The 113,569-nt window shown below is 46.0% G+C and overlaps 7 protein-coding genes and 1 pseudogene across 7 annotated transcripts; 2 read left to right on the plus strand and 6 right to left on the minus strand.

Annotated features, from left to right (window-relative positions):
* Nucleotides 1–2,623: 2,623 nt before the first annotated feature.
* On the minus strand, nt 2,624–4,383 carry LOC133909769 (uncharacterized). The gene is made up of 5 exons (XM_062352323.1): nt 3,600–4,383; nt 3,392–3,511; nt 3,202–3,267; nt 3,002–3,067; nt 2,624–2,888 (listed from the first exon to the last, which is right to left on the minus strand). Exons 1-5 carry the CDS (start codon nt 4,134–4,136, stop codon nt 2,778–2,780), a joined length of 900 nt encoding a protein of 299 aa, XP_062208307.1. The 5' UTR covers nt 4,137–4,383; the 3' UTR covers nt 2,624–2,777.
* Nucleotides 4,384–16,119: 11,736 nt separating this feature from the next.
* LOC133895393 (uncharacterized) lies at nt 16,120–19,851 on the minus strand (annotated as a pseudogene).
* Nucleotides 19,852–35,421: 15,570 nt separating this feature from the next.
* LOC133909770 (uncharacterized) lies at nt 35,422–36,277 on the minus strand. The gene has a single exon (XM_062352324.1). The coding sequence runs from the start codon at nt 36,271–36,273 to the stop codon at nt 35,620–35,622; it is 654 nt and encodes a 217-aa protein (XP_062208308.1). The 5' UTR covers nt 36,274–36,277; the 3' UTR covers nt 35,422–35,619.
* A 5,386-nt stretch (nt 36,278–41,663) lies between these two features.
* LOC133895400 (extensin-like) lies at nt 41,664–42,598 on the plus strand. The gene has a single exon (XM_062335701.1). It carries the CDS (start codon nt 41,973–41,975, stop codon nt 42,429–42,431), a length of 459 nt encoding a protein of 152 aa, XP_062191685.1. The 5' UTR covers nt 41,664–41,972; the 3' UTR covers nt 42,432–42,598.
* A 12,831-nt stretch (nt 42,599–55,429) lies between these two features.
* On the plus strand, nt 55,430–56,117 carry LOC133909771 (uncharacterized). The gene has a single exon (XM_062352326.1). The coding sequence runs from the start codon at nt 55,500–55,502 to the stop codon at nt 55,962–55,964; it is 465 nt and encodes a 154-aa protein (XP_062208310.1). The 5' UTR covers nt 55,430–55,499; the 3' UTR covers nt 55,965–56,117.
* A 7,299-nt stretch (nt 56,118–63,416) lies between these two features.
* Nucleotides 63,417–64,925, minus strand: LOC133895410 (uncharacterized). The gene has a single exon (XM_062335711.1). It carries the CDS (start codon nt 64,863–64,865, stop codon nt 63,744–63,746), a length of 1,122 nt encoding a protein of 373 aa, XP_062191695.1. The 5' UTR covers nt 64,866–64,925; the 3' UTR covers nt 63,417–63,743.
* Nucleotides 64,926–65,313: 388 nt separating this feature from the next.
* LOC133909772 (aquaporin NIP4-1-like) lies at nt 65,314–67,094 on the minus strand. Its single transcript, XM_062352327.1, has 5 exons — nt 66,740–67,094; nt 66,375–66,587; nt 66,074–66,271; nt 65,916–65,977; nt 65,314–65,662 (listed from the first exon to the last, which is right to left on the minus strand). The coding sequence occupies exons 1-5, from the start codon at nt 66,881–66,883 to the stop codon at nt 65,389–65,391; spliced, it is 891 nt and encodes a 296-aa protein (XP_062208311.1). The 5' UTR covers nt 66,884–67,094; the 3' UTR covers nt 65,314–65,388.
* A 20,611-nt stretch (nt 67,095–87,705) lies between these two features.
* Nucleotides 87,706–91,387, minus strand: LOC133895419 (U-box domain-containing protein 4-like). The gene is made up of 2 exons (XM_062335723.1): nt 91,010–91,387; nt 87,706–88,894 (listed from the first exon to the last, which is right to left on the minus strand). The coding sequence occupies exons 1-2, from the start codon at nt 91,291–91,293 to the stop codon at nt 88,093–88,095; spliced, it is 1,086 nt and encodes a 361-aa protein (XP_062191707.1). The 5' UTR covers nt 91,294–91,387; the 3' UTR covers nt 87,706–88,092.
* Nucleotides 91,388–113,569: the final 22,182 nt, after the last annotated feature.

Genomic DNA, 113,569 nt, shown 5'->3' on the forward strand with positions numbered 1-113,569 from the left:
TGTAATTGTGAATAACCATGCTCCTGCTAATTGTGTTTATTTCTCGCGAAGATGCCATGCCTTAGTACCAAAAGGTAATTCTGCTTTCCTTATGTGATCAAGGGATTAATTCGTCTAATTTTGATGTTTTATTTGCTGGTATACTCCTGTATTTCTATACCTTTAGCTGCTGTAGCACAATCTGATGCTTTTGGAAGTTCACTTCAGTGTTCAATATTGTTGTGTAGCACTGCACTGGGTGCTCAAATAGAATTCAATCCAAAACAATGAATGATGGTGCATTTGTTTTGTAAATTTCTTTTGAGTTATTTTGCAGATCATTTGTTACCCCAATGCCCCAATACTTCTGCCGCAGGAAAAGATGGGCATCTGAGTTGAAAGACAAAAGACATGGCATGTTCACAAGTATGTGCATTAAATTCTTGTGATTTTCTCACTTGTTTTCTTTTGCGCTCTGCAAACAAAGGAGAAGGCGAATTGAACTTTGGGATGCAAGTAGTGCTCCTCACGTCCTTGTTCAGTTTAATCCAGTTTTTAATGACAAGGGATGCCATAGATTCATAGTTTGGTGGTTTTAGTTTAAGAGCTGTGCTCAAGAATCACATGGGATTGAAAGTGAGAAATGATAATACAATACAATACTAGATGGTGCGGAAGAATACGTAAATTTTATTCTGCTGGAATGATGTCTCAGAACAGAGTGCCATGCTCACATAGGCGCACATGATACACCCCATGTTTACTGATTCCTTTTGGGCTCACCATTATCGATCGCATTAAGCATATAAACCTCAAAAGCACAAGATTTGAGAACCGATCTTTTCGATGCGATGAAGGTATCAAGAATAATCTTATTATTCGCGCACATCACACCAATTTCCATGACTGATCGTTTGAGATTCGTATCCATGATCATTCATGGTTTCGTCGCACATCGTGATCCTGATTTGTTTGACTTCTGAATTGTATCTCATTGCATTCCCATTGTGAACTAAAGTAATGAAGTTCTCACATAATCTACTTCTGATGGGACTTCGGTTTCGAAGGATTGATAGCTAGAAACTTGTAGATCTTAGGACCACACACTATTATTTCCCCCCTCCTTTTTACAGAAAATAGGGCTGTTTATGTGCCTTTGCCATTGATTGCATGGCACAGCTAAGATCTCTCTCATTTGCCTAAAAAAAGGATCTTTCTCATTTCCTGGCCATTATCTCATTAATTAAGGGTTAGTAGCATTTCAACAACATTGTTTATCGTATTCCCATTAATGAGGATGCGAATGACAGTCAGTTCCACATGTTAAGCATCTGATGATGTGTTATCGTGTGGTGTGATGGTCAGCTATAATTTTAACGGAAGTATGTCGCTGGAATATCCCATTTTCCAGATGGGAGCTTCAGAGTTTTTGGTGTCATGTTTCTCTGTTCAGTACTCAAGGGGAAAATGTTCTTCATTAAACATTTTCATTATTTCGGACCAGCTTATACGTGATTGAGAATAGAGGGGAAAAAATAGATTGAGCAAATTGCAATGCTACCTGCAATTTTGGGCTCTTGCAAATTCCCACACACTTCATAAGGTGGCAATTGACTACCTGTACTTCCGACCTGTTTCTTGTGATGGCGCAGTTTAATCGACAACTGAGATGGTTTTAATCGTTCCTTCCTTTAACTTAGGCACAGCAACCTGAAATATTATACCCACTCTATGGAACGGCATTATGTCAGTTTCCAAATGGGAGCTTGTATTCCACTTTTGGTGGCATATGCTGAATCGGTGTTCTTCGTTATTTTACATCATATTGTGTCATCAGCATCCTCTAATCAAGCACAATTTGCCATTCCAGTTGCATTACAAAATTGTTTGACTTGGAATAAAACACAAGTACTTGGGTGACCCCAGATCATATGGCACACTATCAATGTTGTAGCAGAAAATCACTAGTGGCATCTTCCGATTCGTGCAGATCAGTCGTGGAGCTAGTATTTTACAAGCCCAGTTGAGCTACTGTAAGACATCTGACAAACAGTCGTGGAGCTAGTATTTTACAAGCCCAGTTCGTGCAGATCAGGTAGAGGTCAATCATGATCTCAGAGTGAAACCGATCATTAATTCCAATGCCATGCATGCATGCATGCATGCTTCTCCAACCGCCCATATGCTGAATAAATAACCAAACACTGATCTGTCTTAGGAAGCTTCTCTTCTGGTCAACTGGGATTTATGTTAATATTATGCTCCAATAGAAAAGGCTAACTTTATCGCACACGATCATGAGAAGTACAATATGTACCAAGAGCATGATCATGAGAAGTACCAGTTTCTGTCTTAATCCCAAACCGTGATTGCAGATTGGAGAAGTAATATCGCGTTTACGATTCGTTAATCGGATTATGGTTTACAGTAGCTCAATGAACTTTGCAGTGATCAGTATTTTTAGGAGTTAGTAATTTGTCCAAGCATATGAGCTGACAAATACGCACATCCCTGCTGATCAAGGGTGAAATTCAGATGATCCTGATGCTATCAAATACAATTCTAAGCAACAAAGCAAGATGAACTGATCTTGAAAAAAAAGAGTGAATTAAAGGAACAAGATCCATACGAGTATGCATGCAGCTGAATTCACCCCTAAACTCCAAATAACTTAGACGTCACTTTCTTCAGAGTTTGTGCCCTGCTACTTTGCCCCTGTTCTTTGCCAGCAGTACATGCATAGATCTCTCCTAACTTTTTCAACATTTTAGCACTCTAAAATTTAAAACGACGTGCCCTCATTTGTTAGGGTGCTGGGATGAGAGGATGGCGTCCAAGGCGTCCTTCACTTGAGAGAGCTCCGGTGCCTTCCCTCCTTGTGCAGGCCAGAACTCATCAGCAGCCAACACCTGCATTGCATCATACATTTATGAATCAGACAGAGTTCAAGAGCTAAAAATTATACAGGCCAGACTAGAAAAAGTAGAACTGACATAGCCGTGGTCGATCGATTGTCGCGTACCTTTACTTGCAGCTGGAGGAACTTGACATAGGTGATTGCCTTCTCTAGCATGGTGACCAAGTCCACCTATACACAAGTCATTTCCATCCAAGCTGATTAACAGCTAGAAACATATATTGAAGCTGTTGGGATAACGGATGAAGCAAGAATAATACACAAAAAACTACAAGATCGAGTGAATGGTCGATGGAATATAGTACCTTGGTGCCATTGGGCACGAGATCTTGCAGGACTTTGAGCCTCTCGGCGATCCGCTCTCTTCGGACCTACACGTACGCATGCATGGACATGAATCTTGAGTTAATTCAATCCGATCGAAATTAAACGATAATACGGTGGTGTTATTGCACATGAACGATTTTTAAGAAAGAAGCCGTTGCACCGTCGTACCTTTGCAGCAGCGCTTTGAGGGTCCTTGGTAGGAACAGGAGCAGCCTTGGCCTTGCTCTTCCTGCCGCCCCCGCTGCCACTACACTGCTTCTTCCCCGCTGCAGCTTGCACCTCACCACCCTGCACATGCAATATCACATTAACCACTTGAATACAACGCTCATGCATCTGAATTAGAAGATAAAATTAAGTAAAATTAGCTAATTACCGGTGGATGTGAACGCTTCTGCGCCGCTTTGGCCGGTGGATGGACGCCGCCCAGCTCCTGGATGTCTAGACCGGCGTCATGATCACCCGAGCTGCCTGGACTCACGTGTCCGAACCTGCAGGCGGCTCCAAACTGCCGCTGCGACGGATGGTCGACCATGCCGGCGGCCGCGTCCATCCACAGCGAGCACTCGTCGTCACCGCCGACTGTGCTATAGGCCAGGTGCTGTACACGGCTGCCAGCCTGCTCAAAGCTGAGCACCGACGAGCTGGAGCTGGAGCTGGACCCCGAGCCGCCGTAGGCGCCGGCCCAGCTGTAGTAGTCGGCCGAGCCACATCCGCCCTTGAAGCTGTCGTCGAAGGCGAGCTGCAGTGGATGGGGAAAGGCGGCGGCGGCGGCCCCGTCGTCACCATCCACAACAACGCCGTTGCCGCGGTAGCCGACGAGCTCGAGCGACATGGAGGGCTCCTCGTCGTCGCCGTACATCATTGGTCGGATCTGCGGCTGCATCGCACTGCGCTTGCTTTCCTGAGCCATCAAATCACTCGACTGATCGATCGATCGCTTAGTGTCACTGCGTACGTGAGAGCGGTGATCGTGCTTAGGAGATCGATCGATCGATCAAGGAGCAAATAGCTAGCTAGGGTTTCTGTTCTTGGTAGCTTAGCTTAATTACTTTGTCAATGCATGAATTGAGGCGTCTAGGTAGCTACTTATATAGTAGAGGGATTCTTATGCTAGTAGTGGAGCTACACAGTAGGTGTTAGCTACGACCAGTGAGCTTAAGACGTACAGCAAGGGCTTGATCGAGCTGGCAATGGAGTTAGCTACGAGGCGGACAGCAAGTTGAGCTCAAGACAGCATGACGCATGCTGCCGATTAGGGTTGCAAACATATATAATCCTCTGTTCCGTCCAGCTGATTAGGGCAAGTAGCAGTAATTAGTAGCGACAAGCTAGCTAGAGAGCCGCCGCGCCATACGCCATGTTCCAGTGCAAGCGAGAGCTAGCTACTATTTAATTTACACGTGTACTCCTTCACGTGGTATTGAAAGCCAGCAGTTCGTGGCTTCGTGCTTGTTTTCATTACACGAATCAAACCAAGGTAGAACAAGGAGGAGCTGCTGGCTAAGCTAGGTAATGGCAATCTTTAATCTTTCAAGGAAAAAAAAATTCTGGATATGTATGTGACGTGTATGACGCAAGTGCACGCATGAAGTATTAGAATTCAGAAAAGTAGAAACAAGCAGAGAACAATCTCGACCTTCATTATTCCCATAGCTAAGTTAAGCCCACGAACAAAAATCTGGAGATGTACAAGTGAGACTTGAATCACTTTCGATAGGGATTGCAGATCGGCACTGTACCAGAATGTTGTTGCTTGTATTCTACTAGTATATGGCGCGAAAACTACTACATCATGGTCTATACGTACACTGCACACACATTGTAGTATATGAATACCAATTCAGATACAAAATAACTTATAGGATGGGTTTAGTTGGAAGGATATCTTTGGATGGGAGATGATCACCAAGTTTTAGTGTTTGGTTGGATGGCAAACTAGGTTAGATGAACTTCTAGAGAGAATATTTTTCTTAGATATTGGATGAGTTTATCCGCTAAAAACTGCTAGATAGAGCTATCCATATTTTGGATGAGCTTTATACAGTTTCTGGTTAGTTAGAGTAAATATATTTTTTTAGTACGCTTTAAATGATATTATCTTCTAGACTGTTTATCTGATTTGCGATCCGATTGTGCCATTATATTCTTGCAATTAAATCAACAAAATATAATCTCCTATTATTATATTTTGATGAAAAACTAAATATATGGCAAACAAGTCTTACAAAATTTTAGCTAAATCCAAGTTTTATCCATCCAACTAAACAAAAAATTATATCACCTTATCTATATTATCCAACAAGAAATTAAATTACCCTCTCCAACAAAACATAAATAGCCATATATCATCCAACCTTTGAATCAGCCAAACGCACTTTCAACCAAACGCACGCTAAATGATTCCAGAAAGACAGGCATCCCGTGTTATCAGTACAAACAGCTTCAACATGTAAAAAAAAAGATAACCACGAACCACCCATGCTCATTAACTGTTCTTCTGCATTGTTAACAACAAATATAAATAACTCTAGATGATCAGTACATTCACCCACCTGCATCGAGCTAAACTGGAGCACTGGTAGCACACCAAGTTAGCTAATCGTACGTATACCTTAAACAATAAGTTGTACTAACACGTACAGAAAAGATAACCTTTCTTGGCCTCATGGGCATCTTGACAAGGCCGGTCAGTAGTATCGAATTTTTTATATATATATATATATATATATATATAATTTCTTTAATATTTTCAAAAATACATGACTGTTTCAAAAAATCGTAGATCTAACCTACTGTCACCCGTTCACTAAATGACAACAAGGTCGCCTATGAACATGGGAGATCTTGTAGGCCCTACGATCAGCGAATTAAATAACTAGAGAGAGGAAGATCTCGCATGTTCTGCGAGCGAGATCAAATTCTCACCCGTTGAATGGGCGAGACCTTCGTGTCGCTCATTTAGCGGGTGACATGTTATACTCACCCGCTGAACGGGAAATATCTGCATATATAAAATTTTATTTTTTAATTTAACTTTTTATATATGGTAATTTGAAAAATAGTGCACATTCATTCGACGAGAAACTTTAGTTATGCAAATAGTTGTTGATAGTGGTTATTGTTTTGAAAATTTTGGTTTGATGGAAAATTGTATAAGTAATTTTTTTAGTAAAAAATAATTGGAGGATACAAAATCTATTTTTTTAACAATTGTAGTTGTGAAGCACTATTAGCATAGAACAAGACACGGAGATTACGTACGCTGACAAACATTACATGTAACATATGGTTTATTGTCGCTGCACGAGAAGATCCTAACCATAAAGAGATGACGACAACAAACATTGGCATGTACGGTACGTCTAAAGACTAATCGAATAGCGTGCTGCAGCTAATCCTAATATGTCTTAAGGAATAAAGAAATGTCGGGTTACAATAGATGCTCTATACTGAGTGCACCTAGGATATTTGCCCTTCATAGGGCTTCGGGGCCTCGCGTCTTAACACGGTAGGCCCTCTCCCGCTTCCTTTCCCTCTCTGATTCGCGTGCTTCAGCCGCAGCGCACTCCTTCGTTATCTTCCTCATGAGCTGCTCCTCCTGATGCTTTAGTCATACTTCCTCCTATTGTTGCTCGTATTTTCGACGTTCGTACGCTTCCCTCCTCCACTGCATGCTCATATCGATCCACCGTTTCTTGTGCTCATTTTGCTCCATGTCGAGCCATTCTATGAAGTCACAGATAGACGAAGGAGACAAGGCAAATGACAGATGAGAGATTAGTAAGACAGTGCATAAAATCATATGGAAAGCATCACATGAGTGATCTATGTCGCTATACTAGTGTATACTCGTATGGTCCATATCGAGGTTTGTCGTACTGGTAGTTGACACACATAGAAAAGTGTATGCCATATGTGTAGGAGATGTCCTGGAACTCACGAAGCTTAAAAGGGTCACCACAGAAGCACATCGGCGGTATAACCCCCTGAGGGATGAAAATTCCCCAATGTTTCTTAGGTGGGCTTGGTGGAGTTGAGGAAGATAATACAGTTGAGAGAACTGAGGAAATAGTGGTGTATCAATAGATGAGGGTGAGGTTATTTATAGTGGCTGAGAGTTTGTGCATGGACTGAGTGCTTGGACTTGCATGAGGGCTGGTGCATAGGACTCGCTGTGAAAGCTGGAAAAGTTGTGGCATTGATGCTTGATAACGATTCTATGTGAAAGTTGTTGCTTTGTGTGGTTATTTTATTATGCAAAAGTTCAACAAGGAGTTATTGTTGCCTCTACATGAAAAATAGGGAATCCTATGAAAGTATTAGACTTAAAAAAAATGTATTGATACAATGATAAAACCCGGCATTTTCATTGAAGAAAGTAAAGTACATCACAAATAAGGGCCATCGTAAGTATTCATTGCTTCTGGGTAAAGTACATAAGGTAATATGAACCAACTCATACATATTCTACGACAAGTTACAATGATATGTAGTACTTCATCGCTAAACGAAGCATGCCTTATGGAAAGACATATTGCCGAGTGCAACAAAATATCTACTGGGTAGGTGGAAAAGATGGAGGCTTTTCATCCAGATATTCCCAGTGGATCTCTTGAAAGTTGCATCAATGAGGATAGGGCTTGCTGCACACGTACCCTTGTGCCATTCCGTGTGCCACAGGCCCCGACACATCCGGTACGCCGCACACGAGTTGTGAAGGAACCTGCATGTAGTGAGGTACTTATCCCACCACTCTTTATTGAGCTCATGTAGCCTCATCTTCAGCCGTTCACGTCTAATTGCCTCAGCCTCATCATAGCCATAGTTGATGTTTGCATACTCTTTTTCGTCCGTGTACCATTCGTTCTTGCACCTGTGCTTGTCATACTGTTGGAGAGAAGCAGGTGAATTAGATAAAATTTGTAGCATGGTAGGATGTTGTGCACACTTACCCCACAACAGAACCAAGCAACCGTGACAAGCGAGAATGGTATCAGGTTTGCTATTATACCGCAGTCTCAGGGATTCCTTTCGCGCTTATGTCGAAAGCGTCCGCCGATAGAGAGAGAAAGATGTGCGGTGCTATAGAAGAAGGGATAAGGTCACATACGAGTGTTTCCTCATCATTTTACAGTTTGTAGTCAGGATGTGTCCAAGCTATATGATAGGATGCTTAAAGCTCTATCGTGTGGTCATTTCGTGTGTAAAACTTGAGTCAGGATAGAAGTGTTGTCATTTAATGGTTAAAGATGAGTCATATGGTCACTTCGTGTCTAAAGTGTGAGTCACAACAAAGATGTTGTGCTGTAGCAAGGTGTTGACATTTCATGCTAAAAGTTGAGGCGTGTGGTCACTTCATGTCTAGAGCACCATGTTCTTGTTTAGAGCCTTTGACGGCGATGCCTTGTTACTCAATGATAAATGATCGAAGGTTGGAAAGTTCCATTCGGCCTACGAATGTGGTTCCGATCCCTCCGGTGATGCCAGAACTGCCAAAACATTGACTTAGCAAGACGTTCTTTGCTGTTGGATTATTCCAAGCCGAGTTGGTATTTACAGAAAGTTGAGTACACATCTGATTGGATCTATTTTGCAAAACAATGTAAAGAAAGAACATGTGTTGCCGCATCTGTCCACTACCGCTGGGACGTCTTGTATATAAACACAACCCAATCGATTCTCTACTCACACATCTCCTAACCTCGAATTGAATAGAGAGAATGGCGTATCCTCACTCTCTCGATGGCCCCATCGATCCACCACCTCCACACCCCCATTTGGACGTCTATGGTAGAGATTTTTATGAAACCATAATGCTCTTTCTTGCTCATTTTGGCTTCCATGTCGACATGGAGATGATGCTGCAGTCCAAGTTTATGAGTATTTTGGTGACGCAGGACGTCGATTCTTCCGTTGTCCATATTTCAATGTACAAAAAAAATAATACTCACCTTCTTTCCTATTTTCGCAATACCATTTGCTTATCTCATCTATAATTTTTCCAAATAGATGATTGTGGGTTCTAGTACTAGATTGACCCATGCATGGAACCACACATTCAAGAATATATCCATCACCTTCACGTCATCATCGATGAATTATAGGAACAATTGCACCAAGAGAGAGCCAGAAACGTCAAAAGAATCTATATCCCGCCTCGCATGGCAGGTCGGAGGAACAACTGGAAATAATATTGATGTGATCTTGCAGTAGGTAGAGGATTTAATTTTGTATTTGACATGTAATATTTTTCATTTTCTAAGACATGTAAGGTGAAGCACCGGTACACCACAAGGGGTATTGTATATGCCTTAGTACATTCAGTCAACATGTTTTTCATGCCACTGTTATGAAATGGTCGTTGTACGAGTCGTTTGAAGAAATATATTATGACAGTAATAATAACATAATAATTTGAAGAAAGAAAATTACATAATACCATGAAAGTAGCAATGACATAACTGCCTACAAGTTACGTTCCCTCTTAGGAACGAGGCCCCTGGTTGCATCCGTCCTTAGGACCCTACACCTCCTCGCTCTCACCTGGTTAACTAAGTACGTGAGGTGGTCTAGTGGAATGATCGGCCACGCAGGACATCCAACCGGTGGTGGAGTGGCGTACTCATCATGGGAGGGTTGTGTCCCCAGGAGTGGCACGCTAGGTAGCTGCAACGAACCAAGCTCATCGCCCAATACGAAGATGAAGTCGTACCCAAGGACCTGAGTAACGTCCCTGCTAAGCAGCTCCATGTATCTACTATGCACCTCTATGTCCCGGAGATCCTCGACCTCTGCACATGGAGCAACAAAGAAAACATGTTAGCATCAATAAATTGTGACATACGTTACAATTTGTTATGAATAAAACGAGTGTCGTACCTAAGCTGAGGACGTGAGAACTCAAAGGACCTAGGTCCATGGAGTAAGGGTGTGTCGCCCTACTGGTGGCGTAGAAGGGGTCACCGCCATTGGTGAAGGCTGGCCTAGATGCTGTGATGCCGTAGTGGGGGTCAACGGTGCCAGAGAACGAAAGCCAAGACAACATGCCACAGTACTAGGGTGACCAGCCCCGGTGATGGACCACCTCACCGTAGTAGGGGTCGAAGAGGAAGTCGGGGTCAAATATGTCCACGACGGGTCGATGGTGAAGCTCAGACATACCAGTGGATGCGGCGGCTCGCTGAAGGTGGCTAACGGGCGTGACAGGATATGAGCCGACGCATATGGTCCCGTTATAACATCCGAGGATAAACTGCAGCTCATCAATCGGAAGACCTTGAACACGTTTCAGATAATGTGGCAAAACACCTTGCTCATCTCCACCCTTGGGACCTCGCCACCACTATAGATCTGCAGCTTCGATGCATGTTCTTGTTCTTGAATTGGTAGAAGAAGTTTGAAACCAAATGCCTCATACACCACATACTCTGTAGATTTGGCCACACCAGTCCAATCAAGCCATCATCCGTTCCATTTCACAGATCCAGAATTGCCTTGAGCATTTCAACATGTCGGTCATATATAATGCACATGTTCGGCTGAGCACAAACAATTATCATCCTCACACGGTACAAGAACCAATACCAACTACTGTTGTTCTCACCCTCCACAAATGCGAAGGCCAACAATAGAACTTAATTGTTCCCATCGATCCTTATAGCAGTTAGGATCTGTCCCGTGAACTTACTGGTAAGGAAAGTGCCATCGACGCATAAGATAGGCCGATAATGCTTGAAAGCTTCGATACATGCCTCTATTGCGAAGAAACATTGTTTCAGGATGTACTTGCCAAGTTTAGACAGCAATGAGTACTTATCAATGTCGTAATACGTCTCTGGGTTCTTTCGAGCAATGGTCTATAGCAAATGTAGCAGATTCTCATACGACGATTCGTATGTCCCAAACCTCTTCTCAATTGCCTTCCTCTTCTACCTCCATGCTGAAAGTGCATCTAGCCCTTGTGTGTGGTTTTGATAATTAATTACAATGCCTATAGACTAACAATGGTGGTGAGAATTGTTAATAGGCTGCTCCATAGGTGATGCATAAAGAAGAGATATGCATCAAGATGAATGAGCTCTAAGATACTCGGGTAAGTCACTGACAATATCTATAGACTAATAATTACATTGAGAATTATTATTAGGTTATTCCATAGGAGATGCATAAATGATGATGCATAAATTAGTTGAGAAATACCATGAGTTCAAAGAATTGCATCAAAGCCATTGAGATCTTAGTGATGCTCATAAGAAGAAGAAAAAGCTTTAAGAATGAAGGCTAAGTTACTTGTGGAGATCAAGTAACTAAAGGTATGTCATTATCAATAGAGTGTTATGGACTAACCCATGCGCTATGTGCTTAAAAATGAGTGGAGTTAGGTTCCATATGAAGAATGATAATAAGAATAAAGGCTAAGTTACTTGTAGAGATCAAGTAACTTAAGGTATAAAATTGTCAATTATGTTTATGGACTAACCCATATGCTTTGTGTTTGAGAGTGGGTTGGGGGTTAGGATCCATAAGAAGACATAAGTTGAATTCAAATCCAATATGCCAAGAGTGAAAAACAATGATTGGATTCCATATTTGATAAAGTGAATTCATTGAAGATGTTGGATATAAAATTATTTTCTATGGCAAGACGGTGAAGAGCAAGCAAGACTCAACTGTGATGGACCATTCGGTGGTGAAGGGTAAGTAAATGGCTTGATGCTGAAGGACCAAGACGGTGGTGAAGAGCGAGTGAAGGCTTTACTCCAATACCATGCAAGGGCGTGGGAAGCTACGAGTGATTCACATCAACCATATGAAGAATCAAGAAGAGATGGAGTGAAGATGATATAAAAGTTGGCAACCCTCTAAGTTTGAAAGAAATAAGCGGTACTTGAAGGTATTCAACGGCTCAAAGTGATTCAAACGAGTTTTATCTTTGAATTTGAGTATATGTTTCCCGCACTATTAGGAGGGATGCAACATAGATCTATTTGTCATGTCTCAATGCTCAAGAGTTTCTAAGCAACCCAAAGTGAGATTTTGCTTTAGGAGTCCGGTGCAGAAAGTGTGAAAGTGTCTGAATCGAGTTTTGGAGTGTTCATAGTTTTGATCTAATATGTTTGAAATTATGAATTCAGTAGGGATATGTAGCCCTCTGAATAAGCTTTCTGTAGAGTTCAAAATCGTCAAAATCGAACATTAGGATCAAAATATATCGCTTTTTTCAGAATGTCTGCTATGCTGAACTCGAAAGTTTCGGGTTAATTCTGAGTTGGGGTTCTTGGTTTGAGCATTTTTAGTTTACTCATAAGTTTGGGGTTAACCTGGAAGTTCCAGGTTAGGATTCTCTTTTAGTTTAGCTCGTGTACCCCGGAAGTTCCGAATTGTATTGACTTTTGGGCATAATGGCTAGTTTTTAGGGGTTGGGTATAAATACCCCTCACCCCTTTTGAGGGGGCTGCTGCTTGGGTATGAAAGAAAAACCTTCTAGAGCCAAAAAAAAAACTTATTCCCACTCTGATTTAGTATGAGATTTGAGAAAAAAATTAAGTTGGGCTAAGAGATTGGAAGATTGAGTGCAGGTGAGATAAACTTTATTCTTAAGCACTTGAGTTCATCCACAAGAAGTTCATCGTCACGTTTGTTACTCTTGGAGCTTGAAGCTCCTAGGCGACTAGGCGTCGCCGGCGAGCACCCAATATTGTGGTGTGCTACTGAAAGTTTGTGAAGGTTTCAATTTTGCCTCCGCAAGAGAACAAATCAAGAGTGAAAGCCAAGCTCAAGTGTGACCGAGCTTGGAGAGAGAATGGGTTGAGAGAGACCCGGTTATAGTGTAATCGAGTCCCTCAATGGAGACGTAGGAACCTCTAGAGGAGGTGTCCGAACTTCGGAAAACAAATCTTGTGTCTCCTCTTTTGTTTCCTTATTTTTGAGTTTTTGCTTTCTATTTGTGCATATTTGCTCGATCTATTTGTTCTTGTGAAATTTTATTTGTAGGTTCTCCGTGAATCTATTTAGAATCATCATTTGGAATACATGACTTCATTTGGTGTGAGCTAGAACTTATTAGGCTACTTTAATTTCATTTTTGAACTCTTTATCTTTCTGAACTCGAAAGTTCTGGATTGAACCCGGAGCTTTCGATGAATAGTAATTCCAAAACTTCCGGATTGAATCCGGAACTTCCGATGAACAATGTTTTTAGGATTTTCAATTAGAGTTTTCTTGCATATCTTTTACTAGATTTGAATAATCTTTGTCACCGTAGAATTGTAACCTTCACACCTTTTAGGATAATTGTACACTAGTTGAGCCTAGCATATTTAGGATTTTCACTTTTGAAAAATCCGTTAGTTTATTTTCCGCTGCAAGTTTAGGCCAATGACAAAAGGGGACGGATTTTTATAAAAGCGCCTATCCACCCTCTCTAGACGACATCATTGTCCTTTCACATACCTTGTTGTAGCTGATATTGTACTTGTACTCCTCTTTAATTTGCCTGATTATGGACCCTGGTTCGTAGTTCATGTTGTTCGCAATCTGGACGTACATCGCTTTGGCGATAAAGGATGAGGTTATGTTCTTGTGGCTAGGCTCAAGTTCGTCCATCATGCAAGTGTACTCGAACACAATTGACACCTCCCAATAGTCAATCCACTTCCCCTTGAAGCCGTGCACCCGCTATGGGCAACCCTCATTCGTGCACTTGACATCATATTTCTTCTTGCTTAACTTGACAATATAAAACTACAGTCGAAGCAATGCCGCCTATTAAGTCACAACATCCTTCATGACCTGACTGGTAGGATAGCTAACACCTTGAGTCACCTCATTCTGTGTATACTTCCAGACCACTTGATTCCCCTCATTCACTACAAGGTTATTGAAGTTAGGATTGTCCCTGTTTGTGGAAACCGGAGCATCGTACTCATCATCTGAGATGTCATACTCAGGGGATTTGTTATCCCCACAATCATCTCGCTCCATCTGTTCAATTAGAGAAGAGATCTGTTCCCCCTTGTCTGCCTCACCGGTAGGTTCATTCAAATAATCCAGTGAATGTGCACCATCCGAATTGACATCCTCGTACCCTTCTTCAGCACCCTCCTCCTCCGCGTACCCCCCACCCTGCATCTCCCAAACTATCTCCTTATTCTTCTATTGTACAAGCAATATAGAAGGCCAACCTTCGTACACAACATCCTGTAGATACCCCTTCCACACTTCATCTTCCTAGAGCGAGAACATATCCCAGTACATACCTTCTCTGTAACGTTTACCCACAATACTAATTATCATCTCTTAAATTCTTATCCATTGACTGAATACAAACAATACTACCCCTTTTGGACCATATAATATTTCACTATCCCTATAAAAAAAATCTTAAACTGTCACATATCCGACATACCTGGCAACCATCGATAAAAACACTAACATTATTGCAACGAAACATACATAATTATGTAAAAGTACATCTATAATGAAAAATTCATTACAAACATAACCCAACATATAATCTATACTGTAACAAAATATTTCTAGATCGTACATCAAACACATCTAAATTCTACATCTATCACATCAGTTATAACTATACTATGTCTATAACCTACATTTAATACCTAACATATGTCTAAATACTATATCTAATTCCTAAAATATGTGTATAAATAGGATCTAATTGCTAAGCTATATCGAATCCTAATTCTAAAACTAGATCTACATTCTAACCTACATCCAGTGACTATCCTACTAGATTTGTAAAAAATTTCTAAATCTAACATCCAACCTATGTCAAAACCTAATACTACTGACTATCCTACCGAGTTTGAAAAAAACAAAAGAAAAAATATATCTCTTTTCTCCAGCAGAGTTTCACTGTACAATTTTCCTCCCCTCTCCCGTCCTCTAAGTGGGAAACAAATGAGGGCGTGACATTAGTAGAGCCGGCCGCGCTGGTTTAAATATCCAAACAAGATCTCGTCCTCTCAACGGACGAGACCTTTTGGTGGACCCGCGCGGCAGAGACGCCACGAAAGTCTCACCCGGTCCTCTCTCTGTTTATTTAATTCGTTGACTGCTAAGACTCACAAGGTCTCGTCCGTTGAACGAGCGACGGTAGGTTAGATCTATGATTTTTTTAAAATGGTTGTATATTTTGAAAATATTAAAGAAATAAAGTATATATATAAAAAATTCCAGTAGTATCTGCTCCTGCTTCGACGTGCTCCCACGTTGCATTGGGAAGCCATGCACCAGTGCAGAAAAATTAACCGAGCTTGATTGCACTTGCAGTGGCCTTTCAAGCTTCACATGGCCTCGCCAGCAGAGCCCAACAATGTCAAGCGCTAGTGTCACACTTGCTGTGAGAGGACGCTTAAACTATGCTTCCTCCGGCCTCCAGAGTCAGCTTCAGCCTCAAGCGTGGTAGACCTGGACCTGCAATCTCTGAGAAGACAAACGGACGTGCGACGCAGTCGTGCAGCACGTAGGCACTCCACCGCGCCCAACCAACCAACTGGTCTCCGTGCATCTCGCCATAGAAAAACGAAGGAATAAGTATCACAATTCAGAAGTAGAATGTACCAGTATACACAAGACATCTCCAAAGATTGGACCTGGAGCTACTCGATTCGTTTATGCCTGTACTTTTCCTTGTTGATCAGATGGACAAATAGGTGATAATTGCCTCAACAAATTGGATCGATTCGGATATGATTAAATGTAAGTGTTGTTTTGTGCCGTGATCGAGTTGGGTACCCTAGTATAATGGATGTACAATTATGTGTTATGATACGAATGCTTTATGCTGACACAGCACAAGCAACCACCCACCACCATCCTGTGGTTTCTATTGCAAGTAGAAAGTGTAGATAGAGATTGGAACTCGAGATTAGAATGAATCCATGTGTTTCATTGCATTGAATCATGTATTTATACAAGATGAACATACATGTTTATGTCTGAAGACATCCCTTCCGAACACGGACATGCATCACTTCCGAATGGACATCTCCGAAAGAACATGAGCAGCTATCAAAGTAGTTATCGGTGTAGATCATTAGTTCGTAGCAGTTTCAGCTCATGAGAATCAAATAACCGGTTGGCACAGCAATAGCATTCAGTGACATCAAGATGACCAACAGGTGTCAACTGGGCAGGCATTACTTGCAGGGGAGACCACCATGCTACTGCCTCTTAGTCCTCACTAGCTGGACAGTATTTACTGTGTAACCCAAGCACTCGCAATTTCACATGAATGCATGATGATGTGAGGATTATGAACAACACCATTACTCATGACATGCAGACCAGGTTAGAGAAGTGTTATGCGTAACCTCGTGGAGCCGTCAAAATGAGTCTCTGAATCAGCTACCATGCTGTTACCTGTATCCCCGACGGTTCAAGATCCAGCCTGTGATATTGAACAAAAAAATTATGTATCTCAAGAATAAGAATCAGCAATCATGTACTTAATTATTAGACAGCATTAAATCTACCTTGTCACATAACCCAGGTGCTGATCTAAGGCATTCTATTGTGTTCGTTCACTCACCAGCCACCAACTCCCAAATTCTGAAAGTATCATGGAATACGTTAAGTAAGTCGGCATGGAAATAGATGGATAAGTCATCGGTGAGCATGCATGCCGAGTCACCTCAAACGATCGTTCATCATCTAGCAACCCAGTCTTACAATAGTTTACATTAAGATGATAATATGATGTAACCATAGCAATGAAATGCAGTGATCAAGCTGTTTTGTGGAGCTCCTATTGTTTGTTCTAGCAGAAATATCTTTCACCAACCCAAAAGTATCATATGGGTTAGCCTTTGAGTAACCCATAGGCTGGGACACTACTCACAAACATCAATGTATCATTGAGAAGAATCATGGTGATGTAATGTAAGGTATTCATTTGGATCCCATGTTTGAGATACTTTGAATTGTTAGTACTTGAAGATTAGCTTGTCCAGCAAATCTTCTTCACACATCTAGTTAACTGGCATGACAAAAGTCATCAACACAAATTTGGAAGCTGGGCCAGACCAATTGCAAGCATGTTCCCTACAGAACAAGGCTATTGCAACTAGAATACCACATGGCCTGTTTGGCCCAGTTTGAGCTAGACTTACTAGTAAAAGAATAAGCTTAAGTAGTTAAGGTAGGACCAAATAGCTAGCTTAACATTAAACTAGACTAGGAGCCCATTAACAAAGCAACTAGTGGGCCTCAGCTCAAGTATGCAAGGGACCATGATTCATGAATCATAAGTTGGGTTTGCTCAAACAGTTTCAGGGTTACTTAATAAGCCAGCACATTAAGCCTATAAGCGTAAGCCCAATAGACCACCCTATATCCATTGAGTCAAATCAAAATCAAATTCAAAGAAAGTTCATCATGAAAAGAGAAATAAAAAAACCAACTATTGCTGAATCATTAAATGAATATCCAACTTATTTGTTTCAACAAAGTTACCTGAGTTCAGATCTAGCATCAGATGAAATTATGAAAAACAAATATGTGTTATCATAGTTTACAACCTTAACCATATCCATAAATATTTGTGTGCACATAATTAGAAACCGTACCTATTCAATTATGATGCATCACTATTTCTGGCTGACGAACCAGATGAAATCTAAGCTGGCTACGTTAAATCTTAAGTTACAAACCATACCCAGTTAGCATACCAACATAAGGGTTCATAGTACAAGTTAGCAAGACGAAACTGAAATAAGCTAACAAGATGCTAATGCTATGATTTAATATCTCAACACTCAACTGATGTTCCCACATGAACAAGTAGACAAAAAGGAAGGGAGCATTGATAAACAACCATGAAGATAAGGGATGCTCATTGCAGCTTAGAAGAAAGCCAACATATTTTCACTGCAAATATATTTCTGTGAATTCAAGTACTAATCATCAGCTCACACTAAACCACACATGATCATATCTGGGAGGTTATAACTGATACATGACGCAATGAGACTATAAGAGGTAATCCGCACTAAATAACCTATCACTATAAAAGTAACAGAAAACAGCATAGTAGCACCAGATCGAATAACAGTCCGAAGAAAGGGGGTGACTGCTGGTATGCAGCAAATAAAAAAGTATCAGCAGCCATCACTTTAATTAGTGCACCTACTGGATTCTTCAAACATATTTTCTCTGAAATGCAATTACAAATCACCATCTGGCGAGTTGATCTGTCTATCAAGCTCCTCATCAGCCTTCTTCAAGAAAACATTCCAGCCACTCCCCTTCCCCCAATCCAGCATATCATACGGCACTGCTGTCATTAATCCTGGCCTCACTGCACCCTGCTGCATCACCACTCTAAACTCCAGCTCATGCCCTCTCCCCTCCTCCTCAAGCCCCTCCCATGTAGACAGCAGTGACAAGGTATACCAACCCCACGGATTGAAATCTATCAGCTTCACCCACCTATCGGCTCTAACATACACATCAAATGCATAATTATTTGAAGCAAACTGTGGCCAGATCACTTCCTCAAAGAAAGCCTCAATCTTCGGTTGTACCTCAGAACTCCATGCAGGCAGTGATAGGTAGTAGGCTGATGCGTCTCTCTGGGACACCGCAATCAGCCTCCGCTCCCGAACGAAGCATCGGAACTCTGATTCAGGACGGAGTCCTGGGTACCACTTGCAGAGCGCAAGGTAGTATTGGAACCCATCATCCACCCAAGTCTCACCATTAGTTTCTTCTTCTGGTGAATCTTCCACATCACAGCCTGCAGCATTCCGCTTGCCTCAGTCATCGCCAGTCTTCCTGGAATCAGTCAGAGTACCATTGCCTCTCTCCTGCTCATTTGGTTGGGCGCCTTCGTTGCCACTGCTCTCGCGGGCATTTGGTCGAGCATCTTCCTCGGCACCAGCACCAACTTGTCGGGTATTCCATGGAGCACCCCCAGGGCGCACGAAGTCCTCGCAAGAGAGCCTCGCGGAGACAAGGTCATGGGCGACACAGTCGGAGGAACGGAGCAGCATGGCGACCTCGGCGAAGCATGTGCAACGGATGGTGGCATCCGCAGACATGAAGGTGGCGTCCTTGGGCGCGCTCCAGTTGAGCTTGGAGAGCGCGGCGCCTCCAAGCTCGGCGACGGCGGCGTCGACGGCCGCCTCCAGCTCCGGGAAGGCGGGCCTGAGCGGCTGGTCGGCGTCGGGGTCGTAGACGTCGTCGGCGCCGGAACCGAAGAAGAGGTCGGACCTGAGGAGGGAGACAGGGTCGGGGAGGTGCGCGTGGATGGGCGCTAAGGGCTGGCGTCCGGAGGTCACCGCAGGGAGGAGGAACGGGACGGTGCCCTCGTCGGCATCGGTGTCAGGTTAGGCCAGTTGGCCGGCGAGGTAGCGGAGGAAGGCGGCAGGGAGCGGGGTACCACTCCTGGATCTGGCAGCGGGGCAGCTCCTCCAGAAGCATCTCCTCCGGGCCGCCTCCTTCCTCTTCCCCTCTCGAACTCGCGCGGCTTCTCTGTGGCTTTCCTCGTGGTGTGCTTCGTGTCGGACTAAACCCTCGCCGCCGGCCGCCATGGTCTCTCTTCATCTCTGGTTGGGCCGGGGCCACGGAACGGCATGGCTTTGATTTTTTTTTTTTAGGCAGGCATGGGTCGCTTTGGGCTGTGAACAGATTGGGCTCACTCGAAATTAGGTTAATTAGATGGGTGTCAATACACTTTTGTCCCATTCCAAAAATGTTATTATAATTTACGAGATCGACATGTGTCATTACAATTTCGCTTTCGCTCTTATTTAAAATATGCTACTGATATACGTATTTTACATGTATTGGACATAATTACCATTGTCTTTCTTCTCCAACTCCACCATGCGACCTCCTCAGCTTCACCGACCACCTTCATGGTGCCCCAGACCATGCTATCCTCTCCCTCCGCGCCGCCCCCGGTGAGCACGTACGCCGCCCACACCCCCTCCTCTCCCTCCTCCCTTCCCCTTCCCCTCCAGCCCAGACCACTACCGTGCGCGCGCCCCTTACCGCTCTACCTCCTCCCGTCTCGGGCTTCCTTCGAGCCCACTCGATGAGGGGTTCACATCCCGTCACCGAGACAGTTCTCATGCGCATGCCACCTCGGCAAGGGAAGCGCCAGAATAGGATGGCCACCGATTTGGAGCGCCGACACCCTCTTCCTCGACGCCGGCCAACCTTCTTCGTCGCTCACCGTCGCATCGTCTCTTCGCTGCTCCGTTTCCAAAATCCTTACCTTGGTGAGCTTCCTCGCGACCCATTGAAGCTTTGGTGTGCGCCACTTTTGCTCTGGCCCGTCACTGGCGAGGCTGTCCGCTCAAGCTGGCCGACGCACCATGGTGCTCGCCGTCGGCATGGTTCTGGTCGGGTCCATCGGTCGAGAGGCACACAGTAGAGTTCGCACGGACATGTAGATATTTTAGGTGCCCTTGGCCGGTTGAGCTGTGCCACCATCCGCCAGTGATGGGGTATAGGCCATGACCATGTCTAAGCTCACCATCGACCGCTGATGACGCTGCAAATGCCTCAAATGGAACCTCGGCAACACACTGATGCTTTTGCCACCGTTCAATGGCCGAGTCGTGTTGTTGTTCGTCGTCGGCTAGAGCCCACCGTGTCGGCCGGCCATGGGTTCTGTTTCCACCGAGGGCCCATAGCAGCCATGGAAGATGGGGAAGGAGATGGAGATGGGTGAGCTAGAGAAGAGGATAGGGGTATTGTCGTCCAAATTTGTACATAATGGTATGTTTCAAATAAGAGCAAAATTTTAATGGCACATGTCAGATTTCATGAATTATAATGGCATTTTTCGAATCGGGCAAAAGTATAATGGCATCAATCTAATTAACCTTTGAAATTACGGCTGCTATTATTCAAGTGCATGAAATTAGCATTTGCTTCAGTTGACAACTCTCAGTCGTTCGATGCAAAATCGACGGTCCATCTTGCTTATATGTTTATCTTCAACCTGGCACTGCAACAATTTCTCACAACTATTAGAATATATGGGCTTAGCCATTATATTTGTATAATTCCAAAAAAAATTCAAAGGCCTGACCATGTAAGGGAGGTGTATATTCATTAGTCTCACATTACTAATAAAAGTGGATGAAGATCAACTTAAAAGTATATCTCTCCTCCACCCACTTAGCATGTGTGAATGAGAGGACTTAAAGAATACTCTTGCGCGTTCGCTCGCATGCCTCACCGAGCCATGGCCAGGGCCAGGGCAGGGGTGAAGAGCGCAGGCGCACGACACCTACTTGAATGGTTCTCCAAAATCAGGTCCAGTTGCTTGCGCAGGTACGGTCTTCTTTTTGCGGTTTTTTTCTTTTTGTTGTGTGTGCAAACAGATAAATATATTGAAATCGTATTGGTCAAGACTCCAATCGTAGCGGTGTAACTATCTCCGATCGTGGTGCATCTCAACCGGGCGACTCTCCCTCTATATATATCTACTAGCCGCCGCACAAAGGAGAGACGTGAGATCCCACATGCAATTAGCCGTCGCACGTAATTTACTCCATCCTGCTGCACTGATGTGCACCAACGAATGGGAGAGCAAGTCTCCAGAACCCGTCGCCCTTGGGATCCTTCACCAAGAGAGGGCGAATAAGGTTTTTGGGAAGCACTCATCACGATTGCTCACTATCTGCTTCCTCTACATCATCACGATCTACTTTGACTACTTTGTCTTTATCATCGCCTATTGGATCGACATCACGATGGCTTTTGCATCGACTACTTCATCTTCATCATTATCTACTGCATCGAGCAACGGCACCACAGATGCATCTACATCTCACGTTGCCATCAGGTACGTATGTAAATCCTACTCGAGTACCTAGTCGAGTACATCTTGTCGAGGGTTAGTTCCTGATAATGATTCTGGAGTGTCAGTCGATGGGCGCATGAACAATGCTTGTGGTGTGTGTGTGTTGTGATGAACTCAAGAACACATGGAATCTGTCGGTGTATCGGGAACCAGGGGTCCCTAAGTCCCGAGACCGGGCCGGCCGTCCGCCACGTATCACCATCCCACGAGGTCTCCCCTGCAGGATGAGGAAAAGCTAAGTCCCAGGAGAAGGTGCTCGGGGCCGCCGCCTCTGGTTCCCAAGCACCCCAGTTCCCCGATGATCCGCAGAGTCCAAGTACCGGGAAGGAAGTGCTCGGAAGGGTTCTCGCCTACCCCCGAGTACTGTAGTCCCCCGATGATCCAAACAGCCAAGTGCTCGGGAGAGAGTGCTCGGGGCTGCACGTGGCAGCCCCCGAGGACTCAGTTCCCCGAAGGTCTCCCTCAAGTGCTCGGGAGAGAGTGCTCGGGGCTACACGTGGCAGCCCCCGAGGACTCAGTTCCCCGAAGGTCTCCCTCAAGTGCTCGGGAGAGAGTGCTCGGGGCTGCACGTGGCAGCCCCCGAGGACTCGGTTCCCCGAAGGTCTCCCCCAAGTGCTCGGGAGAGAGTGCTCGGGGCTGCACGTGGCAGCCCCCGAGGACTCGGTTCCCCGAAGGTTCGCGCAAGATCGTCCGACAACCCAAGGGGTCCCATCGTCGAGGTGTCAGCCAGTCAAAGGCCCAATACCGCATTTAATAGGCACGCGCGGCCTGACATCCTGATATCCTGACATTCTCAGCTGCCCACGCACTAGTGTCAGATCCTGCCATGCTCTGGCAGGGGGCGTGGGTCCATTAAATGCACAGGTCCCGTCAGGTTTCACCCGGGTGCCTCAGGATAGCGTTGCCAAAATCGAAGCGCTCCGCCTGCCACCCTGCCCTGGCAGAAGAACAAGACAGAGTGGGCGCACCGAGCACCTCTGTGGCTGCCCGGTGAGCCCTCTTAATGGCGCTGGAGGACATCCGCAGTGGCGGGTGATCGGATGCACGCCGCATTTTTCCACCGCCCCTGTCACTTCGCCAAAACGGAATGATGACGCCTTTCTCCGTGGCGCCTTGGCATTCGCGCCCCCTCTTTCCCATTCTGGATAAGTCGAGGTCGGCGCGCCTATAAAAGGAAAGAGAGCGAAGCCAAGAAACAACTAAGCTAGACAGGACGAGATCAAGAGAAGAGACCGAAAAATCAAGGTGAACAAGGCAAGAAAGCCCCGACAACCCTCAAGAAGCACACGAAGCCCAGATAAAAAGGCGAAGAACATCACAAACAAGCTCAAGCCAAGCTAGAACACGAGAGCCTCAAGCTCTCTGTAGGCAGCTCACCCCTGTAACCAGATACATCCTTAAAGAATTCCCTTCAAGGAGAGATATAACACTCACACAGGAGTAGGGTGTTACGCCCCCGCGCGGCCCGAACCTGTCTAAATCCCGGTGCACCCATCTTTCTTGCACTAGGTCGATCATCTCCCACCACCAGCCACTGCATTTATTTCCGTTCCCATTTATTTCCCAGACAAGCTCGTTCAGGATCATCCCCCCGGCCGAATCTTTAAAAAGGGGTCTCTCGGGATCCCTGCGACAGGAGTTCATCCTCCGATAGAATCCAAGTTCAGGCCTCCCTCAGGATAACAGACCCACGTCCTATGTATTTGTTATCAGAGTTTGCGAATTGGTTACAGATAAGTTTTCATCACTCATCCACTTTACAAATCAGGTTCTCCTCTCTTTATACACTAGAGACAATGAGAACTTACAAGTGAGCCTTTTTCTACTACTCATACCTTAGCTAAACATCCCACCCCTAGGCTACTTAAAATGGGCAGTGCACGTGCCCCTTTTTGTGCTGATGAAGTAGCCAAGCCCATCCCATCCACTGGATACCTCCACGCCTATGCCACCCTGATCAGCCGGTATGCCCCGTCCCATCACCAGTCTCGCACGCACGCCTATGAAGCAGTATGACATGCTTGCAAGACCATCCCATAACGTTTAATACTATGGTATGAGGCATGGCACCACTGCGCTGGCCACAACCTGGTTCGTTGGAGGAGTGCCTAGGGAAGAAAAACACTTGTGTGGAAAGCATTTAATGAGAATAGATTGGTTTGATGAGTAACTGTCACACGACCAGCGAAGGCTAGTCGCAGGAATCCCTTATGCGGTAAGGATCCTGGTCTGGAAAGAATCTTCTGCCAACTGGATATTGACTGGTGTGGGCCATCAGAACAGGAGACCCATATTCTATACACCGACAGTAGCCCCCAAGCTCCATCGTGGATGTGGTGATCTGAGTGGCTCACTGCATGGTCACTGATGGACCTGATTGTGCCACCTGGGCCCTGGCCATCGACGCAGTCCACTTTCGTGGGTGGGCCCATAAAACTGCATGCCGAGGAAAGGTTTTAAACTTCCAGAGAGAGAGAGAGAGGGACATTGATTTCCGTCGAACCTAAGGGAATTTTGGCCCCCAAAGCATGACCTTTTGAATTTCGAGATGACTAAATCCCGTGTGACAGTTGGGATATCACGCTAGCCCTATAAATTGAAAAGTTGAAGCTTGCCCATGAATCCTTTCACCATCCCCCACAGCCTTCAAGCCCTTGCGCTCAGAGCTCATCATCTCCATCTCCACTCGTGTTTCTGTAGCCACCCCTGCCACTCCCAATGGCGTCGCACATCGGTAAAGAGCCAGATTTTCCCAAGTCCTAGTGCATTGTGGTGAAGCTGAAGCAGATGTACAACAACCATCTACTCCCTCGCCACCTTTCTTAGGGGTACTGCCCGGGGGTGGACGTGCCCGCTCCCCACAAGGGGGGATCATGTTTTTTGCCTCTTTCTTTTTGACTGGCTTTATGCCACCCTTTTCCAAATTATTCACCATCGTCATCTCCTTCTACGATATCTTCTACCTCCACCTCAACCCAATTCCATCATCATGTTGAGCGTATTTGCTCACATGTGAGAGAACTTCATTGAAGTCAAGCCATGCCTAGATCTCTTTAGGTACTTTTATATGGCCAGGTTGCAGACCACGCTGGCCACTAGGAGCTACGAATTCCGCCTTTGTGATGGCATCGTAAGCTCCTACCTTGTGATGGGCCTTAAGTTGCCGTGGTCGGGCTGGACAGAAGAATGGTTCTACCTCAAGACGGAAGATTCCTTGGATAACATTTATGTACTGAACAGACTGACACAAGTCTTCGAGATCTAGGGGATCCCCCGCGACCAGACTAGAGCTGTTGATCCTCGCAGCCTGGGTCAAAAACCTTGTGAACGCTGGGCTGACCGGATCAGATGTTATCCGTGACTTCATCAAGCGACAGTTGTGCCCTTTGCGGAAAAGAGCACATCTTACATACAAGTACACCAGGAGTGATGACGTCACTAGGGAGAGCTCTTTAGGTAATATCTCAAATGTTTCCATGGTGCTCTTTGCTTATTCGTGCAGTGTCTTAAGTATCCCTCTTATGTAGATTTCTCTGACGAGACCGTTGAGTTGCGATTCAAATTCCTCATGGCGGCAGCCCTAAGGAAGGATGGCCCACCGCGAGACGCTCCTCATTGTGCGGCCTCTCCCCGTCGGAGAGGGCTCAACTTAGATTGATATGTTTGGCCTTTTCTAGGAACTTCCATCTTCAAGTCTTCTCTTGGGTCAGGGTTTCATAGTTTGCGTCACTACTGGGTCTTCCCGAGGTCAATGTCTTGCGTCCGATAATCGATGAGATGACGGAGGCCGCTCGGGAAGTTGATCTTGCTATCAGCATGCCTTCTCAGTCGCCCAGCACCACTCTGTCCAGCGACCCATCAGGTCGCGATGTTGGCCCAACTGGTCGAGGAGTCGATCAGACTTCTCAAAGTTAGGTAGCAGCTACGGGTGATGGTTCTGTGGGCAGCGTCGGTCTACAGAGGGTCGATCAGCATCACCCCAACCAAACTCACCCCGACCAAGCGTGCCCCGACCAGACTTGCTCCAACTAGGCGTGCTCCGACTAGTCTCTCTTCGACCAAGCACGCTCCGACCAGACCAGGAGCAGTCAGGCCGCCGCTGGCCCAATGCCGATGCAAGGGGGGAAGAGACCAGCAGAGGGCCTGTCTACCGCATAGGCATCTAAATGTGCTCGTGGGATGCCAAGCTCTGGCTGCTTGACTTTTGGACTATCCTCCCTGACCAGCTGACCTAGTGGCTTTATGAGGTCTAGGTTTTTGCTCAACACTCTGCTGTCATGGTAAGGTTTTTGGTTAGGCGCAGATACTTTGAGTTTTCTTTCTTTTCCTGCTTTCATAAATCTGTTGTAGCCATAGGTCCTCCATCCTGCCCACGGTCCTGGTTGTAACTCCTCCACCAGTTCCTCAACAACATATTCTAGCCCCTAGCCTGCAAAAGCTCTAACCTCGGGAGCATCGATCGTGGCACCCACGGCGACTGAGCCGGTCGTGGAGCCCATTTCGGCCTCCAACCTGCTCTCCCTGGCCACCCACTTCCTGACCTCTATCTGCAAGTTGATTTACAATAAAGAAGTGGCTGCAAGCAGGTGCACTGAATTGGAGAGGTAGCTAGCTGAAGAAAAGGAAGTGTGGCTCATGCTCCAGTAGAAGTATGGTGAGCTCTAATGAGAAAAAGCCGCACTCGCTGCCGAACAGACCCAACTCAAGGAGGACGAGAGCATCACTCATATCATTCTCCAAGATTCTTCATTCAAGGAGCCCTTGGGGAGCCTAGAGCTAGAGATCATCGACCCAAAGGACCTGCACACAGCCCAGGCCTGGGCCAATGCCACTAAGGTTCTCTTGGAAAAGTTTTTCAATCTCCTGGGTATTTTGGCGGCAAGGGGTACCGAGGATGTGGCGCGGATGGTGAGGGATGCGGCGGGATACGTCCTCCAATGCTACCGCAGCTGCAATCCCAACTTCAACCTCGACCTCATTCAGGAGGGGGTTGCAATAGCCGGGCCCGTAGTCGAGGAGAAGCTGCAAGAGGAGTGCCAAGGGGTGGTGGACTATGTGGAATCCATCTTCTGGGTGGAGGCAGCTGATGAGTAAATATTAAACTATAATTTATGTTCTGTATTATATTGGATGAAACTTTTTATTTCTCTGATGGGTTTTGTTGTTGTCGCCCTGATCGTAGAAGCCATGAAATGACTGAAACTTCCTCCCGCTTCGAGCCCCTGACCGCACCTACCGGCAACGCCCACGACCAGTTCCACCTGGAAGTGGTGTGACAAGAACTGGCCGACCCACCTACTCATACCGAACCCCTGACAACACTTATTGAATATTTCATTGACCGACGTATCCGGGAAGCGGTGGCCGAATGTGAGTTGGGATTTGTAGTCGAGTGAGAGAACCTGCAGGGTGATCTTCTAGGTGCGTCGGTCCTAACACCACTTAGCCATGCATTAGTCCTAAGCTAGCCTAGTGAGACCCGATCGGCTGGCTTCTGTGTGATTTGTGACTGGTTTCACTAACCAACTTGTCGGGAGGAGCTGCTCATAGTGCGGAGAGACCTGGAGCAGATGGCCAAAGAAAGTCACTAGCAGTGGAAATATTTCTATCGCCTCAGCCAAGCTTCTACACCCTTTGACTCTCTGTTGCGGTCCGATACCTTGTATTCATCAAGCATTGTTCTTGCGGACTCAATTAGAGTCCTATTTTTCCTCTCGACCACTCTATTTTGTTGAAGGGAGTAAAGAGCCGAGAATTCATGCTTGATTCCCTCTTCGTCAAGAAACTCTTCAACTTGTATATTCTTGAACTCACTTTCGTTGTCGCTACTCACTCTTTTGATCTTTACTTCAAACTCATTTTGGGCTCTTCTTACAAACTTCTTTAAAATAGCTTGTGTTTCGCTTTTGTCATGCAAGAAGAATACCCAAGTGAAACGTGAAAACTCATCAACAATAACTAAACCATATTTGTTACCTCTAATACTTATGTAGGCAATCGGCCCAAATAAGTCCATGTGGAGGAGTTTCAATGGTCTTGTAGTTGTCATCACATTTTTAACGGGATGAGATGCTGTAACTTGTTTTCCCGCTTGACAAGCACTACAAATTCTATTTTTCTCAAAAGAAACATTTGTTAGTCCTAGAATGTGTTCACCTTTCTGAAGTTTAGATAAATTTCTCATGCCAACATGAGCTAGTCGGCGGTGCCAAAGCCAACCCATGCTAGACTTAGCCATCAAGCAAGTTTTAGGCTTCACTTCATCCATTGAAAAATCAACAAGATAAAGTTTACCTTCCAACTTACCGTGAAAGTTATTGAGGCGTCTTCCCTTCTAGAGACAATCACACCCTCATTAGTAAAAAGACAATTATAACTTATCTCACATAATTGAGATACGGATAACAAGTTATAATTAAGAGATTTGACTAACAAGACATTTGAAATAGAATGATCATTGGAGATGGCAATTTTACCTAGGCCTATTACCTCCTTTTCCATTATCGCCAAAAATGATGTTTTCATGAGGTCCTCCATTTTCTTCAAAAGAGAAAAACATACTCTTTTCTCCGGTCATATGATTTGTACATCCACTATCAATGACCCAACTTGATCCTCCGGAGGAGTATGCCTACAAAACAAAGTTATGCCTTTATTTTAGGTACCCAAATTTGTTTGGATCCTTTAGCATTAGTCACAAGTACTTTTGGTACCCACACATTCCTTTTAACAATTCAATCTCTTATGCAGGGACCAATATAGAGAGCAACTACTTTACCATGTTGGTCTCTCTTGAGCATATATGAGGCATAGAATGAGCATTGAGGAGCATGAGTCTTTGGTTGCTTTGTTTGAGCCGTGTGATCAACTTGCTTGCCTCCTTTGACAAACTTGAGGTATTCCACTCCATTCAATAGCACACGACCATTTGGTTTACTCGTGTATTGGTCAAATCCAAAACCTCTCTTTAGCTTGTTATCCTTGGCTTGGATTGTCTTGTAAAGTGCATCTTTTGATTTATAGGTTTTTGATACATCCATATTTGACAAAGGTATTTAGCCTCTCATTCTCCTTTCATAACGCTTGCAAGGATTCAACATTAGTCGTACAAGTATTTATATCAAAATTGAAACAACGAGAGCATCCATTGCTAATAAATGCACTAGATAGTAAGTTAGCTTTATTAGAGTTGGATGAGCCTTTCTTAAGGGTATCAATTTGCATTTCAAGAGTTTTATAATTTTTATCCAAGCAAGATAGTTTCTCTTGGAGCAAGAAATTGTTACTCTTAAGGTCAGCAATTGAGAAATTGGCTAAATTATAGTTATTTGACAATTTCTTAACTTTCTCCTTCTCTTTAGCAAAGAGCTCCTCGAGTTCAAGATTTCTCTCCTTTTCAAGGATGAGCAAGTCCTCTTGTCTCTCGAGGGTCTCCTCATGACTATCTATTGTATCCATTAGTTCCTTTATTTTAGCCATGATATTTTTATTCAAACCTTTAAACAAGCTATCACAATCACTATCATATTCACTATCGCTATCTAGGAGCTTAGATTGAGATTTTTCAACCCCCGGTCACCTCGCCCAGAAGTGATAATGACGCCCCTTTCATTTATGGCGCCTTAGAGTTCGTGCCCTCCCGTGCGAGGCACACCATCGCTAGCGGGTATTTAGAGAAGCCGGCGGCACATAAGGCAAGAGATCGAAAAAAAAGAAAACCCGAATAGAGTCCTGATAGAGGTTGAACAGCTCCGAAGACATCCTCGGATAATCCTTGGAGACCCAATCGATGGAATGAACACACCGAAGAACAAGAAGCCCCAGGCTCTAGGATAGAAAATCCTTCTTGTAACCAGCAACATCCTTGAGGGACTCCCTCAGGGCATTCATAGTTTCCATACAGGAGTAGGGTATTACGCCTCCGTGCGGCCCGAACCTGTCTAAACTCCAGTGCATTTACTTCATACCGCACTAGCTCATTCCACCACCGCCGACCATTGCATTTATTCCCATTTATTTCTCCGACGAACATACTCAGGATCATCCCCCCGGTCGAATCTCTAAAAAAGGGGTCCCTCAGGATCCCTGCGACAGGAGTTAATCCTCCGACAGTCACCAAAGTGGGGTTTCTAGGAGCAAATGCTCTAAGCAATCTCTTCACCACTTTGTGATCATCAATGTCCTCACTCCCGAGTCCTCTTTACTTGTTCACAAGCATCATCATTTGATCATACATAGCTTGAGGAGTTTCATGATCTTCCATCACAAATCTTCCTAGCTTGCCCTCAAGTAGTTCTATCTTGGATTCTCTCACGCTGGTTGTTCCTTCATGAGCAACTTGGAGAGTATCCCAAATTTGCTTGGCTTCTTCAAGTCCATCCACTTTATTGAATTCTTTCGGACTCAATGCACTAAGTAATACACTTGTGGCTTGAGCATTGCGGTGCATATTTTGTTCTTCACTTGACGTGAGCTTTTGATCTTCATCCGCAAGTCAAAGCCTATGCAAACAATCTTCCAAATACTAGGATGAAGAGAGATTAAATGCATTTTCATTTTGTGCCTCCAAGCGGCATAATATGTACTATCAAAAAATGGTGCACGCCCGGAAGGCCGGAGATATAATTACTCGAAGAATTTAAACGATCATAATTAAAGGGAACTTCACTTCCCTTTCCTTTACTATTACCGTCATCATTCCTCGATGGATCATCTTTTAAACCCCTCGGACTTCCGGATGTCGACATTATGATTTTCTCCAAGCGGTGAAGCCTTGTAGGAGGTTAGGCTCTGATACCAATTGAAAATACCTAGAAGAGGGGTGAATAGGCTTTTCTGAAAATTAAAACTAAACAACGGATTAAAACCTGCTGGATACTCCGGTGAAGGTCGGATACTCCGGTCTGTCCGGAGTATCCGGTCTAGTTCAGAGTCTCCGGTATATACAGGATATCAAGAATAACTATGAATTAAAGCGAGCAGCTAGAATCTAAAAGTGATACTAAGTCTACTAGATATAAGAAAGCTTAGACAACAATAAATACTAGCAAGATGATCACTAAGATAATTTATATGTAAATTCTCAAATCCATACGATTAAGTAAAATGCACAAATAAGAACACAAGGGATTATCCCAGAGTTCGGCCACCTCACAAAGAAGTGCCTACGTCTTCGTTGAGGAGCTCACAAAGAGTCGGGTCTTTTCCAACAATATCCTCTTCTAGCGACCACAAAGATCAAGCTAGAATTTCCTTACTCAATTTTAAGTTGATTACAAACTTCCCGTGGCACTCCACAAAGGTTGGGTGCTCTACGGGCGATGCCTTGCTGTCTAGAAGCACAAAGTTTTAAGAGAAAAAATCACAACGAATGCTCGATGAAGAACTCAATGCTCAAGTGGCTTAAACTCACTTCAAACCCAAACTCACTAAATTTTTGCAAAGCTTAGCACTAGAGGTGGTTGGAGGGATTTTGAATGCTCTTGGAATGTTCAAAGAGACTAGAGTTCAGCAGCAACAGCAAGCATTTAATGCCATGGGGTGTGGAAGTATATATAGCCCTCTCTCAAAAACTAGCCGTTACTGTTTTGTCAGACCTAACCCGGAGTATCCGGTGAACACCGGAGTATCCGGTCTCAATTCCAAAAATGGCGTTAAAACGGTCACAGAACATGTCAGAACTAGCCGTTACAATTCTGTTAAGTTACCGGAGTCTTCGGTCCTGACAGGGCTACCACTCAGATTAAGTCCAGAGACTTGCCGGACCCTCCGGCTTCTCCAGGTACCGGAGTATACGGTGAACACCGGAGACTCCGGTCTTTTTATCAAAAGAATAAATATTAACTGAGACACCCCTGCCGGAGTCTCCCTCGGAGACTCCGGTAAAAACATTTTCTCCAACCGGAGTATCCAGTGAACACCGGAGACTCCGGTCTTTTTTAATAAAATAAATACCTAACCGATCGACCTCTGGCGGAGTCTCCCTCGGAGACTCCGGCCTTAAAACTCACCAACTACCGGAGTGTCCGGTGAACACCGGAAACTCCGGTCTTTTTCAACAAGAATAAAACGGAACCGAGCACCCTCTGCCGGAGTCTATCTCGGAGACTTCGGACTAAATACTGAATACCAGAGTATCCGGTGAACACCGGAGACTTCGGACTCAGTGAACTTTTGTTAAACAACCCAGTGTCTGTGGGTGACTGTGTCTCTCAACTAATTGGTTCTAAAGGATATCTTGAGCATTGAGACACTAAACAAGCAATCAAATGCAACCCTCTTAATAGAGCGGCTATCCTAGACTCAATTTCAGAAATAAAAGAATTTAAAACATATTGAGTACTCCTAGTTGCTTCTCCTTTCTTTTCGAAGGGCGTCAAACGTCATATGTCTTCTCAACTTGGACTTAGACCTGTTCATGACTTGGATAAACATATTAGATCCTTAATCGTTTTGTCATCAATAAGCTAAAACCCACTTAGGGGGCCTAGATGCACTTTCAAAGATAAACCCGGAAACTACCTTTATAACTATCCAGTTACGGAATAGCGTTTGGCAGTCTCAAAGTATGTCACTACACATTCTGAGAATCAATGACGATCTCATATCTAAGTATCCTGCAGGTACATTATTTGAGATAAAAACTGATAGCATATCATAAATAACAATCCCAGCAGTATCTTAAGGTGGGTCTATCCAACATCATATTCTCTAACATAAATATCCATATTATTAACTTGATATCTCTACACCTATAATCCAGAAAATGTGATCATCAATTAATACATGTGCTGGTCTCATATATCATCACAATGATATGTGACCAGGGATCAATTAAGAATAACATCATGATATAAACAAAGAGTTTCATGAATAAGTCACATACTTGTCAATCAATGTAAATGATAGTCATTCTTAGAATAAGACATTATTCGGTAGTACATGAACATAGACGTGTGATACAATCATCTCTATGATTGCCTCTATGGCATATCACCTTCAAAAAGGACTCCTCAACAAGTAAGTTCTACCTGATTTAGTTCTTATATTTAATTTTTCTAACATTCAAATGTTCCCTAATCGATCCTCTTTATGCAGGGCTTTTGACAAGTACCTTCAAGCTGTTCCTGACTACAACAGGAAAGCCAGCTGCAGACTGATACACAAGGCTAGGTTCACAGTAAATGCTACCTAACAGAATACCAAATGTTCTCTGTTGCTGCTTTTTTTTCCTTTTGATATAACAATAAATTTGGTTTTTAGCAATGCCACCAACAATCACCGGGCAATGAATACAGATTCTATGTTGCATGGAACATAATCCTCACGGTCTGAGCAAAGGATATCAAATCCCTGATGTAAGTTCAATACAGTGTCACTAACATAAGTGACGGGTTAAGAGGTTACCCATCACTTATGTTATCCTCCTCAGCATATGAGAAACGCTCATAGATGACGGGTCACGCTTATGACTCGTCACCTATAACCTCATTAGTGACGGGTCCTTACCCATCACTTATGACTAGTCATCAGTAACATCTTGTGGATGACAGGTGCGGGACCTGTCACCTATGATGATTATCACCCATCATCTATGGTTTTTCACGTAGTGGAGGTGGTGGCGTGCGCCCATCACCAGTAGGTACGTGCTGGTGCTGTTCAAGCAGAAGACGTCGAGGCATCCGAGGAGCACACCAACTTCAACACGCGTGCATTAGTAGCGTGCCACGAGCTCGGCCTTCGATCCCCACCCACTACTACAAAAACTATTTTTAGATGCGGGTCTAACCCATTTGCACTGGTGTTTAGCCAACCCGCCTGTGATCGAAGGCTTGTACAAATAAATGATTTCCACAAGCGCAAAAGATATCGTCTATGGAAATCTATTATCACAAGCGGTTCACTTCGCTTGTGATAATAGATTTTCGTAGGCGGTTCCTTAAGCGGACCGCATGTGTAAATCAATTACTACAGGCGATTCACTTAAGGAACCGTTTGTGAAAATCGATTATTACATGAGGTTTCTTAAACGAACCACCTGTGGTAGTCGGTCCCCGAATCGACGTTTTTTTGTATGAAAAAAGCAAAAAAAAATCACCTGAGGAACTCAAGTTGTCACGCTGTCGCAAGTCATAAGCCATGCTATTTTTTCACATTGTTTTTAGCCTTTGCGTTCTGTAGGAATCGAACTCAGGACCCTTCGCTTGCTTCTAAACCTCCTTACCAACTCACATATCAAGTACCTATAATAGAAACCAGATAAAATATCCTCTTATCCTTTTCTTGCCAAAGCATTACAGTGACCCTGAGTACATTCAATAAAATATGTATAACTTTTGTATATGGACTTCGATTTAGATATTTTTTTGATTTTATGGACATCTACAGAAAAAGTTATGCTCATTTTTTCCTAATTTTGTTAGGTTCGGTGAATTTTTTTAGATAAAAAATGGCTTTTTCTCGCTCCAGAAGTTTCTACACCGTTTTCAAAACGCGCGTTTGTGTCCATAGCTGTCACCCCTTACATCAAACTTGAGCAAAAATATACAATCGTTCCTATTCTAGTACTGCTAAGATGAGAAAAAATAAAATAAATAAAATAAAAATAATTTGTTGTTATCCTAACGTTTAATGACACTTGATACTATTATCACTAATACTTCTATAAGCCAATTTTTGTTATTCATAATAGGGGTCTTTGATCTTCTTCTTATTGATCTTGTTGGAGATGTTGAAGTTGGTCGTATTCTTTTCCTTCTCTTTGTTCTTGATTTTACTTGTATTAATAGAACTTATGGTAGCATATGTGATCAAAGCTTACGTGTGAAACTTCAATTGATTATTTAGACACCTAAATAATTTCAAATAAAAAAAATCAACTACAAAGTTATTGATCTTGCACTAGTTATTAGCAAAAGGCACGACTAGTAACAATGTACTCTTCCAGTTGAAGATACATGATGTTTATAATTTTTCATGATGACATGTGCAACTCTGACCACTATTTTTTATTAAAATATGATTATAATATCTAATAAAATATAATAATATGAAAATATTATTCAAGATAAATTTAAACGTATGTTTTTTATGTTTCTAAATTAAATATTTTAAAAGTTATTGAAGGTCAAGTTCTAAAATTTTAATTGGATCTTAATCAAACCGTTAAGTATTTATGTCGGAGGTTAAATCTGTACGTAACACCCTTCCGATCAATGTACTGGCCACTTGGATTCAACAAGGTTTAGACGATCTCATTTCTCGCACCACTGGGTTACTTCATTCTAAAATCTGTCGATAGTTGCACGAATGGACCAGGCTAGCCTAGCACAGGTCTATTGACGCTACGAAATGAAAATTCCAGAGAAGATTTATATTAGAGATGTAGGTAAAAAATATTAGATAAAAAAAATAACGATCAACTGCATGCATGCGTACACACGTGTGCAGGCCAGGACCGAAAAATCTGAAACTTGCAGGCCAGGCCAAGAACGTTATTTGCCGGCGCTGCTTGATATCGAGTTCTTGACACCACCAGCCTCGACGTTAATTACTTCACGGCTGCATCGGTGGCGCCCTTCTTGATCTCCGCAGCTGGTGGAGGCTGAAGCCGGTTGCCGTCTGAATCGTAGGCGATGCTGCCGGAGAACTCGAGCGGGCGGCACTTGTCGCCCATGATGATGGTCTTCTTCCACAGGGCCTCCCCCTCCGCGACAGCGCCGCCAGCGGCCTCGGCGTCGTCGTCGTCGCTGGCGCTGCTCCAGCCGCCCGCCGGCGGCGACCGCCTGTTCCACGAGACCATCTTGGCCACCGCCGCCGCCTTGCCGCCGATGCCGCTGAGGCTGGCGAGTAACTGCTTCCTGGCGCTGCCCCCGTCGACCTGCGGCGCCGGCGCCGACGACCCCACCCGCTGCTTCCACGGCTTGGAGTGCTTGCTGCTGGTGCAGAGAGACACGACGACCGTCGCGACGGCCGCGGCGGCGAGGAGGAGTAGGAAGAGTAGGTGGGGCGCCGGCGCTCCGGAGTGGGATGTGGTGGTGCGGTCGGTCTTGTGCTGGAGGAGAGGTCTCGCCATGGCGGCCGCTTGTTGTCGACTAACTTTGCTTCGCCCAATGCAAGCAGCTAATGGTTTGTAGCTTAGCTTACAAGCCGGGGAAGAAAGTGGCGGAAAGCCGAGTGCGACGTCCATGCATCCATACGACATACAGCATCCAATCCTAAATATAAGGCTATTTAGGTTAATTTTAAATTAAATCTTTTTAGTTTCCCATGTTCAACGAAAAATGCAGTCACAGACAGTGTGATGCTTCGACTTGGCCGTGTAAGACACTTCAGTTGACTGGCCACGATCGACGACGGCAGGTCATCAGGTCGTCGCCGGCGACTGTCTCACGCCAGCAGCCGGTAATCGCGGTGGTGAAGTCGGTCTACGCTGATCCACTTGGACCGCCTCTCGATCGTAGCCACTCACATCGGAGGAAGCTAGCTAGCGAGCAAAAACTCGCCACGTGGCTGGTTTGACCGGAGGCTATTTTCGTTGACTATGAACAGAGGAAACCGGTGTGCAAAGCAGAGGAGGATATCCATTTTTCCTGTAGACAAGATACGGCTATATATCAATACATATTTTTCTGTCTTCTTATTTTTCTTTTCTTCTCTTCATCACCACCAAGCACCAAGCTTCTTGTACGCCAAGTAGCATAATTGCATATCAACAACTCGTGGGACAAAATTAAGAAAGCTCATGTGGTGTAATAACCATCCGTGAGTCGACCGCCCTAGCCCTGCGACCTGAAAAGGCGAAATTAGAGTAACAACTTACGAGTGCCAATTTTGTTGAAAAACTTTAATACCCAAAACTCCGATAATATAATATGTGTAACAACTTATGTAGCAATTGCGTAGCAACTTCAGATTAGGTAGAAAAGAATAATGAATGTTTGTAGCAACTTCAACAAGTACTTGTATGAACTTATATGGAGACTGTGTAATAGCTTCAGACAAGTTTACACGTAACTTTACAAACTGAATCGAAAACGACAACAAATAAACTCTACAAACGGAATCGAAAACGAACAACAAATAAACAAAGTTATGATCTCATAACCTGGCCCAACTTGCCGGAGTGTCGTATATCAAATTGGGCTCGGCCTTCTTCAGATTCCAGTTAAGACGAACAAAGTTGGGGTCCGAAACTACATGGGGGCAGTACTACTACTGGCCTGAACTAGGCGGCCTTTTACACATAAGTTTTTGCGACCAATGTGGCCTTTTGGAACCGCCACCTGACCTGGACTCTTTTATTTTTATATGTTTTAAACCTGAAAATTGTAAATATATACGTATGTTCTGAAAATTTACAACTATATACTTGGACCCACGTGATGGCAGGAGTAAAGAATTATACTCAAATCGTCCTGTTGGGTCTGAGTATAGAGTTGTAAAATTTCAAAACAAACCAATATATTTGCATTTTTTATTTAAAAAATTAAAAAAAATCACCACTCGACTCCATTGTCATTTCCCTTGCTTCTCTTGCTTGTGGATTGGTGGGTGGAGGAAATCGATCCCTTTCTCGACTTCACGAGACGTATTCACTTCATAGCCAAAAAAAATTCGCCATGCGCGACATAACACCTGCCGTCACCAAAGATGCCACCATCTATGACATATTGACCAGTTTACTAGCTATTGCTAACCGATCCAATCCAACGACTCTCCGCAATATTTGGACCGTAAAAGCTTTGGATTATTAGTCCACGACGGGGCAAAAAACACTGGCGTTTCTTCTCGCTTTTCCAGCAGAGCTCCATGCCTGAGATACTCTGCTCTGACTGCTGACAGTAAATTCAGGTGCACCCCCCCCCCCCCCCCCCACTTTTCAGTATGAGCCTTTTCAACCTTGGTCCAAATCTTTTCCCTTTTTGCGATGTGATGCCACAACCGACAACCACCGCACTAGCAACAAACATCTGGAAAAGGGCTGCCTCTCCAGGAACACAAAATACTCGAGTGAAAGTCGAAGTGAGGAATATGCACATGATTCCACCAGCAAGGAGTACTAAAGTGCAGCAAGATACGGTGCCTCAAATTCGATAGAGAAACAACTGCAGGAAAGAACAGATGGAAGGACCTCGAGGCTTCAGACCCAGTCTTTTGATTGATCATGACCCGTGATAGAATTACGTGTGCACATTCACCATGGAAGTTTAACTGTTCCTTTCATGTCAGTCTGGCAGTCAAGAACTGAAGAATGAAACGGAATTGGCAGCCACAATTGGTCTTTCACGTTTATGTCGGCCGCTTGTCATTGTCAGACACTTCTGCTGTGCCACTCCATTCATGCTCTGCATTGATCACAGATTCATAAGGGTATCTAGCATATACATACTGTACGATGGATGTATTTGAAAAGCACTGAATAACATGGCCAAAAAAGAAAAAGAAGAAATATCTGTTGCCTGCAAGCAAAGATAAGGGAACCCCCCTGTCTATCCTGCAGGGGAAGGATAGGGCAGGCGAGGACCACCAAATATGCCGCTGCCTTTCCAGTGGAAGAGGTTGTTACCCACTTGGCTTTCCCACCCTGCACTATGAGTGCGCTGCCCTCTTGGAACACTCCTCCCCCTTCCAAAGTTCAGATGCTCTCTTTCTCAGCCGTATGTGCTCTGTGTGTGATGCACATCATCCATCAGTGTTGCTGCCGGTGGGCAGTCCCCATCCTAGGCCTGCCTATCCTTCGTACCATCTTGCAAATTGTTACATATTTTTTCGTTCATTGGCTTTAAATCAGTGTGCTTGACATCACAACCAACCAATTCTCTCAGCTCCTAATGCAGTAAACTGATTTCTTGAGCTGTCACTTTTCACTTAACTTCGATTCAGTCTCCTGGTTGCCATGATTAGAAAAGGGACTTTTTTTACTTTCAGGAAGACTGGAGCTGCAGATAAGCAGTGAAGCAAAAGCCAGTACCCTTTAATTGCCATGTCACGTGCTAGTATTTGTACATGATTCAGTGTTTGTTGAACTATGTTGGCCTGTCAGTCTCTTGATTGTGAAGTAATCTAAGCAAGGGGTTCTTCTGTACTAAGACATCATCTCTAACTTCCTATTAAATGAAGATTAGAATAGATAGCTGCTTTTGTCTGCAGACCATTAACTGAAGCTATAGTTCTCTCTAAAAAGAAGAGAGAGAGAGAGAGAGAGAGAGAGAGAGAGAGAGAGCTAAATTGACGTTTGGTAGACAGTCTAATTGTGGGTTCAGACTAGTATCACTTTGGTTTAACACCTCAGCCTTTGACTCGCCAGTGTAAAATTTTCTTGACCTCAAACTTATCTTGTTGCCCAAATACCTATCCATGGATTTCAATTTTCAGTGTCGTTGTCAGTTAACATCGTCGAAAGTCCAAATCTTCACCTGCAAGTAGATTTGTACCGTTGCAACGAGACGCTCCACCGACACCCAAGTTTGATCACAGACCCTCAAACTAATAAAAGATTATTCGCAAACTTATAATTGGAACCTCAATTTTTGCCATCGTAATTGTGCGCATGTTCTGACACAGAACTCATGAACAGTAGCTATGTAGGGAAGGTGAAGCGTACGAGAGAAATGGCTTCGGTGCCGCATCAACGCCGCGGGCAGCCCTGCGATGGGCATCGGACAGTCAACAGCGTCTCCCGGCGGACGTCTCCATCTCCAAACTATTTAGCCATTGACACGCCGGATTAAGGAAGAACGTCCGCAAGACCCGTGCAACCTCAATAAACGAAGTGAGGAGGAGTGAAGTGAGGAGGAGGCAAAGATGCCATTTCCGCGGCAAATCCTGCTCGTCGCGGCCGTGTCGCTGCTGTCAGCCGCCTGCGTCGCAGACGACGACGCATTCTTGCCGCCGGCAACCGCCACGCCGTTCCCGTTCTGCCCGACGCGGCCGGCCGGGATCTCGACGATGCCGTTCCCCTGGTCGCCGCCGCCGCCGATGACGGTGTATCCTCAGGATCCAGGGTTTTTCCCGTCGGGGGCAAGCCATGTTAGCAGCACGGTGGCATGGCTGCCGCTGGCCTCTCTGTTCTCTGCTTTCTTCTTGCTTTTGCAGTGACTCACTCACAATCACTGCAAGCTGTGGATGTATCAGTAGAATTTAGATTCATTCCAGGGTGTCTGAATATGATTAGGCCTTCATTTCATATATATACATATAGCTTTGAACAATCTAGCAAAGATGCCTTTCTCCTTTTCCTTTTCCCTTTTCTGGTTCTAGCATCTCCGCTTCTTTGTTCACAGCGAAAAGATTTGTTCAGATGTATCTTTGTTTACGGAAGTGTAGCTTCAATCCTGTAATTCTGGCTTCGTCAGATACGCTGCTTCAATAACACATATCTTCTCCTTGTTGCGCGGCTCTGAACTTTAATAGCGTTGCTTGATACTGTCATTTCATAATTCCTGTCATCCTATACATGTTCTGTCATTTCATATCCAAAGCTGTTGTTTTTGAAGCTCGAATTAAGCAAGAAGGAACGGGAGTAGCGAGATTATCCATCTGTGGAAAACATTGGACTTGCCAAACGAATTTGATTGATCTTTGTGATCAGGCTGCAGGCTGCACAAACAGGGATTAGGATGAATAGGACACCAATGCTAATGCAAGTGCTTGGTTTATTGTTGGCTATTCATCATTGATCTATGTTCTTGTTTATCAGCAGCTCCATCTCTCAGCATTTTTCCCCTAAAAAAACGATATCTCTGCGTGTTTCATCAGTGTTTTTCTTACCATATCAGAAGCAAACACTCAAATTTTCATGAGGAAAGAAAGGATGATTGTTATCTAGTGCAACCGTAGTCTTTGACCTATCCATTTCTGGTCTCACCTCCCAGTCAGTACAAAACAGTAATGGCCACTATCTCTGAACCAGTTTATGTCTAGTATTTATTTTCCCATTCGACAATAAATGATAAAAATACACGCTTAAATAGTCTATTCCATTCTTTGAAAACAAAAATTGGACTGCAAATTACTAATTCAGCTGCCAATTGTCAATCTGCACTGCTTCCACGAGTCGATAAGTAATAGGAGCGCTTCAGAAAGGGAAGCACTAAGGCGCAACAGCGCATCCAATCCCATCACTATCACAGCGGAAAAAGGAAAAAGAAGAAGAAGAATAGCAAGAATAGAAGACTAGGCTCCAACGTTCTGAAAAAAATAGAACTACCAGCATCTCTAGTTTAATCTATACACAACAAAGCTCGCAGCATCTACCATTTCTAAACGCAACTACTTGCGAATTTTGGACCCGTGGGGGTCCATTGAAGATGTATTCAAACAAATCCTCCAAAGGAAGAAAATATTCCAATCACTTTCAGACATGGACTAGAGAGAGAAAGGGGGCAAAGATGCAATTGCAGGAGATAGATAACACAGCACATCAGCAATGGAGACGTTCAAACCACGTCACCTTTCCACACACAAGTAGTGCGTGGTTATGTCTACTTATTGTATTGGGATTTTTAAAAAATAATAACATGCATAGATACACTTAAAACAACTTCAACCGACTCGTGATTCTCTGTATCTATGAGCCTCTTCAAAAGATTATCTCAATACATCTTAACTTACTCTCACCGGAACGAAAAAAATATGCTGCTTTGCAGCTAGAAAACACACGCATAAACACGCTTGACACCAAACAAATGAGGCGAAGGACAAGAACGACCTCCATCCACTCCTAAAGCTAAAGCAGAAGCCGACCATTATAACCACCCAAATTCGTCGCAAAAAAAGAAAACAGAAGAGAATGGAGAGAAGAGAAGCATAAACTCCGCTTGCACACGCACAGAGCACGGTTCCAGGAAAAAGTTTGTCAAGTTTGTGCCGTCTGTGAAGGAGGAGGAGAGATCGAGCAGCATGGCACGCCGGCCACAGCCGAGCAACCTGCTGCTGATGATGATGCTCGTGCTCGTCGTCGTCGCGACGGTGGCTGTCGCCGACGACGAGAAGTGCGGCAACCCGTGCGGCAACCCCTGCGGCGTGCCGTGCGAGTACGTCAGCCCGCCGCCACCCGTGTACTCCCCTCCCCCGCCGGTGTACTACCCGCCTCCGACCCCGACGACCAACTGCCCGCCGCCGCCGCACGGAGGAGGCTACGAGCCGACGCCCGGGTACACCCCGACGCCGTACACGCCCACGCCCGGGTACAACCCGACGCCGTCCGGGTGGTTCACGCCGCCCAACCTGCCGGCGTACAACAGCCCGCCGGGGACGCTTTACCCGCAGGACCCCGGGTTCAATCCGAACGACGCGGCTGGCCGCGGCGTGGCCTGGCGCGCGGTGCTCGTCGCGGTGGCCGGAGCCTTGGCCTTGTGATGGCGGCCGGGAACTGCACCGATCGATGGAGCCATGGTAATCAAGTGCGTGGCGCTTTAATTCCGTCCCGTGTTAATAATAAGATTAGGGAAGGAAATTTCGGTAAGAATTGTTTTGGTAATTCTTGTTCATGGTGTCGTCGTCAGTAAATTTAATTGTTCTTGTCATGTATGTATGTCGATCCATCTGTTTTTTATCACAGGAAACGTGTTCACACACACATACACATATAATATGTATGTGATCAAACTTAAATAAAATATTTTCTTGCGAAGGTTAAATAACATGTTTTATGTTCGAATTACCATTGATTTGATGATTTCGTGATGGTGCAGTGCAATCCGGTCCTCATATTGCCTTTCCTAATTTCTGAATGCAGCTTGTGCAACTATTCTTTGTTCCAGCGGGTTTTTTTTCAAACGTAAACACTATGTGATTTCTCTCATATCTTTTGTGAGGAAAAACTAGGTACTTCTTGATTGATAAACAGCACGGTTTGCGTAAATTCTACTGGCACGCAAAAATGAACTATAAGGAAAATCTCACGTAGAAACAATAGACGGCGTAAATGTAAATAGCACTTTAAAAAGAGGAATTTTGACCGTTGGATAGTACAAGCAGTGCTCCTTTTTAAACCTCTTCTCAGAAAAAAAAGAAAGAAAGTGGTCTTAAAAAAAAGGAAAGAGGGCTCCTAGCTCCGAGTCGCAAAATTAGTCGGTTCTCTATACAGTGGTGGAAATTTTTACAATGGATCAACCTATCATGCATTTTTGTAGTCCTTCAAAACACTTTTTTTGTGAGCACTTTATTTTTTTTAATATCAGCTCGTGGATAGTACAACCTACAATGCATGACACGTGTCTCGTAGCCAATTCGACCGGTTTGAGTCATTGAGATGGGTTTAACCTACATTTTTCATATCATTGTGATCTCATTTTAAGGATACTACGACATCTTTTGAAAATTAAAATACACACTCTCTATCTCCTTCGTGACTATTTAAGTGATTCATCAAAGAGATTTCACTTTCGTTTACATTTTTTTTTTCACTCGCGAAAAGATCAAAATTCGTGAAATTTCATTGAAATTTTCGGCCATTTTCCGTCACTTGCTTTGTGGGTCCCACATGTCAGTAAATAAAAATTCTAAAAATAGATATTTCACTCCTCTTCAAAATTCATGAAATTTCGATAAAATTTTAATCCTGGATGATTCTCCACTGACCACTATAAATATATACTTTCTGCCTAGTATACGTACTGCACTGCCACTGTTGGTATACAGTATTCAGTACTCCTAGCTGAAGTGAGGTAAGAAGCCCAAGTGTGTCTGAACAAGTGGCTGGCAGGCGTCGATCAGATCGGGACCAAATTATTAGCTCATCCAAGCAAGGCAATTAACCTAGCGACGGGCATGTGCATGCGCGGACGTGTGTTACGTGTCGATGTCAAGAGAGGCCGACAGGCCGTGACGACCGACCGATCGGTGGTTCCAACGTTGCTCTCAGCGTGCGTACGATTCGGAACAGGGAACGCACCATGGTCTAGTTTCCCGTTCGTTGCCACCATGGTCTACTGTATAAACAGATCGACTAGATGAAGAGCAGAGCAAGTCTAGATGAATTTCCTTTTCGCCTTGCCTTTTGTAACAGAAGGCAAAGGCACACGCACGCTTTCTTTCTGGGGCACCGCATGGAGTAGGAAGAGAAGAATGCTTTGTTAGCCACAAATAAAATTGCATGCCTTGGCCTCGTTGCAAGCATGTCTACCATTTCATCTTCGCAGGCAGGGCGCCGGTGCCGTGCCAGCTCTCTTCCCTTCCTTCCTTGCCTCCAACGACCTTTCCTCGACGTCCTCGTCCTCATTCTCCGTCTCTGGCAGCTCATGCTACCGAATCCGTCTCTGCCAGCCGCTCCAGGGGCGAAGCTACAACAGCCCACCTGAATGCGCTGGCGGTAGAGGAAAACAAATAAAACCTCAATTATTTCGCATCTTATGTACCATCTAATCCTAAATATATACACCGTCTAAATTTAATTATGTTGAAGAGATCTTATGCTGTGAGTGCAACTGTTGGGCTACACGCAGTTAATTAGCGGTAAGATGAGACAGAGAGAGCAGGTCAGAAGGCTGTACTAGTGATGCATGATGACGATTAGCAGCCATATCTGTTTGAAAATCCAGGTCCTGGTTGCAGATTCCTCATGCGCAATTGCGGTGTCAAAAGCATATATGGCCTAGGCCTTGATTAGTTCGAGCTGTAACCTAGACATAACTATACATGATTACGTCTGCTCTGCCCCATTTTGAAAACAGTGGTCGTCCTGTAGTCTCTGACTCTCTGCACCTGTCTGTGTGCTGCAGTCGTCGTCGCAAGTCACAGCCAACTCGCAACAGGTGAACTGGCCGGCCGGCCGGCCGGACTCCTAACCTGATGGCCTGCATTATATATGACGTACGGTGAATGAGTTACAGGGGAGCTGTTAACCTGCTTTGCAAATCGAGACGAAACATAAACATACATACATATATATTCAGCAACCAATTGGAATGCGTCTGTCCAAAACCAAAAGGTAGTGCATGATGGATCCGATCACCAAGGGAAGGGCCCAACATGCACGGACGCCTATCTCAAGCAGCGGCCGATCTTCAAGCCCCTTCTACGCACTGCCACTCCCCTGTAACTCCTCCATTTTTTACAAGGGAAGAAGGGGAAGAAGAGTGAGATGAGGTGAATGAGGAAAAAGATCAACCTCTCTCTATGACTTCGCTGATCTCAACTACTGTCAAGAGGAGAGGAAATTATTGGCCTTGCTCATTATGCTACATGGGCCAAGCTAATCTTTCTAATTTCTAGGCCCCACACACGAGCTTGCTCTCAAGACATGCATGCATCCACTGCGATATTACTGCTACGTAGTGCGCATCAGTAACTAGAGCCGACAGATGAACGTGATGAGCTAGAAGAAACGTTCTTCCATCGTCTTCTCGGGGTCACCAATCACAGTGCCTTTTGCGAACAGTGAACTAACTACAAGCATGGCATGGGTAGTGATCTGTTTCAGAAGGTGAAGCTAGCAGCCAACACGGGTGAGCAGTACTTGCCTGCAGCTCGATCAGTTTGGCAGGCAAGGACGGGCTGATTGGGTCGGTTCAGGGAAGGAAGCTTCTCATTCTCCTGACAGCCCGCGCCGGCAACAATCAGGGGAGGGGAGGCCCCTGCTCTTTTGGCAGCTTCCTTTCAATATGCTATGATCAACGTACGGGTGGTAACAGAGTGGCCTGGGGAATCATCCCTTCTAGCTATTAGGCCCACGAGTTTGTGTCTGTGATGACATTGAAAAATATAGTACATATTGCGATCGACGCACTGCAGATTCGATTGGTTTTTTTTTTTTATACTACAAGGTAGCTTTTGGATCTTTCTACCTCGACATTCAGCAAGCGCGCGGCGGCAGAACGGAATCAGTAGTCTGAATACATGTGTTGGAGATGGATCATATGCCCAAGGGAAGAAACCGGCTCGTCTGACTTTACGTGTAAATAATACTATAACTTTATTTCTGCTGTGATTAGTTAGACTATTCATACTCTCACAAATTACCATTTGCAGTATTGTTTGCATCTAACTTTGCTTAGCAACGTCAGAGGAGCCAGTTTCCTAAGGGAATGATGATAGCCATTCACGACTCTTAGGTTGTTTCATCGCTCCATGCACTGACCCACCTAACGAGTAATGATCTACACCAAACAAAGTGTTTCTTGGCCAGCCTGTGGATGTGGTCTCATCTTCGTCTACTAGCATTCTGCCCTGCCTGTACAATCTGAGTGCTGTAGGAAAAATAGACTGCATGGGATAATTTGCATTGAGCCTCTCAGACGATATAAATACAGTACAGAGATTTAAGGGTAAGAAACCTCTTTGATTTATATAGCAGTACAAAATTATAAATCATAACTGCCAAATATACTCTAACATCCCCCGCAGTCATAGCGGGAGCATCACAAACGGTCAAACTGGAGAAGAAGTCGAAGGTGTCAAACCGACAGACTGACATCCCCCTGCAGTCGTAATGCCGCGGCATTGCGAGTATTGCAACTAGAGTGAAAACCGATGAGTAGCTCATGCCGATTGTAGCCCTTTTTGTGCCGATGTCGAGGTAGTCGAGAGCGAGACAAGTAGCTATGGTTGAGGATGCCATGCGTGAGGTAGTCATATTCATGGTTGTCATGTTCGAGGGAGCCGCTCTTTAAGCCACGAACGCAAGAAGGCGCTATGGTGACAGGCGTAGGGAGGCCCAAGGGAAAAAAGACGGTGACGCGAACGAGGTGATCGTTGAGAAGAGGTCGATGCCGAAATCGACGTAGTCGAGGCTATCGAGGATGATGTGTGCACCGGGTTTGCCAAGCTCGGGAACACGTCAGGGACGAAGGCACGCACCGGTGTTACCAGTATTGGGTGCATGAAGGTAGGGAACCTAACCATACACCAGTGTCTGAAGGACCAACAAAGAAGATCTCGACGGTCGTGGTGTGTAGAGCGGTGAGAAGGAGAGTGCCAATGCAGCCCACGATTCCTGAAGTAGATGAAGTAGTCGGGGAGGAGACTGTGACGTTGGCAATGAGGTTGTGCTGGACGAAGGTGGTAGAGGGAGGCAAAACCAGCTGCCTGGAGCAGCGACATCGGTGTCTAAGAGAGAGTGGCGATGGTGCTCAAAGAAGCTGACGAAGAACACCCGAACAGCGTGACGAAGACCAAGTGCACCGACGACTAAAGCGACGACACGCTGAGAGAGGCAGCGTCAATCAGCCGAAGTGTCATGACACGTGGGGACGATGATGTAGGGCAACGTCGAGATCCTTCATTTGCTGAACAATGCCTAGGGTGCGACGGTGCTGTGGAGGCACAGGCACGGACGATAGCATTGCAGTCGAAAGGCGACGCAGTGGCAGCCCCGGTTCTCGGGAAGGAGAGACGCGTGTACTCGTGGACAATCGGCCATGGGCTCTGCGTATCGCAAGCATGTGTTGAGTCGAATGATCAGAGCGATGTATGCGCGTTACGAGACGACATCAGGGACAACCGTATCACAAAATGATAACATCGAGGAAGGGCCGATCGATGTGGTAGCGACGAAAAACCAGCGTGGAGCGGCCACTGGTGGAGATGAGGAGTGCGTGCGGACGGGGTAGCCAGGCGACGACACTTGAAGGCGTCCCTGGGATGCAGTGCACCCAACCGTGCCGCACGGGTGGAGAGCCGACCGATGGCAAGGATAGGCGATGCGATCCGAACGGTGGCGGTGGCAAGGACGAAGACAACAGGCAGGCAAACGGATCTAGCATGACGCGGACGACAGCGGACACGAACGGGTGGCCATCACTGTGACGCATGAGAGTGTCGTGCTGCACAGGTGGACGTGCTGCACACTGCACGGGAGGAGCCATCGCCGTGAGGTAGGACGTGCGAGTGGTCAAGAGGTGGATGCGTCCTGAGTGGTCAACGAAGGTGAACTCGGGCGGTGCGGATCCAAGCTGTGCGCATGGAGGAGTCGACGTGCAGATGGGAAGCTGAGCTCGTGAGGACGCCGCGTGACCTGCTACATCGCACGAGTAGAGAAGCCGTCGTGGTGTTGAAGCCAAGTCAGAGCAGAGGCGCGAGGACGACGGGCGTCGGGCGATGCAAACCAGTCTTGGATTGGAAAAAACAAAGAGAAACACCGATCAACGACTGATGAGAGAGAAAAACCTAATCAATGAATCAAAAAAAGACTCTTTAGGGCGGCTGATCAACTCGATCGGTGGCATGAACCCTAGGTACAGGCGACGCTACCCTCGGTAGAGATCATGTAGATCGATCTCTCTAGGAGCGGGCGGTGCGGAAGCTGATGGCGACTAGGGTTTGTGGCTTAGGATTACAAACTAAACTCATGATACCATGTAGGAAGAATATATTGTGTGGGAGCCTCTCAGACGGCATAAATAGAGTACAGAGACATAATGGGCACAAATCCTTCCCGATATATTTACCATTACGGAATTACAAATCCAAACAGTCAAATATACTCTAACAAGTGTAGCCAATATCAGAGATGGCCAAATGAGTCGTTCGGCCCATCTAGGCAAGGCCCGGCTACGGCTCGGCTCGAGTGGCCCAGGTATTGTTACGGGCCGTGTCGTGCCAGCCCGCGTGCCACTCTCTCGGTCCACAGCACGGCCTGTCATCTACCGTTTCGTACCGGACCGGCACGGGCATAATTGCAGCACAGCTGGCCCGACCAGCCCGAAGGCACAGGCAACCCGATGGAGGCATGGGCGGACCGAACGGCATGGTTGTGCACGTCGGCCCGACAGCACTTCAAAAAAAAAATAGTTACAAAATTCTAAAAAATAAATAAAAATATAGAAAATAAATAAAATAAGCTTTATTGATTGGTTGCCTCGTTAAAAACCTTTCTACTAGAAGAAAAAAAGTTTACAACCTTTATGGATCCATGAATGGAAAATTGGAAATATAAAAATAATAAAATTGATTTGTTGAAGTGGGTAACTACCAAGTGGCTTTGGAGTTTGGATCAATGGGAGTTTGACATAGAGGAATAGTGGCTATTTATAGGCCAATATGAGGGGTGAGTGGTGGGTCCTAGATAGCTTCCGAAAAAAATAAAGAAAAACCATAAAAAAATTTAGAAATAATAGTGATATATAATTAATTCTAAAAATGAGCTTTATTGATATGTTGTATCATTAAAAACCTTTCTAGCAAAGGAAAAGAGAGTATATCCTAGCTCAAAAAATTAGAAATTACACGTTCTCAAGTGTCAACAACATATAGATACAAATTTTTTAATGAAGCTTCAAGCTCAGTGTTCTCTGCAGTGTGTAGAATTAGTGCTTCAGCTTGTTCTCGGTCTTCTACTATAGTGAGTATTTTCACCATATCACTTGTGAGATTTGTTCTTTTCTATTCGATTATCCTTCTAGTAAGATTCAAGGTGGTCTTTGAAAAAAACTGTAGATACTGGAACCGTTAGCAAATCTCGTGATAACAATGAAAGCACTAGATAATTCGTCTTGTGCTCATGCCACTATTGCAATATGTTGAAGTTTTTTTATGGCTGATAACGTCGCTGTCAATGAAGGTAGTTAGCTCCCCTCCGGATGTTGGAATTCCACTACTCATTGTCGTAGACGATCATGATGAAGAGTCTGAACTTCTTGATGAAGAACCTCCACCAAATATTTTTCCCCATGTTGTTGTCTTCTTACTGGTTGTGGGTGCTAGTGGGGGTCGTTGCAAGCGAACTCTAGCATACTTTATTTTATATTTACTATAAATATCGAATAACTTAGAACGAATATTAGTATAATAAGTAGAATAATCATGATCAAGACCATCACTAGAATTGTGAGAGCTCTAAAAAAATCTACGATTTTAGCTCTAGGATCTAAAATAAAAGCAAATGCATAAATAAAGGAATTTCTTTCTAATATTTTAAAAATTTAGATTTCATAGGAACTGCACAATCTCTTAGAAGATTGTCATTTTCATATATGTTTAAATGAGTAGCAATTTCAACAATATTATGCACTACTAAATAAGATGTTGGATAATAAACTCTTGATAAACTTACAGTTGAATCATAAAAAAAATTCAAAAAACTCTAGTATCCTTTCGACAACATATCAATACGCTTCTGTGAGTAAAGTTTGACCCCATGACAATGATAGTGTGTATGAATAAACACACCAAATATGCTCTTATATGGTACAATATTTTTTAGCATCATGAAAGTACAGTTCCATCTTGCCGGCATGTCCACAGCAAACTTACGTGGACGCATACCTATTGCAACCTAATATTGCTTATATGCTGTAATTCGTTGGTTAGAGAAGTTTACAAAAGATATTGCAGTACGAAAATCGTGTAGGTATTGCGACAAACTCTTCAAACCGGATTATACTGTAAGATTGATAATATGACAAACACATCGTTGATGTAACAAGAAAGATTCAGCATATGTACTAAACAACAGAGTAAGAATATCCATGGCTCTAGAGTTTGCACCAGCATTATCTAAAGTGATAGAAAATATTTTATTTGTAAGATCAAAGTTTTCAACTACTTGAGATATTTTTTCAGCAATATTTTTACCGGTATACGCGTTGTCAATCAACCTAAAATCTATTATTCTATTTTCTAATTCCTAATCATTATTAATAAAATAAGCAACAACACTAAGATAATCCTCTCTAGCCCTACCCGTCCATATGTCCGAGGTCAAAGCAACTAAAAATATGCATGTTTGCAACATTTCTTTAAGCTTGCTACGACACGTATTGTAGTATTTTACCATATCCATACTAATTATCTGTTTAGAAACATGCGTGAACCTATGATTATGAGATTTCTTAATGTAATTTTTAAGTGCAGGAGACTCACCGATATTGAGTGGTAGATCCGCTCTTGCAATGAAGCGGTATAACTCTTTTCGAGCATTGACAGAGTCATACTCCCAATGATGAACAGAGTCGTCGGGGTTGTACTACAACAGCGTCTGCTTCACGGCTGCTCCACTCTTTCGCTTGCAAGTTGTGGTGCGCCTCTTCAAATGTCTCGTTCTACCTGAGGGCTTTGTAGATAATTTATGTTTGCAAATATAACACCTAGCATATCTGACACTTACCCCATCTTCCTCTCTGTAGAACCTTTCAAAGTTTTACCAAACTTCAAAAGTACCGGCTATCTTTTAGAGCCGATGCTTGCTGATACGTGTGCACTTATAGAGCCTGACGATGGAGGTGCTGTTGCATCACCTGCATGTGAACCAACCGAAGGTTCACTGTTGGGTTCATCATCACCTGCAATATTGGTATCAAAGGGATTGTAATCCCCTGTGAGTCCTTGAAGAAAAAAATCATGATTGATAGATGTATTATGATCATGATCACCGGCATCCATGATCAATATCGAATGGTAAAAAAATGCAAATATTCAGAGTTAGAAATAATCAAATAATAAAACTAATGATAAAATAAGAATGAACAACGATGCAAAAAAATCACTAAGATTTCTTCAACGTCAAGACAACAAGATGATGATTTTGGAATTGCTCGGATTTTTTTTTGCAACAATTCAAACTAATTTTGCCAAATTCAAACTAATTTTCAAGAACTTTGAGACAAGAATGAGAGTAGGAAAAAAGAGAGCAAATGGTGTTGTTGGTATGCAATGGAAGGGTAGGGTGATCCTCTATTTATAGATGAAAAATAGTAATTTTTGCAAAAAAATTCAAATTTTTTGGAGGTCAAACGGTCACAAAACGGCTATAAAATTTAAAAATATCGGGTTAACAGGTTAAATGGGCTGTTCCACGTGCCCCCCATGTCGGGCCCACGCACAACCGCTACAGTCGGCCAGGCGTGCCAGTTGGGCTGTGCCACGCCGGGCCGGTCGTGCCGCTTGGGCTGTGCCAGGTCAACCGTGCCTCCTGGGCCACCGCGTGCCTGGGCCAGTTTGGATCATGCTCGTGCCTATCCGGGCTGGGTCATGCCCGTGCCGGCTCGAAACATATGGGTCAGGCCGTGTCTGCTTAGCGTGCCGCATGCTCGACCCAGCTATGACCCGGGACCTCGTGCCGTGCCGGCCCGGCACGTCTAGACTCGGGTCAGGCTGTACCTATAGTATCGTATTTCGGACCGACCCAATAGATATGATCTATTTAAACATCTTTAGTCGATATATTCTTATTTGTTCATGTGATTCCAAGCTAGATTCACTCATCATCTTTCATTCGTTTATGGACAGCTATGTTAGAGACACACTTATTATTTAAATCTGTCTAGTATAGTTATATTATAGATAGTATATTATTTATCTTCGATAAATTTGATATCACAGTTACTTTTACGTATACAGAAAACACAACCGTTCGTGATAACCGTTCCGCCGGTGCCGTTTGCTGCCGGGGCAGCTTGTTGCTGCCGGTGGCAGGTGACCTTCTTTCCATGGAAAATGCGTCTACTGCACGTACGTACGTACGTGCCGAGCACAAAGTCAAGCACATGCATGCGGCCCGGCCGGGCAGCGAGAAGAGAGCTGTAGAGCACGTACATGTACGATGTACTCCTCTGAGTAAGACTAAAACAATATGGCGAAAACAAGAGCCCATTTTGGACTCTGGATCCGCATGCACCTCCAAATGTTTGCATGCACGGTGGCACAGATCCGATGAACGCGATCCGAGGCTCTCGACTCTTCCGTCGTTCCCCTGCTACAGTAGGGACAGGCGACTCTTCAGCGATTTTCCGGTCCCAGTGTCGATCCACCTATTTTCCCCTCTTACAGCGGGCCTTTCGCTGACAGTGAGTGTGAGGGACGGGTGGATCGATGCTTAGTGTGGAATAGTTATTTAGTAGCTTATATGTTGAGATGGTTTGGTTAGTTTAAGGTTAGGTTTTTGGGATGAGTTCTCTTCTCGTCGGGCTTTTGTTTCCTTGTTGGCCTTTGGTTGGTTTATCGGCGTCTAAGTCACCTCCGACGATGGCTATGGCAGGCATGTTTAGAGATATGATGTTTTATGTGTGGGTCAGTGATTTTGAAAGTGGGTCATGCTTCCTTGCAGTGCGTTGTCGATGGTGGTTTTTGCACTGCGGTCAAAGTTAGAGGCGTCTGTCTTTCCTTGTTCGTTGAGGCTCTGGCCGTTTGGCCGGTTCGCAAAGCCAGTGTGTTTAGCGCTTCTAAGACCTGTTTTTGACAGGTCATCTGATGCGGCGTAAAAAAATGAAGTTTACTTGTCATTGGAGAGTTCGGTTTCTGACTCTTCCTCAGTGTGATGCTCCGTCCAACTTCAGTGAGATGTTGCTATATCCAGTTGCACCGATCTAAAATGATGACGTTGAAGTGTTCCTTTTCTTAGAGATCCCTTGTGTAATTGGTGTTATATAATTTATATAGTCCAACAATGAAATATATACCTGTTTTCTCTTTATAAAAAAACCGATGAACGCGCGATCAATGTGACCGAACAAACGGTGTCATAGTTTCCCTGTTTTCTCCCCTGATTCTTTTTATTTTGCCTTTTTTTTCTTTGAAAGAAGCACGCCAAAGCATTTTTTTGGAAAGAAGCACGCAAAGCATTTTTTTTTTCTTTGAAAGAAGCACGCCAAAAGCATAATTGTTGATGCGGACTTACAAGTGGGCTGCTAATTAGCAAGTGGCAATGGTGCCAAACGAAAACGAAGTGGAACACACCGAGCAAAACCATTCTTGCAATGAATCATGCTTGCAATGCAAAAGGATCCAAAATGGACTCTCGCAGGCCGTTTGGTTCGAGAAACTGACACAGCCCTCTTCGCGGTGCCACGGCAATGTCATACTTTCGCCACTCCATCACCACGTTCCTCCACCGACTAGCATTGTTCCCTGTATTGGATCATCAACCATCTCCCACCTCCTTGAGTTGTTTCCCTAGAGCTAGAGGCCATCGTCACCGATCAAGCCCTTCCATCTCATGATTGAGACCACACCAGCATTGCCGAAAGGCAAAATTCTACAAGCTCTTGCGAACCCATGGGGTGGAAAAATTCCACGAGCTCTTGTGGGCTCATAGGGATCGTTTATTTATGTTGAAATTCGTATTAGAAAGGTAAATGAAAAAATTATAAGTGAATGAAAGAATCAATAAATGGATGAATATTAGGTAAAAGAAATTTTCAGACGAGATAATTTGTATGTTCATACCTCCATACGAAATTGCCTTTTTCCATAATTGCCCTTCTTTCCTCGTATACATAATCATTAGGCTCTAAGAGTATGTTTGGATTGAAACCCTGACTGGTCTAAAAAAAATAGCATTGATCACACCAGCACGGCCTGTTTGGATGGACGCCAAAACACTTGGCTCACACACACCCTTGCATCTGCAGTGGGTGAAAGTACGGGTGGCCAAATTGTTCGCAAAATTTTTGACTCACCAACATTTGACAGGGCTAACATAGCCTAATTCAAACTACCCCTAAAACCCAAACTCCAGCCTAGAAGCCTAAGAAACAGTAGAGGCGACCTGGCAGCCAGAGCACAGATCACAAGTTAATTAAGAGTCATCCACGAAGAAAATAGAAAACAGTAAAATAAATAAATTCTCAATCACTTGAAAACTATAAAAAACCAATATTTTTTTTTCCACTGGTAGGAAATTCATGGATATGTAAGACAGTAGTGATTATAAAGTGAGAATAACACTAATCCACACCAGTAGGACTAGTCAACGAATCGGACCCTGCAAGTAGAAGCAGAAGTCACCCCAAATGTAATCAATCGAACCGTTTCACTCCGTGGAGAACCAAGCGCTTGCGTGTGCCTTCAAAATCGAACTTCAGGTTTGCTTCTCGTAACTCACTCAGCGGAGTTTTTTTTATGGTATGCGATGGTTCCCTTTGATAATAATGTCTGTGACGATTTTATTAATTTTTAAATTTTATATTTTTAATATACAATAAACTTTGTGTGAGCAGCAGCACATCTAAAAAGAAATAACCATATCTCAAAACTAGCATGTTAAAAGTCCAGTATCCTTTTGATAGATTATAAAATGTCATATTGACTATTACATAGGATAGATTATTAGAAAAAAATTTAACTGGTACACACTATAGGAGAGAAGTCAAGTTGACCCGTATGGGTGCAGATGCACCAACGTCAAAATAAAAATTCAGTTATTTCTATCCTATTTTTACCATACATACACCTTTATAACCAAAATCATACACTCACATACCTAAGCGTCCAGCATGATGAGCATAATAAATTTTCCTCTAGCTTCGCCACTGACAAACTATGGACCGTTGGATCCACCCGTGTGTGAGTGAGTACATGTTTGAGTTGTACCGCGGTTTTTCTAAAATAAACTGTTTCACTCCGCTTCGCTCCTTCCTTTCCCCGCGTCTGCACCACCACCTCGCGTTGAGCTGTCCTCCCTTATTTACACGCTCACGCGCACGCGCACGCCACCTCATCGCGACTCACTAGACTAGCATCTCCGCGCGCTCTCTCTCTCTGAGTCTCGCCATGGCAATGGCTTACAGGCTCGTCGTCGCCGTCGTCTTCACCACGCTGCTCCTGCTCCGCGCGCGCCCCTCCACCGCCGACGCCACCAACCCGGCCGACTGCCCCTACCCGTGCTTCCCGCCTCCCACGGCGTCCGTCACCACCAACTGGCCGCCGCCACCGTCGTCCTCCTCGTACTCGTACCCGCCGCCCCCGTTGTCCTCCTCCAACACGCCGCCGTCGTCGTACTGGAACTACCCGCCGCCGCCAGGGGGCTACATTCCATACTACCAGCCTCCCAGCTCCGGCGGAGGCGGTGGAGGCGGGGGGTTCGGCTACCCGGCGCCGCCGCCGCCGAACCCCATCCTGCCGTGGTACCCCTGGTACTACAGGTCGCCGCCGTCGTCATCGGCCACGTCGGTGAGGAGGTGCTCTGTTCTTGGCACGGTGGCCACCGTAGCTGCTGGTTTCCTGATCATGTTTTAGTTAGGCACTTGCTTTTCCATTTTTCTTCTTCTCAGTTTTTTCTTTGTGAATTTATTCTGCAGAATTAAGGAATATATAATGTGACATGCATCATTACTATTGTACTATAGTATCAGCTACATATTGATAATCTATAGTTATTTTTTGCTTGAGTATTACTGTACTCGACTTTGGGTAGTGGTCTAGTGGAGCAACTATTGTTAGTCGTTGAGACTTGAGAGCATTATGCATGATATATGCATGGCTAGTGACTACAATGATCAGCCTTTTCCTCGGTGCCTCTCCTTTAGCTTTAGGTCATCTCTAACGGAACAGTCTTTCATCTGTAAATTACTGTGCCAACCGCTTTAATATCCTTTTATCGATCCCAACGCACCGCAAAGCACTCCAACACCGGATACGGATTGGAGTTGAAAGTTGGCAAATTTGCGGAGGAAAAAAAGATTTTCTTATTACTAGAGCTAAGTATGACTATGGATCCAAATAGAAGAGAAGAATAATAAAAAGTAAAAAATATGATAAATATTGGAGATAAAAAAATGGTATGCTGTAATAATAGTATTAAGAGATACTATAATAGTGTTATAAGGAACAAATTTTTAAATATCCATTAGAGATAGATTTGTATACTAGCAGTTCTACTTTTCTGTATAGGCTTTTCAGCGTTAAAATGTTCGATATTCCATTAAAATGCGCGTTATACGCTACTAGTTGCACTTAACAGCGAAGTAACTGACGGTACTGTGTTTGCAGGCTTCCACAATGATCAATTACTGTACCATGCATGAATTTAGATATCAATGTACCACATTTAAAATTCGCATTTAGTTCGTTTATTTGCGGAGTTACTTGAATGCAATCTTACTTGGCTGTAATAAACATGCTAATTACTGCTGTAGTACTCTCTCCTCGGGTCACAAATAAATATCGTTTTAAATATCACATGATTCTCAACTTTGATTACTATCTTTATTATAATATATTTATAAAATATAACGAAAATATACTACTACAAAACTACTTTTCAAGATAAATCTACTAGTATTATTTTCAAATATCTAAATTCAACATATAAAAAATAATTTCTAACTAAAATTTAAAATAGTTAATTACACGCAACTTAAAACGACTACACTATTTATAACCGGAGAGTAGTAAATTTCAGCCGTTCAGGCCCTAGGAACCTTCAGAAATTAATTTCCAAGCTTGATTTAGACTACTCGTACATGCGCGTGCATATGTAAACAAGAAAATGTTCGCAACCTTTTTTTCTCTCAAGATACTCTTCCCTCAGGGTCGTGAGTTCGCTTCGGTGATGGCATACTGCTACTATTCACCAATATTTTTCTTTTCAATTCTTATCCGAGGAGCGCAATTAAAAAGATTCAAAATTACACATGGGTGAGCAATGGACCTTTCAAATTCTTGCCATCCGTAGTGACCGAAAAAGTTTTTTGAGCAGTGTGGGTGGTGGCACAATCAAAGGAGATTAGAGAAACATATATATGTGCATGGGGCCAACTAGAGAGGTTGGAAGAAGGTTGGTGGATTCATTCCCATTTTTGGCGCTCGTCATCTCTGTGCCATCCAAAGCCCGGTCTGGTTTCTCTAGAGCAACGTACGTGGAGCCGTGGCCGGTGGACACATCTAGCGAGCGTAGACGATGAGCTACTAGAAGCCAATCTTTTTTCGCTCACTGCTAGAAGCCAATCAACTGAGTAGGAGTAACGAGCTAGCGTACATGCATGCATGCATGAAGGACCTGTTGATCCATCAGCTGCTTAATTAATTTCTTGGACCTTTTCGATCGGAAGGTCGAGACTGGTCGTCTCTGCAGGTTTGGTTTGGTTTGGTTTGCAAGGCAATAGTATATCGTCAACACGTACCGGCTCCGCTGTCAACAGAGTTGGTGACACATCGTCCTTCCGTCGTTGGGATTTGAAGTAAGCTTTGCCTGTAGCGAGGGAATCGCGCTCGTCGCGTCGTTGGCATCCAATCGTTCGCACAGTATATATTATGCGCTAGAATAGAAAAGGTTTTGCTGCACAACACGTACGATGCATGACCTTGATCGATCAAGTCTCCTTTGGCTTGCAAGCCATTTTGACTACAGGAAGCAAGCCAAGCTTGCTCATGGATGGTGAATAGTGTAGAAAGATAAATATGCTGTGATTATTATAGATGATTTATGTTATGCTTTGTAGATTGTTTATATAGAGTATATGATGATTTAGATTTTATAATCCTAGATGTTAGATGAAAACTAATCATATCTTATTATAATAGCCGTATTCTTACATATCATTCATCATATACTCTAACATCTCTGTAGTCGTAGCGTGAGTAATGCGGATGCCCATACTAGAGTGAAAGGTGACAAATTGCTCAAGATGATGATAGCCATTTTGTTGCCAAAGTAACCGAGAGCTAGGTGACCGTAGAGGAGGATGCAGAGCTAAAGCACCTATATGAGCACACGCGTACACAAAGTTAGGTTGATCCGTTCGAGGACCTCGACTGGCTATGGCGACACTCTCGATGGGGCGACGATGTTGTCCTGGAGGTGTTGGAGGAAGACGCTAACTCAGAACGATAGCTGGTGTGGTGATGAGAACAAGTATCATGGAGGTGTAGTCACTACTTGGAGAGGCGGTGACCCCAGCGATGATTGCGTGACCACAAGTGTCAGTGCTGCAGCTATGATGGGTGATGCAGCGATAGACTCGTTTCTTGGTGGTGTGACGGGCTTGTGCTTGCGGACGACGGGCCGTCGACGACGATTCGATGTGATGATGATGATAGACGGGGGGCTCGGAAGGCCACAAATGAGGGCCATATCGACCAGCACGTCGCGTCTAGCCGTAGTGCCATTGGAGGAGAAGAGACGCCAAAGAAGTCGACGTTGAGGCGGTGAAGTCCAGAGACGAGGAACGTCGATGGGTTGACAGGGCGACACAAACCGATCTATTGATCGGGAAAAAAAATAGAGAAAGTCCAATCTAAAGATGGAGAAAAACTCTAATTAGTGGTCTATCTATGCATCGCGACACGACTAAACTAAGGTTGCTCAGCCTCCATAAGAGATTATGGAGATCACATCATCTCTCAGAGATGAGGCGACGGAAGCTGTGGAGACGAGGGCTCAGGAGCGGCGTCGGTTCCATAGCATGTAGAAAGATTAATATATTACGATATCTATATAGAAAGATGAATATACTATGATAATTATAGATAAATATTAAGCATAGTTGGTTATTTATATAAGTACATAGTAGCTTTATTTTAAACAATTTTAAATATAAAATTAAAACTAATCTTACTGTACCTAACAACCAGATTCTTACCTACCATTTATCATATACTTAATAGTAGATCTTTAGAGAGAAGTGATGTCAGAACAACTTTCTGACCACCGGCCGGCGCAAGAACCAACCATGTCCAGGAAAGTTTCCTGCTTGCGTGCGCAGATGAGCATGTAGAATAGCAGATGCAGTGTCGTTGCCGCGAAGCTTCGCGTGGAACAGCGCAGAACAGAACGACGCCTCCACACCGGTGAAGGAAGGAAAGCAGCAAATAAAGGACATGCCGGGAGAACGAAAGAATAAAGCCTATTTACAAAAAAGCTCGTGCTGATGGGTGGCGCCAAAAGGTGTCATGCAAGTATTGTCCAATCACAACAAAAATCAAACCAGAAAAAAGATTGGGGTGTCACGACATGATTGGATTCCCTACCCACAAAAGGCCTCTCTTTTCTCATGACACGGAACACATAGAAAACTCGACATATCTCGTGACAATTATCATGGATGCTAACATAAAACAGCTATTGATTCCAAATAGCCATGATTAGTGAACAGGTAATTTCGAGACTTTCAAAGAAAAAAATCTAATGAGAATTCTTTAGAGATCATGCGATGTGCACGCCGGTGCTGACTGATGAGCCACAATCTACTGCTGACCGCTGAACCTGCACAGAGAATGATGCATGGGAGCACTGACACACACACACGTGTCAATGCGTTCTGACCAGATCGGAGGGGTACCCGTCTACTACCTCTAGCCTCTGCGCACCCCAAGGTGATCTTGGAAGATGCAACGGACATGCATGCAGTCACGAATGCTGCACATTCCATCTCTAGACATGGATGCAGTGATGCAATCATGAAAACAAGCAGAACTCGCTGGCATGGATGCAGAGTAGAAGAAAATTTGAAATGCAATCCATTATTCTCAGTTGCATGGCACAAACTCCCTTTTGGCTAATTCTGAAGCAGTGAATTCTCGCTTCAAGAGTACCAGCCCCACACAAAAATAAGGGCCGGAAAAGGGCTCTTGCCTCAAATGTGGGCAACAATTTAGCAAGCTGCAGGTAAGGAGTTGCTCTCTTCAGCTATGGTAGAACAAGTGCGGCAATAGTTGAGTGCATATTGTACCTTTGCCTGCGATGCAAGACATCATTTTGAAGCCAGGTTAACGAGGTGACCTTCGTGCTTCAGTACTCATAACGCACATGATCGAACAAGGTACTCTCACACTTGACCAGAATCTACCAGTAACCGGAGAAAAAAAGCGAAAGCTTGCAACTGCAGCAAGCCAACTACTCCCTCCCGTCTCCAAAAAGAAGTCGTTTTGGGCCTTAATTCGTATACCAAGGAGTGGTTAATTAGGTAGGAGTAGACTATTCTCTGTTTTGCTCATATTAAATGTTCCTTCAAATCTTTGTTCTGCAGATTTTTTTTATTTTTTGCCTCCGCCTACGTAGCGCGTATTCGTTTTTTTTTCAATTGCGGCCGTGCGTACCTTGCTGCTAATCGCAGCTGCGCTGCTTTTTCAATTCGCTCACGCCCAAGTTTTGGATGGTGCCGTGCGCCTATGCAAGTCCTGCCAACACATCAAACTGCATGCTAAGCCAAAATCACTTTGCCACACATGGGAGGAAGCTAACAGTCCTGAGTAGAGATGGATTTGAACATAGAACCACCTGATGAAAAGACGGACCTGATCTTGAAACTACTCGAACAATACGGTAACAATGTTCTTTTTACCGTGCAACAAGTCTTTTCCAACCTAATCATGTTTTTGGCATTCTAGATGATAATGACAATGATTTGGAAAGGGGGGGGGGGGGGGATTCACTTGAACTTGGAACCACCTGTAGAAGATGCTAACGGTAAGTCTCTTGTTTTCTTTGTTTTTTTTTGAGATTAATACAACGCTCATTTTACCATGCAACAATATTTATAACCTAAATACAGATGCTTTTAGCATTCTAGATATAATGACAATGATTTGGAAGGGGGATTGACTTAAACTTGGAACCACCTGTAGAAGATGCTAATGGTAAGTCTCTTGTTTTCTTTGTTTCTTTTGAGATTAATACTAGCAAGAAACTTCTGATTAACAACAAAGCTCCATAACCGAAGTAGTGGGCTTCCTCTCTACCTAAATCGCCACAACTGATGAAACCAGATGAAAATACACACACCACATCATATAACACAAAAGGATGCATGGATTCATATATGACGAGCAGCAACGCCAATAACAAAAGCAAAGCACACCATGTCCATCTCCGAAAAGAAACTGTCACATGCTCGGGATTGATTTAGAAGGGTGTGGCCTGGCCTCCCTTTCGGTTTTCAAAAGAGACGCTTCTTTACATTTTCTATGCTGAGCTAACCATAGTTACCAGGAATGCAACACAAGGCTAGTGCCACGGGCAGCAGAAAAGGAAACAGATATGTGGCATAGCAGCCAACGCTGAAGACTTCCTCAAATGAAAGAGATACGTTGTGCTTCCTTTGTCTTCTCTATCATGTGAATCGGCATCAAGTTGTCCCAATGACCACCTTTTACATTTCAAATTGAGAATTCAGCATTGCACACCTTCGCACAGCTGTGCGCAATTTACATAAAAACGGAAGATTACGTGATGATTTCAAGCATTTACCATAGACTTGTAATCTCTAAACTCTAGTGCAACATTTTAAGCTATCATGGAAGTAGAGGAAAAACTGGCTGATGGATGGGCGACAAATAGGCAGCTCTGACCTTGTCAAAAGCTTCCAGGAATGCGATTTACAGTGGATGTAAAAAAATAGAGGAAGATACCCTAACAATTACCAATATGGAAAGAAATTGGTGAAGACTGTAACATAGGTCCAAGTTGACGACCAAAGATATGTATAGAGTGAGGAACCACAAAACATAAGGAGAAAGGTCATGTACATGCCGAAATCTATAGAGAAAAAGATTAAGGCTATGTTTTAGTATGTCCTAAACCAACCTTACCAAAAGTTGGCTAGTCCTAGAGTTCATTTAGATGGTTGCGAAATTTTGGAAGCCCATGCCTCCTTGGTCATTATTCATATCCCACTCACTAATCCTTGGCCAAATTGGATACACCCGGAGAGGGAGAACAAATAAATGAGCACTTCAGAACATTAAGGTCAGATGAAGCCTGAAGGTAACTTTAAGATGTTAACTGAACAGGAGACAGTTATTCAGGTCGATACACAAGTGCAAAGCAGTTTTCTCAAACACCGCATGAGTAGTGAAGACTACAACAAAGGTCCAAGTTGATGAGAACTTATGATATGATCCTAAGTATATAGAGTAAGGAACCATAAAGCATAAGCAAAAGGTTGTGTACATGCAGATATCTACTGGAAGAAGATTTGTGCCCAAACAAACCTTGCCAAAAATTTAGCTAGCCTGAAAAATTTAAACACTCATTTGGATGGTTGACAAACTTTTGCAAGCCATTGCCTCCTTGGTCAAATCATTTCTTCCAATCCTAGGCGAAACTGGTTATACCCGATGAGGAACAGAGTTTCAAGATGTAACCAACAAAAAAAACAAATGCACTCTTCAGAGTTACCACTAAGATCAGATAAATGTACTTAAGATATTGACCGAACAGCTGGGTGTGGGTTTATTCAGATTGGTGCACAAGTGACTCTTTATAAGAGAGGATTGAAGTGCCACTTCTTGCATAAAACATAAAGTCGTCAATACTTGATGTCTTGAAGAACTATTTACGAACAATTTTATCAATATAGCATAGCTTATGGAAAAGCTTATGTATTCCTGTCATTGTATTTTCTATTTCACAGCACATGGTCCGCAAGGTCCTGAGTTCTGACTCTATTGACCATTGATGTGGCTCACAGAATAGATGCAGAACCAGTTCATTTCACTCTCACTCTATCCCGAATTTCAGAAGAAGTTAAGTCTAGGAATTATTCAATTTGATGCACAAGACCGAGGCTTCTCAATCATGATAAGCTTAATCACATAAGTTGCATCCAGAAAAGGGAACAATTGTAGCAAATAAGCAGCAAATCTGTCACAGGACTATGGAAGAGAGCCACGGGAATAAGTTATGCTTGATACACTTTGCTAAGTCATGCACTGCACCGCTCAATTAAGGATTTCTGCTTGGGCCTTGGATTGGTTCATAATTGAGACCTCTCATTATTTCCTACGAAATTCCAGGAGGCTAACTGCTACAGAACATGTTTGGATCTATCGGATAGGATTGCAAATGTTAGTATTACACATCCGCTTAACTAACGTAGCACATCATACAAACAAAGTTGGGAATCATAGGATCACCAACCTGAATACATCAGTTTTCGAACAAAAGATGTATTGTTATACTTTAATAATCGATATCAGAACACATAACTCATCACTGCGAAGCAGCAAAACAATCAAAACTTTCGCACACCAGCATCAGAACTACTAAACGTAAATAGATTTGAGCACATTTTAATCTCACTTATCTTGTCGAAGTCTGCGAAGCAAGTCCAAGATAGGCCCAGAAGACTCGGCCTCCGCAGCCAGCTCCCTCACCATCACATCCGCAGCCCTCAAGTCCTCCCGCATATCCGCATTCAAAACAAGATGGGAGAAATGATTGTCCAGCACCACTCCCAGCACCCTGGCCAACGCTCCAAACGATGGCACACTGTCACACTGCTCCAATCCGAGCATCCCCGCAGCCTCGGGAGACGCCTGCGCCTCTGGGAACCTCCTGTACTTCTCAATCCACTTGTTGAGGTACCTCATCAGCCTGACCACCTCCCCGCCATCGAGCTCGGCCACGGCAGCACCAAGCACGATAGAGTCCACATTCCCCGACGCAAACAGGTAATGCAGGCACACTTCAGGTGAGGTGAAACCGTCGTGGCCCATCATGAGCAGCAGCGCGGCCCGCCTCGCCGCGGCATTGACCTTCTTCCCCGCGCCCTTCTCCCGGCACCTGTTGACAGCAAGCACCGCGGCGTCATTCCAACGGTTCTTGACGTCCACCATGGAATCGTAGGCCTTCACGGAGGCCGGCGAGAGGAAGCAGCGGAGCGCAGCGAGGAGCTCGGAGGATCGGAGATCGGCGGCCTGGCGGAGGATGGCGCAGACGAGGTCGGCGCGGTCCTGCTCGGAGAGCGAGGAGATGAGGTCGGGCGGCGGGTGCGGGAGGAGGCGAGACTCCGCGAGGGCAAGGAGGACGTCGTGCTCGGCGAGACGAGCCGCCCTGGAGGCGACGAGGGAGGCGATGGCGGCGGGGAAGTAGGGGGCGAGAGCCTGGATGGCCTCGGGGAGGCTCGGGGGCGGGGGCGGGAGGGAGAGGGACTGGGAGAGCGTGGTGAGGAAGGAGCCGAGGAGAGTGCGGAGGCGCGGGAGGGAAGAGCAGGAGGAGAGGGATGCGACGAGGAAGGAAGCGGCGGTGCCGAGGGTGGGGTCGGCGGGGGAGAGCGACCAGGCGGAGGGCGGGATCGGGGTGGGGTGCGCGGAGGAGGTCGGCGGTGGTGGCGCGGCACCAGGAGTGAGAACGATGGGGTGGGCGCCCGCAGCGGCGGGGGTGGCGGCGGGGTTGGTGATGGCGGCAAGGAGGGTCATCGTGCCGGCGCCGACGAAACGAAGGGAGAGGAGAGGAGAGGGGTTAGGGTTTTGGGGGGATAAATGGGGCGGCGCTTGTTGATGTTAATGCTATTCGACTGAAATGGGCCTCACTTTTGTAGTTGGGCCGGGCCGGGCCGGGTGGGGTTCCCCTTTTCCTTCACTCCCGTACTTGGGCTGGGTTGGGCTGGACTGTAAACAATTTCCTTCCTCTAAAAAAGTAAAGAGAGAGAGAGAGAGAGAGACAGAGAGAGAAAGAAAATGGAGACTAGCGAAAGAACCAAAAAAGAAAAGGAAAGATCCGTGGCAAGCTCAGACTGACATAATATTGAGGCAGCGTATATGGAGACGATTTCTCTAATTTAACTGCACGTGTGTCGTTGACAAACGCAAGTAACGTGAGAGGATCTCTCCAGCATACACAGCCATTTGGTTCCTTCTATTTCTATAGCGTCTTCTCCTGCGATGTCTATTTCCTTCGGATCTACGTTGCACCGAGCGCGTGGATCGACTGCGGCGGCGGCTAGTAGTTCTGCGATGCGACAGCTGCTCCAGCCGCGCGCGGCGTGAGCGTGAGCGTGAGCGCACTTCTGGTTCTGGGCGCGACCGCTTCGAATTCGCCGCCGCAGAGGAAGGCGAGGGTGCTGTCGGAGCGCCTGACGGCCCGGTTGCAGAGCGCGCCGAGTAGCATGCCGGAGACGGGCGCGACGAGGTAGATCCACACGGAGGTGTACCTGCCGAGCACGATGGCCGGGCCCAGGGTCCTCACCGGGTTCATCGACCCTCCTGACACGGGCCTGCAAGCATGCATGCGCTCAGCAATGCAACGACATCGATTTGATTGGTACGTATATGGTGCACTTGCACTCTCTCAACAAACAAGAAGATAGTTTCAAAAATTGTTGTTAGTGTTTCTTATATAACATCGCTATGTTAATGATATATGGATTCAGGTCAAACATGTTATTATCATAATAGATAGTATATTAGGGATTTGGTAGTTATTTCATGATATATCATGGATTTATCCTTTCAAAAAAAAGATAGTACCCAATGATGAGGCCGAGGGTGCCAACAGTAGCTCCAATGGCCAGCCCTGCCACCTTGTGATTCTGCATTCACAAATCGTCAGCCAAAAATTCAGACCCTGTTAGTCCTTGGCAAATCTCACTTGGATTAATTTAGAACAGTAATGAACGAGGACGCACGACTGAGCCTCTGGAGACGGTGGCGATGACGACCATGAGCACGGCGGAGCCGAGGAACTCCAGCAGGAACGGCAGCCTCGTGTGGCCGGCCATCGGGACCGTCCCGTAGAAGTGCTCCTCCCGCGGCTTCATGACGCCGTTCACCGACAGGCAGGCCAGCACCGAGCCTCCCAGCTGAACCATCACGTAGAGAGGCAGCTGCAAGCGCACGAGTTCAGGCAGTTGGCATAGAGCACAGTGCGGCACTGTGAAGCGTGCCTGAATCTAGAGTGGCGTCGAGGAGATCGCTCGATGGGCGTACCTTCGTCCAGGGAAAGTATCGGAAGACGGTGAAGGTGACGGTCACGGCGGGGTTGAAGTGGGCGGGGCCGAGCCAGGCGAGCACGAACGCCACGGTGAGCGCGACGACGAGGCACACCATGGGGAACGTCAGCGTGTGGTACATCTCCTGCATCAGCGCCGCCACGCCCGACCAGAACACCACCAGGAACGCCGCCGCGCCTTCCACTAGCAGCTGCTCGCTCCATCATCGATCAGTTCCATCGCGCACGGAGAATTACAAGAGATTAGAGTTTTAATGGGCACGGCGCTTTCTTTAATCAGATCAGCTTGAAAACTGCTGTAATAAATCTCAGCTCTGAGCTCGTTACTTTACAGATCACGTACCTCCCGTACGAGATGCCCGATGGCTAGACCTCTGCTGACATGATCGGCGGCCCGTTCCTGATCACGGCAAGGCTGCTCCAGATCCTGTCCATTCGCCGCGGCATCGTCGCCGGCGACGTCTTTCCCGACATGGTCCATTGTCATTTCCCCCGCTGCTGCTCCTTCTGCCCGCCCTCCAAGTTTAACCTTCTACGGTCAAGTACGGATTTCGAACAACGGTGCCAACTACTGCAAGAACAAACACACGCTCACACCCTTGGCGTGTCAAAAATGAAAGATCCGGAACCGGGCGAACTTGCAGTTGATAGCTCGTCGTTTTTGAGGGCTTTGTACTGTAAGTGAATCAAACTGAATCGTCCATGTGCATGCTTCAGTCGCTTTGCGTGCTCCCCCCGAATTCTTGATCCGTCCAACGAGAAGCGGTTAAGTTGGTTCAGGTCAACTGTGAATCTGTTATCGCTGATCTGATCACCACCTTAAGCTGTTCAGTGATCAGGCTGAGTATTAGCAAGAAGAACAGCCGTGTAAAAAATAATTAACCGCAGCAAGTTACTGGAACATGCTGCTGGGAAATATTCTGGTGTCATCTCTGAAAGAGCTCCGGCACTCTTCCCTGTGACGCCGTCCGGGTGTCGATTCTCCAGTGAAAACGCAGTGCGAATTGCTAGATTTATTCAGAAATGAGATGCGAAACGGATTTTTTAAAATAATATTATTTTATTAGAAAATTATAAAAATATTATCTAAAATCAGTAAAATGAGTAAATAAGTACATGTCGGTACGCGAAGTACCGACTTAGGACCTTTCGATACTCCGCGTGCTGACAACCTACGTGGTAGTAGGCTCGTGAACCTGTTGACATGCAAATGCGGTCAAATAGGCATGTCGGCACTCCATGTGCCGACAGACCCCCGCGTACCTGCGGACATGTTGTCGACCGAGGGTACGAGCCTACAAACCTGCAACACGTGTGTCCTGACAAGTAAACTTTTTGTTTTTGTTTTCTTTGGGAAAAGAAACATTTTTAATGGGATGGTAAATAGCAGTGAAATACGTTTATAATATTGAAATGTTAAATTGTGCGAAGCACCGATGGGGCAAGGAACGACTCTAACAACGACAGTGTCATGTTCGGTACAATTTTCATACCATCATAGGCATATACTAATGACAAATCTAACATACCTTAGGGAATTTTAAAAAACCACATACAGACTGTAGCAACGATATTGGTATGTACGATAATGTCTCTCAGGGATGTTACTGGTTACAAGAATGTTTGTCTATCCTAGAGCTTTGGGCTTCTTGTTCTTCGGTGATCTCAGCTTCTGTGTTTGTACTGAACCTCTGTCTTGTTTCTTAGCTCTGAGTGTTCGAATCCGGCCTCGAGAGAGAGTCTGGATTCGGGGTCTTGAGAGAATCAGAGAGAGTGTCCGCGTCCGCCGGCTCCTCTTAAATACTCGCCGACAGTGGCGTGCCCCGGAAGGGATGGCACGAATTTCAAGGCACCATAAATGGAAAAGCAACCATCATGGGCTGCTGCGCGAAGTGACGGGGGGGGGGGGGGGGGTTGAAAACGTGCCCCCGCCCGGTCTCGGTTGTCATAATGGCTGTCGGTGTATCAGGAACCGGGGGTCCCTGAGTCCCGAGGCCAGGCCAGCCATCCACCACGTGTCGCCATCCCGCGAGGTCCCTCCTGCGGGGTGAGGAAAGTTCAAAGTCCCGGGAGAAGGTGCTCGGGGCCACAGTCCCTGGTCCCCGAGCACCCCAGTTCCCCGATGATCCGCAGAGTCTAAGTACCGGGAATAAAGTGCTCGGGGAGGTGCCCGGTCACCCCCGAGCACCCTAGTCCCCCGACGATCAGAAGAGCTGAGTGCTCGGGAGAGAGTGCTCGGGGCTGCACGTGGTAGCCCCCGAGCACTCGGTCTCCCGAAAGACCTGTGCAAAAGTGCTCGGGAGGGAGTGCTCGGGGCTGCACGTGGCAGCCCCCGAGCACTCGGTTTCCCGAAGGTTCGTGCAAGAGTGCTCGGGAGAGGGTGCTCGGGGAGGTGAACAGTACCCCCGAGCATTCAGTACCCCGAGGGCAAGGATAGGCATTCTCGGGAGAGAGTGCTCGGGGAGGTGAACAGTACCCCCGAGCACTCGGTGCCCCGACGACTCAGAAAGACCCCCGAGGCACCCGCCGATGGGGTGTCAATCAGTCAGAGGTCTGAGGCCGCATTCAATGAGCGTGCGTGGCCTGACATCCCCAACTGCTCCCACCGCGGTGTCAGTTCCTGCCATGTTTTGGCAGAGAGGCGTGGGGCCATTAATTGCACGGGTCCCGTCCCGTATCCTCCGGTGTGTCTCGGGATAACATCGCCAGGATCAAGGCGTTCCATCTGCCGCCCTGCTGTGGCAGAGGAACAAGACAGGGCGGGCACGCCGGGTTGCTCTACGGCGCCCGTTGCCAGGGCGTTTATGGTGACAGGTGACCGAGCGTGCGCCACGTTTTCCACCCCCGGTCACTTCACCCAGAAGAAATGATGACGACTTTTCCAGTCGCGGCGCCTCAAAACTTGTGCCCCCCTCCTTCCCGTTCGGGGCATGTCTCGGCCGGCGAGTGCATAAAAGAGCCGGCAGCACAGAAGAGAAGGATACATCCGAAAGGGGGCCCAAAAAACAAACCATCGAAAGAAAGACCCAACAAGCGAACAAGAGAACACATAAGCATCAAGAACCGAACCATAGACCAACCCAAGGCACAGTCCCTGCCCAAGAACAAGGAGCCTCAAGCTCTTAGTTAGACAAATATTCTTGTAACCAGAAACATCCTTGAGGGATTTCCTCAGGGCAGTTATTACATTCATACAGGAGTAGTGTATTACGCTTCCGTGCGGCCCGAACCTGTCTAAATTCCGGTGCATTATTCTTCTTGCACTAGGTCTTCATCCCCCACCACTGGCCGTTGCATTCACTTCCACCTCCATTTATTTCTCCGATGAACTTATTCAGGATCATCCCCTCGGCCGAATCTCTAAAAAGGGGTCTCTCGGGATCCCTGCGATAGGAGTTAATCCTCCGACAGCTGGCGCGCTAGGTAGGGGGGAACATCCCTGAATCTGTTTGTTTGTTTTCTCCCACAGAAAAAATGGCCGGTGGTCACCGCCTCCAGTGTTCCGGCTCCAGTTCCAGCGAGGAAATACAGCCCCTCGCACAGGAGGTCTTAGCCGCTGCTGCGTCCCAGCAGCAGCCGCAATCTGCACGTGCGGCTTTCCCCTCCCAAGGGGACCAAGGCGCTGGGCCCAGCAGGGCCGCTGTCGCCGCTGCCGGTGCACCTTCCGACCCCCAGCAGGTGGTCGAAACCCCGGCCGCCAGGTCCGCCTCTGGACAGCGCCGGGCGCCCCTCCGGCGTAGGCTCGCTTTCAGCGAGGCCGGCCACGGGAGCGCGCTGCTTGCGGCGCACGCTCTCTTCAGGCATCCGCCTGTCCAGGCGACTCCGAAAACCCCGGAAGGCCGCTGGATCCAAGAAGTCGCCGCCCTGGTCGGCACTGCTCGCCGCCAGGTGCTGGCCGAGAATTCTCGCGCCACCACCCAGCGTGGCGCCACCCGAACCGGCCCATCAACGGGCAACGTTCGCATAGGCCGAGGGGCCTCCAGGCGGAGCGCCACCCCCCTGGACGCGTCCGAAGCCCAGGACCTCCGCTTGCGCCTCAACGAGCGGAGGGGCCACGAAGATCCGCGCGTCACCCTCGAGCGCCAGCGGGAGACCCGGCAGGAGGCCGAGGCTGAGGACCAAGCTTCCTCTTTTCCGGCCCACGACCGCGAGGATTCCTCAGCTCGCCGGCGTTCTCCGCCAAGGAGCGCTGCCCGCGCCACGGGGTACGGCACCGGTTGTCGTGCCTTCACTACTGAGCTCCGTCAGGTAAAATGGCCCTCCAAGTTCCGCCCTGAGCTGCCGGAGAAGTACGACGGGTCCATCGACCCCGTCGAGTTCCTCCAAATCTACACTACGGCCGTCCAGGCGGCCGGAGGCAGTGAAAAGGTGATGGCAAATTATTTCCATGTTGCCTTGAGGGGCTCCGCCCGCTCTTGGCTCATGAACTTACCCCCAGGATCTATTAGCTCCTGGGATGACCTCTGCCACCAGTTTGTGGCTAATTTTCAGGGCACGTTCACGCGCCCCGGCTTGGAGTGCGACCTCCATGCCGTCAAGCAGCAGGAGGGGGAGACGCTGTGGCGCTTTATCCAGCGCTTCAGCCAGGTCCGCAACACCATCCCGCGGATAGCCCCTCACGTTGTCATCATCGCCTTCCGGCAGGACGTTCGCGATGAGCGGATGCTCGAAAAGCTAGGTACGCATGAAATCGAGACCACTGCGGAACTCTTCGCACTGGCCGACAAGTGCGCCAAGGCGGCGGATGCCCGGGCGTGGCATGCTCCGCACCCCGAGTGCCCCGCCGCCGACCAGCCAAGTTTTTCCCGCTCTGACAGGAGGGAAAAGAAAAAGAGAAGAAAGCGCGAGGCCGCTCCTGTCGAGCCGGCCCAGGGCCCCGTCCATAGGCCGGCTCAAGAGCCCGACCAAGAGCCCGACCGCCGGCAAGAACGCCGGGCGGCCGCCGACAGATGGCCTGCGCCCGCGAGGGCCTCGGCTAGGGCCCCTCCTAGGGCTCCAGCTCCCGCAAGGGCCCCGGCACCTGCAAGGGCGCCAGCTCCAGCAAGAGCCCCGGCTCCCGCCCGGGCTCCTGCTCCAGCGAGGGCCTCCGCTCCCGCGGGGCCCGAGCCAGGCAAATGGTGCCCCATACACCAGACCAGATGGCACGATCTCACGGAGTGTCGTACGGTCAAAGGCCTCGTCGAGCAGCGCCAGCGGGAGCGCGACGAGTCCCGCGGGGGAGGCGATGCTGAGGCCGCCCCCGGCAACACCGAGCTCGGCTTCCAGGAACCCGAGCATACCATCGCCTTCATCGACGGAGGCGCCTACACGCCTTCCTCGCGGCGTGGCATCAAGACCATGCGGCGCGAGGTGTGCTCGGCAACCCCGAGCGAAGAGGCCGCCAGGCCCCTGAGGTCGTCGGACGCTCCGATCATGTTCAGTATAGCCGACCACCCCTCCAGTACTGCAGGTGTGGGGCGACTACCTTTGGTAGTGTCCCCCACCATCTGCAATGTCAAGGTCGGCAGGGTGCTGATTGATGGGGGCGCAGGCCTCAACCTCCTCTCCAAGGAGGCATTCGAAAAGCTGCATGTGTCCTCCAGGCGCCTAAATCCATCGCTTCCATTCTGCGGAGTGACACCCGGGCACTCCCTGCCCCTCGGGCAGGTCGAGTTACCCGTGACCTTCGGGAGTCGGGACAACTTCCGCACGGAAAACGTCCTCTTCGACGTTGCGGAGCTCCCCCTCCCCTACAACGCCATTCTCGGGCGCCCGGCGCTCGCCAAATTCATGTTGGCCGCGCATTATGCGTATCTCACGGTTAAGATGCCGGGCCCAGCAGGCCCCATCTCCGTGACTGCCGACTCCGGTGACGCCGTTTCCTGCGCCGAGCAGTCGTACATGGCTTTGGTCTCAGCCCAAGCCGAGGTCGAAGGCTGCCCAGGGGGCCCGGGACCCTCTTCATCCAAACCCCGACTCGCCGCCGACGCCTCTGTTCCTATGAAGGAGGTCGTGGTGGGCGAAGACGCTTCCCAGGTCGTCCGAATCGGCGGTGACCTGGGCGGTAAATAGGAAAGCGCGCTCGTCACCTTCCTCCGGGCTAACGCCGACGTGTTTGCCTGGCAACCGTCCGACATGCCCGGGATCCCTAGGGAGGTGATTGAGCACCACTTGGCTGTGCGCCCGGACGCGCGCCTGGTGAAGCAGAAAGTCCGGCGACAGGCGCCCGAGCGCCAGGAATTCATCCGGGAGCAGGTCAGCAAGCTCCTCGACGCCGGATTTATCTGAGAGGTCCTCCACCCCGAGTGGCTGGTGAATCTAGTTATCGTCCCGAAGGCCAACGGCAAGCTCCGCATGTGTGTGGATTACACCGACCTAAATAAGGCTTGCCCTAAAGATCCTTTTCCCTTGCCCCGCATAGATCAAATTGTAGATGCAACTGCGGGATGTGATCTTTTATATTTTTTAGATGCAAACTCTGGGTATCACCAGATCCGCATGGCCGTAGAGGACAAAGAAAAAAACTACTTTTACCACCCCGGTGGGGACTTATTGTTATATGTCTATGCCTTTTGGTTTGCGCAATGCTGGGTCTTCTTTCCAGCGCGCCATTCGCATTACCCTTGATTCGCAGGTTGGCCGCAACGTCGAGGCGTACATCGATGATCTCGTGGTCAAGTCCCGAGACCGCGCCACCCTGCTCGACGACCTTGCCGAGACTTTCAACAGTCTCCGCACTACCCGCCTAAAGCTCAACCCCGAGAAGTGTGTCTTAGGGGTACCCGCGGACAAGCTCCTCGGTTTCTTGGTTTCCAGCCGAGGAATCGAGGTCAATCCAGAGAAGATCCGGGCCATCGAGCAGATACGACCTTCGGCTCGACTCAAGGAGGTCCAGCGTCTCGCCGGCTGCATGGCGGCCCTCGGGCGTTTCATCTCCAAACTTGGAGAGCGGGGGCTCCCCCTTTTCAAGCTCTTGAAGAAGACCGGTCATTTCGACTGGACACCGGAGGCCGAGCAGGCCTTCCGCAATTTGAAGAAGTACCTCACCTCACCGCCCGTGCTGGTGGCTCCATCCGAAGGCGAGCCACTACTACTTTATGTATCGGCCACTCCTCAGGTCGTAAGCATGGTGCTGGTGGTGGAGCGCGACGAGTGCGCGGGGCCAGGTGCTGGGTCTCAGCTCCCGGCCGCCCCCGGGCACTCCCCAGTCCTCGCGGCTCCCCCCGAGCAGGGGGTCGAGCCCGAGCACTTGGCTCCCCCCGAGCAGGGGGTCGAGCCCGAGCACTCGGTTCCTCCCGACCAGGGAGTCGAGCCCGAGCACCTGGACAGCCCCGACCACGCCGCCGAGCCTGGGGGCTGCGACAGCCCCTCGGGTGAGGCCGCGGTCCGGGCCAGTCGGGTACAACGACCGGTGTACTTCGTCAGTGAAGTCCTCCGGGAGGCCAAAGCAAGGTACCCCCAGGCTCAGAAGCTGCTCTACACCGTGCTCATCGCTTCCCGGAAGCTGCGCCACTACTTTCAAGCGCACAAGGTCTCGGTGGTTACCACATATCCACTGGGGCCCATCCTCCAGAACCGAGAAGGCACCGGGCACGTCGTCAAGTGGGCAGTGGAGCTGGCGGAATTCGACCTGCACTTTGTCAGTCGCCAGGCAATCAAAAGCCAGGCGCTCTCTGATTTCGTGGCGGAGTGGACACCCGTCCCCAAGGTCATCCCAGAAGAGACTTCTGCATATCCCGGGCACAATACGCCTGGGTACTGGATCATGCACTTCGACAGTTCCCTCTCGCTGAAAGGCGCGGGGGCCGGAGTGGTTCTCACCTCCCCAACGGGTGAAGAACTCCGGTACGTCGTGCAGCTACAGTTCCGCGCATCCAACAACATGGCGGAATATGAAGGCCTCATCGCCGGCCTCCGAGACGCGGTGGGCCTCGGGATCCGTCGCCTCCTGGTCAAGGGAGACTCCCAGCTGGTGATCAACCAGGTATCCAAAGAGTATCAGTGCACGGATCCTCAAATGACGGCGTACGTGGCAGCAGTCAGGAAGCTGGAGAGGCGCTTCAACGGCCTGGAATTGCGGTACATCCCTCGCCGCGACAACGCTCTGGCCGACGAGCTCTCCCGCCTGGCCTCCTCCTGTGCGCGCGTCCCTGCCAGAGTTTTTGAAGAAAGACTTACACGGCCTTCCGTCTTGCCTGCCGAACAGGACGAAGGGGAAACCTCGAACTCAATTCAGGGGACCCCGGCGGTGCCCTCAGTGGGAAGCCTCGTCAGGGTGCTGCCGTCCGGCGAGTGCGCTGCACTTGCTGAATGTTCTCAAGATGCCTCGTGGATGGACGACATCCGAGGGTACTTGAAGGAAAAGTTCCTTCCTGGGGATGAGGCGTTTACCGAAAGAGTTGCTCGGCAGTCCAAACGCTATGCCATAGTAGATGGGGATCTCTACCGGCGTAGCGCAGGAGGCATCCTCCTGAAATGCATCTCCCGGGCAGAAGGCGGCGAGCTCCTCGCTGAGATCCACGAGGGCGAGTGCGATGGCCATTCATCGTTCCGCACGCTGGTCGGAAAGGCCTTCCGGCAAGGTTTCTACTGGCCTACAGCCCTCCAGGATGCTTCCGAGCTGGTTCGACACTGTAGAGTGTGCCAGTTCCACGCAAAGCAGATTCACTAGCCAGCTCAGGCTCTCCACACCATCCCCCTGTCATGGCCTTTCGCGGTCTGGGGGCTGGATATTCTGGGTCCATTCCCCCGAGCAATCGGGGGCTATGAGTACCTCTACGTCGCCATCGACAAGTTCACCAAGTGGCCGGAGGCGGTCCCAGTAATCAAGGTGACCAAGAACACGGCGCTCTAATTTATCTGCGGCATCACCAGTCACTTTGGTGTCTCGAACTGGATCATCACCGACAACGGCACTCAGTTCACTAGTGCCCTGTTCCGGGACTACTGCGAATACCTCGGCATCAAGCTCTGATTCGCCTCCGTCGCTCATCCCCGGAGTAACGGGCAAGTTGAGCGCGCCAATGCGGAGATACTGAAGGGCCTCAAAACCCGGACCTATAACGTGCTCGCAAAGCACGGGAAGGGATGGGTGGATGAGTTACCCGCCGTGTTATTGGCTAACCGGACCACGCCAAGCCGCGCTACCGGGGAGACTCCTTTCTTCCTCGTGTATGGCGCTGAGGCGGTCCTCCCCTCCGAGCTCACTCTAGGCTCCCCTCGGGTGCTTGCATACTCTGAGGGTGAGCAGGAGCAGCAGAGGCGCGATGACGTCGACTACTTGGAAGAGCGCCGGCGGCGCGCCGTCGTCCGAGTAGCCCGCTACCAGCAAAGCCTGCGGCGCTATCACCAGCGCCACGTCCGGGCACGGTCCTTCGAGGTGGGGGACCTAGTTCTCCGACGCGTCCAGTCATGCGAAGGAAAGAATAAGCTGTCCCCTATGTGGGAAGGTCCCTTCACCGTGATCGGGGTCCCGCGAGAAGGTTCTTTCAGGTTGGCGGCAGAAGACGGGCAGCCGCTTTCCAACCCGTGGAACATCGAGCACCTACGCAGGTTCTACCCGTAGATGGCCATGCTCGCGGCTCAAGTCAACCAGGCCGGGGGCTTCCCCCCCCCCCCTCCCCCCCCCGCCCAAGTTGACCGGGGGCTACCACTAGCTGGGTAAGTCACCCAACCTTGTAAAAATTGTCAATTCAGTATAAATGTTAATGTGCAATCGTGTGTCAATTTCATTTTTCTGGATTCCATATGTTTAACCTGTCTGATGAGATGCTCGATTGTGCGAGAAAAGTTCGCTCTCTCATTTTCCCCGCTGATAAAAGAATCCCGATCGGTATGCGCACGGGCAGTTGCCGCTGGCTTACGTCTGATGTGGTAGGCTATGGTGTTCGGTGTCGTGGTGGATCTCCCGGGCACTACCGAGTCCCTGGGCGCTCTAGGTAATCCTATCGCTCGAGCTGCTCGAGTAGTCCGGAGCCTAGGCCCCAGGGGCGGGCTGTCGGTGCTCGGTCTGGTCTGTCATACCCGGGCGCCACCGAACCATAGGACCTCTGGGTTATGCCTCTACCTGCTCTTGTCCGCCGGTCTGGGTATTCGAGAGGTCTCGAGTCGAAAACGAGAGCAGTCTATAGCAAGTACCGCACTAACAGAGCGCACCAAACAAGGATTTTCTCCATTCTCTCTTAAGTCACAGATCGACAATCGAAGCAAAGGCAGCTCGACCGTGAGGGCCTTGATACCTAGGTCGCTGCTCGGCCCCAAGGGTCCCCAGGTGGTCCTACCGCTTAAGCACGAGTGGTCGAGATCACCCAACCCCGGGCTCCTCGCGTGCCCCTTGATGCTCGGGCGCCCCGGCTGCGGGAACCAAGTCCCCGGGCACCCCGAGCTCGGAGCGCACGCCCCTCCTGGATCGGATTGGCCGAAAGACCGACAGTTGTCCGATGAGTGGTTAAATTCAGACGAATTTACGATCAATAATATTTTGTTCCCGAGTCATCCTCGGGGGCCCTCGCATTTTATTTGCCCGGTGAGATGGTCTCCTCGCACACAAAACCCTACCGTGTGTCCACTTTTTCCTAGAACGACAGAACGGTCCGCAGAAAGGTGCACCGTGCGTGCGGTAATGTCTGATCGAAGTCTTTCATGGTGGTCGTGGTGTTCGGTCTGCTTTTAAGGACCCTGAGCACTACCGAGTCCCTGGGCGCCCTGGGTAATCCTATCGCTCGAGCCACTCGAGTAGTCCGGAGCCTAGGCCTCAGGGGCGGGCTGTCGGTGCTCGGTTCGGTCCGTCTTAAGCTCAGGCACCACCGAACCATGGGGACTCTTGGTCGCATTTCCGCCCGCACGTGTCTCCGGTCTGCTGACTGAGTGGTCGCAAGGTGAAAAAGTGTTCATCGGCCATGGCGTGCTCCGTGCTGGATCGACCTATCTCCCGAGCAAGGAAGTTCGTGTCTTTGTCCTTTGACTTAGCCGATGCGGACTCGCGAGGGCTCGGGGGCTGAACGCGCCGAGAAGGATGATCGGGACGACTTCGTTCTCGGGGATGGAAAGGTCGGATCAAACCAACTAAGTACTCCTCGGGGCATCAAGGCAGAACATCAGAAACAACGTCAAACACTCAGAAGAAACGATAAGTACTCAAGAATATCGGAGTTGCGAGCCCAAAGAAAAGCTTCCATTATATTTACAAAGGGAATACAAGCATTTTTAAGGGATCACTCCCGTATTTACATCAAGTCAAAGACAAAAATAAAAGAAGAGGAAACTACTACAAAAGCCTAATCGGAGGCAGAGTCGGCGTCGGAGTCGTCTTGGCCATTCCCGGGGGCTGGCGGCGGTGGCACTTCCAGCCAGAAACCGGCCGCCACCTCGGCAGCGGTGTTCCGAACCGCTTCCCGGGCGGCCTCTCCCTCGGCTTCGACTACTCCTTCCCGCGCTGGCTCCAGCGGGAAATTCGAGTCTCTGCTCCGGTAGCAGGCCAGAACATGCTCGGCCACCGCTTGGGCCAAGCCGCGTCCTTCCCGGGCGGCAAGTTCCTGGACGGCCCAGGGCAGCGCCTCGAGGCGCTCGCAGACTTGCTGGAGTCCCAGGACGTGTCGTCCGAGGGCGTTGCCTTTCTCGTCCACGACGAGTCGCCCAAGGTCAGCCCTCGACACGGCCCGCCACATCCGCCGGAGTACGTCCTCCAACATCTGCTGCAGGTTGACCCGCGCGACAAAGGCAGCCTCGAGCTTCTCCTTCGCGGTCCGCAGCTGCTCCTCGAGACCCTGGCCCCCGGCCGCGCCAGAAGAGCCGGCGTCGGGTGCAGGGCCGACGGCTTGCTTCGCCTGCGCCACCAGTTCGGACAGAGCCCGCTCGCGGGCGGTCAGCTCCGCCTCATGCTTAGCGTTCTGCTCCTCCCTGGTAGCGACGGCTGCCGCCGCCTCGGCAGCCTCACCCTCCCGGCGGGTTAGCAAGTCCTCCCGGGGGCCCAGGTCCACCGTCGTAATCTCGACGTCGAACTCCCGGATGGCGACGTCCTCCTCCCAGAGTCGGAGGTCCACTTCGGTGTTCTGGAGCTCCGCTGCCTAGCGCTGGAAGTCGGCGTACGCCCGGTCGATCTCGCTCTCCCGAAGGGTCAGGTCAGCTTTGTGGGCCTCCTCCGCCCACTCGCGGCTCGCTACCGCCTCCTCCCGCTCCTGCACTTGCCTCTCCCTGGCGAGGGCCTCGGCAGCTTTCTGCCGCGATGCCTCAGCCAGGCGGGCGGCGTCTTCTCGCTCCCGCGCAGCTTCTGCGTGGGCGCTCCCCAAAACCTCCCGCTCCGACGCGATCTCCGCGCGGGTATCCTCTAAAATTTTCTGCTCCCACGCGGCCGCCGCGCGGGCCTCCTCCATAGCGCTTCGCTCCTCCTCGTTGGCGACGCGCTGCGCGGCGAGGCGGGATTCGAAGACGCGCCGGGCGGTCGTAAGCTGCGCCCTCTCTGAGTCCAGCCTGGCGCACTCCTTCGCAAGCTGATCCTCCTTCGTGTCCACCGCCGTGCCCAGCCGCTCGACCGCCACCTAGACGCACTCGATCACGACCAGGAAGGGGTCGGCAGGCCTGCCGGGCGCCGGTTGGGCGCTGTTTTCCCCGCAACCCTCCTCTGGGGGGTTCGGGGTCCCCGAAGGCTGCAGCACCATCATCCGCCCCGGGCTCGGCATGCCCGGGGTAGGTTCGACCGGCGCCGAGGGCTCGGGCGACGGCTGCGTCCCCGCCATGTCCGTTGGCTCTGCCACGGTCGCCGAGTCCGCCGTCCTCACCTCGGCCGCTGCGTCCGCCGTCCTCGCCTCGGCCGCCGCTTCCGCCTTCCTTGCCTCGGCCGCCGCGTCCGCTGGCCCCGCGACGTCCGCCGCGTCCGCTGGCCCCACCCCCATCGCCGCGTCTGCCTGCCTTGGCTCCGCCGGCCGGCTTGGCTCGGGTGTTGGCGCCGGCGCCGGCGCTTCTTCAACCTCGGTGGCGCCCGTGGGCGGCCTGCAGGAGAGAGACGAAGATCAAAACAAAAGCTTAGTTCAGGCGAAGCGCGCCCAAGAAAGAGCGAAGAATGAAACTTACGCAGTCGTAGTCCCCCGGTACTGCCATTTGGCCGCCGGAAGCCTGAACTCCGGGCCCGACAGTGCCGGCCCGGAGTCCTCCCTTCTCCTCTTCCGCCGGGGGCTCGGCGGGGCCGCCGCGCGGTCTTCGGGCGCCGGGTCAGGCCCCATCCGAACGAGACATGGCTCCAAGACTGGGAACGCCGCCGCTGCCGATGGCGACGGCGGGGACTCTGGCGCGGGAATGTATAGACGGGGGCGCTTCCCCCGGTCCTCCGGCGCCGCCGCCACTGCCGATCCTTCTGGTGTCATCTCTGAAAGAGCTCCGGCACTCTTCCCTGTGACGCCGTCCGGGTGTCGATTCTCCAGTGAAAACGCAGTGCGAATTGCTAGATTTATTCAGAAATGAGATGCGAAACGGATTTTTTAAAATAATATTATTTTATTAGAAAATTATAAAAATATTATCTAAAATCAGTAAAATGAGTAAATAAGTACATGTCGGTACGCGAAGTACCGACTTAGGGCCTTTCGATTCTCCGCGTGCTGACAACCTACGTGGTAGTAGGCTCGTGAACCTGTTGGCATGCAAATGCGGTCAAATAGGCATGTCGGCACTCCATGTGCCGACAGACCCCCGCGTACCTGCGGACATGTTGTCGACCGAGGGTACGAGCCTACAAACCTGCAACACGTGTGTCCTGACAAGTAAACTTTTTGTTTTTGTTTTCTTTGGGAAAAGAAACATTTTTAATGGGATGGTAAATAGCAGTGAAATACGTTTATAATATTGAAATGTTAAATTGTGCGAAGCACCGATGGGGCAAGGAACGACTCTAACAACGACAGTGTCATGTTCGGTACAATTTTCATACCATCATAGGCATATACTAATGACAAATCTAACATACCTTAGGGAATTTTAAAAAACCACATACAGACTGTAGCAACGATATTGGTATGTACGATAATGTCTCTCAGGGATGTTACTGGTTACAAGAATGTTTGTCTATCCTAAAGCTTCGGGCTCCTTGTTCTTCAGTGATCTCAGCTTCTGTGCTTGTACTGAACCTCTGTCTTGTTTCTTGGCTCTGAGTGTTCGAATCCGGCCTCGAGAGAGAGTCTGGATTTGGGGTCTTGAGAGAATCAGAGAGAGTGTCCGCGTCCGCCGGCTCCTCTTAAATACTCGCCGACAGTGGCGTGCCCCGGAAGGGATGGCACGAATTCCAAGGCACCATAAATGGAACAGCAACCATCATGGGCTGCTGCGCGAAGTGACGGGGGGGGGGGGGGGTTGAAAACGTGCCCCCGCCCGGTCTCGGTTGTCATAATGGCTGTCGGTGTATCAGGAACCGGGGGTCCCTAAGTCCCGAGGCCAGGCCAGCCATCCGCCACGTGTCGCCATCCCGCGAGGTCCCTCCTGCGGGGTAAGGAAAGTTCAAAGTCCCGGGAGAAGGTGCTCAGGGCCACAGTCCCTGGTCCCCGAGCACTCCAGTTCCCCGATGATCCGCAGAGTCTAAGTACCGGGAAGAAAGTGCTCGGGGAGGTGCCCGGTCACCCCCGAGCACCCTAGTCCCCCGACGATCAGAAGAGCTGAGTGCTCGGGAGAGAGTGCTCGGGGCTGCACGTGACAGCCCCCGAGCTCTCGGTTCCCCGAAAGACCTGTGCAAAAGTGCTCGGGAGGGAGTGCTCGGGGCTGCACGTGGGAGCCCCCGAGCACTCGGTTCCCCGAAGGTTCGTGCAAGAGTGCTCGGGAGAGAGTGCTCGGGGAGGTGAACAGTACCCCCGAGCACCCGGTACCCCGAGGGCAAGGATAGGCATTCTCGGGAGAGAGTGCTCGGGGAGGTGAACAGTACCCCCGAGCACTCGGTGCCCCGACGACTCAGAAAGACCCCCGAGGCACCCGCCGATGGGGTGTCAATCAGTCAGAGGTCTGAGGCCGCATTCAATGAGCGTGCGTGGCCTGACATCCCCAACTGCTCCCGCCGCGGTGTCAGTTCCTGCCATGTTTTGGCAGAGAGGCGTGGGGCCATTAATTGCACGGGTCCCGTCCCGTATCCTCCGGTGTGTCTCGGGATAACATCGCCAGGATCAAGGCGTTCCGTCTGCCGCCCTGCTGTGGCAAAGGAACAAGACAGGGCGGGCATGCCAGGTTGTTCTATGACGCCCGTTGCCAGGGCGTTTATGGTGACAGGTGACCGGGCGTGCGCCGCGTTTTCCACCCCCCGGTCACTTCACCCAGAAGAAATGATGACGACTTTCCCAGTCACGGCGCCTCAAAACTTGTGCCCCCCTCCTTCCCGTTCGGGGCATGTCTCGGCCGGTGAGTGCATAAAAGAGCCGGTAGCACAGAAGAGAAGGATACATCCGAAAGGGGGCCCAAAAAACAAACCATCGAAAGAAAAACCCAACAAGCGAACAAGAGAACACAGAAGCATCAAGAACCGAACCATAGACCAACCCAAGGCACAGTCCCTGCCCAAGAACAAGGAGCCTCAAGCTCTTAGTTAGACAAATATTCTTGTAACCAGAAACATCCTTGAGGGATTTCCTCAGGGCAGTTATTACATTCATACAGGAGTAGGGTATTACGCCTCCATGCGGCCCGAACCTGTCTAAATTCCGGTGCATTTACTTCTTCTTGCACTAGGTCTTCATCCCCCACCACCGGCCGTTGCATTTACTTCCACCTCCATTTATTTCTCCGACGAACTTATTCAGGATCATCCCCCAGTCGAATCTCTAAAAAGGGGTCTCTCGGGATCCCTGCGACAGGAGTTAATCCTCCGATAATGGCGTTCTGCAACGGGCGCCACGGAGAGGGTCCACCGGGCAGCCACCGAGCAGCCCAGCGTGCTCGCCCGGTCTTGTACGCCTTACACAGCAGGGCGGCAGGCGGGGCGCCTTGGGCCTCGCGATGCTATCCTGAGGCGCGCCGGATGACGTGGGATGGGACCCGTACATTAAATGTCCCCACACCGTCCTGCCAAAATGTGGCAGGTACTGACACCGAGTGGGGCTAGAGCAGTTGGAAGTGACAGGCCACGCGCCCTCTTAAATGCGGCATCGGGCCTTTCACTGGCTGACACCTCACTGCTGGACCTTTGTGGGGGCCACCGGCGAAGGACTTCTTAGGTCGTCGGGGAACCGAGTGCTCGGGGGTCACTGTTCACATTCCCGAGCACTCTCTCCCGGATATGCCCTTTCTTGATCCTCGGGGAACCGAGTGCTCGGGGGCCACTGTTCATGGTCCCGAGCACTCTCTCCTGGAATTAACTATTCAGGTCCTCGGGGAACCGAGTGCTCGGGGGCCGCTGTTCACGGCTCCGAGCGCTCTCTCCCGGAACTATCTTCCTTGGGTTCCTCGGGGTACTCGGGTGCTCGGGGGCCGCTGTTCGCAGCCCCGAGCACGCCCTTCCCGATACTCGGCTTTTCTGGTCGTCGAGGGATTTGGTTGCTCGGGGGCCACTGTTCATGGCCTCGAGCACTCTCTTCCCGGCACTTGGTCTTTGCGGATCATCGGGGAACTCGGGTACTCGGGGACCACTGTTCATGGCTCCGAGCACCCCCTCCCGGGACTTAGTCTTCTTGTACCTCACGGAGATGATCCCCGCGGGAGGGCGCCACGTGGAAAACTGCTGGCCTGGCCTCGGGACTCGGGACCCCTGGTTCCTGATTCACCGACAACATGAAATACTCAAGGATTTACATCAACCAACATACAATGGACGAACTTATTACCTTAGGATCCAACGGTGATCAAGCCTCCAGAAGTACATAGATGCAAGGTGGGTGCAGCTCGGAACCCTCCAAGTGTGATCGATGATCTCCATACCTGAAAGCAAAAAAGATTCTACTACACAACATAATAAATATCATATGCACATAGTAATAAAACTCAAAAAGTGTAAAAAAATCGAACTCGGAGTAAATAAAACTGAACGAATAATAAGTTCGTACATTGTATGTTTCAACACTTAGACACATAGTCCGAATAAGTGCCAACAAAATCTATATTACAACATAGTCTGAACATTACAATAATTTGATATATTTGACAATATTGTGAAAATGTTGCACCAATTCGATACATATCATCACATAGTCCGAATATGACACCAGTTCAACACATAATACAACATAGTCTCAATAGTTCAACACTTAGACTCATAGTCCGAATAATATATCCCTTTAACACAAAATACAACATGGTGCCAATATTACAACAGCTCAACACATAGTCTCATGAATATTACAAACTGGTTTTAAGCACTTAGTAATACAACATAAAGAATAGACACTACGAACTTCAAATCGGAGTCTCATTTGCAACGTTTTTCTTCTTCTTCAGCTTGCGGACCGACACACACCTCACCTGCTCGCTTGACGCTAGAGTCTCCACCGGATATTGATCACACTACACCCTTGAATGCGGGCCTCTGCATATCAGACACTCCTTACAGGCTTGTGTCTCCTTAGTAGCGTCTATGTCATTCCTGATACACCAAGTCTTGCATCGCCCTTTTGTGTTAACCTTATTGTTTGGGTTTGGAATCCAAGTTGGCCCATTCTCAGATGGCTTTGTGAAATCCATTACCGCCCACCACCCAAGCAACTCGACGCGCCAAGTACCTTCTATGGCTTCTTTCCGGTAGTACGGTGACACGAAATGCTCCAATTCGATGTTTCCCTTCGTGCAACAAGCTACCACATGAGTGCAAGGCAAATGCATCAGAGATGGCTTGTTGCAGGAGCATTGACACTTATTGTCCGTCGGTCACAAGCTACATTCCATAGTTATTTCATGCCTTCCGAAGCCAAGTTCGCTCTTATCTCGAACAACACCTCGAAGACGTGCTGACGGTTACCAACAGCTAGAACCATGTGCATTTGGCCCTTCCCACTCTTCTCTTCCATGTAAGATGTTATCTTCTCTGTGTACACCCTCCGTGGGTTGACCATGTGTAGCGATGCCTTGCTGTAACAATCTTGGAGGTATCACTGCGTTCCACGAGTGACTTCCTCCATAATTGCCACCAATGACAGTGACATATTCCCCTTAATTACCCAATTGTACACCTCTGCAACGTTAGTTGTCATAATACCATAACGTGAACCATCAGTGTCTGCAATGAGTGCCTATTTCTTCAATGGCTCATGTTTGATCCAGTCGAAGAAACACTTAACCCTCCTTCCACCTTTCTTCCTCCTCGTCACACTTTGCAACTCCAGTGGTAAAGGCTCTAAGCCCTCCAGCTCCTCCTCTATTGGAACAATTGGCTTCTTCAAAACTTCTTCCATGTGCCTACAAGTTAGGATATCCAGCTCTTGCCACAAAGCATTAAACTTCCATCTTTGGTTTGCACAACTTCTTAAAAAGATTCATCAACACCTTGCTATTGAATTGTTCGTAGAAGTTTGATCCTAGATGTTGCATGCACCAACGGCTATGCAAATCCGGCCACGGCAATACCCCACCTACACTACTATGTAATGTGTTGATAGCATGTATGACAGTCGTGGAGGACGCACACATTTGACATGTTACCAACAACACTTCTCTTAACCCACTGCAGAAACCACAACCAACCCTCCATAGACTCACGTTCGACAAATGCAAAAGCTAAAGACACAACCTGATTCTCACAATCTACCCCAATATGAGTATATGCCCCCTATACTTGCTTGTGAGGAATGTTCCGTCCACGTACATCACTGACCAACAATGTTTGAAAGCCTCGATCATACAACCGAATGAACAGAATGTTGGCTGAAGCACTCAATCTCCATTCTGATTGACAAAGTCATGAGTAGCAATGCAGGTGTCCAGGTTCCTCCCTTGAATAACCTCTAGTAGTGAAGGTAGTTTATGGTATGAGTCCTTATATATGCCAAACCTCTTCTCTAACATCTTCTGCTTCGCTCTCCAAGCGGAACCACAGTCTCCTCCTCACCGACAACATTTTCACCAACAACTTATGTCGTGCTAGGGCCAACTTTTGTCGAACCAACATCGCTCGCTTCTACAACAATGCATTGGGAAAAACCCCATCTCAACCTCAGTATCGCAAATTGCTGTTATCACTTGGAATATTTAAGATATCAAAGCTCCCACTACCACCTGGTTTCACGATGCCTATGAATTAGAACCTTCACCGTCAACTGCTGATGTGCCGAACTAACTTGCAGCACATTAGACAACCACCCAAATACTTTGACCTGCCTCATCTCTACCGGATTATTCAATCTAGTATGCACATACTAAAAGTTACTAAAATCCACCCCACTGTTATATTACATAACATATCCACGGCCGTAAAAAATCATGAACCTACTACAATCGACATCCCTGATTCAACATATAATGCTAATATTCTGTCAACTAAAATAACTCTAATGAATTTACAAATTATTCTAATATCACTATAAAACGCTAAATATTCTTCTATCAGCTTTCTAAATATTTGAACCGCCAAGTTCAATGTTGAATATACCATGATTTCTATATAGTCTATAGATTACAGCTCTAAACATTCTTCTCTGATTATCCAAAATCCTCTAAAACTCTAATCCTATATTTCTACGTAATCGAATTCAACTATTGAACTCTAAATATTCTAATTATCTAATCCCAAATGAACCATGAAATTACTATTATAATTTCATACCTAAATTTTATAAATTTCCTATGTTTCTAAATCCTGGTCTTTTTTAATATATTCTAACATAACTATTAAACACTAAATATTTATCCTTAATTTCCTACCGAAATCCTATTCTATTTTGTTCTAAAAATTCTAATATTATCGGTTGTTGCTACATATTTTTCTAACTTTTATATTCCTATGTTTCTAAAATTCTCTATTCCTATGTCTCCAATATTTTCTATTTCTATGTCTCCAATTTTTTTTAATCTACTCTAAATCTAGGTCCCTATTCCAATTTTCTACAACTATTTCCACCTATATTTCTACTCTATGTCTCTATTTGTTTTTTTTTCTAATCCACATCACTATTCCTATTTTCTACAACTATATAAATTTTCTAATCTACTATAAATCTATGTCTCTATTTATATGTTTCTACAAGTTTGTACCTAAGTTTCTAGCTAAATTTTCTACAACTACCTAAATTTTCTATGTCTCTATGCCTATTTTCTAAAACCAAAAAAATATTGTTGGGTGCCGTCGTGCTGTCACCGACCTTCCCTCACATCGTGCCTCGCTGCCCCACGTCGGCCGTCACTTCCCACCGCGCCACTGCCTCTCACCGTCGCATCAGTCTGAGATGGCGTGTGTCAATTGAAGCGAGAGTAAGAGGATGAAGAGAGAAATCGGCGGGCGACATATTAATATAGGAGTGCCAATAGACCTTTACGATGCCCTGAAATCCTACGTGGCGCCAGCCACGCACTAGGTCGCGTAGTTATTTTTACTAGGACTTTTATAATTTAATCAATCTTTGTCTCGATTTTAATAAAAAAGATATTTTCCATAAAATCTAAATTGTAACAATTGAGGTCCGAGGCTCAATCGATACTCCTGCTACTGGAAAACAATTCAAAATCTACACACGCGAGCTAGTCAACACTCCATATATGGACATGTACCTATTTTTGCAATTTATTGATTTTGGATAATATTTTGTAATTTTCTAATAAAATAATATTATTTTAAAAAATCGTGCGAAACGAGGGGTGCAGAAGGTTCGCACGCGAAAGCTACCACGCCAACACCTTTCGGACGACTGATCCGCCGATGGATAACGTGATAAAGTTGCACTGCATTATCAAGCTATGATGAAAGAGACGAGAAGAAAGCAGACATGGTTGGGCGATCTTTCGTGTTGTCAAATTAGCCATGATCGCATCCTATAAACTAACAAGGCCGGCCAATGAGACAAAAAGATCCTTACACACTAAGAAAACGATATGTTATTACTGGCATGCTTTGGAAGTTGGAACTGCATTATGGAGTATGAAACAGTATTCAAGGCATAACTGAAAGAGATTTATCTAGCTGATAAAGTCTCAGATATTATTCAGTGAGCTGAAACAAAGTTACTTTCATTGCAGCCTGACCAAATCCAGAAATGATTCCTACGTGGAAATCGAGACACGGCCACTCAAGAGGCAAAGTACACAACAATCGTGTATGAAAATACGTACAACAAACATATCAGCATAATCATAGTCAGAGGCTGGTCAGACTGAAAACAAAGGTGATTGATTTTGCTTGCCAGGACAAAAGGAAGACATGTATAATCACTAAACAGAAAAGTGTGGTCAGAAATCAACAGAGAAGTTTAAGACACTAGTTACTAGTTATTCAGACATGAGGAATGGGATCTTTACTTTATATACAATCCATTCCTCAAAGGAAATGTCTTTCTTTTTTCTCGTCTTTTTATTTTTGCACCTTTTCTTGTGATACATGCAAAACCTTGGGAAGGGAAAATAACAACGAGAAGAAAATTCTGTCCTCTTTCTTCAGAACGACACACAAGATTGGCAAGTGAAATGGAGAAGGAACTACGTCAAGAGATTCAGGTATACAAGGGCTTAGACCGGTCACTCGGTCCTGTCAAGGCCTGGACCGGCATCACCAGCAATCTCATTATTTCCACTATTTTCTATTTCCATTGCAAAATGAGGCGGTCACCTGGAGTAACTTCACGCGAAAGAAGCCCGGCGCTGCAAATGCTTCAGGCTCTGCTCCATGCTGACCTTAACCATCTCAGCAAGCATCTTCTTGGCTTTCCCACCACGGTCTTCACCATCTATTTGAGATGCAATGTTGGTTACGATGTTCTCGAGCGTGTCTGGCTGCAACCTTGATCTTGAATACGGTGAGTTCCGCAACAAGTCAAGAAGAACATGAGCCTTCACTCTAGACTTGGGTGTACCATGGACTGTGAGCTCAAGAAGACCAGGAATTGCCCCTTCATTCAGAATTAGGTCTCTATATTTACTGCGATCGCTTTCGCACATTGTCAGTAGTGCTCCCACAGCATGCTCTCTACCCTGAAGGGAGCCCTCCTCGAGTACCTCCACAATGGTGAGGACTCCACCTTCCTCAGATATCAAGGCCACCTGACCTTGATTAAATGCAAGCAATGATTCCAGAAGGGCACAGCATTTGTCGGCTGTTTTGGAGGACCTCTTGCCACCCTTTAGTAACTCTATCAAAGGGGGAATAGGTTGAACAGAAAGGATGGCTTGAAGGTTGTCTGTAATCGTGGAGAGGTTGTAAAGAGCCATTACTGCATCATTCTTGGCTTGTGGATTCCCTTCTTTGAGAACTTTTACAAGTAGAGGGATTATTCCTGAAGCACTTAAGATAGGTTTATTTGTGGATGAGGCCGAGAGTGTAAGGAGAGCAGCAGTTGCATACTCCTGCAAATCTAGATCACTTGACTGCAAATAACCAAGTAGTGGCTCAAGTGCACCAGCATCCACTATCTTGATCTTATTCCTGCATAGATGGAACAACCATAAGTTGAGGAACAATCTATGTCATAATAGTCCTCAGAAAGCTAAATATTGATGAGAAAGATTACAACACAGACACATTCATATATGTAAGTATATTAAATTTGAGAACATTTAAGCAAACAAAGGTGTCCTGATATATCTTCTCAAATGAATAACACGTCACTCTTGCATTATCTACTTAAGCTGAAATCACATAAAAAGCTGAACAAGGTCAGTAGTGGCAAAAAAATGCACACTCGTTTGAAGAAAACAAATGCAGATTTACACTTTGTCTGCTACATGAATAATCACTGGCACAAACAAGACATGCATCATAGTTAAACTATGGCAGAGATGAACTGTGAGCAAGTACAAGGTCCACAGAGAGTGTCATGTGCCCCTAATTTACCACAAGAACTCAAAACAGTGCCAGGCCGATCCACACTCCATAGCTAGGCCAGGCCAGCTATTGCAGAGATCTAAATTTAAGGCTTTGCAACCACTTGGGTAGTTTCCCAAAGGTCATTCAAGTAGACCATGTGAGATTTTATAAATTCCACTGATTGAATATTGCTTCTCTAAGTCCAGTTTCATGCTCTGAAAAGAGTACCATAAATGTGCGATATGGGCACCTAAACTATGTAACGGACAATACATGGTCCAGAGGTGAGGAACTAGAGGCCTTGAATATCTAATGGCTTAACATAGCTTGTCCTATCTGCGCTAGCCCAGAAAGCACAACAACGTCTAAAAGGGATGTATCATATACGATCTCATAGACAAGAACTTGATTCTCCTACTATATGAACAGTTGATTCCACTACCACCAGTCAATAGAAGCCATCAGATTCTTGACAATGGATTACATGAACATAGCAATGGTGTTGAATTAACCACTTTTCTATCCTTGTGTTTGCATCTAGTACTGCAAGGATTTAGGGGACATAGGAACGAAACGGTTCGGGTACATGGCACCATACTGGTCTGGCTTCCTCTTTAGCTACATGCCACAGTTTGGCACGAGGCCTACCAAGAAACATGAGGACAGCATGCTTGGATATGTATCTAGACAATTAGGTCACGGCATGGGCACAAAATTTCTAGAGGAGGTACATGATAACTGTATCTTGACCACGGCAGTTGAAAAGAGGGAAGAAATATTAGGCAGCCCAAGAAACCTTTTACAGATAAAACATTTTTCAAACTCCCGGTGTTCGATTTTTCTTAGAAGCAGCCAACCAGGGCAGGTGGTTGGCAGCCTTAGGTCAGCTTCAAAATCAAACCAACTGCTTCTTGCAGCATCTAAACATGTTGCTATTTCCAAGAAATTTATACCACGATCTAGGAATCCCAGATTGGTTGAAGGGTCATCGGAATATCTCTGTGCTACCAGCAAATACTCTGCTGAGCGTCTAAAAAAGCAACAGGGCACCTTACCTGTTTGATGATGATGACGACGACGACTATAGATAGAAATCCGGTGCCAAGTTATCCTAAAGGGTTTCATAGAATATGCTTGCGAACATATCTGTAAATACTACTAAGCTGTATGATTCAAGGACGATGTTCAGTTTGCATCACGGTAAAATCAATCAGATAACGTAGCAGTGATACAGATTTTACTAATGATCAGTATAGGATTGAACTTCATCCAACAATACAACTCTGCAGTCTTTCGGATAAAGTGGATGACAACACAAGGAAGGATTTTGGCCTTTTTTTTTACCGGAAGAAAAATAAACTAGTTTGATAAGCCCCCGTGACTAAAAAATTGAAAGGGAACATAGCAAAATCAGTTCAATAGGTGCCGATTAAGACGATTAAATAGGCTATGCTGGAACGAGTCGATAGAAACTGCAACTTTCCATAGGATTTGGGGCGCCTATGCCAGAAAAATCAAGCAGTCGAAGAGGATTTTAGTCATTTTACCGAATTTAGAGTAAAACGGATCAAACTTTCGAAAAGATCAATAGAGCACTTCACCCCGAAATCAGCAAAGTTTACCGAATTTATCGAAGGAGTCCGTCACAAACTAGATTTTCTCCCTTTTAAGAAAGAAAAATATCAGAATCACAAAGACGACAAGACAAGGAAGGGTTCGCGGTTCCCCACGCACCTCTCGTCCCTGACGGCGAGGTTGAGCAACGCGAGGAGCGCGGCCTCCCCGGCCTCAGGCGCGCCCGAGCGGAGCATGGCGACGAGCGGCTCGACGGCGGCCGCGAGCTTGCGGCGGTGCCTGGCGGAGGCCCTGGTGAGCCTCCGCACCTCGCGCGCCGCGTCCACCTCCCCGGCGCGCACCCGGTCGACGAGCGCCCGCAGCGCCGCCGCCTCGGACGGCCGCTCCGCCGCCACGGGCGACGCCTCCCCGGAGGACCCCGCCTCCGGCGACTCCATCTCCATGCACGCGTGCGACACGGTCGCAGGGGTCCTTGCCGCGTCTCTCTCTCTCTGCGTCGCTCGGCGGGGGGCTTGAGAGAGAGACGGGGAGGGAGGTGAGGCAAGCCCCTTCGCTTCTTATTTGGAGTCAGGATTGGCGACGAGAGGGGAGCTAACTGACGGTGACGACGACGACGACGACGGCCGTTAGCTGCCTTCTCCGTTCCGTTCCGTTCCATCCCGTTGGGTTTCTCGTCCTTGCTTTTTTTTTTACTGCTTCCGGTGCAGTGTTGTCCCAGGCAGCCGTAGGCCCGTAGCCCGTGGACAGAACTGCTACGGTCACGTGGTGCAAGGTGATCTACTTTCTAATCCTGTATCGTCTTTTAGTTTCGACTTATTTTTTATTCTGATTATAGATTTTAGTCAAAAAATAAAAATAGAAATAAATGATCATAATATAAAAATTGATTCTCATAATTTATAAATTAATTATACTAAAAAATTTCATAACCTAATACAAAGAAACTTTCATAAATTCTAGAGACTTGAACTGTAATCTCACAATCTAAAGTTAAAACAAACATATCTTTGTTTGGGTTACGGGTCTTTAGATTGCTATCAATGAACTAAAAATTCATTTTTCTCATCCATTTTGAATTTTTTTATGCAAACAAATGAACTAAAGATAGTTAAAAGTACCATAATGTTTACCTATTGGCACGGCCAGTTGGGGTGCTATGAGTTCCACCTACTAGTTCTTGCATACAGTCATACAATGCAATATTGTGTAGAGTAAATTTTATAAAACTATATATACTTTGGTAAAACTATAGATTTTAAGGAGCCGTTCCTAACTCTATTATTATGACGACAGAGTCTCACGTGTAGTCTCACAGGAGCTATCAACTCATAAAGCGAACTGTCCGTAAGATTATAAAACTACGTATACTTTAGCAAAATTATCGCATATTGTAAATTACATATTTAAGCAATAGTTTCATTAAATATAAATTTAGAGTTATTTTTATCATAAAACTATAAATTTTATCGTAGACCTGTTAACCTGACGAATAGATCCCGCTTGCAGTCACATGAACTTCCGGACGATCCGTTTCATGAGCTGGTAGCTCCTACGAGACTGCAAGTAGGCTACGATCGTCATGATAATGAGGTTGTAAACAGCTCATCTAGAATCTATAGTTTTACCATAAAATCGACGCTAAATTTGTATTTTTTAGAAATTATTGTTTAAATGTATAGTTTTGCGATAATTTTATCAAAATATTTGTAGTTTTGAGATAAAATTGGTATTAAACCTGTAATTTTATAAAACTATTACTTAAATCTATAATTTTGCGATAATTTTCTCAAAATATCTGTAGTTTTTTTTTAATTTACTCTATTGTTTAGCTTTTGCGTGTGAGAGAGTGTGTGGTGTGGGGGATCAGGTAAACAAACTGGAGGCAACCTAGGATTATTGCACCATGCAATGCATAGCCGAGATGACAATTCGATAAGGAGGCAATTAACTCGTGGCAGTAGTAGTATCAAATTAACTTCCGATTAGAGTCATGGGGCACCCGGGTGATAGGAAGGTGGAATTCTTACTATAGACCTCTGCAGAAAATATTTTTTAAAAATAAACTCTTTTACACGACGTCATAATATTTGACATCGTAGTAGGCGTCATATATAATCTTCTACGTTTGGACTTATAAGATAATATATGCAATTACTACATCGTCAATTGATACGACAACGTGCTATTTAACAATAACGTGCCATAAAAATAGTATATTTTTTAACATTATTTCCCCGTAGATTCATACGCAGAACAAGTTTCTAAAAATAGAGAAAATCTAAAAATTCCACCAATCGGAAGCGCCCTACATCACCACAGGAGCTAATTGATTTTTTTGCCACCGCTTCGAAATGACTTCACTTATTTGTCACTGATCTACAATCATTGACCTAGATGATCCCATATTTATTGATATATAGATGATATCATAATTAAAAGATCTATCTTTTTAGTAACAAATTGTCAATTTATTCCTCACTGCACATACGTAATCGCCGAGGCCGACCAATCGTGTGGCTGGTTATCCGGTGCAGCGCCACATGGACAGGTGACGACAGTGGATAGATTCTGCAAAGCAAGGGCGAGACACATCGGAATCCTGTAGGGATGCACATTGAGCACTAATTCTAAATCTACGTTAGTACAATTTAATTAACTCGCTAATTATTTTAATCTAATTAAAATAATGAATTAGTTAATTGAATTAAACTAAAATAGATATACGAACCGCTCCACGCCTACGCCTATCCCGTCGTCGGTCATGGAATCATGGCAACTCGATCGGTCGGTCTCGGCCTGTCAGGATCAATTCAGGTGGGTGGATCCGTCGGTCGGTTACGGATCTCTGTAGATGACGGCGATGCTGCTTAATTATCAGCCAGAGCCAGGTTAATTAGCTGATGGTGCTGGGCTCACAAGACAACATGCAGAAAAGACCATGCTATCCGTCTCCTCCACGGCAGCAAACAGAAAATGAGCAATCCTAAAGAAGTGTCCTTTCTTTTCTAATGCAAAAGAAAGGACATCATTTTGACTAGGAATCCAAAGGAAAGAATTTTCTTTTCTAATGCATCTCTTTGGTTGCGCATGCCCTCTCGTCCAATTTAATTCCCTTTGCATGCAGGGTAGTCAGCCTAAAGGAAGCGAGGGTAAAATAGGGTGAAATAGTTGACTGATTCACTGGAAACATTAAACGCCTCATAAAACAAATTTTCCCCATCTCTAAGGCGCCCAACAAAAAGAAAAGGAGGGAGTACGATGTAACATGTTTACCTGCAAAATTTTGGAAAAAATATAATTGGTTTGTTTGTGAGCCGTATAAAAGAGAATTTCATATTTTTTAATAGACTTTTCTTTTTTTTTCACGGCTCACAAATGGTCGTATTTTTATTCACCGCCCCTCCGCTCCCTACCGCGAGTCCAACCACCATTCAAAACCCTTCCTCTAAGCTATGCCCCCATCAAACCCTAACCTCGGAACCCTAAATCAAACCTCATCATTAATTGGCGAACACGACTGATGTGACGAATGGGTGGCATCGACTGAAATTTTATGTGTTTTCAGGCGAGGAGACATTCTAGCAGGATGGAACGTACGTAGTCCAAAAATCCAAATGTTAATTTAGCTGACGTTCGTCCCCGTTGCAATCGTTGTTTAATTAAGTGAAGGAATTAACTGATACATGTAGGGCATGGGGTGGTCAGATTGGTCGGTCGTGCTTGCAGCGTGCTGGAACAGCCAGTCGATCGGCCGGTCTATCGGGCCGGGAAATCCATGGACAGCTATGTAGTCAGTAGCCAGTGCCAGTGCCAGTGCCGACTAAGGACGCACGTGTGTGCTAGCTGCCTGCTGCTTGGAACGGAGCAGGAAGGTACTGCCAATCCAGCTGATGTGTGTGTCAACGAAGGAACGGAGCAGGAAGGTACTGCTAGCCTCTCATCGATCGATCATCGATGCAGATATTAGGATGAAAGCAGGTACCAACGAGTGTTCTGGGTCATCATTTAGTTGATTGTTTCTTTAATTTAATTAGATAGAACTGAATTTTTAGTTTTTATATTTTGATCGACTCAATGATTAAAAAGCATCCTCAACAGTGAATACTATTTTTTTTCTTTTCTTTTTGGAAACGAATAGTGAGTAGTGCTGACTGCGACATCAGCAACAACTCTTCAGCAACCGTGGGAAAAATTCCTGCCTACAGATGCTACTGAATAGTGATGGATCGATGTTGATAGGCAAGTAAGTATGTTGACAGTTGCACATGCTGATGATTAAAATGGCGTTTCTATTACTTTCTATTTTTCCTTTATTTTTTACTGGCTTTTATAACTTTTCCTTTTCACCGTTGGGAAGAAACAAAAGACAAGTGCACCTTTTAATTTCTTCCATGCATTCTGGTGGTTACATCTGATCTGATGGATGGGTCACCAACTTCAAGCTGCTTGTATTCCTCGTTAATCACTTCAATTTGCATGTTGCTAATTTGGCTTTATATACTACGTGCTGATCTCACTACCTAGGCTAGGACCCTATAGATCCACCGAAAGGCCAAATTGCCGCCATATAATCGATCTGGACAACAATATGGTACTCATTCTATTTTGTAATCTTAGCTTAGCTGTGTAAGTGCAACTACTTGCACGCCTATATGTCGCCTTTTTCTTTTCTTTTCGTCCATATTATATTTCTTCAACAGAAGTACTGTACTGGTGTAAAAAGAAGATTGCATCGATTCACGCCGATTTGTACGGCTGTTGGAATGAGACAGAGAAGCCAGTATATACGTATCCCTGTTTGCTAATCAACTATAGTACGTCTATCCAAAGTTTAAAAGTAGCTTTAACAGGATATTATGTAACACTCCTATTTTGTAATCTTAGCTTTAACAGGATGGTACGTTACAACTAACGCATGCATAACGACATGGAGTACTCTTCATGCATGCAACATGGTCTTGTCGGTCGACAAAAATGATACTATCTGTATCTGCCATGCTCAAGTTTCAGCGAGAAAGCGATTGATGCGCTGCAGGTAGCACGTGCCCACAGGAATAATTTTGTCGAGATCTCACACGTTCGCCAACTGCTGTACGTATATACTCGTATGTGCATATGTATATACTCGTAAGCTGCACCGATAAATAGTCACATACTACCAGTGGCAGAATTGGAGGGCCCTTCTATTCCTCCTCCTCCTTCACATCATTTTCATCTTCTTTTCCTTCTTCTCTTGTAAAAAAAGAAAAAGAAAAAAGGGCTCCTAAGTGTGCCATGAAGGTCGAGAGGTCTTGAACTTCTTTGTTCCACGGTAGATCCGCACCTGCATACCAAGTTATGGTTATAGTCAGAGCATTTCCCATGTTATGCCATGTGAGGCACTGCATGCGACCCGTTTAGTACTATTTCTTGTCTATGAGAAGACATTTATCTTTTGTTTTCCGGTAGTTATTGGTTAAATACAGACAGTTCCAATTAACTAGAGCGTCCCATGATCATTGAAACGAACCCGAAGCTTTTGTTTCACTTAACTTTTTGGCTCACACGTTTGCTCGGCTAATATTTTGGAGCCGATCTGCTCCACCTCTCTCATCCACTCATTCTTATCTGCTCCACCTCCTCTCTCTCGATCTGCTCTCCAGTCTCACTCTAAATTCTCTCTCAGTTGTCTCTCGATCTGCTCATGTGCCACCAGATCCTCCTCTCCACATACTTCACACAACCCGCCATGTAGCAAGGTAGATGTGCAGCCAGTCGGCGAGGAGGGTGGCACGCCATGCAGCAAGGAGACCGTCCACTGCCTCCACTTCATCGCCTTTGACGCCTACTGGAATCGGGGCTCTCCTCTCGAAGCCACAAGTATCGTCATCCTCCTTCTCCCGTCGCCTCCTGCAACGACGCCTGGTGGAGATCCATCCGGACTTATCGGTAAGATTTTCCCACCTTGCTTAGGTTGTTCGGGACCAAATCCAAGTCCAAAACAAAATCTCTCTCTCTCTCTCTCTCTCTCTCTCTCTCTCTCTCTCTCTCTCTCTCTCTCTCTCTCTCTCCAGTCTTCTATCCTTTTGCTTAGCCTTGGGGGTGTCTTTGTTTGCTATTCTTGCGGAGACCCCACCCAATCCATCAGTGGTTCGATTCGATTCGGTTCTATTATATTATTCTTCAGCTCAAGATCACGCTCAGTGGAGCCTATTACCCTAAACTAGTGGGAGCACTACAAATATCAGCCAGTTTATTTTACATATTCTTCTTGGTTTTATTAGCCCGCGGGTGAACAACAACTTGATTTGAGATGTTCAAGTATACTGGTTAGTCAATGCCTTGCGTTTGTAATGTTGCTAAAGATGCTCTTGTCTCACACATACAGGTGACCCAGAAGGGGTGGCAGCCATGCCCAAGGTCAAGAATCCACATGTTTTCTTGAACATATCGATCAGCGGACAAAGCGACGAGAGGATAATGTTCGAGGTTGTAAAGCTTGCGGCAGCATGCTTGGTCTTACATTCTTTACCATTTGATGAACAATAGTTGTTTCTTCCCTCAAGGACATGAGTGACATGCACCTGAATAGCGTTCGGCTTTGGTTTGCAACTCTTTGCTAATGTAGTCCCGAAAACTGTGGAGAACTTTTGAGCTCTTTGTACTGGTAATTTTTGATTCCTTGCTGTGAGATAGAGTGTGTGATGTATGAGTTGTTGCTACAACATATGTTTGCAATATGCAAACTCTCAACCTTAGTAATGGATAGTCTGTGATGTCAATGTTGTCAAAGAGTTGGATTATTTTTACCATGTTGTTCTTATCATGGTAGATTATCATTGGTATTGCTTCATTAGCTCAGGCTTCTTCTGTCAATGTTGTCAAAGAGTTGGATTATTTTTACCATGTTGTTCTTATCATGGTAGATTATCATTGGTATTGCTTCATTAGCTCAGGCTTCTTCTTCCAACTGACTTCTTGCTGCAGTGTATTTTATAAACTCAACGTTGCATGCTATTAATGACTGCTATTAAGCTTTTGATGAAGTTTTATTGAAGTTCTATTGAACTATTGCAGCACTATTGGCAACTAAAACTGAGACATTCTCTTTGAAAATGCAAATCCTCTCCCTGGTGGTGATGCAAATGGAGGAGGAAGAAGACCCTCATGAGCTGATTGTAATTTTACTTTTGTTTAAGGGTTTTTCTATAAAAATAGTTGTACAAACTTCAAAAAAAAAACAATTAATGAAATGCAAGTTCTTGCCCCTTTCGGGGCGTTTTGCCTTTAAAAAAAGTATGGATCACAATTTTATTTTATTTTTTTTATTTTTGTCTTATTACAAACGGTTCTAAATTTAGAATCGTTTGTACTAATCATTATTACAGATAGTTCTAGTTTAGAACCGTCTGTACTAATAATTAGTACATATGGTTTTAAAATCATCTATACAAATCTAATTTGTACAAAGTCTTTTCCATAGACAGTTCGAAAAAGCGTCGCATATGGGGTTTTCTAACCGTCTGTATAAATGATTTCTCTAATATTGGTATTTTGTTATGCCTTGGATGAATTTGTTACATAATGAGTTCCTCTCCCTTTCAAATTCGATCCTCCTCTCTTTATATACTAGGAGGAGAGGAATGCATACAAATAGGTCGTACTAAACCTTAAGACTAGCCTAACACTAATGGAGCCAACTACTCCTAACCTACGATGACGAAGGGTAGGCATGTGCGCCCTACTCTGGTCCGCTGGTAAGGCTTATCCTGTCACCAAGTGCCGCACACTTGCCTATGAGACCATCCCACTTTCTTAACCATCCCGCAAGTCTTGTCCCATCCTCAGAACAGCGTCACGCTTGCCTGCAAAGTCATCCTATAGCATATAATGCTACAGGATGGGGCACTGCCTCTCTACACCGGTCACAACTTTGCTCGTCGAGAGGATATATCTAAATGCTATGAGACAGAGCACTGTAACTCTATATGGACCACAACTTTGCTCGTCAAGAGGAGATGTCTGGGAAAGAAAAATGCTTGAGTGGATAATTTTAAATGAGATTATACTAGTTAGGTGAGTACCTGCCTCATGACTAGCAAAAGCTGATCACACGGTTTACTTCTTCAATCAAGGGACTGATCGCGTGATAGGATCACGGTTTTGATAAATATCTACGTACAGGGTGGCACTGTATTTCTTATTCTCTACATCAACAATGATATTCTTGATGATCCCCCAAAGTTAGTAGATGTCAAAGCATGTGGTCGTGCATCATGATTTATTCCCGAAGTCCCAAACGGTACATAATTTATGATCTATGGTCCTCCTGCTACGTAAGCATGATGAGATATTGTGGCTGGTAGCTGCTACAAGGTTTTGGAATTTTAACATCTCTAGATACGTACGCAAGAACCAAGAGCGGTATTTAATTAATGTTAGAGGCTTAAGATTTAAGAATCTTGCAGATTAGTTCAACCTTTAGGGGATCAAGTGGTTCCAATTTCTTAATTATTAGGATGGCTAGGGAGATATCCGAAGATAAGGGTAATTAACAAATTTAACTGCTGGTATAAAGATAATATATGGCTCGGAGAGTACACCACTCGATTACGTGAAATGAGCGTAGCTCACTTGGCTAGTAGATATACTATATACTTACTAGCAGGGTATCGCCGTTTGAATAATCATTAAATTGAGAAAACAACTAAGAATTTTGCTGCAATGCTGTTGACCGCAGAAAACTTGATTTTAGTCGTGTAAAAATATCTAGTATATATTGTTCCCCACAAGGTCCGATATTCAGGGAGCGAGAGGAACCCAAGACCCCTATTGGCAGAAAAGATCTTTCGACGTACTCTCATGTAAATCTCCTTTCTCTTTTTTTCTAAAAGAAGAATAAGAAGAAAAGGAAGGTAAGGTGGATGTGAAAAAATATCAGCCCCTTCCGTAACTTCACTGTCTATATATTCTCTCTCAAAAAAAAAAAGTTGGAGTAAAAATATTCTATCCGCGTACAGCCGCGCCAGGACGTAAAACGTCACATCTCCTGATGATTAACTAGTACTAAGCACACCCTCGTAGGGCCGAGGACTACTAATTTTACTGTAAGTAAAAATAATAATTACCTGCATGCCACAACCGTACCAGCATTATTAACGACAAGGTAGAGGAAAAATTTGCGTATTGCGCACAGTAAGTCAGTAACTAATAAAACAGTGGACGGTGCGGCGTAACGGAGACCGTCGGCGGCCAGTTAACTGAGCGGCGAGCTGCCGTTATGTTGAGCTAGACTGGTAGAGTTTGGCTCGCGTGGGCGTCAAGCCAAAGAGAGGAAAAGCAGATATGCCTTCCCTTGGCTTTCTCTTGCTTTAGAGCTAATCCGTCCATCCATCATGATGCCTCGTCTGACTCCAAAGATGAAAATTATACTACTAATAGATACTAAATAATGATAATCTCATTGATGGCTGCCTATCCAATGCAAGTCTTGATCGGTTAATCCAAGGCTTTCTTTCTTTTTGTCTGCCTTTCTTTCTTTGTCTCATTTTTGTCATTGATGACTAAGAGTATCTTCAACAATATAGTCAATTATATCTAACTTCCGTTAGAACGTTGAGCCATGTCTTAATTTCCTAATTTGTGAATATTGTACGAGTTCATCGGCTAGCATTTTTCCGTTATGCGCGAGGTAATCACCTAGGGGGTGATTGGTTACTGGATCAACCCTATCCTGACCCGATGTAAATATATATTCATGTTGTGAAGCTCGTTAGTTGAGCCCACAAGTTAGAAGATTCGGACACTAATTATACAACCTGTAATCAATTATAATCTCAGTATATTTAATCTCTCGTTCATGTTTAGAAACTCTATTTAATTTGTCTAAACATATACAATTAACAAATTATTCTTCTTTTTAGTAAATAAAAAAAGATACGGGAAAAATAAAGAAGACATAGTGAGAAACAAAAGGTACGATTAATTGCCTATATAAACTGTATACGTAGGCTGATGTAAAGCAGATTTAACAGAGTTATATTTATTAAAAATAAGAGTGTTTTGTTGAATATATCTGCCTAGATAGACTGATCTGAATTTTTGTTTGGTTAATCGAATCTGAAGTCGTATAAATGGATATAAGAGTTGGTTGTACGTACGGAAAAGATTTTATAATATTAACAAATAGGTTTGTCTTTACGAGCGTAGGAAAAGGTTATAAATATACGTTTACAATCGTCGAATCAGACTATAATAAAATATAGAAGTAACCAAACATATTTTTTATAGTATCATCGAATTAGATTGTTTTTGTATGGACAACCAATCAGACCCAAAGCAAGCGAACGAACGGCGTCCAGGAAATAAAGCAGAGGGGGCCGTTATGTCCGAAGGCCGTAACCTTGCTTTGGTATGCGCAACCAATCAGACCCAAAGTAGACGAACGAACGGCGTCGAGGGAATAAGGTTCCGTTTGTTTCAGCTCAGGATTATAATAAGCGGCTTATAGATGGTGGATTATAATAAGTTGGATTATGATAAGCTGGAGGAAAATAAGTTATGAGTTATTTGGCAAACTAGATTATTGAAATCTGGATTATTGACAAAAGTCTGTAATGTTCTCAATAGGGGCGGGGATTCAGGTGTAAGGTGGGGGGAGTGGTATTGATGGGTAATTTTCTTTAAATTTGATGGGTAGTATAGTAAATACCAAAATAAACTAAAATAAACTCATTTTTACCGCTTATGAGATTATTATAATCTAAACTTCAATTTAATAATAATCTGAACAAATAAACTAACTGTTTATTTGAACTTAAAATAAATAAGTTAGTTTATTATAATTTTGAGCTCTAACAAACAGAGCCAGCAGAGCGGCCGTGACGTCCGGAGGCCGTCACCGAGCTGGCATCGGCGCTTTGCTTACCTGCGGGGGCCAACTGTCGGCCAACACCTGTCCGGGTGCGTGCGTTCGACCCCACGGCACGCATAGACGCATAGTCGCATGCCGTCGGGTGGGCCCCGCCTGTTGCCGTTCTACCATCTTACTAGTTCCGGCACAAGTCATGCTGCGGGCTCAAGTCGGTGCGCAACACGGCGAGTGGCACATTGGGCAGTGCCGTTGCGCTCGGATCCACGCATGAAGGGGCTCATGGCGTCCAGACCTGACCCTGTACTCGCCGGATTCGTGCAGGGACCGAGAGCCGCCGCCGCCCATATTGTCCATGCTTCCTGATGAATTTGTGTTAGTCATACGTACAAAATAGAGGAAAAAAGAGGGCCGATCCAAACCATGGAATGAGTGAATGACTTTGTCCGAAGATTTTTGTGAGATTTCAATGTAATAAACATATGAACAGAATTTTGGTGTACATTTATTTATATGCACGTGATGCAGTCGCGCGCATGGTGTTATTCGGTTGATATCATTTTGAATTTATGTCAGGCTGTCCCCATCCCCTCTCTCTCGTGTACAACCCCAAAAAAATTGAAATACAATCAAATACATGAGGGTACACGAATCTCGATGATAGTGGAGCTGAGCAGCACCGTCCAGATTACTGGAACACCCGAACATGAATGCTTTTCTGCATTCGATGGCCTCCGTTTCAGTCTCGCCTGGATTCGATACTTCCAGGGCTCTTTTCAAGGTATGAATGATAAGGCATAGGAATAGAAAAAATACATAATTTCGGTAAGCATATAGTCTGTAGGTGTAAAACAGATGATGTAAAATATCGTAGAAATGATTGTTTGGATGGAACGCAAAAAGAACATTAGAATTTGAGAAGAAAGATTTTATATTACCTGTGGATTAACTAACAGCTTATAGCAGTAATAAAACAATCACTTGTTACACTTGCAGGTGGGCCCAACAGCCCTAAACGACCTATCCTCTCCCCTAACGCATCATCTCCTTCCTCTTGCCGTTTCTGTACACAACACCCAAGCTCTATTCCCAAATTGACTGCAAGGCTGCAGGTACATGATGTCCAGCTGCATCGATGGATTAATACTAATGGCAGCTAGGAGCCTTGCATTAGCAGCAGCGATGCTTTATTTGCCTCGATCCTATGCGAACGGAAGAGAAAAAAGAGGTCAGACTGGATGCTTCTTTCACTATGATTTTCCTATGAAATGGATAGCGTAGGAATTTTTTTCTCCAATTTTCCAATGCTCCAATCCTCCAATCCAAAGGGATGAACATTGCTCATTCCTATAGAAAATGGAATCCTCCATTTTTCCTTCAAAAATCCTCAAATCCAAAGGAGGGCTTAACTGGCTAGATGCACGGTTACGATTTTGGTTTGAAATTTGCTCCAAATCATGTTTGCCTCCATTTCTTTCACCAGTAGCCAATTTCTTACTATATTTTAAACACAAACACGGTCGTATATATGCTAAATGGTCCACATAAAGCTTTTGGACCGAATAAACCACAAGCAATTTGCGGCATATATCTAATAGTAGTAGTACAAAGGCACTAGCCGCAACATAGCACTGCAGATATAACAAGTTTTTGTTAAGCTCGATTTCGTTGCTTATCATGCAAGGATGCCTGTTTATATATAGAGAGAGTAGCACTAACTGTTCGTGCACGTTGTTTTCAGTGAAAAACGATGATCGATCAAGAGAAAAGTAATCACAATTAATTGGGCAACTGTGTATACAGAATAACCAATCAACTGAGTGGACAAATCAGGTGTGCGTGTGTGTGTGTGTATATATATATATATGTGTGTGTGTGTGTGTAAAATAGTACTACTTTGTGTGTGTGTGTATATATATATATATATGGCAAGTTTATTTTGTGTGTAGGTGCGGAATAGATCTACGTTGCGCCATTGCGGTTGGGAAGCCCCGGTGGTGGTCTTGACGTAGTTGCAGGCGGCGACGCGGTCTGCCCCTACAGAGGTGTCACGGGTGGCCGCCAGCATTGCGATGAGCAGAACGGTGAGGGAGGCGCCACTGGCCGATTTGTTGCTCTTCGTCTTGGAGCGAGAGCGAAGACGTACGCATGGGAGTGAGTGGTACGAGGTCGTGTGTGCGCTCTATGTAGCATTATTTAGGTTGACGTCTTGATGTGAGTGGTGGGGAGCTTTTTTTCCCTTTTTTTATCCAGTTACAACATGATAGATATCTCAGTTATGATTTGTGCTATACTGTAGTTACAACTTGTGCCTAGACGTAATTGCATTACCTTTGTGCCACCCTCAAGTTACGATTAAAAAATAATAATCAGTTACGACGGTACAGATAGTTGAGTTACGATCACATAATAGAAAGTATATAATTACGACTAGATTAGGTACCAAGTTATAATCATATGTATTTGTAGTAACTAATTTATCTTTTAGATCGTACTATACTATTTTTTATCATAATTGGAGATGTACACAGAGGTAAACAACTTACAATTACATGACAAAAGGTATATAATTACGACTATAGAAGGATTGAGTTACAACCATATATATTTATAGTAACTGACATATCTTTCAGATCATAACTATACTGTTTTTGAGATCATAACTGTGAATGTGTGCAGAGGTGAACAAGTTACGTTCACATAAAAAAAACATAATTACAATAAAAGAAGGTACCAAGTTATGACCAACTGAAGGGTGACGTAACAATGAACTAAAATGCGCCTAGACACATAATATATATATATATATATATATATATATATATATATATATATATATATAATAGCTTGCCCTTTTCTTTAAGCCTAGAGATGAGTGTTGCAAGGTGCTGTAACATAGAGAGGGGATCAAGGAGTGATTCAACCGTGTATCAAAAGGTACGCCGATGTCTTGGAGTCTTTGTGACTCGCCGATAACTTGTTGATCCTCTGACTCGGTGTGGAGCGGCGGCCAAAAGATTGTGCAGAAATGCGGAGACTCTTGTCTTTGTGACTAAAGCTTTGAAGTGAAGACGATGTACAAGTGAACGGAAGAGAGTCTTAGTAGTGAGATATTGGCTTGGTGGCTCATCTAGCTTAAGACCTTGTCTTAGTGGTCTGGTGGCTCAAGAGTCGTGACCAGAAGAGTCTTGGTGATCGGGAGCATATCCTTTGTGAAGCTACAACATAGACTGGGGGTGGCTTGTGTGTCACCAATACCACGGGATAAAAATCTCTTATGCTGAGTTTATCTCTCTACCTTATTTATGTTTCTGCATTTACATACTTGTAATTTACCTTGCTAGAGTAGGTTGCAATTCTCTTTAGCGGTAGGGTAGACACATTAGATAAATATAGAGCACGTTTAGATAGAATTTGAGATAGATTTATCTTGTAATTTTTTTTGAACTATTAATTTTTAAGTGTCCTAATTCACCCCCTTTTAGTACGTCATTGATCCCTAGACCACTTTCTTTCCACATCAGGCCATGCAATAGGGTTGTTTGTGCTATCATGCAACACGTCCAACGAATGCAAAAGACCCTTGTTACGGTCTGAGATGATGCAGACTAGTTCTGTATTGCCAACAACTTGTATCGTCACCAAGGTGAGGAACCACAACTAGCTATCATTGTTCTCACTCTCAATCATTGCAAAGGCAAGAGAAATGATCTGATTATTTATATTCTCGTCATCGTTGTCATAAGGGTACCATAGTACTTGCCACAGCAGAGCGGCAGGCGATATGCCTCGAGCCCTGCGACGTTATCCCGAGGCGCGCCGGATGATGCGCGATGGGACCCACCGCATTAAATATCCCCACACCTTCCTGCTAGGAAGTGGCAAGGGCTGACAGCAGACGTGAGGGGAGTGGTTGGAAGTGACAGGCCATGCTGCCTCTTAAATGCAGCATTGGGCCTCTCACCAATTGACACCTCACCGCTGAGCCCTTGTGGGGACCACCGGCGAAGGACTTTTCAGGTCCTCAGGGAACGGTGAGTGCTTGGGGACTACTGTTCATAGCCCTGAGCACTCTCTCTCGGATATGCCTTTTCTTGGTTCTCGGGGAACTCGGGCGCTCGGGGGCTACTGTTCATAGCCTCGAGCGCCCTCTCCCGGAACTGTGTCTGCTCGGGTCATCGGGGAACTCGGGTGCTCGGGGACCACTGTTCATGGCTCCGAGCGCCCTCTCCCGAAATTGTGACTGCTCGGGTCCTCAGGGAACTCGGGTACCCGGGGGCCACTGTTCATGGCACCGAGCGCCCTCTCCCGGAACTTGGTCTTCTCTGGTCATCGGGGAACTCAAGTATTCGGGGACCACTGTTCATGGCCCTGAGCACCCTCTCCCGGAACTTGTACTTCTCGAGTCATCGGGGAACTCAGGTACTCAGGGACCACTGTTCATGGCCCCGAGCACCTTCTCCCCGAATTTGGTCTTCTCGGACCTCAGGGAGATAATCCCCGAGGGAGAGCGCCACGTGGCACTCTGCTGTCCTGGCCTCAGGACCCGGGGACCCCCGGTTTCCATGTCACCGACAGTCGTACTCAACGACAGCACAATCCAGTACCTATCACCATGGAAGTACTAGATCCCCGGCACCGGGTCATCGTTGTCAGCAGCTTCTTTATCCCTGCTACCACCGACTTTATCATCCATACATCCTGCATCTATCTCAGGAGGGTCCACTCCGGCTCCTGTTGTACCGGAACTGCCCTCCCCGACATGCCATCCCTCTTGTTCATGCATCTCCTACTAGCTTGATTCTTCCACCCTAATCACTTCATCACTTTGCATCGGTCGTGACACTATATTTATGTATACCCCCATTTCAAAGTTCTTCTCCAATGTATTGCGTGAGTACAAAGCTCATACGTTGTTTTTTTCTCATGTCAAACAACGTATAGATAATGACCGAGCTGTTTAGAAGAAGACATGGTCACAAACCCACCATGACAACAGTATGAAACTGCTGACTCACACACAAAAGACTCATAATATGTGATTTCAAGCCATCTAGGTCAATAGGTAGCTTAACGTAATATCTATGTACTTGTAGTTTTGAATTGTTACGAGTCACCTGTGCAAAACAGTGAGATGTTCTCCACAATAAATATGGATAGCCATACCGTATCTGATGATACCAAGGTACATATAATAAAATAAGTACTTATATGTATGTACGATACACAACTAATTACGTCCCTCGGTAAATACTATTTAAATTAACAATACAAGTTAAATAGCACTGTACTTAAAATGCTAAATATTTAAGCAATTAAAAATGCTAATTAAAGCATCAATATTGAATTCAAATGAAATAATTAATATTTATCATTAAATTTGATTATTTATTAAACAATAACTAAGTATTAATATACGACTATTGTGATTACGTATTTAGTAAACGCTAAAAGTACTAATAAATATTTACTGAATAATTATTACATAATTATTTGATAATCAATAAATACATTCGCAATGCTCACTCTATTTAAATAATCCGTTTAATCATATTACTCTATTTAAACTAAGTGAGTAAGCTAATTAAGCATATTAATTTAATTAAACCAATTAATCTGATTGATTATATAACTCTAATAACTCTAATTAATTTACGTAAATACTCTAATGATACTAACATGCATACAATTACACTAAAGAAATAATCTAATTATACTGATTAATAAAATTCATGTTACTAAATTAAATAAATAACCTAATTACATTGACTAATCAATCAATATATGCAAATACTCTAAATACTTTAATTTATCAACTAACAAATGTATTTGAACGAAATCTACTTACTCTAATTATCATTACTAATATAAGTACTAATTATCTACATAATCTAAGTACTTACTATAACTAAAGTCAGCCCTCTCCTCGTGTTGTTGTTGCTTCTCTCCTCGTGTTACTACTCCTCCTCTCCTTGCACTGCTACTTCTCACTTCACATTGTTGTTTGTCTTCGCTGCTCCTAATCATTGAACGTTGCTCTTCCTCTCCTTTTATAGCATGCACGTAACGGCCGCGACAAAGTAAAAGTGCACCATGTATGCATGCATGTGACACAAAAAAAATTAGTAGCATACGTCGGCGCCAAAAACTCCTCTTGACATGACGCAACGTGACACGTCTGGCCGTATTTCGCATCTCATGTGCAAAAAATGTGGGGCCAGGGAATTATAGGTGCACAATGTGTCAAAAACTTATTTTCAATAAATAAGATATCATATACACCTGTTAAATTTATAAAAACGTTATATTATCTATTTTAACAAATACAATAGCATACGATATATATATTGCCATGCATGTTTCGGTGCACGGGAAAGTCATGCTCCGGCTTCGTTTGGTCGTGCGTCGCATCGTACAGACACTTGACAATATTTGTCACTGCTGTGAAATGCATACTTATAGGGATAGCATATAGTTGCAGTATATGTGGTTATTGTCCTCAAGTCGTGTGGCCAATTCAAGTACGTACTTCGGTTCGTTTTTCTTAGCGCAAAGAAAAATGGCACTGTTATTTTATCCCTTCGAGGTGGTTCCATCACCAGCTTGCGTCGATGCCCTAAATGACAAAAAGAAGAACTAGATTACTCGAAAAAAAACAGAGGTAGTAGATTAAGAGCACAAGGTTGACAGTAGGCCATTGAAACATGAACGGCTGCATAGAACAGTTGGAGTCTTGGTCGCTTGGGGACCTGAAGGCCAAAAAGGAAATATGGGCTATGTAATACGGGGTTGTTTAGTTCTCATCCTTAAGAAGCCAGCTAGTATTTGATCATATGAAAATTAAGGTCATGTTAAAATCGGGGCAACCAAAAATCGAGACGGTCATTTTGAGCATTAAAATCTTATCATGCTTTGCTATAAAAAGAATTTGGCCGGTTAAACTTTCCAGAGTACGGTCAAATTTGATATTTATTTAAACAGAAGCTAAATTTTCTAGACGTTGCCCAAATTACCTGCTCAGCCCACGTATGTGGCCCACATGAGTTGGCCCATCTCGGCAGGTGCGCTGGTTTTCCATGGCCCACGCCACGACCACTCGCCCGCAAGCCCACAGTAGATTCAGCCCGTTCTTGGCAGCCATACGTCCGATGAGGATCGCGCTTCTGGCATTGCCTGCGCTCATGGCGGATGGGTGCCGGCGAAGGAGCCAGGCCGGTCTGGGGGTTGAGCGGGGCGGCCGTCTCGGGTCCTCAAATTTAGAGACTTATATGTATATATATATTATGTACATCGATTAAAAATAAATTAAAAAAATTAGATCCGAAGAATTTATATTTAATAATGATCCTATTTTTAATCTCACTTTATCCACACATCCATTCTCACGACTCCCGGGATGGAGCTCGGCTCCCGTCGCCACCCCTCGTCCGTGCACAGCCACGGCCCTCGCTCTCCGACTTGCTTCCCTCTCGCTCTGGCTCCTGCAGCTCCATCTGGAGAAGCAGGCCGCGTCGGCCGTGTATATGTAGTGGGGACTGGCTACCGATGAGGCACCGCAGGGAGGCTGGAGGGTGCAACCGTGCAATGCAAGGAGACAAGGAGGAGCAGAGCGTGGCGTGGGAGAGAGAAAAGAAGCTTCCCGGCCGCACTTTTCCACTCGACGATCAAATGCCAAACTCGAGTGCTAGGCTAGCTGCTTCTCAGGTTACGACACGAGTAGAAATGGACTGCCAGGTACTGGTACTATCTTTTTTTAATAATGGAGTACCATTCAACCAGCTATCACATTCCCTATATCCCGAGATACACGCAACCGATAGTTATTACACAATATTCCGTTACGACGTAGACTCCATCTATCATGTAGCTAAAAAAAACCTAATAAGAAAACAAGATCTAACAAATATCAAAAGTGCATTATTAAAGCCTATTCTATTGCTAAACCTCTATATATTTCTAGCAAAGATGTACATGTCTACAAAAGTCGACATGGATACACATATGCTCTCCCTCCTCCTCCTCCTTCTGCAACAATGCACAAGAAAATCAATGTGTACCCTTGAAATAAAAAAACATAAATAAAAGAATGCACCCTTACCTTATCAAATACAACATCATTTAGACTATGCCAAATACCTAACACATAGCACCTACCCAACCAAAATTTGTTTTTTAAGCTTTGTTCCTGTTACATCTAGCCATGCCCCAAATATATTAGACACACTAATTGAAGGTTGCAAGAAAAACAATATATGTATTGTAAGTCAAATAAACTTAGCACAATGACAATAAAAATGAGATGTTGTATTGTTTCGTTACTATTGCAAGAATAATATTTCTCACTTCTTGTCAATTTCTTTTAACTAAGTTATCTTTGATAAGAATTACTTTTTTGCAATTATCACAAAAAAATCTTAAATTTTAAGGGCCCTAACTAGTTACAGATATGCATGCACGCACCAATACACTAATCATTCCAGCATAGCTCAAACAGTTCCTAGTACTTGCACAAACGAACAGGGGCAAGGAACAAACCGTGTAAATGCAGTACAAGGATAGATCACCAAATCGCTCATATGATCGTATGCCATCAAATCATGCATGCCATACACGCGCCATAAGCACACCATGATTAGTACTAATGGCCCACTGTGAATTGGTCCTGATTCTGAAACTAAACCTAAAGTAGTTTGGTCTGAAGGACTTTGTTCAGATAAACGCATGAATGTTCAGTCCAGGACCACGCGCTATGTGCTGCACCAAACCTGTCAATGAGGATAGTTAAGAACTCAGGATGGCCTGCATGGGCACTCTCCGTAACCAGTGACATTACAGATCTAGAATAGAAATGACTGGATATTTTAAGTGTCTTATTTATTAGATTAGAAGTGTTACATGGGTTGCTACACATGTATTGATATGTGCATTGGAAATTCATCTCCAGCAGGTTCATATCCAGTGTTGCTACAGTGTTGTAGAGGGAGAGTATGGTCCTGTGAATTTGCCGGAGTACGGTAACAATACTGTAGACAGAGGCTGACAGTGGGTCCGGAGGGAGAAAAACACTGTTAGGTTACTGTATCAGTACTGTAGATAGAAGCTGACAATGGGTCCGGAGGGAGGAAAAGAGTAGTAGAAGGTAAGAAATAGGGTAGCTGTTGGAGATAAAAAAAAAAGGAATGCTGTAATAGTGATAGGGGATGCTGTAATAGTATTTTTGAGGATAAAAATTTGAGGTAGCTGTTGGAGATAGTCTTAGAAAATAAAAAATAACCAGTATCATGTGCACCATATGGACACAAGGTGGATCTGCTCCTGTCCACATCCATGCATTGTCTTCGTGGTTAATCCACCTTACAAAATATGTCAAAATTCAAAAAAAGGAGGGGAGGGGGGAGGATAAAAGAAAACAGTGGTTGTTTATTGTACTAGAGGCTAGGCTTTGTGGAACTATAGGTGAATGACAACAGATTTGTCATTGTTAAGCGATAACCAGTATCAACCATTGTATATGTCAGTTATGCATGTCTAATAGCTCCATGCATGCCGAGTCTCTGGCTACTTGGCCACGAGCTCTCCTAGTTTGTTAGGGCTAGTTAGGAGCCTAAACGTGCTTGAACTTATGTATAAATATTGCACATATCAATACACAAACCGTGTCGGATCTCAACTCTCTCTATTTCATGGTATCAGGCTGGCATTGGGGCGCTCCTATCAATCCCTTTACGACTCGATCTTCCAACTCTTCCGTTGCCAACTTCCATGGATATCAATCCCCTCTTCTTCCCTAACACCTCCCCATTTGCTTTCTCTGTCTCTTCTCCTGACCATAGTCAGGCCGACACCGATGCGCCACCACCTCCACAACCTCATGCTACCGCTGCCGCAGCCGCACCACCGGCCTCTGCCGCCCCACCAGCGCATGCTGCTCCGCTGATACCTATTCACATGCCCTCCTCGGCCATCTAGATGGTCAATATACTCACTCATGTGCCGGTGACGCTAGACATGTCCTAGGCCAACTACAATCACTGGCGCCCGCTTTTTCGCAACCGTCTTCAGCAAGTTTGGCTTGATAGCCCATGTCAACACGCCACCAACTCTAGACAACAAAGTCGATCCGGAGTGGGTGATGATCGACAACATCATCGTCAACTGGTTGTACACCACTGTGACGAAGGAGGTCCTCAATGTTGTTCTTCAGCTCGACGATCCTGCCTATGCCGTGTGGCGCACCATTGAGGGTGTCTTCTGCAACAACCAACTCACGCACGTTGTCTACATCAAGGCAGAATTCCGCAATTTGATCAAGGTCAGATGACAATCACCCAATATTGCAGTAGACTGAAGACGATGGCAGACAGTCTACGTGACGTCGAGCAAGCAGTTCATGAGGACAACAAAGTCATCAACATGTTTCGTGGCCTGAATCCCAAATTCCGGCATGTGATCACGGTCCTCACCACAAAACAGCATTGCCTACCTTCCTCGAAGCGTGTTCCCATCTTTTTGAGGAACGACAACTCAAGCAATCTACGTGCATACAGGCCTCACAGGCCATGTATGCCGACATGTCTTCTTCCTCAACTCCGGTAACCGACTCTAACCCGAATTCTAGCGGCGACCAAACCAAAACAAAGAAGAAGAAGGGTAAGAACACTGCTAACAACTCTTAAGGGCAACCACGTGCATCTCCTCCAGTGCCTACCCCTCCTTTGAGCGGCATGTCGTAGGTGCCAAGCTTCAACCCATGGATTGTCATGGTGAAAGCTTGGCCACTGCAGTGGCGTGCGCCGAGTGCCGATGTCCTTGGTCCACATCCCGACACTCCTCCATCGCAGCAGGCCTTGGCGACCTCCCATGGTGGCGTGAGTGTGCCATCGTCTGCACCTGGTACGTGGGATCAGTCTGCGCTACTTCACGCCCTAAAAAACGTCAGCATCTCCACTACTACACCCGGTGGCACCTCGGATTAGTTCATGGATACGGGCGCCACAGCTCATATGGCGTCCCAGCCTGGTATGCTCCACTCTTTGCGCTCCTTTCCCTTTTCTTCCACCATCACTGTGGATAATGGTCATCATCTACCTGTCACACATACTGGTGCCTCTTCTATCTCTATTGTTTCTTCCCCGCTTCTTCACAATGTTTTTTCTCTCCACATTTAATTAAGAATCTTGTCTCTGTATGATATCTTACTCGTGATAATCCTGTTACTGTGGAATTTGACAAGAATGACTTTTCTATCAAGGATATTTGCACACGGAGGGTGACTCTCCGATGTAACAGTGACAGAGAATTTTACCCACTGCATCCTTCCGCACCACAATGCCACACCGCCAGTGCTTCTTCCTCGCTCGAGCTTTGGCATCGACGACTAGGGCATCCCGGTAGCGACTCCTTGAATAAAGCCCTTCAGTCTTTTGGCTTCACTTTTAATAAATCGGCATCACATCTTTGTCACGCATGTCAGTTGGGTAAACATGTGCGATTGCCTTTCTCATCGTCCAGTTCCACAAGTTCTTTTCCTTTTCAGATTTTACATTTTGATGTGTGGACATCACCCATTGTAAGCAATTCAAGTTTTCAACTCTATTTAGTGGTTCTTGGTTATTTCAATCACTATATTTGAATGTTCCCATTGCGACGCAAGTCTAATGTCTATCCACTCTCCTCTCCTTCTTCGCCTACGTGTGCACACAGTTTCAGCGCCATGTTTCTGCGATCCAAACCAACAATGGCCGAGAATACGACAACCATGCTATGCGTACCTGTCGGAGGATTAACTCCTGTCGCAGGGATCCCGAGAGACCCCTTTTTAGAGATTCGGCCGGGGGGATGATCCTGAATAAGTTCGTCGGAGAAATAAA

Source organism: Phragmites australis, chromosome 2 (assembly GCF_958298935.1).
Source record: "Phragmites australis chromosome 2, lpPhrAust1.1, whole genome shotgun sequence".
Classification (NCBI taxonomy): domain Eukaryota; kingdom Viridiplantae; phylum Streptophyta; class Magnoliopsida; order Poales; family Poaceae; genus Phragmites; species Phragmites australis.

Coding starts and splice junctions, on each gene's coding strand:
- LOC133909769 (XM_062352323.1), bottom strand. CDS start 4,136: ATGGCTCAGGAAAGCAAGCGCAGTGCGATGCAGCCGCAGATCCGACCA. Junction 3,512..3,599: donor AGAAGCGTTCACATCCACCG/GTAATTAGCTAA, acceptor TTGCATGTGCAG/GGTGGTGAGGTGCAAGCTGC. Junction 2,889..3,001: donor TCCTCCAGCTGCAAGTAAAG/GTACGCGACAAT, acceptor GATGCAATGCAG/GTGTTGGCTGCTGATGAGTT.
- LOC133909770 (XM_062352324.1), bottom strand. CDS start 36,273: ATGTCGTATGGATGCATGGACGTCGCACTCGGCTTTCCGCCACTTTCT.
- LOC133895400 (XM_062335701.1), top strand. CDS start 41,973: ATGGCACGCCGGCCACAGCCGAGCAACCTGCTGCTGATGATGATGCTC.
- LOC133909771 (XM_062352326.1), top strand. CDS start 55,500: ATGGCAATGGCTTACAGGCTCGTCGTCGCCGTCGTCTTCACCACGCTG.
- LOC133895410 (XM_062335711.1), bottom strand. CDS start 64,865: ATGACCCTCCTTGCCGCCATCACCAACCCCGCCGCCACCCCCGCCGCT.
- LOC133909772 (XM_062352327.1), bottom strand. CDS start 66,883: ATGACAATGGACCATGTCGGGAAAGACGTCGCCGGCGACGATGCCGCG. Junction 66,588..66,739: donor TCGGGCATCTCGTACGGGAG/GTACGTGATCTG, acceptor TGGAGCGAGCAG/CTGCTAGTGGAAGGCGCGGC. Junction 65,663..65,915: donor ACCCTCGGCCTCATCATTGG/GTACTATCTTTT, acceptor GCATGCTTGCAG/GCCCGTGTCAGGAGGGTCGA.
- LOC133895419 (XM_062335723.1), bottom strand. CDS start 91,293: ATGGAGATGGAGTCGCCGGAGGCGGGGTCCTCCGGGGAGGCGTCGCCC. Junction 88,895..91,009: donor CTCGCCGTCAGGGACGAGAG/GTGCGTGGGGAA, acceptor CCATCTATGCAG/GAATAAGATCAAGATAGTGG.